Below are 115911 nucleotides of genomic sequence, written 5' to 3'. Positions count from 1 at the left end.
CGTGCGGGCACTGCGCACACCTCCCCAGTCTGCAAGGCCCTGCGTGCAGTGCCCTGCCCGCAACCCGTTGTGGAGATGCGGGTTGAACGGTGAGAGGGAGGTCCCAGATCTGAAACCCGCTAACAAGAGGGGGCGCAGAATGGCCGTGGGTGGCAGGGCGCCCCAGGCTTCCTGTCCCAGTTGGCGCTGCTTCGGCGGCAGCCTCTTCCGCACTCTCTCCGCCGCCCGTCGGACCTAACTTCTCCCGGGACTCCGGCGCTGACCCCAAAGGGCCCAGGGAAAGCCGGTGCTGGGGCTGGGGTCAGGCTCCAGGAGGTGGAGGCCAGCGGGGGACGGGGAGGGGCACGCTAGGACTCGAGGCCTGGGACCCGCCCCGGGACCAAATTAGGACTAGCGGCCCTGGGCCCGGCCAGCGAGAGTCCGGAGTGGGCGGGACTGAACTCTATAGGCCCCGCCCCCGGAGCGCGACTTCCCTGGGAAGTCCGAACCCGGGAAGGAGGGTGCGGCGAAAGCCCGGGTGCCCCGTCCGGAACCGACTCGACCTCGGCCCTGACCTCGCCCCGCGCCACTCTGCGCACCCCAGCTGCAGCCTTTGGAGCAGTGGCGGGGAGCAGACAGCGCCACAGCAGCGGCCTCCTCCCTGTGTTTTGCCCTGATCCGCCTCCCCGTCTTCCGTGTGGAGCCAGGTGTCCCGGGGGTAGGGACACCTGTCGCGACAGTCCTGACCTAGTCCAGCTCAAGAGAACTCGGCTGGCTGGGCGAGCTCCCCGCAGCCTGGTGCCAGAGCGAGAAGTGCAGGAGGTGGGCCCCACCCTTGTTGCCTGCAGCCCCATGCGCCTACCAGCTGCGTTGCTGGTAGAGGGTCCCTGGGGCAGTCGGGCCTTGGGTGGGTCTCCTTTCCCTCTCAGCTCTAGAGCCGTATTCTGCACAGCCGCTCCCCTGTCCCCCTTCTGACTCTCAGGGACGGCCCTTCACTCCGGCAGGGCTGGCTGGAAACCCTCCCCCTCCACTCCTCCTTCCCTCCCACGTATAGGAACCAGGGGACACCGGCTGCTCCTTGCCTCAGGAGAACCACACTCTGGGGCCAAGGGCAGGGCCAAACTGAATAACAAGCATTCAGGTGGGAGGTGGGGACTTGTCCCAACACTAGGAATGACCTGGAAGCCTGCAGGGAGGCAGCAGCCAATGGGAAAATATTTCTGGGCAGATGCTGGTCCTGGGCTGGAGGGCTGTGAGTGAGAGGTGTGTGAGGTGAGGGGGTGGAGGGGTTAATCAGAGCTTGCCATGAGAGCCCCCAGCAACAGGATAAGGGGCTGAATCTATCTCAAGGCAGTCAGTGGCACGGGGGGCAGGGTGATGGGATTTGTAGCATTCATTGGACGGAAGCAGAAGGCTGGCAGCCGGACTGGACAGACGGGGACTGGGATGTGCAGAGTGCTGTGGTCTGGTGGGCACCCTGGTTTGTCTTTAGCCACATGCTGATCTAGGGCTATCATGAAGCAGCTGGAAGCTCAGAATTCTGGGTATAATCCTTGGCTTCTTTTTGCAATCTGTGGACACAGCTCACCAAGTGTAAAAACTGTGCCCTAACCACAGGGGGCAGGTTTCACACAGGTGGACAAAGTGTGCTCTTGGCGTGTGTGCAAGCAAAGGTGAAGAGCAGACTGTGAACACTTCTGGACCTCTGTGCCGGGCCAGCAAGCTGCTCAGTGGTGTAGAGAGCACTGTCATGGCCCTAGAGGCCCAGGGAAGTGAGGCCTGGGGGTGCATAGTTGGGCAGCAGAGTGCACAGGCCACTGCTCTGGGAAATCTCAGCTCTGACACATGGAAGTACTGAGTGAGTACATCTTACTCATCAAAGAAAACTGAATGCCTGGGGACATCGAGGCCAGAGGTCTGGAAAACCTCAGTGGTGAGGCTTGAGGAAAGTTCACTGGGCCAAACAGGGGCATCCTGTCCCCAGACCTATGCCCAGTGCAGGAGGGCCACTAGGCTCAGTGCCTCTGGTGGGTCACACATCGCTCACATCACTGGCCCATCTTCTTTACAGCAATTTAGACCCAGAACTCAGGTCCTGACTCCTAGTCCAGTACTCTTCCAAGGGCCTCCTCAGTTCCCATTGCATCATAGTGAGATGGGAACCTCCCAGAAACTCCGGCAGGGCCTGTCTGTAAGATACCTGGAGCTCTCCACTGTCAGAGCAGTGAAGCCCTGGCCTAGGTGTCTCTGTGTACCTGACCCCCCAACTTCATGGGAGGGGACACCCTGTGACCCTCAGTTTACCTGCCTCATGTAGCAACGACTGGATGACACATAAAGAGGCCTGGCCCAGTGCATCCTGGCACAGGACAAATGGCAGGGCTGAGCATACAGCACCTGACAACTCGCCAATGCCTGAGTGCTCAAGCATTTGGCCACCATGGAGGCTCCACAATGGAGGCTCCACAGGGCTTGGGGCTGGAGCCCCGGGCTCCTGGGGTGCCTGTCTGTAAACTGCTGGCAGGAAAACAAACCCCTCTAGACACCGAGACCAGAAACAGAAGTATCTGGCCTGACTCTGTTCATTGATCTGAAACTCAGAGGTAGGCGGGCCAAGCCAGCAGGAACCTGACTTTGCTTACCAGGGCAGTCTGGGGACTCTTGTTCCAAACAGACAGAACCACTCCAGGGGCTATGCCTGCTGCCATGGGAGCCAGCCCAGCACTCTGGAGAAGGCTTTATGTGATAGAACACTCATCTTACATTTGACCCACAAGCCTAGGAGAATAGGACAGTGAGCTGAGGGTAGGGAAACTTTGTGGTTTTCGTTGGATTTTTTTTTTTTTTTTTTTTTGCCACACTGTGACATGCAGAACTTCCCTACATGTCCTGTCCAGGGATTGAACTTGTGCCCCCTTCAGTGGAAGCACAGAGTCTTAACCACTGGACCACCAGAGAAGTCCTCCTTGGTATTTTAAAAATGAAGTTCTTATTATGATAATTTTAGACTACCACAAACGAAGGAAAGTCAGTATTAGCATTGCTGCAGACTTTCCACCTGGTTTCCCCTAACGTTAACATCTTACACAAGTCATGGTACAACTGTCATCCTGAGAGATTGACTGGTACTTTATTCATTAAACTTCAGACTTTGCTCAGATTTAATCAGTTCTTCCACTACTGTCTTTTTTTCCCCCTGTCCGAGGATCCAACTCAGAATCCCACGTTGCATTTGGGGGGAGGGGAAAGAAAGGCATTCCTGGCAGGTGGAGTGGCAGAAGCAAAGGCATAAAGGGGGACTCATTACCAAGTCCCTACACTGCCTGGCAAGTAACTGGCTAGTGGGAGATGGCGAGAGGCAGGAGGCAGGGGTGGGGTGATGGGCTGCAGGTCAGGCTACCAGGTGCAGAGGTGACCCTGATCCTGCGAAGGATCCCTGGAGGCTGGACCAGGGAGACTGACAGGCTGGCGTGGCTGTCAGAGGGAAGGGGAAGAAGGACCCTGAGCTGGGGTTGCCTGACAGTGCCCCAGGGCTGGGGAGGCCTGGGGCTAAGTCAGTCAGGCCACACTTCCTTGCAAGGTGATGCCACCTCCCTGCACCAGTGTCTTCTCAGTCGTTAAATGGCAGCAAGACGAAACGAGATGCAGCAAGCACACGATAAATCCACCAAACCCAGCACCGAATTAAAAAAAAAAAACAACACATCGTTTCTCTGACCCCCCTCCATCCTCATGATGGAAGGACACACCCGCTTCTGGGCAGAAGTGCAGCTGCTGTCTCTCGCTCCTCCCAGGGCCTCCCTGCTCACCCGAGCCAGGGGCTGCTACATTCGTGTGGTTCCCTCCCAAGGGATTCCTGGGTCTCTCCATCTTGAGGGAGGAGGGGGCGGCCTTGCGCTTCCATGAGCACAGCCCTGAGATGACCTTGGGCGAGGCCTCGCACTGCCAGTTGCAAAACAGAAAAATCACAGCACAGAATAAGGCGTTCCCCAAACCCCTGCGCAGGGCTTGGAGGTCTCTCTCTTTGGGGGGCTCGGTCCCTGCACCCGCAGCGTCCACTTACTGCTGGTTCTGGGGGGGTGCTCACAGGCGAGGGGTCGCCCCCTCCACACCCTCGCCAAACCTCCAGCTCCTTTTCCCCACCCCCTCATCCCCGCCCGTGCCACCTGACCTCTGGGGACACGCGCACCCCCACCCTTCGCTCTCGCGGCCGGGTGTGACGCGGGCGGCGGGGTCTCGCGGACCCGCGTACAGGGTGGGAGTGGGAGCGGCGGCGGCGGCGGCGGCGGCGGCGGCGGCGGGTCCCCCTCCCCGCCCCGTCCCCTCGAAGGCGCCGGGGCCGCCTCGCCCCCGCCCCGGCCGCTCGCCGCCGCCCCTTTGTCTCGCCGGCCAATCCGCGGTCTTCTTGACTAAATAAGGCGAGGAGCGCGCCCGGAGCCCCTAGTCCGTTACTTCCGCCCCCCGCCCGGCCGGTGACTCAGGGCCGGCGGCGGGCGGGGACGGGGCTGCCCGGGCTGCGGCTTCCCGGGCGGCGGGCGGGGCTCTGGCGGCGCCGAAATGGCCAAATATGGCCGCGCTGCGCGCCGCCGCCCCCCACCTGCGCACCTGCGGCCGCACCTTGACCCCCGCCTCCCGTGCCCCGCGCCGGGTGACACAGCCGCGGAAGTGGAAGCTGTTCCCCCACCCCATCCTACCCCACGCCAGGCCGGCTGAAAGCGCCCCTTCCCCTCCGCCGCCGGCCAGCCCTGCGGGTGGGGGGCTGACTGCCTAGGGTGGGAGCCCCCGGGAACCCAAGCCCGGTCCCACTTCCCCCCACGACCAAAGGCTTGTGCATCCAGCGCTCTTACAAAGTGGGGAAGATGGCAGCGGGGGGGAAGGGGACAGTTCCAGCGGCCTCCGCCCCCTCCCCATCTGTCTACGAAGCAGCAGCAGCCCAGGCGCACCAGACAAAGGAGTGCCGGAGGGAACTGGAGGCCGGGGAGGGGAGGCCCCCGCAGACGAGAGAGCCTGAGTGGAACGCGGGGTAGGCGGACACTGGGCGCGACGCCTTGGACGATACTGGAAACTTCCCACTTGCCATGTGTGACATCTTGGGATCCCCCCAAGTATTGCAGTCATCTTCACACACTTAATCCCCCACCTGGGGCTCGAAGACCCCGTGGTTGTGCCCAGGGGCGCCCATAAGGGTGGGTTTTTCTGGAGGGAGACTTAGCCCCAGGTTCTCCTTTGGGTGGAGCACACACCTGATGGACAGCAGCCTTGCCCTGCGCCCTTGCAGTCTCGGGAGTTGGGAACCCAGCTAGGCCTGGCAGCAAGGGTGGCCATAGACATGGCTTTGGCATCTAGGTGACTGCAGTCCACAGGTGAGCTGGGTGCCTGCTTTACCTGCCTAGCGCAAAGGTAGATGTGAACACCAGCTAGACACCAGACCTTGCCCAGCTCTTTGGGGCGCCCGGCCCCGCCCCCCATCAGACACCAGCCCAGAGCACCTGGACCTTGGACGAGTCCCCAGACTCACTCTGCCTGGCACCATTGCCATCCCTCTTGGCCAGTGCTCTTCCCCATGTCTCCTGTGATGTTTTCATTCATTACTGAACAATCCTGAAGCTTACAAGTCCAAGGAAACCATGGTACCTAGTTCCCTCTGGACATAACCCAAACACTAGCAGCAGAGGGGGTCATTAGGACCCTGCCAGAGGTGACAAGTCTTTAAGTGCCAGCTCCTGGGAGAAAGGGCACGCCCTGGACCTGGGAAAACCACAGCCCCAGGGCAGAGGGGTCCAGGAGTGGGACACGACTGAGCGACGGTACACACGCGCGCGCGCGCGCACACACACACACACAGAAGAGAGGGTGCCAACTTCAAGTTTAGCGGGGGAGTTAACCGTTTAGGCAGTCAAGACTTCTTCCCTGCCTCAGTTTCCCTACAACGCTCAAAGGTCATTAAAATGAAACAAAGCTCCATCCCCTCCCCAGAGGGAACAGGGTGACCCCAAACCCAGAGTGGAGCCCCTGCCTGGGGACAATCGGGCCTGCGATTTGAGGGGCAGGATGCGTTGGGTGTGGTAGAACCGGGCCAGTCTCTGTACTGTCAGGGACCACGGTGCCCCAACTCCGGCGCTGAGGCCTACGCGGTCGTGGCTGCGGTGGGGGACGATCGGCTCCTTCCCATCCAGACAGGGTCGAAGTCACGGCTCCCCAAGACTCCCCTGGAACACCGGGCCCATAGTGCCGCAAGGGAGGCCGGCCGGGACCACCACCCTCCCCTCCCCTCCCCCAGCCCGGTGCCGGGAACCCGCCTTGATGGCCTGCAGAGACCAAGAGGGGAAGATTAAAGGGGGCGCGGGGAGGAAAGCCCACCAGCGCGGCCAGGCCGCGGGTACACACCCTGCTCCGGGTGCCGCCCAGCCCCGGGCCAGGCAGTTTCGGGGTGCAGCCGGGCCCTCCCCCACGGCGCGCGACAGTCCCAGGGCGGGGCGCCCGGGTCAGCTCCCTGGCCTCCTCTGCGACCACTCCTGAAGTCCCCCCGGGGGCGCCCACCCATCCCGCCCGCGTGCCGGTCAGCACGGGGTCTCATTCTGGGGGTCTCCGGCGCCCGGGGGCAGCGCGGGCGGGGCGGTTGGGGGCGGTGCGGGCGGGGGGCGGGACCGGGCGCGGGGCCCCACGTGCCCCTCTCGGGCGGGCCAATGGGCGCCCGGCGTTCGGAAAGATCGCCATATATGGACATGTTCTGGGGCCGCGCGCGCCGCCGGCCCGCGCGCGCGCCCCGCTTCGCTTAAATACCGGCGGGGGAGCCCGCGGACGGTCTCACTCGCCGCAGCCGGCCAGCGTTCCGTGTCTTCCCGCGCCTCTTTGCTCGCTCTTCCGCACCCCGCGGCCCGTCTCCGTCGGTAAGCGACTAGGCCTAGGCGGCCTGCCCGGGTATCCGGGCCCCCGCACCCCCTTCGCAGTTCTTTTTTCTACTCCCGACCCCGGAGGCCCGACCACCCAGACCCCGGGAACAAAGGGTGGTCGGGTGGGGCGGGGTGGGGTAAGTGGGCTGCGCCCCAGCTGGTTCGAGGAGGGCGCAGCGGGTGTGCTGAGGGGGCAGGGCGAGCCCGGGCGGCAGTATTGAAAGCCCCCGGTCTCCTTTCCGCGGAACGACGGGGGAGGGGGCGTTACATAAAAGCCGGCCCCGGTTCCAGGCGGTTACTCTGCAACCAGGTCGGGGGGAGGTCGAGCGCCTCGCGGAGAGGGCCTTTGCCGGGGCCGTTCTCTGAGCGTCAGGGCGCGCCTGAGTGGGTCCCATCTTTGAATAGATCACCATGGAAGAAGAAATTGCCGCCCTCGTCATCGACAATGGTTCTGGCATGTGCAAAGCTGGCTTTGCTGGGGATGACGCCCCCCGGGCCGTGTTCCCGTCCATCGTTGGGCGTCCCCGACACCAGGGCGTCATGGTGGGCATGGGGCAGAAGGATAGCTACGTGGGCGACGAGGCCCAGAGCAAGCGTGGCATCCTGACCCTTAAGTACCCCATCGAGCACGGCATCGTCACCAACTGGGACGACATGGAGAAGATCTGGCACCACACCTTCTACAATGAGCTGCGTGTGGCCCCTGAGGAGCACCCCGTGCTGCTGACGGAGGCCCCTCTGAACCCCAAGGCCAACCGTGAGAAGATGACCCAGGTAAGCACAGTCGGGTGGTTTGAGACATTTCATGTATTTCACAAGTCATTTCATGTTTTGTTTTGTTTTCTGAAATTCAAGTATTTCTTTCAATATTTCCAGGGTTCTGTTCTTCTCCTGGCATTTCCTTCCTGAAGTCTCAAGGTTTCTTATTTGTGTTTCTGCTTGCTTCCTTTTCTTTTCTCCACACATCACATTTGTGGCATGCTGGCATGGTGTGAGAGCATGGGGTGACCCTGAGTCCCTTCCTTTGACTAATGGAGCCTTTTGTTTCCTGCAGATCATGTTTGAGACTTTCAACACTCCTGCCATGTATGTGGCCATCCAGGCAGTGCTGTCTCTGTACGCCTCTGGCCGCACCACTGGTATTGTCATGGACTCTGGGGACGGGGTCACCCACACGGTGCCCATCTACGAGGGGTACGCCCTCCCCCACGCCATCCTGCGTCTGGACCTGGCTGGCCGGGACCTGACAGACTACCTCATGAAGATCCTCACGGAACGTGGTTACAGCTTTACCACCACAGCTGAGCGGGAAATTGTGCGTGACATCAAGGAGAAGCTCTGCTACGTCGCCCTGGACTTCGAGCAGGAGATGGCTACTGCTGCATCCTCCTCCTCCTTGGAGAAGAGCTATGAGCTGCCTGATGGTCAGGTGATCACTATTGGCAACGAGCGGTTCCGGTGTCCCGAGGCGCTCTTCCAGCCCTCCTTCCTGGGTAGGTGTCCGGTGGGCAGCATGACTGACCTCACTTTGAGGCTGTCGAGGGTCAAGGTGCTTTTCACCTTGAACGTGCAATCTCTGAGGGTGAGCTTTGTCTCCTAGGTATGGAGTCCTGTGGCATCCACGAGACCACCTTCAACTCCATCATGAAGTGTGACGTGGACATCCGAAAGGACCTGTATGCCAACACGGTGCTGTCTGGTGGGACCACCATGTACCCTGGCATCGCCGACAGGATGCAGAAAGAGATCACTGCGCTGGCTCCGAGCACGATGAAGATCAAGGTGAGGCAGAGGCGACTGTGGCCTTGGGCCCAGGGGCCTTGCAGGTAAGATGGTGCCACCAACTAAAACCCCATTGTTGTCATTTCAGATCATTGCTCCTCCTGAGCGCAAGTACTCGGTGTGGATCGGAGGCTCTATCCTGGCCTCCCTGTCCACCTTCCAGCAGATGTGGATCAGCAAGCAGGAGTACGACGAGTCTGGCCCCTCCATTGTCCACCGCAAATGCTTCTAAACGGACTGCGAGCAGATGCGTAGCATTTGCTGCATGAGTTAATTCAGAAGTATAAATTTGCCCTGGCAAATGTATACACCTCATGCTAGCCTCATGAAACTGGAATAAGCCTTTGAAAAGAAATTTGTCCTTGAAGCTTGTATCTGATATCAGCACTGGATTGTAGAACTTGTTGCTGATTTTGACCTTGTATTCAAGTTAACTCTACCTTGGTATATGTTTAATACCCTGTGCATATCTTTGATTTTAACCCCTAGTTACATGCGGCTCTCTCACCTCTGTAGCTGAGGTGAGAATGTCTATGGAAGAGAAATCCAATGGCTTGATAAGAATCTGGGAGACTGCGAGTCTCTGTCTGTGCAGGGTATTAATGTGTCAGAGCTGCCTATTCCAGGATTTCTCTAGAGGCTGGCAAGAGTCCTGAAACAGTTGTCATTTCTGTCTTGGCCGGTCTTAAATGGGGTTGGGAGGGTCCAAGCCTTAGGACCTGCTTTCCTTTCTTACTGAAGATTTCCCACCAGAACACCGTGGGCTGTTAACTTGCCTTGAGTTGGAAACAGTTTGCATTCACACCTGTAAATTTATTCATCCTTTTAATTTATGTAAGGTTTTTGTACGCAATTCTCAATTCTTTTAAGAGATGACAACAGACTTTGATTTTCTACTGTCATGTGAGAACATTAGGCCCCAGCAACGCGTCATTGTGAGGAAATAAAAAGTGCTGCAGTAAACCGATCGGTGCCTTCTGTTTGATGAGTGGGAAGTGGTGGGTTGTGTGGGGTGTGACCACCTCAAGCTCAAATTGGGCAACAAAAACTGGCTTCTCCCAAACGAGAGGTGAACAGGGGTCCTAGTGAGCATCTAGAGTTTGGGGGGGACTATCCCCCAAGGGGGTTGGGAGGAGGGCATCTTGATGTCTTAGGTATGAAGTTGTGCTGCCATAGAAGCATGAAGGGCGTGGCTTTCTCAGCACACAGGTAGTGGTGGGGTGGTGGTGCACTCTGGTCAGTGAAGCAACCATGGGGTTGATTGGAGCATGATTGCTGAGCTGTGGAATCTTCAATCTGCTGATAAGGGTCAACTGGTGGGGTGAACTTGACTCAACAGGCTCTAGATTCCTTGACTTAATGCCCCAAAGCTTTCCCTAAGGGCAGGCAGAGTCTTCCGCGACTATTTCAGATTTTCAGGCTTGGTAGGTTGGGTCAAACCTAAACTCAGATTGAAGAGGCTTTAAGGGTTTGGAAGACCATGATTTACAGATCTAGAGATTTCATGCCTTGGCTGTTGGGAAGCAAGTTTCACCTGCGGGGGCTGGTAGTACTTTCTAGCTTAACCTAGTAGTTGGGGAGGGGCTTCCAGGTCCAGGGAAGGAGGGAGGGAGGCCTTGTTAGACTGGGTCAGGAGCAAGGGGCCCTAAGAACAAATGACTGAAGAAGATGGGGAGTCTCTTTGGGGAACAAAGTGGGGACCCTGCCAAACCCAGACCTCCAGTGCTTTGCTCCTGTCCGCTTGCTCACAGCAGCCCTGTTACCACTCGTGGAACAGTGATGGGTCAGAAATTACTTCTTTTGCCCTGGGCAGCATTCCACTGTCAGAACAAGAAAATCTGATTTGAAGCCTGATTGGATTCAGGGAACAGGATAGACCGGACTCAGGTGAGGGCAGAGGGGAGAGAACACCTTTAGGAACAGAGGAGAAAGGTGGCTGCTTTGGTGACCACAATCCTAGCTCCATAAACCCTTCCTTGCATTGGGCCCAGTGATCATGGCTCTCTACTCCGGGTCATTGTCCCCTCTGCAAACTGGAGAACAGTGCCTGCTCCACGTGGAGGCCAGCCACCATCCCCATACGTGGAAGGGGCACATGTCAGCCTTCTCTTCTGCTCTTGAGGGGTATAGCAAGATTTCTGCAGCACAGAAGACACTGGCCTTTCTTTGTGGCATTCTGGGGACAGTTACCGGATGTCAAACACAATCACTGTACCCACTGGAGAAAGGAGCATGGCAGGGAAGCCTGGCCTCTGGCGCTGTTGTCTGACCGAACCTGTTGGAGAGCTCAGCACGGTGCCATCTGTGAAGGGAGACTTCATGCCAGAGGGAGGCCCTCCTCCAGCCTCTGGAAAATCTCACCTTTGTCAGCTCTGCCTACAGAGTACAGCAAAATGCTACGCTTTGCATGGGAGAGGAAGCTGGAGGAAAAGATCGACTAGCCACTGACTTTTGACACAATTTGCTCAAACGAAAGCAAAGGTGGACAGCTCTGCTCACTTCTGTCTTTGTCTCTTTTTTTGGCTGCATGAGGTTTTAGTTGTGTCACATGGGCTTCTCTAGTTTGCGGTGCATGGTATTAGTTACCCCTTGGCATGTGGGATCTTAGTTCCCTGGCCAGGGATTGAACCGACGTCCCCGCACTGGGAGGCAGATTCTTAACCACTGGACTGCCAGGGAAGTCCCAGTTCTGCCCATTTCTACAGAAAAAAAAGGAGCTCTTCAAGGGAGGACATCATTAACAAAGCCAGCAGGCACTTAGGACGCAGCATCTTTGAAGTGGAAAACAGGATAAATCTGCAGACCACAGAGCTACAGGCCAATAGAGGGGATGTGGGTTTGATCCCTGGTCTGGGAACTAAGGTCCCACATGCCACGAAGCTACTGAACCTGGAAACCACAGCTGAGACCTGATGCAGCCAAATAAATATTTAAAAAGACATAAAGGCTAATTAAAAAAAAAATTATGTATATATATATCCACACCACGGAAGGACCACAGATGAGAGAAAAGCATTCAGATGGGCCACTTAGGGAAGGCAAGAAAACCTCAAAAACTGACGTCTTAATGCCAATTAGCTTAATGAATGGAAGTTTCTGGAAGGGCTGCCTCAGAGAAACACAGGTCCTGGGGAAATCTGTGAGCTGAACCTTTGAGAGGCTCTTCTTCCCCAGGACCCCTGGTGTCCTGATGCTGAGACAGGTGGAGGACACCGAGTGACTCAGGAGATTCGTGGGTGCCCAGCCGTCCTGCAGTGTGAGGAGCCCATCCACGTACCTGGTGGACGGTCAGTGATGACACCAACTCAAAATTAGCATACCCCAGCAAGAGGTGGATGTTGTGTTTGTTGGATGCAATCAAGTTCAAGGCCCTTTTATCATGAATGGTCAATATTTGAGTACAGAACAGAAAGTGTTTCAAGGAGGGAGTTGCAAGGATTCACACTGGAAAGACTAGTCTCTGATGACTTAGAGACTGTGGCTTCCCAGGACCCTTTTCTGGTTAGAGGCACCAAGCTTTAGCCCTGGAGAGCTCTCCATGGGGTGTTCCTCCCGAGAGGCATGTAAGCCACCCCGGCTGGGGCTGCCTGCTGCACACACAGCCCCCAGGGGCCACACAGCCCCTCACAGCTGTGCTGGTCTGCAGACTTCACCCTCATTGGCCAGTGGCCATTCATTTTTTTCATGATGGAAGTTCCCTTTCCTCTTTCAGCTTCTTGCTAAGGCCTTAGGGCGTGCCCTCCAGGGGGACCTGTCTTAGTGCAGGGTTCAGAGGCCGCCCCTCTCTGGGGGCTGTTCCACTTCCTACCCCATTGATAGTGAGTTTGACCCTGGACACATTTTTAGACAATGAAATACACAGAATCGCTGGTTATGCAGAATAATGAAGCCTCAGCTGTCTGATACAGCATCACTGTATATACGAGTGGCTACCCCTAGAGTTGTGCAGTGCACGACCTGTTCATCTGTACCATGATATCCCTGCACAGCCCTGCCCCACCCCTTATACACCCATCCTACCACTTCAGTGCCTATGTTATCTGTCTCCCTCACTGGTCTGTGAGGTGTTTTTGTTTTTTAAATGATGGTAAATATACACAGTATATAAAATTTATCCTTTTTTACAATAGCATTAAAAAGAATAAAATACTTAGGAATTGATTTCCCCAAGGAGATGAAAGATATATCCAATGAAAGCTACTAAACATTGCTTAAAGAAATGAAAGAAGACACAAATATATCCCATGTTCATGGATTGGAAGACAATATTGTTAAAATGTCAATATTACCCAAAGCAATCTACAGATTCAATCCAATTCCTACCAAATGTCCAATGATTTTTTTTTTTCAGAAATAGAAAAATCCATCCTAAAATCAACACAGAATCTCAAGTACCCTGCATAGCCAAAACAATCCTGAAAAAGCACAAAGCTGGAGGATGAACACTTCCTGGTTTCAAAACTTAACTACAAAGCGCAAGTAATCAAAACAGTGTGGTTGGTCCTGGCATAAAGACAGACATAAACTAATGGAAAGAGCCCAGAAATATATCCTCCCATATATGGCCAAATGATTTTTGACAGGGTTGCTAAGACCATTCAATAGAGATAATATATTCCTTTGAACAAATGGTGCTGTGAAAACAGAATCTTCACATGCAACAGAATGAAGTTGGACCCTTACCTCACACCATATACAAAGACTAACTCAAAATGGATTAAGGACCAACATGTAAAACCTAAAACTACACAACTCTTAGAAGAGAACAGGACACATATGTGAAACACATCACCAGCTCAGGTTCGATACAAGAGACAGGGTACTCAGGGCTGGTGCACTGGGATGACCCTGAAGGATGTGATGGGGAGCAAGGTGGGAGGGGGTTTCAAGATGGGGAATCCATGGCTGACTCATGTCCATGTATGGCAAAAACCACTCTACAATATTGTACAGTAATTAGCCTCCAATTAAAATAAATAATTACAAAAAAAGAACAGGACAAAAGCTTCATGACACTGGATTTGGTGTGCACACGTAATATATATAAAACCATCTGTATCTATATTAAGTTAAGCATGAGTTCCTACTGATGTCTCCAACTCTAATCGTTACCATTGGATCAGTCTGCTCTTCTGCCTTCATTTATCTGTAAACTCTCACTCTAACAATGAGAAACCTAGATCCCAGCATTCATCAGGTTGTGCTGTGCTGTGCCTGGTCCCTCAGTCGTGTCCAGCTCTGTGTGACCCCATGGACCGTAGCCCGCCAGGCTCCTCTGTCCAGGGGTTTCTCCAGACAAGAATACTGGAGTGGGTTGCCACGCCCTCCTCCAGGGGGTCTTCCCAACCCAGGGATCCAATCCAGGTCTCCCGAATTGCAGATGGATTCTTTACCAGCTGAGCTACCAGGGAAGCCCCAGCATCCCCCATACATTCATTTAACCATCAATTCCAGTGTATATGTACAGGCAGAAAGGAGATATTGCAGGTCCAGGCCACCAAATAAAGCGAATATTGCAATAAAGTCAGTCACATGAATTTTTTTCTTTCCTGGTGCATATAACAGTTGCAATGCAGGAGACCCGGGTTTGATTCCTGGGTTGGGAAGATCCCCTGGAGAAGGAAATGGCAGTCCACTCCAGTATTCTTGCTTGGAAAATCCCACGGACAGAGGAGTCTGGCAGGCTACAGTCCATGGGGTCAAAAGGGTGACTTAGTGACTAAACCACCACCATATAACAGTTATGTTTAGGACTTCCCTAGCAGTCCAGTAGTTAAGACTTGGCCTTCCGATGCAGGGGTACATGTTCAATCCCTTGTCAGAGAGCTAAGATCCCACATGCCTCATGGCCAAAAAACCAAAACATAAAACAGAAGCAGTATTGTAACAAATTCAATAAAGACTTGAACAATGGTCCACATCAAAAAAATCTTTAAAAACATGTTTACATTATACTGTAGTTATTAAGTGTGAGATATGTTGGTCACCTAGTCTTGTCCAACTCTGCCCACCAGACTCCTCTGTCCATGGAATTCTCCATGCAAGTATACTGGAGTGGGTAGTCATTCCCATCTCCAGGGGATCTTCCCAACCCAGAGATTGAACCCAGGTCTCCTGCACTGGAGGCAGATTCTTTACCATCTGAGCCACCAGGGAAGCCTCAAGTGTGCAATAGCACTGTCTAAAAAAAAGAAAAAAATGTATGTACCTTAATTAAAATACTTTGTTGCTAAAAAATGCTAACTATCATCTGAGCCTTTAGTGAGTTGTAGTAGATCACAAAATCACAGGTCACCGTAACACAAATGAAACATATGATCAAAGATCACAGGTCACTGTAACACGTATGATAATAACGAAAAACTTTGCAATATCGTTAGAATTACCAAAATGTGACACAGAGACGTGAAAGGAGCAAATGCTGTTGGGAAAGTGGAGCCGACAGACTTGCTCAAGGTAGAATTGCCACAAACCTTTGATTTCTAAAAAATGTGCAATAAACTGAAGCTCAAAAAAATAGGTCTTGCTGTACAGAGTTTCAGAATTAACCAGTACCAGCACGAAACGACTTTACCAACTACAGTATGGGGCTAAGTACTGTACTGTTCTTTTGTCTTTAGTCTTAGGGATCCTCCCATTCCCAAAGTTACTTAGGTCAGTAACCTTTCCTCCACCCGCTTTAGTGAGGCGGTTTCATTCATTTGTAGTAGTTACCTTCTTTTGCCACATTCTGCCTTCCTTCCTCGGGTCCCTTGATTTCCAAAATGTTTTTTGAAAATAATTTTATTAACTTGCTTATTTATATATTTATTTTTGGCTGTGTTGGGTCTTCACTGCTGTGCCAGCTTTTCTCTAATTGTGGCCAGTGGGGCCACTCTCTGTTGCGAAGAACAGGCTTCTCATTGCAGTGGCTTCTCTTGTTGCCGAGTTCGGGCTTGAGGGCTTGAGGGCTTCAGTAGTTGTGGCCCATGGGCTCAGTAGTTGCAGCTCCCAGACTCTAGAGCACAGTCTCAACAGCTGTGGCTCAGGGGCTTAGTTGCTCTGAGGCATGTGGGATCTGCCTGGATCAGGGATTGAACCCGTGTCTCCTGCATTGGCAGGCAGATTCTTTACCACTGAGCCACCAGGGAAGCCTTCCATTCCCCTATTGAAAGACATCTTGCTTGTTTCCAGATTTTGGTAATTATGAATAAAGCTGCTATAAACATTTTTTTGGAGATTTTTGTGTGGACATAAATTTTCAGATCCATTAGGCAAAAATCCTAGGAGTATAACTGCTGGATTATATGGTAAGATTGTGTTTATCTCTGTAAGAAATGAAGTGAAATGAAGTGAAAGTTGCTCAGTCATGTCCAACTCTTTGCGACTCCATGGGCTATACAGTCCATGGAATTCTCCAGGCCAGAATACTGAAGTGGGTAGCCTTTCCCTTCTTCAGGGGATCTTCCCAACCCAGGGATCGATCCCAGGTCTCCTGCACTGCAGGCAAATTCTTTACCAGCTGAATCACAAGGGAAGCCCAAGAATACTGGAGTGGGTAGCCTATCCCTTCTCTAGTGGATCTTCCTGATCCAGGAATCAAGCCAGGATCTCCTACACTGCAGGCGGATTCTTTACCAACTGAGCTATCAGGGAAGTCCCTGTAACAAATCGCCAACTTGTTTTCCAAAGTGGCTGTACCATTCTGAATTTTCTGCTGGCAATGAAGGAGAATTTCTGTTGCTCCACATGCTCACCAGCATTTGGTGTTGTCAATGTTTTCAAATTTTAATCATTTGTTAGATGTTAGTGGTCTCATAATGTGGTCTTAATTTGCATTTTCCTAATAAATAATAATGTTGAGCATCTCTTTATGTGTTTATTGGTCTATTCTATGTCTTCTTTTCTGAGGTATATAGTCTATTCTTTTGCCCATTTTTATTGAGTTGTTGGTGTTTTATTATTATTGAGTGGTAAAGGTGCTTTGTCTATTTGGTCACTAATAATTTATCAGATGCATATGTTGCAAGTACTTTATCTCATTCTATAACTTGCTGTTTCATTTTTTAACAGTGTACTTTGAAGAATAGAACATTCAAGTTTTGTTGACATCTTATTACCCATTTTTCCTTTTTCCTTTTTGGCTGCACTGTGTGACTTGCAGGATCTCAGTTCCCAACCAGGGATTGAACTCGGGCCATGGCAGTGAAATCCCGGACTTATAACCACTAGGCCACCAGGGAGCTTCTACCAATTTTCCTTTTATCATTAGTGTTTTTTACACCCTACTGTAAGGCCATCAAGATTTTTTCCTACTTTTTTTTTTCCCCCAGAAGTGCTATGGTTCTAACTTTTACATTGAGATGCATGATTCATTTAAAGTTGATTACCATGTGGGAATTCCCTGGCAGTCCATTAGTTGGGACTCAGTGGTTTCACTGCCATGGTCTGAGGTTCCATCCCTGGTTCAGGGAACTAAGCTCCTGCAAGGCATGCTGCGGGGCAAAAAAAAATGTTGATCACTGGTGAATGACGTAAGGTAAGAGTTCACTTTTTCCCTCAGAGATATCCAGTTGTTCCAGCACCATTTGTTGAAAGGATTTTCCTTTCTTTATTAAATTGTCTTGATATGTGGCAGAAATCAACTGACTGTGTGGGTCTACTTCTGACCTCTTTACCTTGTCCTGCTGACCTATGTATACATCCTCCTCAGAGCAAACTCTTTTGATTACTTCAGCTTTACATTGTCTTAAAATCAAGTGGCGTATGTCCTTGAACCTCGTTCTTTTTTCTTAAAATTGCTTTGGCTGCTCTAAGTTCTTTGCATTCCATATCCATTTTAGAATCAGGTTGTCATTTTCTATAAACAAGAGCCTCCTGGGATTTTGATTAGGGCTGCATTAAATCTATAGTTCAGTTTGAGAAGAATCAACAATTTCACAATACTGAGTCTTCCAAATAATGAATGTTTTCTTTCCCTTCATCTATTTAGGTCTTCTTTCATTTCTCTCAGTAAGATTTTATAGTTTTCAGTTGACAGTTGTTACATGGCTCTAATTTATTCTTAGGTATTTGATGTTCTGGGCTATACTTGTGAATGATCTGGTTCTTTTCACTTTCCAGTTGCTCACTGCTAGTGAGAGAAACAGTGACAAATGATTTTTGCATCTGGTCTGGCATCTTGAGATCTTGCTAATTCACTTGTCAATTCCAGAAGTAGGTGTCCTACACACATGACCAGATCCTGGTCATGAATAAGGAACGCTTTACTTAATTTTTTTCTTTCAGATATGTTTGCTTTTAATGATTATTTTTGTCTGATTGTACTGGCTAGCATCTCCAGTATGATAATTCAAGACTGAAGAGGAGTGATAAGAATAGTTCCTTATCTTAGAGAGAAAGCTCTCAGTCTTTCGTCATTCAGTGTGGTCAGCTGTGGGTTCTTCATAGATACTCTTTATCAGGTTCAGGAATTTCCCTTCTATTTTTATTTTGACATGAGGCTGGTTTTTTTTTTTTTTTTTTTTTTTTATGGCTGTACTGTGTGGGTTGTAGAGTCTTAGTTCCCCAACTAGGGATCAAACCATGCCCTCTATATTGAGAGCGTGAAATAGTAACCACTGGCTCACCAGGGAAGTCCCATGATTCTTTTTTTAAATCAGAAATGGGTGTTGAATTTTGTCAAATGATACTTCTGCCTCGTTGAGAAGATCTTCTGTTTTTCCCCTTTATTCTGTTATCATGGTGAATTACAGTGATTGATTATTGAGTGTTAAACCAATCTTGTATTCCTGGGCATAAATCCCACTTTGTTGTGATTTTTCTGTATATTGTTGATTTAGTTTGCTAGTATGTTAAGTGTTTCTGTATCTGTGTGTTTTTTTTTTTTTTAAGCATTCTTTTTATTTTTTAAGTTTTTTTTTTTACCGTGGACAATTTTTAAAGTCTTTATTGACTCTGTTACAATATTGCTTCTGCTTTATGTTTTGGTTTCTTGGCCTCAAGGCCAAGGCATGTGGGATCTTGCCTCCCTGACCAGGGATCAAACCCGCACCCCCTGAAATGGAAGGTGAAGACTTAACCACAGAACCACCAGAGAAGTCCCCTGTATCTGTGTTTTTAAGTGATATTCATGTGCATGCAGTAATCTTTTCTTGTAGTATCTTTGTCAACTTTTGGTGTCAGGGTTTGTGATTTTTCTCTTTTTTTTTTTTTTCTTGATCACTTTTATTAATTTGTTAGGACTGCCATAACATATTACCACAGACCAGGGGCTTAACCAACAAATATTTATATTTTCACAATTCTGGAGGCTAACAGAATGAGATCAGGGTGCTGGCAGGATTGTTTCTCCTGAGGCCACTCTCTTAGGTGAGTAGATGGTCCTTTCCCTCTCTGTGTCCTCAATGGATTGTCCTTTGTGGGTGTGTCTGCTTTTATCTCTTCTCATAAGGACACCAGTCACCTTGGATTAGGGCCCATCTACCTGACCTCATTTTAGTTTAATTACCTCTTTCAGTTCAGTTCAGTTCAGTTCAGTCGCTCAGTTGTGTCCAGTTCTTTGCGACCCCATGGACTGCAGCATGCCAGTCCTCCCTGTCCATCACCAACTCCCAGAGTTTATTCAAACTCACGTCCATTGAGTCGGTGATGCCATTCAACCATCTCATCCTCTGTCATCCCTTTCTCCTCCTGCCTTCAATCTTTCCCAGCATCAGGGTCTTTTCAAATGAGTCAACTCTTCACATCAGGTGGCCAAAGTATTGCAGTTTCAGCTTCAGAATCAGTCCTTCCAATGAGCACCCAGGACTGATCTCCTTTCGGATGGATTGGTTGGATCTCCTTGCAGTCCAAGGGGCTCTCAAGAGTCTTCTCCAACACCACAGTTCAAAAGCATCAATTCTTCTGCGCTCAGCTTTCTTTATACTCACATCCATACATGATTGCTAGAAACACCATACCCTTGACTAGACAGATCTTTGTTGGCAAAGTAATGTCTCTGCTTTTGAGTATGCTGTCTAGGTTGGTCAAAACTTTTCTTCCAAGGAGTAAGCGTCTTTTAATTTCATGGCTGCAGTCACCATCTGCAGTGATTTTGGAGCCTCCCAAAATAAAGTCTCTCACTGTTTCCTCTGTTTCTCCATCTATTTGCCATGAAGTGATGGGACCAGATGCCATGATCTTTGTTTTCTGAATGTTGGACTTTAAGCCAATTGTTTCACTCTCCACTTTCACTTTCATCAAGAGTCTCTTTAGTTGTTCCCTTTCATAAGGGTGGTGTCATCTGCATATCTGAAGTTATTGATATTTTTCCCAGCAATTTTGATTCCAGCTTGTACTTCATCCAGTCCAGCATTTCTCATGATGTACTCTGCATATAAGTTAAATGAACTCTTTAAAGCCCCCCATTTCCAAATACAATCACATGCTGAGGTCCTGGGGGTTAGGACTTCAATAGGTGAATTTGCTGGGGGACACAATTCAGCCCTAATAGTATAGCTAAAGTTTTATCAAAGTTATTAAAATTCTCAAAGAACTAGCTTTTTAAAAAGTTTTTTAAATTTTTATTTATTTATTTTTGTTGGCCCTGGGTCTTTGTTACTATCCGTGGTCTTTTTTTAGTTTCTGTAAGCAGGGGCTGCTCTTGGTTGGAGTGGGCTGGCTTCTCACTGCAATGGCTTCTCTTGCGGAGCACGGCATCTCGGGTGCACAGGCTCCAGTAGGTGTGGCACACAGGCTTAGTTTCCCTGCAGTTTGTGGGATCTTCCTGGACCGGGAATTGAACCTGTGTTCACTGCACTGGCAGGCAGATTCTTAACCACTGAACCACCAGGGAAGTCCCCTAAGAACTAGTTTTTGCTTTCAGTGATTTTTCTCTCATGCATATTCATTTTCTATGTCATTTTCATTGATTTTTCCTATTTCCTTTGTCCTTCCATTTCGGATTTAATTTTCTCTTTTCTACGTCTTAAGACAACAGCAGGGACTTCCCTGGTGGTCCAGTAGCTAAGACTTCATGCTTGCAATGCAGGGGGTCTGGGTTCAATTCCTGGTCAGGGAACTAGATCCCACGTGCTTCAGCTAAAGATCCTGTATGCCATAACGAAGACTGAAGATCCTGCATGCCACAACTAAGACCTAGCGCAGCCAAATAAATAAATAGGAATAAAATATTTTTTTTAGGAATAAAATATTTAAAAAAAAGACAACAGCAAAGATCATTGATTTGGGGACTTCTATTAAAAATATAAACATTTAAAACAAACAAACAAAATAAATAAAAATATAAACATTTAAATCTATATATATCCTCTAATCACGGTTTTAGCTGCATCCCCAAAATGTTGATATATTGTGTGTTTTCCTCTCTGTGATTTAGTTTGGATAGTTCCTATTGTATCCTCCAGGTCTCTGGTATTTTGTTTTGTTTATCTGCTGTTAAGTTCATGTGATTCATTCATTCTTCTTCTTCTTTTTTTATTTCATTTTGTTTATCTGGCTGCGCTGGGTCTTAGTTGTGGCATGTGGGATCTACTTCCCTGACTAGGGATTGAATCTGGGGAGCACTGAGTCTTAGACACTGGACGCCCAGGGAAGTCCCCATGGGATTCATTCTTAATTTTAAATATTATTGTATTTTTCAGCCTTAGAAGTTCCATTTGGTTTCTTTTAGGTCATCTCATTCTCTGTATTATGTTCATGTTTTGTTTTACATTTGTGAACGAATATGTAACATCTCTTTTAAAGTCCCTGTCTGCTAATTCCACCATCTCATATCTGGGCCTATTTCTGTTGACTGATTTTTCTCTAGTATGGGTCACATTTCCCTGCTTCTATATGTCTAGTGGTTTTTCATCCAATGTAGGACATTGTAAGTGTTACATTATTGAATCTCTGGATTTTATTGTCTGTTTTTTAGAGTGTTGAATTTTGTTCCCACAGAAAGTCAACTTACTTGCAGAGAAGTTTGATCTTTTGGAGGCAATTTTAAAGCTTTGTTAGGCTGAGTCTAGATTAGCCTTTGATTCTGGTTTAGCGCTACTCCTGGTGTGACTCTTACAGGATCTCCGTGAAGCGCCTTGGATGCTTAATGAGGTCTGTTGGGAACCCACATGTGTCTTGGTCTGGAGCTCTGGGAATGGTTCAGCTTCACAGCTCTTTGGGAGTTGTTCTTAGCTGAATCTCATGGGGTTTCCGGTCCACATGCACAGTTTAAAATTCATAATTAAGGAGACCCCTATGTAGATTTTCAGAGCTCATTTTCTTGCGCAGCCACCTCCTTAGACACTCTGCTCTGCAAATGCCAAACATTTCAGAAGCTCCAAACTCCAGTCTCTGCGTCTCAGCTCACATGACCTCTGTGTTCTATGCCTCAGTCCAGAAACTACCTCCAGACAGAAACCCAAGATAATTGCAGGGCTCACATCTGATGTTTCTCTTCCCTTAGGGATCACAGTCCTGGGATGCCTACTGTCCAATGTCTAAAAATAGTTGCCTCATGTTTTTTCTTTCCAGTTTTCTAGTCATTTATGGCAGGAGAGCAAATCCTATACCAATTATCCCATGATAGCCAAAAGTAGAAATCCATCCTATATTTTCTAATATATATATTGACATATTTTTATGCATAAAGGTTATATTCTTCCATGATCTGATTTTTCTTTTACCGACATGCTAGTGACATCTTTCCATGTCAATATGTTTGAATGTACCTTCTTCATGGCTATGTAGTATTCTGCTGTGAAAATTTATCATTAGTTAACTACCTCTCTTTGGCAGTGTTTGACACTGAATATTCAAACTACTGCACAATTGCACTCATCTCACACACTAGCAACGTAATGCTCAAAATTCTCCAAGCCAGGCTTCAACTGTATGTGAAGCGTGAACTTCCAGATGTTCAGGCTGGATTTAGAAAAGGCAGAGGAACCAGAGATCAAACTGCCAACATCTGCTGGATAATCAAAAAAGCAAGAGAGTTCCAGAAAAGTATCTATTTCTCCTTTATTGACTATGCCGAAGCCTTTGACTGTGTGGATCACAACAAACTGTGGAAAATTCTTCAAGAGATAAGAATACCAGAATACCTCACTTGCCTCCTGAGAAATCTGTATGCAAGTCAAAAAGCAACAGTTATAACTGGACATGGAACAACAGACTGGTTCCAAATCGGAAAAGGAATACATCAAGGCTGTACATTGTCACCCTACTTTTTTAATTTATATGCAGAGTACATCATGTGAAATGTTGGGCTGGATGAAGCACAAGCTGGAATCAAGATTGCCAGGAGAAATATCAATAACCTCAGATACACAGATGACACCCACCCTTATGGCAGAAAAGGAAGAAGAACAAAAAGAGCTTCTTGATGAAAATGAAAGAGGAGAGTGAAAAAGCTGACTTAAAACTCAACATTCAAAAAACTAAGATCATGGCATCCAGTCCCATCACTTCATGGCAAATAGATGGGGAATCAATGGAAACAGTGAGAGACCTTATTTTGGGGGGGCTCCAAAATCACTGCAGATGGTGACTGCAGCCATGAAATTAAAAGACTCCTTGGAAGAAAAGCTATGACCAACCTAGACAGCATACTCAAAAGCAGAGACATTACTTTGCCAACAAAGGTCTGTCTAGTCAAGGTTACAGTTTTTCCAGTAGTCTTGTATGGATGTGAGAATTGGACTATAAAGAAAGCTGAGTGCTGGCCGAAGAACTGATGCTTTTGAACTGTGGTGTTGGAGAAGACTCTTGAGAGCCCCTTGGACTGCAGGGAGATCCAACCAGTCCATCCTAAAGGATATCAGTCCTGAATATTCATTGGAAGGACTGATGCTGAAGCTGAAACTGCAATACTTTGGCCACCTGATGGGAAGAACTGACTCATTTGAAAAGACTTTGATGCTGGGAAAGATTAAATATGGGAGGAGAAGGGAACAACAGAGGATGAGATGGTTGGATGGCATCACCAACTCGATGGACATGAGTCTGAGCAAGCTCTGGGAGTTGGTGATGGACAGGGAAGCCTGGCGTGCTGCAGTCCTGGGGTCGCAAAGAGTTGGACACAACTGAGCGACTTAACTGAACTGAACTACTTCTCTACTGATGGCTACTGAGGTGGCTTTAAGATTCTTACTAATTCACATAACACAGTGATGGACTTTCTTATTTATGCATCTTTGTGGACTTGTCTGGAAATGCTCGCTTCCTCAAAGCTCTTGGCCAACCAACCTTGAGCTTTCTTCAAGGGTATTTGCATTTTAAGACTTTCCCTAATTTTCATGGGGAAATTTCTGTTTAAATCTGGAGACTAAATTGGCAGGGGAGGTCCAAGAGGGAGGGAGTACAAGTATACATATAGCTGATTTGCTTCATTGTTGTTCAGCCACTCAGTGGTGCGTGACTCTTTGCGACCCCATGGATTGCAACAGGCCAGGGCTCCCTGTCCTTCACCAACTCCTGGAGTTTTCTCAAACTCATGTCCATTGAGTCAGTGATGCCATCCAACCATCTCATTCTCTGCCATCCCCTTCTCCTCCTGCCTTGGGTCTTTCCCAATTGCTTCATTGTACTAACACAATATTGTAAAGCAACTACACCCGGATTTAAAAAAAGAATAATGACAAAGAAAAAATGTGGAGACTCTTCCAAATTTCCAAATCATTCTGCCAACTAAATTCAATCAGGCAAGTCTTGGGATTTCTCTGGCAGTCCAGTGGTTAAGATTCCGTGCTTCTAATGCAGCGGCCTTGGGTTCGATCACTTATCAGGGAATTAAGATCTCACATGCTTCGTTGCCAAAAAAAAAAAAAAAAAATGTGGGGGCAAATCAGGCAGGCCTGTGTAGCTGGTTTCTTGATTTCAGTAAATAATACTTTGTCAGACTTTGCCAAGACAACCACAGGCTCATCTGTTCTTTTCATTTACCATTTTAACCCAAGCATCTCCCTAGATTATTAAACATTCTTTGTCAGGATGACTGGGCCAGGATTCACATACTCTCCTCTTTGGAAAAGGTGGTTGATGCCACTGGTTGTGGTTATTATCCACCCCATCGTGATGACATGTGTGTTAGCGCTTTCCCATCACTCTGACTACCATCCTGTAGAGAGAGATTACCTAATGAGAAATCACTGGACCGAACCTGAACCCTAATGCATGGTGGCTGATGTGGGGGCCACGGACGTTGGACGGTGGGAGGCCACCCCAATAGTCAGGAAGCAGAGAAGGCAGGAGTTAGGAGGCATGGCTTCAGTGCCAGTCTGAGCACCTGAATCCCAGCTCCACGACAGCTGTGTGATCTTGGGTGAGTTCCTAGGCCTCTCTGAGCTTCAGTCTCCGTGGTAACATCGGAGTACCGACCTTGCAGTGCTGTGGGGAGTATTGTGCTAACCTGTTTAAGTGCTATTATCCCCTTCAACACCCTTTCCTTCTGATGTAAAACAGACTGAAAATTGAGGCTGCCTGCCCCGAGTCAGTAACATTTATTAAGCACCCACTGTATGCCTGGTGCAGTTCAAGCAGGTCCTTGAACTTCGGTATTGCCTGCTGCAGGGGGCTGCCTGACTCCATGTTGGGGAGGGAATGCCTGTGCAGGTATAACCTCCCTGAAAGGTGGACAGGGGCAGGGCCTTGCAGGGCACAGGAAGGCTGAGAACTTTCTGGGCGGAAGGAACTCCATGTGCAAGAATGCCAGGATGGAGAGCTGATCACAGAGCTGCCCAGTAGCCCCCTGGGAATGGGGACTTGCAGGGCTCCACCCAGGGCTCTGACCCCAGTTCCAGGCTCTACCCTCTGTCCTTTGTCAGGAAAGGAAACCTTGTAGCTACAGAGACCCTTCCCTCCTCTTCTGTTTTCATAACCAGCTTATCAAGGATGCCAGGCTCTGTCTGTACCGTCTGCTGCTTTTGGGGGCAGGTGGGTCCTCTCTCTTGGGTAACCAACTGTCCCAAAACTCGGTGTCTTAAAACAACCATATCTGAAGGTCAGGAAGCAGCCTCCTTGGGTGGTCCTAACTCAAGGTCTCCCACAAGGTTGTGGTCAAGCTGTGGGCTGGGACCATGGTTTCTGAAGACTCAACGGGGACTGCCAACAGCTCACATGGCTGTTGGTAGGAACCTGTGTTCCTTGCCTGGAGGAGGAGGTGATAGAGAGAGCCATGGTCTCACAACATGTTCTCAGAAGTGCCATTGCTCTGCCCTCCTCTGCTGGCCACCAGAGCTGCCCTGGTCCAGTCTGAGGGGGGCTGGGGGCTTGAGGACCTGGAGGTAAGGCCATGGGGCCACCTTGGAGGCAGTCACAGCTGCTGTCGCGTGTCTGCCCATCTATGAGTTTTGTTTTGTTGTGGTTTTTTTTTTGGCCACACCACATGGCTTGTGGGATCTTAGTTCCCCAATGGAAGAGTGGAGTCCTAACCACTGGACCACAGGGAATTCCCTATGTGTTTATGTAAAAAGCTAACTAGTCAGCTTTATTCTTAAGATGCATTAAGTCCACCTGAAACAGGTTGAGGCTTTTCTGCTGGCATTCTTCCGGAATCCTTTCTTGGGACATTCTACGGGCTCAGAAGGCCTCAGCCTGTCCAGCGTTGACAAAGAATTTCCTTGGATTCCTTCTCCAGATTTCTTTTTGCTGAAAATAATCATTGGCTGCAAATAAATCCCTTTTTGTGATGCTCATGGATCTAGTCTGTCTTGATGATTCACGCAAAGGAATAATCCAAAGTGTCCCCTCAGCCTTGTCAGGCCCAAGGAGGGGTCAGCACTCACCAGCCCTTCCCCAGCCCGGAGTTCCCATATCACTGGGAGGCGTGGACAGGAGGGGCCTGGGCCAGGACTGCCACCTGGCAGGGGTCTCCTGAACTTTATAGGAGCCCACAGCTATGGCAGAATGAGCCAGCTGCCAAGGACAGCACCGGCCCTGATGTCAAAGCACGGGGGGTGGCCCAGAGCCAAAGTGAGGAGCATGCAGGAGAAGGGGACTGGGCCTTCAGTGCCGGGGACCCATTGCATCAGACATCCAGGGTCAGGAGATAATTTGTCTGTTCTGTGCCCCACGAGGCCCCTGTGGAAATCAAACAAGCAGTCTGGCCCATTTTTAAAGATAAATTAAATGCATCAATATAAAAAATGTCAGACAGCAACATGGAAGGGAGAGGGTGGGGAGGTGGATGGAGCCGTGTGATTTATTGGCTCTTTAATAAGCATTTCTGGGGCCGTTCTGGCAGCCTCGCACCAACCACAGGGTGCCCGGGGGCCCCTTCACTGAGGTTGTGAGCACAGCCAACACTCAGTCTTGGCATCTACTGGCCAGGCCAAGAGGCGTGTGTCCTTCCAGCCGCTGTCTGGGAACATCAAATACAATGCCACTGGGGAAGAGATGAGAAGGAGTAAGTGGTGGGCGCCCTTCCGTCCTGGGGAAGGTCTCACTGGCTACCCTGGGGCCAGGCCAGACTCTCCTGTGTGATTACTCTTTGGGGCCTGAACACAGCTCCTTCCTCCTCCTTCCTACAGTGGGCTCCCCCTACCCCCCATCCTTCCCCCTACCCCCGCATCCCACCAACACCAGCTAGACCACCCTGAAATGTTGAAATGTTTGCCAGTCTGGTAGGTGAAAAATGACACCTCCTGGCTGAAAGTGCATGTCTAATTTTTGGAGGGTTGAAGCGTCTTTTCATTTGTTTGGGGCCTTCGTGGAATGTCTTTATCATAACTATTGCCTATTTTCTATTGAAGTACTGCTGTTTCTCCTTGATGGTTAATAAAGACTCTCTGCTGTGTCAAGAATGTTATCGCTAATGTTTCTTCAAGTATGTTAAACACAGTGGCCTGGCCTATTGCCACAGCTCTGGTGTGTAGCTGGGAGGAGGGTCAGCCTTGATCTGAAAGGTGGTCTGCAGATTTTTTGGATTTATATTCACTATTTTATTGTCAACAAATACTTAAGAGAGGGCCTCCTGGGGGCAGGCAGGATATAGCCGGAAACACAATGGCAGAAAGAACTCACATCCTAGTAGGGGGAAACATTCTTAAAACAAGGAAACTGCTTTGCACTGGAGGCAGACGCTAGCTATAGAGAAGCAAAGCTGGGACTGGGACGGAGGGCATAGGGACTGGGGCAGAGGTGAAAATTTTAAGTAGGGGGTTAGAGGAGAGCTCTCTGAGAAGACATTTGAACAAAGATTAAAAGGTGGAGATGGAGGGGCAAAGAGAGATGGACAGTGCGAAGGCCCTGGGGGTTGAGTGCAGGCCTGGGTGAATTCCAGGAACTCTAGGCAGAAACAATCTGGAGTCTGGGGTTATGAGATGCTGGTGGACTCAGCAGGGAGTTCAGATTATCAGGGCAGCGGGTTCTCTCAGGGCTGAGTGGACAGCTGGAAACAGTGGCTTACAGGGGTCTAAGGAGATTGAGGCAGATCCCACCCAGCGCTGGGTCCACAGGCCCTTGGGAGGACCTCCTGGTCTGCTCTGTTCTCCCTCCTCTCTGGGAGTTGGGGTTTCTGATCCACATCCAGGAAGCTCTAGGGGAGCAAAGGCCCAGGCCTGATGACAGGAAGGGTAGGGAGATGGCGGTGATGGGTTTTACCTAGTCACACGTCCCTGCAGCTGGGGGATGGGGGGCATTGTGCACAGGGGTGAGGTGCTGCCAGCCCTGCCACCCCTGTCTGTTCCTAGGAGGGAGTGGGGGACAGCACCTGCTCACCAGCCCTCTCATTCAGTCCATTCTCCTTTCTGGAGGTGCTGCGGGCCTGGCCTGCCTCCTGGGGGCTGCCCTGGGGCCTTAATCTCGGTCACCTAAGGGGCCGGTCACATGCGAGGGGCTGAGGCCTTCGATCCCTGCGGCCTTTGTGCAAAGCCCCGCCTCGGCCACCTGCGCTGGCCTGGGGCGGAAGCAGTAGCACCCTCCGTCCGTCCCGCTGAGCCATCCGGCCGGACGGGTAGGGAGAGGGCGGGGGTCCTCCAGGAGGCAGGTTCCCCAGGGAAGGGACAAGATTCTGTCCAGGAAGAGCCCTGATCCCCCGAAGGCCCTTCAGAACCCGTGATAAGTTATCTCCCCAGAAGAGAGGCGGGGTCGCGGCCGCCCTTGATTCTATTAGTTATTCCCCGAAGCAGAGATGACTTAATGAAAATTCTCCTGAAGCCTTTTCTTTTAACCTTGCCGCTCAGCTGCAGGGCAGGGGGAGGGGAGGGAGAAGGGCGGAGGGAAGGGAGGAAAGGGAGGAGGGGAGAAGGGGGAAAGGGCGGGAGGGGAGGGAGGGGCGGGAGGGGAAGCCTGATGCGGGGGTGGGGGAAGGCCCGCCTGAAGTCGGGTGTGCTGGGACGCGATCGGCCACCGAGAACCCTCGCCACTCCCAAGTGCGGCCTCCCCACGACCGCACGCTGGGCTGACAGGGACCCCCGCCACTGCGGCCTCGCGGGCCCAGGGCCTCCTTTGTCTACGGATAAAGGGGCCCCTCTCGCAGCCAGATGTCGCCCACGGGCTCTGAGGGGGCCATCTCATAAATCCTGCTTCTCCCTTTTGTACTGAAGCGTTTATTCTCTTACAATAACGACAGTTCTGGGTCGATAGGGGCTTTCACCTCCCGGTCCTAGTTGAAGGGACTGCGGGATGCGTGGGTTGCGGGGGCTCGAAAGGGGTGGGCGAGCACCGACCATCGGTCAGTGGTCCTGCACGACTGGGGAGGGACGGCGCATCTGCAGGATCCCCTGCTCGTGCTCCCCCGGACCAAAGCCGGGAGGGAGAACTGGTTCGCACGCGGCGAAAGAATCCCACCAGAACTCGGGGACTCACAGCGGCGAGCTCCCGAGAGGCGGGGGCGGGGCCGCGCGTACGGCCCAGCGCGCGTGCGCCCGCTGCAGCGCGCCTGCATTGGGCGCCGGGAATCCGCCTCTGTGATTGGCCCGGGAGACTGCACTCTTGGCCAATGGGCGCGCGGCTCCCGGAGCGCCCAGCGGGTCGATGGCAGTAGGGCCCAGGTGGCGGGTCTGATTGGGGCCAGCTGTATGGTTCCTGGGGTCTCTCTTTAACCTTTCTCTGCCGCCCTTCAGTAAGGGAAGTGAGGCTGCAAGCGAGCCTGCGATTCTTGTCGACCGCCCCCCCCCCCCCCAGCAAATAATGGACCTGTGCAAAGAACCGAAGTTGGCTCGACGTGAAATCCCCGCCCGACCCAGTGCTGGCCGGGGGTTGCCCTGGGCCTTTGAAAGTTTAGTAGACAAGACATTTCCAAAAACCAACAGTGTCACCACAGATTACCCGTGGTCTTTTCTAGGTGGTGGAGTTGGAGATGAATACAAACTTTTTCTTTTCTGTAGCTTATAAATTGTTTAATCTGCCAGGCTCCCGTCTATGAGATTTCCCAGGCAAGAATATTAGAGTGGATTGACATTTTCTTCTCCAGGGGAATCTTCCTGACCCAGGGATTGAACTGGCATCGGCAGGGGGATTCTTTACCACTGAGCCACCTGAGAAGCCGGCTTATAAGTTAGTTTCAACAGATATGTTTTGTATTGAAAATTACTTTAGGACTTTTCTGGTGGCGCAGTGGATAATCCACCTGCCAATGCAGGGGACATGGGTTTGATCCCCGATCTGGGAAGATTCCACATGCTGAGGTGCAAGTAAGCCCATGCACCACAACTAGAAAGTAGTCTCCACTCTCCAGAACTAGGTAACGCCGGAGTGCAGCAATGAAGAGTCAGTGCAACCAAAGATAAATAATTTTAAAGAAGAAAATATTACTTAAAAAAATTCGTTTAATGATGATGAAAGTAACAAGTATTGGTGAGATTGTAGAGAAATTTGAGCCCTCATACAGTGCTGGTGCAGCCTTATGTAAAACAATTTGTCCACCCTCAAAGAGCCTATCCATATAAAGTAATACTATTCAGCCATGAGAAGGAATGAAGTTGTGACACACACTGGAACATGGATGGACATTGAAGACATTATGCTGAGTGACATACTGAATAGTGAAGTGAAAGTCACTCAGTCGTGTCTGACTCTTTGGGACCCCATGGACTGTGGCCCACTAGGCTCCCCTGTCCATGGAAATTCTCCAGGCAAAAATACTGGAGTGGGCAGCCATTCTCTTCTTCAGGGGATCTTCCAGAACAGGGATCGAACCTAGGTTTCCTGCATTGCAGGCAGATTCTTTACCATCTGAGCCATCAGGGAAAAGCACAAGTATTGTAGTATTGTATGACTTCATTTACATGAAACACCTAACCTTGGCAAATTCAGAGACAGACAGTAGATTAGAGGTTATGAGATAGGGAAGAATGAAGAGTTATTGCTTAGTTGCTACAGAGTTTCTCTCTGGGATAATGAGAAAGCTAAGGAAATGGATAGTGGTGGTGGTTACTGAACACTGAAAATGTACTAAATGCCGTTGACCTGTATACTTGATAATGGTTTTAAAATGACAGATCTTGTTATATATATCTACCACAATTTAAAAAATTAATGATGTAATATCCCCAAACTATGGAATTGTACACTTCAAAGGGGCAAATTGTATGGAGTATGTGAGTTATATTCGAAACAGTATCTGCCATCTCTTTGCTCTCAAAGTGCTCTGGGCCTGGGTGTGGCAGGATTTGAGTTTGGAGGTATTGATCACACCTGGGGAGGTGGGGGTGGCTAATACCCCTACGCTTTACCTGGTGTGCATGCTACTCTTCACTCCACCTGGTGAGCTTCGAGGAGCAGAGTGCCTCACGGGGCAGCTCCCTTTTTGGTTCCCAAGTTATCTGAGATCCAATCAAGAATACGGGGCGTCGATCCCCAGGCTGGATCCAGGCTGGATTCCCTACAACCGGTGGGCCCCACCCCCACCCCACACCGCCCGCTCTTCGGGTCCACAGGTCTGCCGTCGTCCCTGCCGCAGCCGCTGGAGGGCGCCCCAGCACCGCTCCTGCCGGCCGCTGGCTTCCCCCGCCCTCCACCACTGAGCCCTCGGCGGCGAAGGAGGTTGATCTCCTGGTTCACGTCAGGACGGTAGAACCAAGGGTGGGAGCGGGCGGGCGGCAAACGCAGGTCCTTCCTCCCAGGACCCCGTGCCTGCCTGTTAACTGCTCCTCTGCAAGCAAACCTGCACTAATCCCACATCCCACCTCCTGAGGGGGTGCCTGCCAGATGCTCTGAACACTCACTTCCCTGAAGACAAGGCACTAGATGGCCAAGACCTGGCATCCCTCTGGGGTCCCTGTGGCCCATACTCAACACCTCCACGCCTCAAAACTTGACCCATGAGGGAGGTGGGGGGTCTGAGTTTGGGGGTCCTCAGCAGGTGACATGCAAGCAAGAACCAAGACACAGACAGCCGCCCTCTCCCGGCCCTCCCTGCATCTCCTCCCCTGGCAGGACTTCTGGTTAGAGCAACCCCAGAGGATTCAGATTGGGTGCCAGTGGCCTTTCCAGGAAAGGACAGCATCCACAGTGAAATCATCACACTGGTGGCCCTGGCCCAGGGCTGTGAGAGTTGCAAGGGTCTCCTCTTCATCTCCCAGTGAAATGACCCTGGTCCCAGGCTAACTTCTGGAAGTGGGACCCTCAGCCAGTACCCAGGCCCAGACACTGGTCAGTGTCCTTTCTCAGCCTCTGCCCCATGGAGGTCTCCTGCTGACCGCTCTGTCCTCCGTGGAAGCTGCTGCTGAGACGCCGTCTGCCTCAGGTGGCCCAGTAACAGTCATTTGACATCAAGGGACAGACGTGGTCTGGCTGTCCAGGGTGACAGTGACATCATCACCACCATGGCATCTGAAGAGCACAGCAAAGATACTTTGGAGAGAGCCTGTGCCAGGGTGGCAGCTGGGTGGGGAGGGGAATCTTGGCCCAACTCACAGAAACCCTGTCACCACCCTGCAGCTGCAGCCTCAGGAGACACCACTGCCCCACGACTCAGGACTCGGGGAAAGGGCATTTGAGAAGGTGGCTCTGCTGCCCTCGCTAGAGTCGGGGAACTGGATGCAGGGCTGGTAGTGGGATGCTCCGGCAGCTGCTCGGCCTCCCAAGCAGTGGCCAGTCCTGGGTCAGTTGGGTCACAGAGCAGCCGGCCCCTAAATCATTCTGGGCCTGCCCAAGGGGAGGCTTCCGCTGCAGGTGGATGACTGGTCCTCGCTATCACCTCCAAAGTCTGTTTCCTTTTCCCTTCGCTGGCTCCTCCAACCTCCCTAGACATCCTCCTCTTTCTTGGGTGGAGCCTTCAGCTTCCGCAGGCCTCCATGTGAGTGCAACAAATTGCCACTGAAAGGAGCCTGTAGTGTTGAGGATGTGCCCCCAAGGATCTGTAGGGCAGATGGCTGAGAAGCCCAGAAAGTCTGCATACTGCAGAGAAATGGGTCACCCGTTGTAACTTGCTCCAGCACCCGTGGCTGGCTTTTGCCCCAAGACCCTCCTTCTCTGTGGCTGGCATAGAGGGTCCCTGCCCCAAACAGCCAGGAAGGGGGTACATTCCACCTGCCTCTTCACCCTGAACCCTTGCTGGTGAGATGCTCCCACAGACAGGCTGTGTTGCCCCCTTGGCTCTGCTCCCCCCTCCTTCCCATTCACTGGGCTCCCGGCCACCCTGATGGGGCCTGTTTAATTGATTCAATTTGTCCAACAGTAAAAACACTCCGCAGATGTCAGGCTCCCAGCACCCCACCCCCAGGGAGCCAGCAGACACCTGCCAAGGCCCTGAGACTGGAAGTCCTTCCAGGGCCACTACAGTCAGGCTGCATGGGAGGCCTCTGAACCCCATGATGCTTGCTGGGAGCTAGAGTGGTTGGCCCAACACACCAAAACCAAGGAGTCACACACGATGGCTGAGGGACTCCTCCACTGATGGCATGTGGAGGCATTCTGAACATGGATCACATTCCAGTCTATCTCAGGGAATTACATTTTTTACAGACTCCCAGGTCTGGGCAGGTGATCTCGGAGGTGACTCCCGTGTTTGTCAAGCTGCTGTCCCTAAGCCACCATTACGGCTCCATCAGCAGTGGTTTGGGGGCTTTTCCAGGTCAATGGGGGTTGGGGTGGGTGCTGAGGAGTCCTTGGGGCCTGACTTCCTCCCTTGCAGAGGCCCTGTACTTCCTGTTGTCTCAGTGGTCTTCTCGGTTGACACCTCATGGAAGGAAAGGAGCTGAGACTCTGGGTTCCCAGTGGGTGGGGGAGAAGGAGCACAGGGGAACTCTGAGTGGGAGGGGAATCTAGAGATTGGGAGCCCCGTGTCCATAGTCAGGCCAGTACTGCAGCCGACTGCCTCCTGAGATTTGTATGTAGCCACCATCTCACTGGGAAATGCCTCCAGGCAGTTTCTGGGGAAAGGTTGTGGGCTGGGATGGAAAGGGACCAGACCTGGACCCCTGACCCCCTAACCCAGCCCAGAGCTCTCTCTCCCTGCAAGGGCCTCTAGCTCCTGGGGCCACCACTTTCCACCCCAGAGGGAGGCCACTGTGAAGTGATGGAAGAGGGAGATGATTTAGGGAGAGTTTGCACAGCTGGCCAGGCTGAGGCAGCGACTTTTGCCCCATCCCCCACCCACCCTCTCTGATTAGAAGACTGTCATTCTGAAAACGGTCTCAGGTTAGCAACATCCGGACACTTGGCCTCCTCTCCTCAGCAAACTTCCCCTCAGGAAAAATCAAGAGACTTTCTATCACTCACTGGGTACATTTGAGAAAGAGCCTGAGCTCATTTTTTATGGGTTCTTCTTGCCCACAAGTCCTAGGAGACAGGGAGAAAGCAAGGGTAAGGAAACCAAGGGACAGAACTGAAAGGGCTTGTCCAAGGTCAGCCCCAGCGCAGGCCGCGTTTCAGGCTGCGGGTTCTTTCTCCTGTGTGTGAGCAAGTTGGGGGGAGGGTGGTTGGAAAGGGGACTGAAGGGGAGGCCGGCCCGGGAGCGGCCACTTAGTAGGGTCCTCGGCCGCAGCCTGCAGCTCCTCAGTGGCCCCAACCTGAGCTCTGGGGTGGGGGTACGCGCAACGGTGGAACGCGGGCGGTAGGGGACCCCCGAGGCGGGGCCCAGGAGGCGGGGCTCGCGGTGCCGCGGAGGAAAGAACAAAAGGAGGCCCCGCCCCTCCCTGGCCGGCTCCCCGCAGCCAATTGGCGAGGCCACTGTCAATGGCGCCCTCTGATTGGCTGCACGAAGACCAATCGGGCGCCGGGGCCGCGAGCCCGTGCGGCCCCACGTGGGGCGGCGTGCGCTGCTGTACTCCGGCCGCGGCGGACTGCGTACTTATAGTTGGGTGTACTGGGGAGACCGTACAGCGACTCGCGCCGTCTCAAGGACCCCCAACCCCGAGGACCCCCACCGCCCCGAGGGTCCCCGAGTGCCCCTTGCACGCAAAGCGCTGTACCATCTTCTGGGTCGTTTGCGGTGCAGGGTTAGGGTCGTGGTTGCTCCCGTTGCACACGTGGAGTGAAGTGACAGCTTCAAATCCACCTAGCCTGTTAGGGCGGAAGCCGCTGGAGACCCGGTTTTCTGACTCCGCTGCTCGGCCGCGGGTTCTCACCTTCCCTGGGGGTTTAAGCCACTCACTCACCGCTGTACGCTCCTGACCTCAGGGGAGGAAGAAGGAAGGAGTGTGCCATCTGGGCTTGGCCGTGGAGGCTGAAGCAGATCGGGTGGAAGGAAGGAAGAGGCAATCTGCTGTTGGGTGGTGGAGGGGCTAGGCGGGATCAGTTCATATATCGATTGAGTCAGTTATTGACACCTTCTACTATTCTGGGGACAAGAACAGAGGTGGCCCCAGGGGAGGCTTGGAGGCTAGCCTCCCCCTAGTTTCCATTAGTCTCCCCTCCAAGCTACTCCAAGTGGAACATACAAGAATGTTCTTTATGGGCAATTGACGTGGTCTTACATTTTTATGGCACCCTCAGACAGAGTATTTGAGGAGAGTTGAATAAATGGAAAATGAATGAATTAAAGGAGAGATGGTGCCGCCCAGGGCCAGCAACAAAGGGGAACTGTAGTCACAGGAGAGGCCCATCCTGTAGGAGCTCCGACCTTGGAGGGAGGGACACAGGGACTGGCCAGGAGGAACCAGGTGATATATATACTGACCTCACTTTACTCCTGCCTGCGCCTCTCATCTGCCGGCTCCTTTTTGGCTGAATTCCAATTAACATGGCGCCCACAGGTCAGCCTCAGGCCACAAGGCAGAGCAGCTGGGGCAGGGAAACTCGGAGGTGTCCAGCACCTGTTGGGAAGTGTGAATAAAAGCATCTCAGAAACATTGCTGTTTTGATGTAAGTGAAACCCTTGTGCACTCCTATGCTGAGGTTGTTGAGAAATGAGTGGGGCGGGGTTCGGCCTTCCTCTCTGGTGCAGAACCAGTCCAAGCTCCAGAAGTGGGAAGACAACATGCAAGCAGCGAGTCGAACACAGGGGCAGAGCAGTGGGTGCAGAGCATACTTGTCAGTGCACATGGGCCACACAGTTCAGGCGCCTCCATCAGGAGGCCCTCCCTCATGCTCTTTTTTCATTAAGCGGCTGTCACAGGGCACCTCTGGGACCATGAGTCCCAGGGTCAGGGACTGGTCTTGCTCACTGTTGTCTCTTCACGTGCCTGCCTCCATCCACAGTGCTCAGTACATACTAGAGGGTGGAAGGACCTTTGCATTTTGTCTTGGCATGATCTGACAGGCTTTGCTCTGAGACAAGGGGTGTTTACTCACTTAACACATCTTTTTAGGGGGCCTTTCTCTGCCTGGCCAGGTCTCAGCCCCAGGAGGCTCCAAGGAGGGAAGGATGTGTTCCAGGTGTGAAGTTTGTGGTCTAACAAGTTCAGAATGAGGTAGCCTGAGCCAAGGACTCCTGAAAAGTTTGGGGAGGGGAGATGAGGTAAGGAGGTGGCACTTTAGGTGGCTTGGAAGGACAGGTAGGCGTTGGAGCACTGGAGAAGGTGAAGAAAGGCAAAGGGCACAGAGGTGAAACCTCAAGATCTAAGGGTGTGGTTTTGGGAAGTCAGGCTGTGTATGCATCCCACTACACGGGAGTCAGGGGGCCTGGGCCAGGTACCCCACCTTAGTTCCCCACCTGTCAAATGGCGGTAATAGCAGGATTATTGGGCAGGTTGAAAGAGACTGTATGTGATGTGCTTAGCACAGTCTTGCAGGTGGTAATTATGGGCTCAATAAATACACGTGCGCTGTCATTAGAAGCATCGTTGTAGTCAGGGAGGTGGCGTTGGGTTTGGCGGGTTTGGGGGGCGGGTTTGGGGAGCCTCTCTGGGGGCCATGGGGGTTGTAGAGTGAAGGTGGCCCTCAGGGCAGCAAGGTGGCCTTGCATTCTTCCATCACATGTGGTAGGTGTCACTCATCCATCAGCCACTCTTTCCTGTGGAGCCCAAGGTGGCCTCAGAATCCTTCTCAGCACATTCTCTAGGCAACCCTCTAATCAATTGCAGCTGGCACATAAGATGACCAATTTGCCATCTCTGACTCAGCCAAGATCAGAAGTTGGGATGTGCCTGGAATCAGGAGTGCCAGTTTCAGACCTGGATCCTCCTTCCAGAGAGGGAGGAAGAAGGAAGCTGGGGCAGGTGGACAGAATGCTACTCAGGAGCAGGGAGGGCGTGTCCTTAAGAGCACCTTCTGGCTTGCAGGGTTGGGATGTGCAGGTGCCCTTAGCGCTGTCAGAACAATCCTGACTGAAGGCCAGGGAGGCCAGGATGGTGGTGCCTGTCAAGGTCAAAGAGAGAGAATGAATCAGAAGGAGTGTGAGAGCACATAGGCCCATGGCTGCAGGGAGTGTGGGGTTTGACCGGGGAATTGGCAGAGCCCAGCCAGCTGGAGGCCAGTGAGTCCTGAACAGAAATGGGGAGAGAGGAGGAGCAACAAGAGCTGGTCTGGGGTTTCAGTAACAAGACTTTCCTGTGAACCTATGTTCTGTGTCCCTGGACCACACCTCCTTGTTTTAAAAGTTCATCTATGGACTTCCCTGTTGAGCCAATGGTTAAGATTCCATGCTTCCACTGTAGGTGGCACAGGTTTGATCTCTGGTTGGGGAAGTTGTGCATGCTAAGTGATGCAGTCAAAAAAAGAAAATTCATCTAAAAATCCTGAGGCAGAGCACCGATCCCAGGTTTAAAGGTGGATGGAGTTTCCATTTGTGTTCACCATGCAGCCACCATCCCACCCAGATAACTGCCCCTGCAGTGTCTCCCCAGTGCCACCTCTCATCCCAGACCCCAGAAAGGTCTCCCTAGAGATTACTTTTGCCTGCTCTTTATATTCCTATTAATGGAGCCACACCACCTGTCCTGAGGCTGTCTGCTTTTCTTAACATAAGCTGTGTGATTCCTCCTTTGCTGTACATGTCTGAGTTGTGTTTTTTAGCATCACTTGATTGTATTTTGTTGTATGGGCATGCCAGTTTATTCATCCAGTGTCCTGTTAATGGACGTGCAAGTAATCTCCAAAATCTAGAGTGCCACTACAGACATTCCAGTGCATGTCTTCTGAGTTTGTGCCTGGCAGTGGGGCTGCTGAAGAGGCAGTGTTAGTTTTAGTATATACTGCTAGTTCTCCAAATGGCAATCCTGACTGCTTTTCTTATTGGCAGTGTGGGTGAGTTCTGATGGCCCCATGCCCGTGTCACCATTTGAGATTGTCTGTCTTTTACTGTTAGCCATTGGGGGTTGGAGGAACACGTCCTGCCTCCCAATCTTCCTAATGCCCCTGTGAATAGGATGTTTACCTGGGTGGGGGTGGTGTTATCCCCATTTATGGGACAAGAGTCGGGGGAGGGTCTGAGAAGTGAAGCCACATGGCCAGCAAGCCCTGGAACTGCTTCTGGAGTTCTAGAGCAATTCTTTCCTCACGTCTGAAACCAGAACTCAGAAACTGAAATGTGGTGGTGTGGATAGCTGGAAGGCTCTGGGCCTTGGAGGTCAGGACTGGTACAGAGCAAGGAGAGCTATGGAAGGGACTCTGAGCTTTGGAGGAGGGCAAGGAGGAGGGCGAGGAGCAGGAGGGACTGTGGAGCCAAGGAGGAGGATTGGGGAGCACGGTGGTGTCAGCATGGCCAGCACCCAACTGGTGCTCACCTGTGCCCAGGCCCGGAGCTGGTGCAGGGACATAATGGTAAACCCACACAGGCAGGGACCCTGCCCTCACATTAATGACAGTCCTGGGAAGCAGGCAATCAAGGAAATCCACAATAAATACATAATTATAGACTGTGATGAGCGCTTTGTGTTGTGAGAGGGCCTGACCTGGCAGTGACATCAGGACTGAGAATGAACCACATTAGATATCAGATTGCCCCAGGGACTCTTAAAAGAGGTGTCCCAGCAGAATCACAGGAGGTGGAAGTGGAAGTCCTCAATACCGACAGACAAGCAGCAGGAAAGGAGAGCCTGAGAGACTGGGGGTGGACTGAGCAAGATCCAACACTCAGTGAGGATTAATGTCCACAGAAACTCCAAAATAACAGTGACTTAAACAAGAAAAACATTTCACAAAAAGCCTCCAGAGCAGCTTTAGAGGCTCCACAGTCATCAGGAACCCAGACTCCTTCTCCTTCTGTCTTGTTGCCCTACTATTCTCAAATATGGAATCTTCCTCATGATCCAAGAGGGCGGCTCAAGCACCAGCCATCACGTACATTCTAACAAGCAGGTGAGAAGGGGCAGAGAAGAGCACAGCCCCTGTGTTAAGGACACTTCCCATTGCACATGATGTTGCTGTTCACACTCATTGGCCAGAACTTGGAATAGCTGCAAGGGAAGCTGGGAAATGTGATCTTAACTCTGGGTAGTCAGGTGCCTAGTTATAAGTTGTGGTTCTGTTACTGAGGAAAGGGGGAAGATGCATTGGGGCAACACAGTCTCTGCCCCTGCTGGTAACTAGAAATGAAGAGATGATGCTGAAGGTAACAAATGACCTTTTGTCTCTGTCCCTCTCTGCAGATAGTGTCATTGCTTAGGCCCAGCAGCTCAGAGGCCATGGGGGTACACAGAACATGCTGGAGTCTCTACCAATGAACTGTCCTCATATTTCATCTTATTTTCACAGACAGGGAACCTAGGTCTCAGGGAGGCAAGTGGCTTATCCAAGGACCTGTAGTTGGGAGATAGGCCAAGAAAAGCGGACCTTGCTAAGAACTTTTCAGATTTCCCCTATCTGGTGAAGGAGGCTCAAGACCATGAAGCCCCCATCACTCCCTTCCTTGAAATGCCCAAAGCTGTCTCAGGACAGCTTTGTTAAGCTGTCACAGGAGCAGGACACAGGAGCCAGCCATAACCACCCTCCCTCCAGATCCCATCTTCTCAGGGCATAGGAGGCAAGGCAGGACCGGAGGCAGGTGGCAAAGCTCTGGATGATCAGTGTACCCTTGGTGCTGGACAGGCAGAAAGCAGAGGACCTGAGAGCTGGCCCTCTTAGTCTCAGTACACCTCCAGCCCTGGCATCAGCCCCTCATTTGGCCTGGAGAGCAGTGTTTCCTGCCCCTCCCCCCACCCCAAGCCAGAACTGGGTTTTCAGCAGGAGCGGGCTCCAGAGGCTTCTGTGCCTTCAGGGTTTGCTCGGCCCCTTCAGTGTCCCCTTCCTGTCCCCTGATAAAAAGCTGCTGGATACACCTGTTTATGGCCAGGGGGGCTGGGGGGCACCCAGTTTGTGTTGGGAGCACCAGTTGGGTTTCAAGTTCAACCCATCGTCCCACAGTAGCAAATAAACATAGGATGTTGTGTTAAATTTATTCTTCTATTTTATTCCATATGGCATGTGGATCTTAGTTTGCTGACCAGAGATTGAACTCTCCCCCCTTGCAGAGAAAGCATGGAGTCTTAACCACTGGACTGCCAGGGAAGTCCCAGGATATTGGGTTAAATTTAAATCTCAGACCCTGAATAATTTTTAGTATATCCCTATTACCATGGACCATACTTATACTAAAAGTTACTTGTTGTTTATCCAAAAGTCAAACTGGGCATCCCGTATGTTATCTGGTGAACTGATCCAGTCAGAGGGTGGTCCCACTGGGGTCTAGTACCAGGCCAGGAGATACAGGCTTCACCTGCACCTGCATCTCATGGATCCCACCTGGCTTTTAAAGTAAGGCTATGCTCATATCTCCAGCTCTCCTGAGCCAGGAGCAGGCCCTAATTGGCTCAGCTTGGGTCACACACACACTCCAAAACCAATCACTGTGGGAGAGGCACTCTGATTGGCTAGGCTGAGGTTATATGACTAGAGTAAGGCCTGGCTGCCAGCATGGCTTCTTCCTGTTGTGAATCTCCCTGGTGGGGTCATCCTGGGCACAGACTACAGAGGAGGCTCTTTCTGCTGGGTCAGGGGCTTCTGGACCACTGAGACATTGGCCTTAGGCAGGCTTCAAGGGCGTTTTGGCCAAAGGAGAGAGGCCTTAGGATGGTGTCCCGCAGGGCTGGGGTGGTGTGGTTTCCCTGCTGATCCCACGGAAATTCTGATGGCCCGAGCAGAGGCTGCTCCGGTGCTGTCTTGTCCTTGGCATTGGGCTCGTGTCCCCTTCCTGCGGAGTTCCTCCGCAGCCGCATCCAGTGAACTCCAAGAAGGGAGCCACTGCAGGGACCTCAGGGAACCCCAGGCCTGGGGTGTTTTGCCCAGGATCAGAGGGGTCGGCTGAAGGCCCGGTAGAGAAAAATATAATTACCGTGTCAGTGCGAAGTCTCCTGACACTCCCCCTGCTCACCGCCGGCCCCTGAGTCTGTTTCTTATAAGTGAAAACAGATTTCCTGACAAGGGGCAAGATCTTAAAACTTGTTCAAAACCTCCCAAATAAAAAGGGTGGTTTTAACTTTCCCCTCTCAGCAAACCAAATTGTTGAGGAGGCCTCTGGACCATTCCATTACTGAGGGAAGGGTTGGGGAGCCTGAGGCTCCCGACTGCTGGGAACCTCAGGGCAGAAGGGCTGTGGGAGGCCTCGGGTTTAGCTCACCGCGCCGGCATCTGGAGCGGTTTTACTCAGTGGAGCCCCAGTCCCCACTCCCAGGCTCAGAAAGAGCAGACTTCCTGCTGGCCTCAGGGCCAGTCTGCCCCAGGGCTGAGAACTCAGGTCTCCAGTTGTTCTCCACATTGCTGTTTTTCAAGGTGAGGCCAGTGGAATTTGGTTCCTACCCAGCAAAGCCCTAGTTCAGCCTTCCTCTGAAAGCTTCTTCAGATTAAACCAGTTAAAGGAAGCAGCTGTGGATGCCCCTAGAAGTGCTTCTGCCAGGGGCTGGGTTTCCTGGGAGAGGAGCTCCCCTCCCTCCCGCCGGGCCCTTGACCTGAATTTCTCAGCCTGCAGCTGCTTCGTGCTCCCCGCCTGGCGCCCTGCGCACAGCTTCTGGGTTTGCTGGATGCCGTGGTTTCTGGGCCAGCCTTCTTCCCAGCCGGGCTCAAGCTCTCAGAGGGCGGGCACTTTGTGTCATCCCCTCCATGCTGCATCGTGATGCCTGGCACAGGGCCCAGCACACAGTAGGTCTTCAGCACATACTTGCTGAAATAATAGATGGATGGTTGGGTGAGCAGACAGATGGAAACAAGTTGTGTTCCTGCCAGGAGCCGATCACATCTGTGGGAGGTGAGAAAAGATGTAGGCCGTGTCCTTCTCTGATGCGCAGGATGGCGGATTCTAGGATGTTTGGGAAGGGTGGGAGGCATTGCCTCCTTCCCCGCCAGCCCTGGGTGTCACCAGGGGCCCCTGTCCTTCTCCGTTGAGGGAGACAGGACTGGTAAAGGTTTTCCCTGAACAATGGGCGTTGGCCTGGCAAGCCTAGGGTTCTGGGTCAGTTTTGCTTTTTCTCTGAAAACGGGTGCAGCTCAGGAGTCCTGCAGAGTCAGGCTGGAAACACTCATTCAAGTAAGCCCCGTTGATCCTGAGGTTGGGGTGGCTTACGATAGAGAGCGCCTCAAAGCTCAATCTAAGCAGTGGAAGGGGGTAAAGGACACTGTCAAGGGAGCTTGGCACCTAAGAAAATAAAAGCTTTTCCAAGCTTGAACCTAAGAAAAGCTTTTCCAAGCTCTGCAGTGGCATCAGGTGCCCACAGCTGTGTGGTGAGCTTATTTCAAGCCCTTCTCTGGGCTCTGAGCGGCTCACTCTCCGTCAGCAAAGTGACAGAACCATTCTTTGGCTGCTCTTTCTGCTTCTAGATGCTGGGGAGGCCCTTGTCCCCAGCCCTGGAGATTTGAGTAGGCTGAGTAGAAGTTGAAATGTGTCTGAACTTCAGAATTGATGGAAATGCCTGGAGAGCGCTGGCTCCAGGCTCTATCCCTTCAATATGGCACGGCACATAGAGGGGCAGTTTGGAGGCCAGCCTGTCCTCTTTATGCCCGAATTGGGCCCTCCCAGGTCCCTTGAGGGTGTGGAGTGGGGATGGGAGCCTCTGAGGATGTGCAGTCATGGAGCTGTGGCCTGCCCACCCCAGACGGTTCGGTTTACGGCCTTGATTCCTGTGTCTTGCAGTGGCCTCTTGCCGTGCTGACCAGGCTGGCTAGGTGTGACTGAATCTTCTGTTCCCACCAGAGCTGGTCTGGGCTCCTGGTGAGGAGGGTGAAGGGAGGGGCTCCAGCACTGTCCGTCAGGGCCCACGGCACCCCATCCAGGCCCATAGCTCCCATGGGCTGGACCCCAGCAGGCGTGGTGGAGACTCTCCCGGGGGCCTGGGCTGGTCTCAGGAGGACACAGAGCTTGACTAATGAGCCGCACTCCTGACTGGCTCAGTTCTGGGAGCTGGGGCTTGGGGAAGGGGCAGCCAATAGAGGGAAGAGGGGCGGAAGGGAAGGAGGAACATTGCCACCTCCACCCCAGGACGCTACTCAGAACACTCTCCTCTGCTCACCCCAATTCTCTTCCTCAGGTCCTCTTTGTCCTAGAGTGCTGGCCCCATCAGCTCCACACTCCTCCCATCCTCAGGGCTGGGCCAGGGGCTGCGTGGGGGCCCTAGGGCCTCAGGCTAGTGTGGAGGGAGGGAGGGAGGTGTGGCTTTGGAGACCCATCTGACATCCCCCCTGGGGCAGCAGGGGGATACATACTTGACACCTAGGTGGCCCCGTGAATATTTGTTGGGGAAGGGCAGGTAGCACCCCCAGTGTACCCAGAGGGAAGCCTCATCAATTCTCAGCCGAGCCACTGGGCAGGCCGGGGGCCCCTGAATGGAGATGCTGGGGCAGCTTCTTAGGTCCTGAGGCATCACCAGTCAGGGCAGGGCCAGGCCCCTGAGGCAGACAGGGGTGTGGAATCTGGCTCCACCGTGTCCAGCTCGGGCCTGTGCATGTCCCCACATTTGGAGCCCTTTCACTTCCAGTGGGGAGGGTGTAGAGGCGGCGGCATGCTGGGCAGTGTGAGGAGCTCAGCCTGGGGCTCTGTTGGTCAGTCCCTTCCTACCTGGGCAGTGGCGTGTGGCCCATGGAAAAGACCCTGGCCCATCTGTAGGTCCAGACATCCCTCACTACCTCCCACCAACCTCCCCCGATCTCCTCAGTGGCAAGAGTCGGGGACCCTGTTTCACAGAGGATTCTGCGGTCTCGGGCTGTGCTCCCACTGGCCACCCTCCTGGCCCACCTCTACTCATCCTTCTCTCCGGAGGCCTGAGCCACTCTGACCCTGGGGGCTTTGGGTGAGGGCTCGCCTTGATGATCCCCAGCCTGTCTGTCTGCCTGGAGCTTGTGTACCAGCAGTCCTGTTCCTGTCACCATCCTGGGTCTCAGCAGGTGGCCTGACTTTCAGAGCAGAAATGGCTTGGGGGGGTGCTGACTTGTCATGGGGAGTGCTGGGGAAGGGGAGGGGGTGGCGGCAGAGGGTGGGTGGCAGGAAGAATGGAGGTCAAGACCCCAGCTCCTCTCTGGGAGGCAAGGGAGCCCTTAGGGTCACCCTTCTTGGTGTCATCTTGGCCCACTTCCTCACCCAGGGGCCCCAGGGGTGAGTCCCTCCATGTCTGGCAGGGTTTCTTGAAGCTGCACAGACTTGGGAGGCCACTAGGAACATGACCAGCCACTGGCCTTTGGCCGGCTGAGTGCCTGGATGACCCCTGGATGGTTAGGCCGCAGAACCGAGCTCCCCTGTCCCCAGCCTGGGTCTGCTCCCCACCCAGCCCCCAGCCACCTCGCCCCAGCCGGGCAAGAACAATTAAAGCCCCTGTCCCCAATTGGTTTGTGGTATTAAAAACGAATTGCGATCAGCTGGGTTGTCATTTCTACCTGATAAAACATCACTTTTATTGATCTCACTCACCCAGTGCCATCACTTATCTTGCTTCAGCATTTCACATAATGGCTCGTTTGTCTTGATCCAAGTGCAGTCTTGCATGTTTAACCCTTGGGGCTCTGTGGCCTCTCATGTGCCTCCGCCCCCACCCTCCGTCCCTTGCCAGGCCCTGTTTTGGTGGGCAGGAGGTTCTAGAAGGCAAGAGCCGCATGGTGTTAAGGCAGGAAGAGGGAGGGGTTGGGGGAGGGGAGGAGAAAGTAGGGGTGCTGGGGACGGACCCTTGGGGGCTCACCTAGTGGTCCTCACCTGTGCTGCCGTAGTTCCCTGCCTCCCGGCTCACCCCCACCGGCCCCCGTTTCTGTGCCGATTGACAACCCTCCCAGGTTTCTGGTCTGCAGGACCCCCTCACCCTCTAGCCCAGACCTGAACTCCTGTCCCCACCCCAGTCTCTTAGAGTCTTTCTCTGGGTGCCGGTGTCTCCCCAAGGTGCTGGTTGTCTGACTGTGCGGTCGCAGAGGGAGGCGTCTCAGTCTGATTTTGGACTCCGCCTAGAGACTTCTGTGTGTCCCATCTCCAGCAGACAGTGCAGACCTGTCCTGCACTCGGGCTCTGGCCCTGGCCGCAGTCCAGCTATTGCTTCTGCCCCTCTGTACCTCCTGGTCACCAGCCAGCCATGTTCCTCACCTCCCTGTTCCCTGCCATGGTCCTGCCTGGACTCTGCCCCAGCATATAACCAATACACTTTCAAGCCCACAGGGGTCTCTGCCTGCTTCCCCCAGCCCCACCTTCCCCCACTACACTGGGCCTCTGAGCCAGAAACTGTGGTCAGCTAGCACTCCCCTGCTCAGACCCCTTCTGCTGCTCATCCTAGTCCCCAAGGCCTCCTCTGGACTCACCCTCTAGTCTCCCTCCTGCAGCCCTTGGAAGTGGGCTTCCCTCCTGAGCAGCTGGAAACCTGCGCCTGCACAGAGTGGGGGCTGCTGACTCATGAACTCGGTGAATCTAAGGGCCAGGTTGCCTGCCTTCAGGCATGGCTGAGCCCGGGGAGCTCGGGCTGATTGTCCCAACTTCTTGTGGCCCCAGGCCTCCTGCTCAGGAGCCCCGTTCTCATCGGATTCCTTGATGGGCTTGGACTGGCCCTAGGGAAGAACTTGTCAGGCCTCACCTGTCACACCTGGCTGGTCACACGGCCTTGGGCCTTCTGCACCCCAGGGAGGGGTCTGCTTTCTCTGAATGAATCATCCCGCGGAGGAAATGAGAAAGGGGAACAGGGCATGGTCAGGGCTGGCCTGGGGTAGCCCCAGAGTGGATGGGCTGGCAGCGTGTGTGTGCACCTGTGCGAATGGCCCACAGCTCCTGACACCCCTGGGGGTGGGGGTCACAGCGCCACTACCACCCTTCTATGCCCTGACCTGAGCTCCCCTCATCAGGGTCCCAATCTCAGCTGAAGGGGTCCTCAGCTTAGAAGGTCTTAGAGGTGGAGGGAAAACAGCGCCCCCTAGGTAGGGTTCCTGGGGGGCCCTCAGGGCTGCAGCCTCACTGAGCTGAGCTCTCTGGAGGGAGGGCGCACATTGAGATGTACCCTTGCCCAACATCCCCCAGGCCCTGATGGGGGCCAACCATCCATTGAACAATCAGGACTGCTGTTTGAGTGTAACTCATGCATAGCTGAAAGTATTTGTCAAATGAGTAAATTCATGTCTTCCGTGAGGAGAGTGCTGTCCGGTCTGCCCAGACCCCTCCCCTCCACTTTGGGGACCACCTTTTCCCCCATGCCTGTACCTTTCCCTCCTCCCTTCCAGAGGCACCCGGCCTGGCCACATGTTCAGGCTGGACATCTGACCCATCTTGGGAGAGATCTATCAAGAGAGGGACCCTTGTCCTGGGTGGGGGGGTCTCAAAGCCAAGGCCACTCCAAAGCCATCTTGGCTGCATGTGCCTCTCAAAGGCCCAGCCCCCGCAATTCTGGCTCTGCTAGGCTGCTGCAGGGTAGGCCTCGCCGTTGCCCCAGTCCCTTGTCTGATGAGACCCCAGCCTCTGGGGCCTCCAGGGAGTCCCCTTGGAACACACAAATTGGATGCTGGGATGCAGTTAGGATTCTGGACCACTGAAAACCTGTACAATAGTTTATATATTTATTCTTAAGCAAGTTATCAATAAAAAATTTAATACTAAAATGCCTTTACATAGAGTTTGCTGTTCATAAAACCTTTGCATTTTTTTGTTTGTTTGTTTTTAGTGTTTACATTGAAAAAAAAATCAACCATCCTCTTAGTTTACACATTTACATGAGTCGTGCTTTTGCCAGGTTTAACCACGGTGGGGGGCCGCGCTGTCCGCACACACACGGACAGAGGGGATGAGAAGAGAAAAGCAAAGGACAGAAGTTCACAGACGAGGGAGAATAACCAACAGGAGGGCAGGAGGGCCAAGAAAAGGCTGCCTGTTTTGTTCGTTCCTGCCTTGCAGACTGGGGTTGGAAGTAGCCTCAGGTTCTAGTGTCCATGGCTGGGCCTTCCCCACATGCGCCTTGGCAACTGGCCGTGTCCTCTCCACGGCATCTTTCCACTTCCCCAGCCGCCAGCAGGACCTTGGCCGCCGTCTCCAGGACGACCACCAGGAATGAAATATTGCACTCGAGCCGAGACAAAGGGGAGAGCTGGGGTGGGAGAGGAAAGCTGGGGTGCAGGGGAACCCCTCCCTGTCCCTGTACTTTCCTTGGAGCCGCCAGGAGCGGGGGAGGGGCCCTCCGGGTGGGCGGGGTGATTTCCTGGTTGGAAAGAAAAGCGGGCCCAGGCACCCGCCGACTCATTTCCCAGGTACCTGGTGTGGGTCTGTGGGTCACACAAGAGCCCATGCTAAGGAGCAGTGGCTGACGTGGGGGGCATTCCTGGGGCTCTCAGGGAGGCCAGGGGACCCTTAGTGTGACATGGGAGCATGGAGCCCTCAGTGCGGTTTTTAGGGGGGAGGGAAGGGCTGTTGGGTCACGGGCCTGGCTTGCCCTGCCTGTCCCCCTTGGCCTCAGAAAAAGTGAAGGGGTGACATATTCTCCGGGGTTACTAGGGTGGTGCTGAGGGTCTGGGACACGCATGCGGCACAACAGTAATTATGGTGCTGGGCAGAGCAGCGCTCCTTATACCCGAGGCTGGGGTGTGGGCAGGAGGAACCCTGCTCTGGGCCCCAAGCACTAGCCTGCCAGGTCATCGGCCCTGCCAAGCGGCTGCAGAAAAGGCCTGCAAAACTCCATGTGAGTTGGGGAGGGCCAGTTCCTTTCCTGCTGAGTGGAGGCTAGGCAAGATGGTCATTGAAACGGAAATCGGAAATAACTTGGAATATTCAGGAAATCAAATCAAAACATCATCCTTTCATATTGATAGTTTAAAACATTTGTTCATTTTTGCTTTGTTTTAAACAGAGGTAAGATACATATGGCTGCAGTCACACTCTTGGGCTGGGGAGCCTGCTTCTGGCATCCCTTCTACCCCCCAAGGGACCTTCATCATCGACCTCCCCCAATACTTTTTTATCCAGGAGATGAATTAAAAGGAAATAAACTCGAGTGTGACTTCCATCTTAGACAGTCCCCCCAAGAGGTCAGCAGGTATAATCTAGGGTTCTGTCTGATCCCTCCTGTGGCCTCTGGCCCCTCGGACCATGCCCCAGCTGCCTCTGTTGTCACAGACGCCCCAGTTGGAACTCAGCTAGGCTGAGGAAAACAGTGCATTTTCAAAGAAAACCCCCCAGAACAAAATCTCTACACACACACATACACAGACACACACACACTCACCCACACACACCCTTGTCACGCGTGTGGGGAAAAAAAAAAATCCTTTTCCACTTTTTTTCCATAAAACTTCCCCGCAAGGAATACAATATTTACATAGAGAAATAAATAGACAACACACCTGATTTCTGCTTTCCCTGGTGGGAGACAGTCGGAGGTACTAGGGAAAATATGGCTTGGATTCTAATCTCTCGTGAACTGCCGATGCGGGAAAACAGAGAGGGCTGGCGGATCCCAGTTGGGGGCACAGCTGACCCTCCGCAGCAGACGGATGGGACTGGGTTCCAACGCCTAAAACTCTCTCGCTTTCCAGGGAAAATAATAATAATAATAATAATAATAAAAAGCCTGGATCTTGCCTTGGTGGGTTTGCATATTTGCTCAGACTTGCCCCTCCGAGGTGTGGGCCAGCCTCCTACTCAGAGGCGTGGGGCTGCATCCTCACGTGCCTGTGGCTTGCACGCCGGGCACCGCTGGGCGGGTGGGTCACCTGCGGCCGTCCGCGCAGAGTCAGCACAGAATGGGCACGCCGTCGGCCGTCACCAGGCGCCCCGTGGTGGGGTCGTAGGTGCCCGCCAGGTAGTAGAGGTCCCGTCGGTCCTGGTACTTGCGGCTCCGCGTCATCTGCTCGTACTGCTCGCGCCCTACGACCTGGCACTTGTGGGAGATGGTCTGCACGTCGTTCTCGTCCTCGTGGCAGGACTGGTACAGCGCGTTCTGCCGGGGAGCGGGGTGAGGAGCGCCTGGGGTCAGGTCTGGCATGGGACAGCACACCCCACCCGACCCCGGGACCCTCAGCTCTGGATAAGATTTTAACCGTGTGGCGGGGGAGCCGGCACCTAGAGCCCCGGCGGGTGGGCAGAGTGCAAGAAACACTTGTTTCTGCACCATCTGCAAACACGGTTCTCAGGGAAGACAGGAGTGTGTGCTGGGGGTGTTTAGGGTCTCAGATCGATTTGGGCAGGCAGGGACCAGAGGGTCTGCTGTAGGGGGGCGCTGCTGAGGGCGGGACCTGCTTGGTGCTACATGCTGCCATGGGTCACTGCCCCCACGAGGTGAAACTGTCACCCACTCCACTAGGAGTCATAGAAGCGGTCACAGAGGGATCCAGGTGGCCTGGCTCAGGGCCTGAGCCCTCAGCCATGTTACTCCCTGTGGGGACCATGTGACCCTTAGGAAGAGGCACCTTGAGGTGTGGGTACAGGGAGGTGGCATGTTCATAGGTGATCATTCCCCTTCTTCCGACTGCTGGTGCTAGTTGCTAAGATACCTCTTCCCAGACCCCCACTCTGAGCCTGCCCAGACCCCCGGGACCCCTGCCCTCCACCAGGCGGCCCCACCTTCCCGTCGCTCTGCCGCTTCCCCAGTTTGGTCTCCTCCGGATGGTAGAACCACTTGACCTTCACCACCATGTTGCTGCCCCACGACTCCCACATGCTCTCGATGCGGCCGATGTAGGGCAGGTTGGGCCGCCCGGCTGACAGGAAGACCGCACAGTCCCCGATGCGAAGCGTCTCCTTGCCCCGGACGATGGCCTTGTAGAACAGCTTCCTGGCCTTCCCCTTCATGCCACGCCTCTGCAGGAGACAGCCAGGGGCACAGGGTGGGCAGGGGGCACAGGCCGGAATGACAGAGAGCGACAGTATGCAGGAGAGACAAATGGCAAGTCTTGAGGGCACTTGCGTGGGCCAGGCCCACCTACCTGCGTGGGGTTCCCCGACCACTTCCAGAGCTGCCGGGCGGGCAGGAAGGCTGAGATCTTTGGCCGGTTTTCCACGGAGGGCAGCCGCTGCCTCCGGGACAGCTCTTTGGCTTTGGAGAAGCTCAGGGCCTCCTTGCGCTTGAGCCGGGATCTGCTGCTGCTGGGGCCCGTGCCCGCGCCCCCAGCGGCCACGGCAGCCCTGGACAGGAAGCAGCGCTGGGCGTGCGGGTGTGGGCCGCCCCCCTTGGAGCGCAGGGCCTCAGGCTGGGCCAGGAGCGCGGGCACTGGGTGGGTGAGGCATGTCTGCAGCAGCAGGGCAGGGTCCTCCTCGTCCGAGCTGTAGGAAGAGCCCTCGTCGTCCGAGGAGCAGAGGCTGGAGGTGGACAGGGAGCCCGAGGAGGAGGAGGTGGATGAACCCGAGGACGAGGAGGACACGGACAGGCGGGCGAGGAAGCGGGAGGGCACGCCGGGTGCCAGGCCAGGCCCGTCCTCCTCCTCGTCTGAGTAGGAGCTGTGGCAGTCACTGTCGCAGGGCAGCGGGTACTCGGCCTGGCCGGCGAACTTGCGCAGCGCCAGCCCCATGGGCAGCGGGTGGACGGGCGCCCGTCCCTTCCTGTCCTTGCCCACGAGGGCTGGGTGCCCGTAGCTGGGGCTGGGCAGGGGCCTCCCTGGCCTGGGCCCCGAGTCCTTGTCGCCAGCGTGTAGCGCCTTGCAGTTCTTGCTCTTGGGGGAGGTCACGCCCTCGTGGTCCAGCTTGACCAGGAACTCACCACCTGTCCGCCGCCGCCCACCCTTCTCAACCTCGGCCTTCTTGGCCCGCAGCAGCTTGTGGGCCCCCCCGGGCAGGCCAGGCCCGGCCCCGCCGACAAAGGGCGCGTAGGAGCTGGCCAGGCTGCTGAAGGAGTCAGCGCGGAAGCCGTTGCCGAACACGGGTGGCGCCACGCTGTGCACGGGGAACAGGGCCTCGCGGGCCCGCAGCTTCTTGGCGCTGCCGTTGAGCTGGAAGAGGTTCTGCAGCACGCCTGGCCCCTTGCTGCCTGCCGCGGCCACCGCCTTCCGCTTGGTCTGCGCCACCGCCGACCAGCTCAGCAGCGGGCTGCCCCGGCGGCCCAAGAAGTGGTCTGAGGCCCCCGCGGGGGGCTTGGCACCAGAGGTCAGGAGCTCTGTTTTGCCTGGGGAGAGGCCAGGTAGAGTCAGAGAAACCACCCTCCCACCCTTCCTTCCCCCCGACTCCTGAGGGAGTTCCCCACCCGAGGTCCTGTGAGTACCAGCTTTGTCTTTGCCTGTGGATTTCTTCCCGGAGGTCTTTGAGGCTTCGGACCCGTCATGAGCCTTAGGAGACAGGCTGGGAGCGGTGGCCTCACTGGGCGGGGGCGCCTCACAGGAAGATTTCTTGGTCCTCCGGCAGCTGCTGGACACCAGCAGCGCTGGCGAAGGCTCGGTGCCTGCAGGGTGGACCAGTGGCCTCAGTGCTGTGCTGCCGGGGTGACCTCTTCCCCATGAGCCTCCTCTTGGGAGACCAGGGAGCTAATGTCTGGACCCAGGAGAAGCCCACCCGAACTCCAGCCATATGGGCTGATCCAGGAAGGAAGGACGCCACCCTGGAGGGCCCTGGGGCTCACACTGGATCTTGAAGTCTGGAGGCAGTAGCCTGATGTTGGAGACAGCAATGTGGCCAGTGTCCCCGTCGTCGAACTCCACCACCACGGAGTCCAGGTCCTCTTCCTCATCACTGGAGGTGCCTGGAGATAGGGCCCACCTGAGCACACCGCCCTCCGCGCCGGGCCCAAGAAGCTCTCCCCAGTGGCCGGGTGGCCAGGACAGGAGAATGATGGGCTGGGCTCTGGAGCGCCTGACAAATGATGCTGGGACATTCTGCTCCCTGATCACATTTGACCTTGGAGCTGCCGTGGCAGCTGGGAGCAACCCACCTCCCCTCCACCTCCTGAAGTGCCGCCAGAGAGGCAATATTACCGCCATCCATCACCAGCATCCCAGGGCACACACGTAGGGTGTGTGGACAGGCTCACAAATGCAGACACATGCCTGGCTGAGGCCTACCAGACAATTTGCCCACCCACCTGTCTGACCCCAGGATCCCCACATCTTGTGCCGGGGAGCGGGGAGCAGAAGAATTCACCCAGGAGAGCTGGTGCCCAAGTGACCAGTTCAGAACCCTCAGGTCCGGGGCTCTGGGGCCCCTCTCTGCTAGGCCTTCTGGTCAGCCAGTGGCTCTACCCGGCCCCACCCAGGCAGCCAGCCCCTCGACTTTTCCTGTTGACCAAGGAGCTGAGGTTATCGTCTGCCCTATCTGATCTGCTCTGACCTGGGAAGCAGGGCTGGTAGGAAGCCTTCCTTGAGAGACAGGGTCCCCTCCCTGGCACCCTAAGAGTCTTGGAGGGGCCTCCGGTCTGTAGCTTTGCCTGAGGGAAAGAGCTGATGGGCCTCGCTGGGGTCCCCGGGTGGCGCTCACCTCGTACCACGTTGCCTGGGTACAGGCAGCGGGACTTCTGGCTCCAGTAGGCACAGACCCTTGTGCCAGGTGGGAGGTACCGGCTGGACTGCGGTCGGACATCCAGAACCTGCGGGAACAGTAGTTCGGCAGCCGTGAGCGGGCAGGGCTGGCCGAGGGGTGCCCAGGAGGGGCTGGGTGCCATCAGGCCCACCTCCCTGGGGTGGTGAGCCGAGCAGAGGCTGTCCCCTCACCGCCTCCTGCAGCAGCTGCTCCAGCGAGTAGATCCTTTGCCGGTTGCCTCTTTCGCCCTCGATGACAATGCTGTAGCTGAGTGGGGAACGGGGCATGGCAACGGGAGCATGAGATAGGCCTCAGACCCCCCACCCCCACCCACAGCCCTCCCTGCATACACGCCGGGGCCTCACATGTCGGGGGGCTGCAGGGTCCTGACGCTGCCCGCGTACAGCAGACTGTCCTCCTTGGGGATGAGCACAGGCAGCCCGTCCTGCAGGTCCTCCTTGTGAATGGTGCATGAGCGTGCTGGGGAGACCAGGGCGTCAGTGCCCAGCCCCCTGCCTGCCCACCACTGCCCCTCCCCGATGCTCCAACCCCCTTCTTGGCCACTCACCCAGGGCGGCGCTCTGCTCTGCGCTCAGAGGGCCACTGGCATCCTCCTCCTCCTCCTCATCCTCCGAGAGGCAGCTGCTGTCCTCAAACTCAAAGTCGTCCTCTACCGCAAAGCTCTCCAGCAGCCGACTGACCGCCCGGCCCTTGCCCTGGGGGCCAGAGGGGTCAGCTCCCTTGGGACAGGTGGGGGCAGGTGGTCAGGGCCGGCCGGTTCCCTGGGGTTGGGGCAGGGATGCTACCTGTTTGCCAACGGCCTTGGTTTTCACCTTGCCCGCTTTCCGGCCCCTCCCCAGGATGGCCTTGGCGTTGCGGGGCGACAGGGCGATGGACAGGGCCCCATTCTTCCGCTGTCAGAGGAGAGGGGTGAGGTGAGGGTGGCACAAACCTCCTTGCCCCTGGTGTGCCCGTCAAGTGACTCAGACAGACCCTGAGTATGAATCCCAGGGTGTGACTTGGTGTAGCAAGTAGAGAAGAGTGGGGTAAGGGTCCCCAAAGGCTTTCCGCATCCAGTACCCCCCCTGCCGAGCCCAGGACCCCGGGGCGCCCGCCGGCCCTCACCCGCAGCCCCGGCTGGAGCACCGTGCTCTTGCGTGTGGCTCTCTTGAGGCGCTCGCTGGCCAGCCTGCTGCCCTCCTCGTGGCAGGCGAAGGCCCGGGCGGGGCCGCAGAGGGCGTCCCTGCTGGGTGCGGCCCCCGGCTCTGCCCGCAGACCGCCCTTGGCCTTGCCCTTGGCCTTCTTCTTGCCGGGCCCCCCTGGGGGCCTGCGCCCCGGGGCCCGCTCCAGCTTGCTGCCCACCTTGGTCTTCACCGTCCTCCGCTTGACCTTGACCTCACTCTCGGGGCTGGACAGGCGGCAGGCCCCTGGGGAGGGAGGGAGGGAGGGCGGGCGTCACAGGAGCCCAGCTGCCTCCCGGGGCCCCTCCTGGCCCGGCCTGCCCCAGCCCAGCCCCCTCTGGGTACCTAGCAAGCTCTGCCTCTCCTTCTTCTTCTTGGCCTTCTGGTTGGCCTCCATCTTGACCACGGAGGAGGGCGAGGGCCCCAGCACGGCCATGCGGGTCCCAGCATGTAGCACCAGCCCGGGCTCCTTGGGGGGTTCTTCTGTCTCCAGCAGACCGTCACAGTTTTCACTGTCTGAGCCGCTGTCTGTGGAGAGGTGGATGGTCCAGGTAACTTGGCATCAGAGCAGCGCCATTTTGGGGTGTGGCTAGGGGAGTGGATGGTTCATGTGTGCGGATGTGTCCGGGGCCGAGCAGAGCCCGTCACTGTCGTATGAGGGCTGCTCTGAGGGCAGACACCTGGGCCAGGTGTCCGGGTGAGGGTGTTTAGACCAGAAGGAGAAGGGGTGGCCTCTCTGACCTGCTTCTCTCTGTCTCAATCTCCCTTCCTTATGTGCTGGACAGTGGGGCCCCCACCTTGCAGGGCTGAGGGTCCCCATCCCCGGGGGCAGCCCTTTTCCCTCACTCATCCTCCTGCCAGATGCCCTCTGTCTTCCTGCTTCCTCTTCCTTCCCTTTGTTCTTTCCCAGGCGGGACCTGGAGGAGGGGGCAGGGGCTGGCAGAGAGGAAGAATCTATTTTTCCAGGCCCCTGTCTCTGGACATGTGTGTCTGCTGGGGGCCAGATAACCTCTCCAGGTCACTCGGCCGGACACAGCAGGAAGGCCGGCTGGAGCAGGCAGAAGGGTTATTTTTAACCCCTCTTTCCAGGATGCATCCAGCTGTCTGCTTCCTCCCTGTGGCCCCCTGTGTGGGGGTGGGACACGGAGAATCCATCCTAGGCCATCAAGAGGGCCTCCCTGGGTCCAGCACACTCCAAGAGCCCCTGACCACCCCCTCCCCCAGCCCCTAATGAGCGTGGAGGCCCTGGTTGTGATGCTCGGACCAACAACTTGCCTGCTTCACGTGTTGCGGCCACTGCCGGCTGGGCTGGGAACTTAGGTGCCTCCCTGCCACCGATGCTGCCATCGGGCTGTGGGTGCCGGGCCGCCCCAGACGCCTTGGCATTCTTGGCTCGTGACAGCTTCTTCCGGATACGACCCCCTGGGGTGGCCTCCTTTCGCCGGAAGGGGCTGAGGCCAGTGGGCAGCCCCTTGCTCTTGACCTTCGGCTTCAGCTGGGCCACCTTATGGGCCACAGCAGATGCCAGGTCGCCCTGACTGCTGCTCTTCTTGCACCGAACCTTCTCCTGTGAACAGGCAGGTGGAGGCTGCAGTTACTGGTGCACCAACCCTTAACCACGGCCCTGCAACCTCCGGCCTCCCTTCTACCACTGGTAGGTAGGCTTGGGAGGTGGCAGGTCACTGGCCTTGCCCTCCAAAATGACTGAGAGGGCTCTGGCCCCCCGGGCACAGGGCCTGCCCAGTGGAGCCTAAACTAGTGCCTGTCTGTCCCCACATTTCACAGCCTTCCCAGGCGCCCAACCCACTCAGGTTTGGGGAGGGAGGCCAAGGACCCAAACGTCTGTCCTGTCCTGGAGAGAGGGACCAGCTTCCTACTAGGGGAGGTACAGGCAAAGTGACAACAGACTCAGACCCACCTCTCGCCTGTCCCTCCCAGGACCCTAGAATAGGGGTGGGGCAGGATGTACCCACCGCATTGAGAAGGAATGGGGGGCCTGGCACCCGGGGGGAGCCTGTCCCAAGGGAGGAATAGCTGTCCTTGGCCCACCCACTACACCAGGTATGCACCAGGTATGAATCGTCCACTTGTGACCAGGGCAGTGCGTCCTGTGACCCACGACACCTATGTGCTCCTTTCCGCACGCTGCAGTGAGCAGAGGAGGGGGGTGTCATGGAGCACAACCAGCTACTCTCATACCTTCAGGGGCCCGCCTCTGTGTGAGGCATACGAAGCTCTCTGGGCCTCATCTGCTCATCTGAGCAAGGGGACCCCAGCTGGGTGGTGGTGCGGGGCAGGGCGGGGCGGCAGTGTTCAGCCTGGGGCTGGTCTTCCGCCTACTCCCTGTCCTGTCTGTCTGACATCTTGCACCCGGCCCAAGGGGAAGGCTGCAGCGGGGACTCACCGCAGATGCAGGCTGCAGGCCCACGTAGGCACCCTTCTCCAGGCGGCCTCGCTTCTTCGAAGGCTCATCATCGCCGCCCCGCAGCTCAGCACATAGCAGGCTCAGGCTAGACCGCACAGCCCTGGGAGCACGGGGGGGTGGAGGTCACACTGGGGCACCCAGGGCTTGTGCCCATGACAGGCCCTGCGGGGGCAGCCGGGGCGCCACGTGGGGGGGAGCGTGCAGTGCAGCTCTAAGTCTGTAGACCCACTTCTCCCTGTGAGGGCCCTGCCTCCTTCCTGGCCAAGGCTGTGTCCCTGGGCCAGGCTCCTCCAAGCACCCAGAACTGCTGGGGGGGGCATTGGCGAGCCAAGCCAGTGCTGAGGCCCTGGGGCACCTGCTACCCAGCCGACCCCCTCTGCCCACTGCTCAGGGGCCACGGCCCTGCAGCCGGCTGGGCCACTGTGTGACCTGGGCTGTGGCCTCCTGGGCTGTAGCCTCAGTCTTTCTACCTGGAAAGTGGGGGTGCTTTTCATTGTGTCTCTCTGTAAGGTGCGGGTGGGATCATGCCGGTCCCAGGCCTGGCCCTTATTGAGTCCAAAGGCCAGCAGCTACCGCAATTAGGAAAAAAGAGGGAGTGAGGAGAGTCTGCTGAGAATGGGGTCCACTTGAAGCATCTCTGCCACGGTCAGGAAAAGGATGGGGGGGCAGCGGCCAGAGAAACTCGTGCCCAGGCTCTGCCTCCTAGCCCCCTGGGACCCCCACTGCTGGGCTCAGACCCCTCAGAACTTCGTCCCCTGCCTTCAATTCCTGGTCTCAAAGGAGGGACTCTGAATTCCCTCTAGCCCAGCTCCCGGGCCCTGGGAGCTGCTGACTCTGAGCCTGGTTCCGTGTCCCACAGGTGTGAGACTATGGGCTCCGCTCTGTCCTTGGGCAAGCAGGGGCTGGGGGCTGGGCCTCTCACCTGCCCTCTCCCTCACCGACATAGCATTAATGAAAATGAGTCCCAGGTGGAGGCTGAGGGCCCTGACCCGGCCCTGGCCTTCTGTGGCCAGAAGTCAACTTTTACCTTCCTGCCCAGAGAGGCCAGCCAGGAAGCCGGCCCGCAGCCACGCGTGGCCCCGGGGCGTTGGCCCTCCCACTTCCTGCCTGAGCCCAACAGTTGCCAGCTACTGCAGGGTAGGGGCCCAGAAGAGGGATGGAAAGTGGAGAGAAGCCTGAGATGGGGAGAGGTGGGAGGGAACCCCAGTCCTTAGGAAGGGAGGGCCCTGGCTTTGGTTTCCTTCCCCTGCCAACCAGGGCCTGCTTTCTCAGGTCAGTGGGGAAAGTGGCCAGATGCAAGCACCAGGACCTGGCTTCCAGACTCAGACTGGCTCTTGGTGCCAGGTGGGTCTGAGACAAGTGTGGGGCAGCCTTGACAAGAGCATCCCTGACAAGGCCCCCTGCCAGGCCCTGGCCTTAGCCAGCAGCCTCCCAGTTCTGTCTAGTCCTCAAAGGGAGCCCCCTGGAGCCCCCTCGGGGTGACACCTGGGCAGGGTGGAGGGACAGCCCCGGGAGGCTCCCCCCAGCCATATGGTGCGTCCCCTCCCCCGCCCGCAGCCGAGGAGAATTCCCCTCCCTGTAACCTTCTCTGCATTTGCTAATGTTTTGTGACATAAAGCCCTGAGATTAATTTTTTGCCTCTGTCTTAATTGAAGGAACCATTTAGTGCCGATTTAACTATTATTACCAAATCATCAGGATTGATGCAGTGCGCACACGCCGCGCCAATCGTGTTTGGAGGAACTCGAGGATTTATGCAAATGGGCCTGCCGGGAGAGGCAATTTGTAGCCGAGAAGGACAATTATACCAGGCCCGGGAGTGCGCCAACGACTGCGCCGGGCGGGTAATGGATAATAACCGCGTGCCGGCAGCCGTGCGCAGCACCGCAGCGTGACCAACGACTCTATACGGTGCAGATAAAGAGGCTTTTACGCAACGCCGCCTCACACTCGTGGGACTGGGCGGGGGCTGGGGCCGGGCAGGGGGTATGCCACCGCCCTGGCCACAGCCAGGTGCGTGGGGCTGGAGTGGCCACGTGCCAGGCCCAGGGGGTGGGGCTTGTCTGCCCTGAGCTCAGGTCCAGGACACCGCCACGCTCACCACCACGTCTGGCCTGGGGTTCTGGGTCTTCAGGAGAAACTCTGAGGGGGGCTCTTGTGGCCCTGGGAGCCAAAGAGGAGCCCAGTCCCACTGGTCAGGCCTTAAGGGCACCTGGGCCAGCCCAGCCTCATCAAGTAACCTCAGCCCTAGGCATCCCACGGGACCCCTGCACCCAGGACTCACTTGACTTTCTTGCTGTCGCTGGGGCGCAGGGCAGGCAGCAAACTGGAGTATTTGCGCTTCCGTGGCCGGCCAGGCCCTCGCCTGGCAGGGCTCCTTGAGCTCTCGTCTCTCCTGGGGACCGCAGGAAGGGTGGTCAGAGATTGATGCCCTTCCTGGCTCCCTGGCAAGTGTCCAGCAGAGGTCACTGCCCTTGGGGGATATGGTGGGAGCCAGCTGTCCCAAGACTAGGCCTGGGGAGCCTGGCCACCCCGTGGAGGGCATGGCTGAGCCAGAGTCCCACCATCCCCACTTCCCAGCTCTAGCCGTCCTGTACACACCAGTCAGGTGAGCTGCTACCACTGCTATGACAAACTTGGGGTTCCCTCTGTGCCCCAGAGCCCAACCCTGCCCTGGCCCCCTCTCTGACAGCACTACCCTCACCCTTTGCCCCATCACCCAAGGACCAGCCTCTGTCCTGCACTAGCCTCTGTTGCGTACTTCTTCCACCCCACACCGTACCTCACCTTGGTTTCTCTGCTGGGTGACTGCCTCATGGTTCCACTGCCTCTGGGGAATCTTCCCTGGCCGCCTCCCCCTTCCAGTCCCCACTCACCCCAACACACATAGGTTGACCCCTGGCCGCAAGGCGATGGCCCTGGGCTGGGCCGTGCCCGCCTCTGCCCTGAACTGGGGGCGTCTGCACAAGCCACACTCCCGCCCTCCCCGCCCCACTGCCAGCCTGGGCCATACTCATGGTCGTGCCTGCGCTGCAGCCGGGCCAGCTCCCGCTGCTTCTCCTTGTAGCGCCTCTGCAGCTCCGCCAGCTGCACGCGCATCTCCACCTCCTGCGTGTCTAGCCGATCGATGGCAGCCTTCAGCGGGCACACCTAATGGGCAGGGGCACAGAGGCCTGTGAGCCCAGCTACATGACCGCGATGGGGTGGGCAGGTGGCCAGCCTCGGCACTCGAGGCCCCGCCCACTGTCATGGCAGTGGGCAATGGGGGCAACCAGGGCCCCCCCACCACTCACAGGCTTGGTCTTGGGGGTCCAGGTGTCCTTGCGCCGCAGGATCTGCATGCGGGGGGTGAGCGTGGGAGCCCTGCAGGGGTCAGCGGTAGGGGGCTGGGCCAAGGAGGCGGGGCTGTCCAGGTTAGCAGCTTCGACCAGGGACCAGGCTGAGGCCAGGGTGGCCAGGCGCTGCAGGTTGAAGGCCAGCACATCCTCCTCCTCTGCAAGGCACGAGAGGATCAGGGTGATGACAGCAGGCCACACACTGTCCCTCAGAGAGCCTCTTGACGTCAGCCTGCATCTCAGCCCAACCCAGACTACCCCCTTACCCCCACCCTGCAGCATGCTCCTGCCCTCCACCCTCACCCACAGGCTGCCCAGCTCCCTGAGACATTCAGACCAACGAGGGTGAGGAGGCTGGGAATGAGACAGGTCCTGGGTCAGACATCTAGCCCTCGCCTCAGCTCTGGGTGAGGGAGATGTCACCCTTGGCTACTGTGGGCCAGGCCAGCTGGAATGGCACAAGTCCACAGGACAGTGACCAGACGATTTCGTTAAGGCATGGGTCTCATTACACCTCTAACAGCAACTGCCTTGCATTTTTGCGCTCTTCCAGATTCATGAAAATGCGGAGTGTCACAGCCCTGGTGGGCGGGGAGGGACGGCCCGTTGCGGGGTCAGAGCCTGGCCAGTGGAGGGCAGTGTCCATTCATGAGACAGGCCTGGAGTGAAGACTTGGGATTGAATACAACCACGGGGAGGGGGTGGTGGCAGAGACAGGGAGTGGGGTGGGGGTGGGGGTAGGGCACACGCAGGTAGGCAGATCCTATGAGCTACAGCCGGGGAGGGACTGGCCAGGATGAGCCCTGTGGGGTCAGACAGTGTCCCTAGGGCTGGAGGTGTATAGTGGGTAGTCATGACGTCTAGAACACATAGCCAATTCTGCCCCCGAAGAAGACCTGAGAGCAACACCCCAGTGCTAATGAGCACACCTACACCCTGAACTTGGCTTCTAATATCCTCTGAGGAAAGGCATCAGCCTTCTTGGGGACATTGCCCCAAGAAAAATGGGGAAAGGTTTGGGGTAAGCTGAGAGGTTCAGGTGAGCTGGGAACACAGGAAGCTCAGAGGATGATCCAGCGGAAGGGGCCAAACCTGAGACAATTCAGTCACCAGATTAAATGGTGACAGTGACACATTATAACAGACTGAAGTAAATAAATATCCACAAGTTACACTGACATAAATAAATGAGTGAATCCAATGTTTGAAGAGGAACGAGATATCACATCATTTCAAAGACACTCCCCACTGAGTAACTACAATAGAGGAGGTGCCCGGTCACAGCCTTGATGGAGCCATCAGGGTGACCCACTCTCAGTAATGGGACAGAGCACCGGTGGACACCAGAAGTTCAACCCTCTGGATGCAGTGCTGGGTCAAGGCCAGAGGTGGGGTGCTGGGTCAAAGGTGCCCTGGGAAGACAGGGTAGGGGCTGCAGGGGCTTCCTTCTCCCACCTCAAGCTGGGGCACTGATATCTGCAAATTCCATTTCAGCTAAAAGTTCCACAGGGTCTCCCTGTCCCTTGAGGTCACTGTGACTGCAAGGTCACCTCCCTGTTCCTCACTTACTCCTCAGGCTAAGCCTGCTAAGATGGCAAAGTTTTGCAGGTGAGCTCTGGGGGAGGGGGGGCAGGAGTGGGGGGCTTAAGGAGATGGCAGGGGTTCTGGTGGTGCTGGGCTCTTCTCTGGGCTCCAAACGAGACCCTGCCGTGCTCTCTGGTTCAGGGAGCTGTAGGGGCAGACAACAACAGTCCTACCCCCTAAGCCTCCAGGTCTATACCCCCTGTCCCAGGAGGGATGTGGGGTGGGCTCTCCAGGCAGGTTGAGGCTCCACAGGTACAGAAGAGGCCCAAGACTTGGGTTTCCTCCCAACCAGCCAGGCCGGTAAAGGCTCTCGGGGCCAGGAGCAGGGGGGAGGAGGGAGTGTAGCAGATCAAAAGGGGGTCTGGGATCCAGACTCAGCTCATCATGTAAACTGGGTGGGTCACTCAGGAAAGAAGGGGCAACCATACTATGGGGCCTGGGCTTCACAAAATCCCAGGGTAGATGGGAAGTGTAGTGGACACCATGGCTCCTACTGGCCGCTCCAAGTGCAGAGTGGGGCATTCTGGGCGCCACGGGGATGGGCCCCTGCAGGCAGGCCTAAAAATCCACAGTCAGACAAGTGAATGGCCAGAGGTGTCCCAACTTCCTCCCAACCTCAAGGCTCTGTCTGGGGCCTGAGTCCCTGCCCCAGCTGGAATGGAGGTCTGTGGGCTGGGCAGCCTGCCCACTGAGCTCCCTGGACTTGAGCCCAGATGGGGGATAAGCCAGGGTCCTGGGCCAAGTCCTACCGGTGGGGGCAGTGAGGGCTCTGGACGCCCACGCCGGTGCGAGTGGAGCAAACAGCCTGGGGCCTGGTTACGGAGCTGGGGCCACGTCACCTTCCTCAACCTGGTTACCGCCTCTTTCCCACTTCTCAGGGATCCCCATCTGGCCTTTCAGCAGCTCTCCCCAGCCTGGGATGTACTTCAGGGGGAATGTACTCAAGGATGAGAGGGCGGGAGGCCCTGCTGACCCTCTGGGATCTTTTCCCTCCCTCTCCCCTCCACATCCCGGCCTGTTTCCGGGATGTTCTTCTCCCATCTTCTCCTTCTGTGAGTCCTGCCTTTGCTCCAAAAACAAGCTGATTTCCTAATTAATTTCAAGCAAAGCAGTCACTGAGCTTGTAAGGAATAGTTCCAGAGCTGAGAGGCTGCGTAGACCAGCCAATTAACTGGGACAGTGGGAAGGGGCGGGCCTGGGAGCGGCAGAAGGGGAGGGTGAAGACCTGAGGGCTCTAAGAAGGGAGAGTGGGGGGCTTGGAAGAAACAAGAGGGGAGAGTGGGGGCTTGCAGGTTCCAGAAGGGGAGGGTGGGGTGGAGACCCAGCAGTGGCAGCAGGGCCTGGCCTGGACTGGCAGCTGCAACGCCCACAATGGAACACACGTGGTCTACACGTGAGCATCCATTCAATGAATGGGCACGGGTCCAGCAGGCATTCACAGGCACCGACCGGGTGGCCACACACATGGTGCTTGGCATCGGCTCAGTGCACCCTCACGCCAGCCACACTCACAAGGTGACTTGGGCAGCAGAGCCCCCTGCCCAGGGTCACCCCACCTCACCCTTCCAGGGGTCGTGCCCGGCAAGGGCTCACTGGCTCACTCTCCTCACCAGGACAGTGGTGGCCCCTCTGGTCAGACAGCAAAGGAGTGACACAGAGGCCTTCGGAGAAATTAACAAGAACTTTCGCTTATCTCCACGCAGCACAAGGGGTGCTGGCGGCTGGCTGTGGGCTGTGAGAGGTTCATATAGTGAGAAGACGGGCAGGCCAGCTGAGAACGTTGTTGGGTTCTTTCTATAAATATCAACCAGGTACAGTGCCTGGTTGGGGGTGCTTCCCCTTTCTCCCCTAGGGTTCCAGCTGGGAGAGCCTGGGTGGAGTCCCTGGGGAGACCTAAGGACTAGAGAGGCCTAAGCGGAGGCCTGACCCTTGGGTGGGATGCAGGGAGCCGAGGGACAACTTGCCCAGCAGATCAGCTCCAGGGGCCTGGTGAGGCTTAGGGGGGGCCTCACCTCCCCAGGGCCCCTCCTCCCAGGGCCCGGGAGGCGAGGGTCACCGTGTCTTTAACTGGACCCAATGCAGGTATCAGGTTCAGGAGCTGCAGAACCCAAGGTGGTGATAGCTTGCAGAGAGAGTGCCATCTCTCCTCCCCTTTCCTGGCTGTGAGATCATCATTTAGTGACCTGGGCCCCCCACCCCCCACCTGTGGGCCTTGGCACCCTTGTGCATAAAATGGGGACAACCTTGATACACGCCCTGGCCCCCAGGGCATCGTGAGAATCCCTGAGGTCTTCCTGACACCACCATCAGAGGCACAGTCCTGGCCCTGAGGCCCTGTTCCCATGGCCCAACCTGCAGCTGGGGCTGGAGGTGATGCTGGAGGTGTGGGCGCACCTGCCTGGTTTCCTGACCCAGGGCCACACTGTGGGGACCACTGAGTGGGGCTGAAGGCTGACCCTGAGCCTGTGCCTGAGGGTCCAGCTCCCGGGGCTCTGGAGGGATGGGGCTCACCTTGCAGGGCTGGCTCAGTCCTCTGCTGCTGGATCTCCAGGTCGACCAGCTCGCTGAGCAGGGCAATTCCATGAATCCCTGAGCTATGGGGCAGGGGAGCTGTGCGGGGTGGCCCAGGGACAGCGGGGGGCAGAGGGTCCAGTGGGCCAACGCTGGGCAGGTCCCCCAGGTTGATGGTGGCTGCCACCAGAGCGTCCAGCCCGGGCAGCTCCCCGGGCAGCTGGCTGTTGTCAGGAGTCGAACCCCAGTCCTGCTCCTCTTCCTCCTCTTCTAGCTTGGCCTCCTCCAACTCGGCCACCTCCTCTGCCTCTGCTTCTGTAGGGCCTTGCTGTTTGCCCGGCTCGGCCTGATTCAGGGTGCCCAGGCTCCTCGCTGGCTGTTCCACGGCCTGGGGACCGGTCCCCAACGAGGGCCCCAGCTGTCCGTCCTCCCGCCCCTCCTCCGTGGTTCTTGCCTCTGGGGCCCCTCCTCCCTGAGTAGAATCAGCCAGGCCAGAGGCCTCAGGGCCCCCTCCCTCGAGGAGAGCCCCGCACCGCAGTTCTCGCAGCCCCTCCAGCGGGCTTGGGTCTGCTGCCTTCCCCGGGGGTCCCCGCTCGGCAGGGTGGGGGGTGGCGGCAAGGTCCTGGGTGGCCTCCCTGGTCCCTGAGGGCAGCCCAGGCTCCTCCAGTTTCTGGGGGCTGCGGAGGCAGAGCTCCCCGGGCGGGAACGTCCTGGCCAGCTCAGGCTGGGCCCCCAGGGGGGCAGTTTGCATAGTATCAGGGTCCGAGAGGTCAGATGAGTGCACGCTGCGGGGCAGGGAGAAGCCCGAGCTGGCCGCCGCAGGGCACGTGTATCCGGGAGGCAGGTCTGCAAGACAGGAGCGCAGTCAGGAGAGCATCTGGGGACGAGGGTGGCCTCCAACATCCCAGCTCCACCTGCGGGGAGGGTCCCCAGCCAACCCTCTGCCTGTGAAACGTGCCAGGCAGGAATGGGGACACGTTGTGTTGAAACGGACAGAAGAGCATGGGGGGGCAGGAGGGGCTATTTCCCAGGCCCCTCCTTGACCAGGACAGTTGTGAGCTCCCCAGTTCATGCCGCAGCCTTGCAGGGGGGGGTATCCCTGGGGGGGTCCCTGGAGGCTACCTCTGGCATATGTGGCATGGCTAACCAGAAAAGGGGGGATTTTAAAACAAGATACTTGAATCAGGGTTTTCCCTGAACCAGAACGAGCTGGCAGCCTGTCGGAGGCATTACGCCCCATTAACTACAATAAAAAAAAAAAGAAAGCAAAAAGTCTAAAATACACGCACACACACACACACACAACAACCTCGGCTGGCTCAGCCTCCTTATTGTGGAACTGGGACGGGTTTTATGTTTGCCACATGGGCTTCCACTGTAAACTCTTAGCCTAATTCAGAGAGAATCAAATAGCTGTGGGGAGTTGGCAGGCAGTGGGCGGGAGGGCGGTTGCAGCGGCCGGGCTGGGCCTGGACCCTTCACCGCAGGCTGCTGCTCCTTGCCTCGGGCCCAAGCTGTGGCATTTTGGGCCCCCACAGTGAGAATGAGCTCCGTGTTGCCCAGCGTCATGGCTGCTGACCCGTGGTCCTGCCACCATCACTGGCAGGCCAGGCCCTTTCTCATCTTCGAGGCTCCAGCGCCGGCTGGCTGGGCCTGGCCTTCACCCTGCCCCATTGGCCAGGGGCAGGGACCCTGAGTTGCTTTCCCTATGGGTCCCTCAGAAGGACACGAGAGGGAGGAAGGGAAAGAGCAGTGGGACAGGCCACCTTGTCCCAGGCCCCATCAGGGGGACTGGGAAGGTGAGGACAGCCCTGCATGGGGCCAAGCCAGGTGGCATGGTCTGCACTCAGCTCAGCCCACCAGGCAGGTGCCAGGCCTGACTGGAGGGGCGGGCAGGCCAGGGCCAGCCCAGTGCACCCACTCTCACCTGGTTCCAACGTGTTGAGGTCGGCTCTGGGCCGCTGGCCCTCCCCACTCTTGTCTTCGGCGCTGGGCAGCTTGGAGCCTGGCCCGGGGCTGCCGGTGGGGCAGACGGATAAAGTGCACGGGGCGCCAGGATGCGGTGGTGGTGTAGGGCAACTGGCGGGGGGGGGCTTCGGGGCAGGAGAGTGGCAGCAGGGTGACAGCTTCGCAGGGCCTGCGGTGGCAGGTGAGGGGGTGCCCTTGGCCGTGGGGGTTAAGGCAACTGGCTTGTGGGTGGACTTCAAGGCCTTCTCCTGGGCGGGCTCCTCCAGCTCCAGGTGGTGGTCCTCAGGCTTCTGCTGTTGGGGTGGGGCAGAAGCTCAGCCCAGCCGGGGCCCCCAGTGCTCAGGGCATTGTGGTGCATGGCAGGGACGGGGAGAGTGGGCAGTGGGGACTCCTGGACCCGGTCAGGTTGAAGCACAGAGGGACCCAGGGGTGTCCTGGGTCCCAGCTGGGCGTGCCAGGGGGTGGGTACCTGGAGTTGGCTGGCCCGCTGCAGCTCCAGGGCCTGAGTGGCCCGCTGCTGCTGCTGCTGCTGCTGCTGCTGCTGCTGCTGCTGCTGTTGCTGCTGCTGCTGCTGCAGGGCATAGAGCTCCTGTTGCCGCAGGAACTGGGACCGGGAGTAGACGGGGAGCTGGCCGGGATGCTGCATGTGGGAGGCGGGGCCCCGGCCCCCATACATGGGGGGCCACAGCGAAGCCTGGTCCATGACATCAGCTGTGGGCAGGGCCAGAAGAGCGGTCAGCTCCGGCAAAAACAGCACGATCGGGCCGCATCCCAGCCGAGCGGCCCTCCTCCGGCCCTCATCTCTCAATTATCTGCCTCACACCTGTCTCTCAGGTCCTGGCCGGGTCCCTGCCTTGCTGCCCGTTACCCAGCGCCCAAAGGGGCTGCTCCCTTCCTCAGACCCGCTTCTGATCCCCCCACAACATGCAAATAGCCTGGCCTGAGAGGCCCTTACCAAGTGCATGGGGGGCCGTGTGAGGTGTGGGCTCAGAGGGCAGGATGACTAGTTGTGTGGGGGCGTCCTGGGAGAGAGGGAAGACGGGGGGCATGGAGCCAGGCACGGATGCAGGGAAGCCGGGGGGCAGATTCTGGTGCAGGGCAGGGTGCCCAAGGCCTGTGGAGACAGGGCACTGGGGTCAGACAGAGCAGAGCAGGAAATAGGGCCCCGGGCCGGCACTGACCACCATGCCCCGCCAAGACTCTTGTCCTGCCCCGTGCCCCTACCTGCCCTCAGAGCACTGACCGTAGGAATGTCCTCCCATCCACAAGGAGGGGCTGCGGGTGCGGGGCAGCCAGGGAGGGTGGGCAGGGTGGGGATGGGGGGCCGGGTCCCCGGCCAGCTGGCCGCTCTGCAGGGAGGATCCCCCAGCGATCATGAGATGGGGGGCCAGGTCCCCGGGACAGCCGCCTGATGGGTGGATCCGGGCGAACTCCACGAGGTCCTTGTTGTCCCTGTCCGTCATGGGGGTGGGTGAGGGCTCTGCATGGCCTCCAGCCACCCCCAGCCCAGCTCTTCCACCCCATGTGGCCCCACTGGGCACCCCCAGGGGCATGGCCCAGTCCCCAGCAAAAGGTGCAGTCTGGTTCTTACTGCAGCAGCAGTTCACGGCCGGCGAGCCCCAGGCGGTCCTCACATAGGCGGGCCCTCTCCTCTTCGGCCTCCAGGTCTAGTGGGTGGGTGGAGCGGGGCCCACCGCCAGCTGCACGGTGGGGGGATGGCAGAGGGGCGAGGGCTGGGTTGGCTGGGGAGCCACAGCTAAAGCAAGCAGGAACCCCACTTCAAGCCAGGAGACTGATGAACTAAGGGGCTCTCCTGCCCCGTGAGTCTCACAGGAAAGGTGCAGGGCAGGTCAGCTCAGCCCCGGGAAAAACTGCAGACGTGGGGAGGTGATGGGTGCAAAAGCCCGGGGTCTAGCCCTGGGAACCGTGGGTGAGTGGACTAGGGCAGGTCAGTGACACCCCCCCCCCGCCCTGCTCCGTGGAGGGTCCGTACCTTTGAAGGCGGGGGCTGCCCGGCCCTGCCGCCCTGTGTTGGCACCGTAGGCTGACTCCGACCGGCTCACCGTGTCCTTCTGCCTGGCCAAGGCCACCGCAATGCCCACTGGCGGCTGCCGCACCTCCCCATCACTGTGGGTGGCATCATGCTCCCGGCTTCGGGCACAGTCAGGCCTTTCCACCTCGCCTGAGGCCTGGCCTGCACCCTTGGAGTTCGGGAACTTCCCGTCCTGCTGGGCACAGCTGGCCTTCAGAACCCCCAGGCCCACGAAGGGCGCCTTCTGGCCAACGACCAGCGCTTGGTTGCTGTACTTGAGCAGGTTCTTCATGGCCGAGACCTCGTCGGGCGGGGCAGGCAGGTCCTGCGGCAGGAGGGCGGCCTGCTGCAGGGCGCCGCCAAAGGGGTCCAGATAGGCGCCCGCCTTGCGCTCCTCACCAATGGCCATGGGGGCCCCCTGGCCTGACTGGACGTTCCATGGGGGTGGGGGCGGCCCGCCATAGCCCAGAGATGCCAGCTCCAGAGACTTGCGCTTGGCCTCAGCCCCGCTGCCCCCCGGTTCTACCTCAGGGGCCACCAGGTGCTGCTGATGCCGGATGCGAGCCACCTTCTGGGCCCCGGGGGCACCCACGGGAGTCTCCTTGCTGGCAGCCTTGTCTAAAGTGCAGCAGGCCTGGGTGACCTTCCCGCCCAGTGGGTCCTGGTGACTAGGCCGGGCGCAGTCTTGCGAGGGGGCGGGCAACTCAAAGTAGCCGCTTTTGTCCAGACCCGCTTTGGGGAGCCCAGGAAAGGGGGCCTCGGGACCGGCGCTGTCCAGGTACTCCAGGCCCTTCAGTCGGGGGTTGAGGGCCGCTTCGAAGCTCCCGGACCGCCGCTCGCCCTTGCCCTCGGCCTTCAGGTGGGCATAGGAGACCCCGTAAGGCGCAGCATGGTCAGGCGCGGCGACCGCCTCCAGGTGCCGGTCCTTGCCCTCACCCACCACGGCACAGGCCTCGGCCGCCTGGAAGGGGCGGCTCTTGTCGGCCAGGTGTCCCACGGAAGGCACAAAGGTGGGCCCGCTGGCCTTCAGGTCCCGGGGGACTTTGTCCTGCAAGGGGCAGAGCCCATCCGGGCCCCCATGCAGCTGCAGGCAGGGGAAGGGGCCGGCCGCGGCCGTGCTGAGGGGAGGGGGCGGCCCCGCGGGCAGGCCGGACGGCACTGTGTAGGACACAGCATGGTGCAGCATCTGCCTCCGCTCCAGGCACTCGCTGAAGGCTGGCCCAGGCTCTGTGGGGCCCGCCGCCTCCTTGGTGCAGCGTCCAGAGGCTGGCATGCCCACACCCGGCCGCCCTAGCACAGCCCCCGCACAGCTGGCCAGTGCGGACCGGCCCAGCTCGCCGTCGAGCACCTTGGTGTTGAGAAGGCAGGAGGCCAGGTGCTTGGGGCGGCCTTCGCAGGCTCCCCGGGCCACGCTGCCCTCCTTGCAGTGAGAGTCCCCTGGCACAGGCAGCACCAGCTTGTGCCGCCCCCGGCCGACGTCCTCTTCCGCCGCCGGCCGCTCCTTGCCCTCAGCCGCCTTGCCGGCTTTCTCTTTGCCCATGAGGAAGCGGTCGAACTCCTTGGTGCCCTTCTGCAGGTGGCTGCCCTCGCCCCTGTCACGGCTGCAGGAGCCGATAGGGTGGCTGGGGGCGGCCCGGGCCACACTGGGGAAGTTGTGGTTGGCGGGCAGGAGCGTGGGCTGGGGGGGCAGGTTGCGCAGGTAGAAGTTATCTGCGTGCCGAGAGAGCTGAGGTCAACAGGAAGCCCGAGGCAGGGGCCGGAGGGCTCAGTGCCCCCAAGACACTGCTCCAGGTGCCTCCCCACATCACTGGCTGACCCTGACCCATTGGTACTTTCCAGGGAAGGTTTATAACTGTAGAAAACATATTAACATAAACATCACCTCTTTAACCATTTTTAAGTGTGCCGTTCAGTGGCTACTATGTTCTAGGTATGCAACCTTCATCCCTGTCCATTTCTGGAATTTTTCATCGTCCCAATCTGAAGCTCTCTGTCCCCATTCAATACCGACTCCCCATGCCCCAGAGGTTCTGACTTATGTTCACCCCTAAGAGATGAGCGCTGAAAAGAGCACAGCTCCCATAACCCTGCAGATCAGTGGAGGGAGGGCGGGAGCGGGTGTCACTGTGTCCTCACCGGACGCAGGGGGTGAAGTCTGGGGCCGCAGGCATCTCCCCCAACCCCACACGAGCTGGAGGAGTGCAAACTGATCAGATCTTTACAAACAGCCATCAGAACCCTAAAGGCTAAGGAGGTTGTAGGCTTATAGTTGGATGCTTTGTCGCTCAGCTGTGTCCGACTCTTTGCGACCCCATGGACTGTAGCCCACCAGGCTCCTCTGTCCATGGGATTTTCCCAGACAAGAATACTGGAGTGGGTTGCCATTTCTTTCTCCAGGGGCTTATAGTTGGGGGATGGCTCAAAGTGGACAGCATGTGCTGTGATGTGGCCACTACACAGCTCAGGACGCCAAGCCACGTGGAGAGTTATCTGAGGCAGGCCCCTGAAAGCAGGATAGTGCACTGTCGACAGCAAAATGGATGGCCTTTAGTAGCCCCTGCAAGTGCCAAGACACCCCTGCCCAGGAGGAAGTGAGGCCCCGGGCAGACATGCGTCTGAGAATGGGCCAGGAGTGAAGGACCCAGCCCACCTATCTCCTGAAAGCTCTGAGAGGCTCCCAGCCCTTCTGCATCAGAGGCTAGGGTGATCCTTTAAGGAAGGAAGAAAGGAGAACGGTCCAGAAGCCCATCCTTCTCTAGTCCACACTGGGCTCTCAATGTCTCTGCAGCTCTGGCCCACCCTGCTTGAGTGGCTGGGGGGTGTACCCCCAGCTCCCTGATGGGGTCAGCCTGGGTCCCCCCTAACCTGGGGTGCCTTGCTCTCTACCTGGGTCGCTGGCCAGCCCTACAGACACCCACTGCTCCCTAGGCTGGGGCTGGGTTACTGGGGACCTGGAGGGGCCGCCCCCCTCTACACCCAGCTGGGGTGGCGGATGGGCAGCCTGGATGGCCTGGAGCCTAGAGAGGGAACAAAAGAAACATTTGGAACTTGTAAAACTGTCCTCAGTCCTGTAAATTCCTTGTCAATTTCCTGCTAATTAAAGCAAAGGGGAAGAGGGTAGCCTGGGCTAAACCTAATTAGCTCAATTTCCAAAACCAAAGTGTTCTTGGGTGGGGCTCCGCCACAACACTGTGAAAGTCGAGGAGGCTGCCAGCGCTCCTGGAAGCCAGCGGCCCACACCCTGGAGGGGGTCCCTAGCTCTGGGTCGGATTTCTGGGGCTGGGACCACCTGCCTGCTCTTGACAAGCGCTGTCAAAACAGCAGCACACGCGGGGGCTGATGTGGGAGGTGGAGGGACTCAGGCCACAGCCTACGCAGGGCTCTCCTCTGGGCAGCAGAGCACTCGGGCTCCAACCCCGAGGAGACTGGCTCCCTGGGCATCCAGTGTCTGTCCGAACCCTGCATGGGGCCGGGGAGCACTCCTGGCCCCTCTGCAGCCAGGGTCTCATCCGCCCCGACCCAAGCTTGACCAGCCCTGGACTGGGCCAAGTGAGAGTGAGGCCTTCCACAGCCTCGACATCCAGCCTGGACAAAGATGCCAGGTGGGCTCCAGGACACAGACACCCCGATGTCACAGAGTGGAAGGCTGTGAGGAAACGGGGGGACGGTGGTGGGAGGGCAAGAGGACTGGCCACAGGCCCACCCCCAACCCCCAACCTGCCTCCTGTGGTCACCACTCTGGGGTCCCCTTCCTCCCCTGAGATCCTTCAGGATTCTCTCCTCCTTAGCTGCTGCCACTTGAAGCCTGCCAGGTACTTTGTGGGTCCCTCCCCTGCCCCCACTCAAAGCCCCGATCTTGGGGCTTCCTGGAGCTGGATCTGTCCTTATTTATCCTTCTCACCTGGGTGGCCCCTCTCCTTGAGCTGGATCAACCTCTCAACCTGCCCTTCTGGCACTGACCCCCACCATGAGTGTGCAGTCACCCCCTGGAAGGTGGCCCCCACCCCCCAGCCCCCCAGCATGAAAGCTGAACTCATCCCTCCCCTCTGAACTGCTCCTCTGCAGGTACACCCCTTCCTGCAGCCTGGGCTATAAATAGGGGTCATCTGGGGCCCCCTGACCCTCGTGCTCCATCCAGGCCCCCCATGAGATCCCATGGTCCAGTCCAAATCCAGATCACTTTGTCATCTAAACACAGTAACTAACCCCAGCCTCCTGGGCACCACCCCTGGAAGATCTTTCTAAAACGCAGATGAAGTGTCACCCCACCCAAGAAAAATCCTGGACACGGGGCACCAAGTCTCAGGCCTCCCCCTACACCTGTCTCATCTCCAGGTGGCTACATCTCTCATGGGCTCCCTGAAGGCTGGGCCTTTACACACACATGTGTGCGTGTGCATGTGGTGTGAGCACACCCTTCTTAGAGAATGCCCTCCCGACTCCACCAGCCCTATGTTCCCATCAGCAAAGCTCCAACCTCAGCATACCCTCTCCAGCGACATCTCCTGACAATGGGGTAGGAGTCCCTCCTCTGCCTGCTGGGGGCACACAATTGCCCCTGTCCCCTGCTGCTGCCTCCACCCCCTAACCCCCACCCCTGACCCCTCTGACCTTAAGCCCTGGTGTGGGTTGGGGGCTGGGCCTTCTGCTGTCTAGCTCAATGAGACAAGAGGTACAGACTTCTAGGGGGCTCCCCTACCCCCACCAGGTGGTATTCTCCCCTGAGCTGCCCCTGGGACCCCTGAGCTGCTTGGGTGGGTCGGTGGGGGGGCGGTGCCACAGGGTAAGGCCAGGTGCTGAGGGAGCTGGGTGCCACTCCTTCAGGGCCGCATTTGTTTGAGATGCTTCCACCTGGGTGATGAGAGCTCACGGAGCATGGCTGTGTTTTCAGCATGCTTGCCTGACCCCGGCATAACAACCAGCTGCTTGGCCGTGGTCCTGGGCCCCACACTTTATAAATTTCCTGGGGGCCTGAGAAGCAGGCCCATCCTCCTCCGGCCCCTGTACGTATAGTGTGGCCTGGAGAGAACGGTTCATCCAGGCTGGCCACCTTCACCTGGCACCCCAGAAGCCCCCAGCCCTGCCCTCCACCCCTCCAGGATGCACTGTGTCCCAGGCCCCATGCAATCCCTCACAGACCCACGCCAGCACTTGCCTTTTTGGGTTCCATAGAAACGATGTTGCCCATAGAGAACATTGCTGTTTCCATGGTGATCCAAGTGGCTCATGGGTAGGAAGGTGGATGCCAGACTCCCCGAAAATCTGGGGTACCCTGGAGCTAGAGAAGCAAGGAGACTGCAATAGAGGAGCTTCTGGGCCACAGGCTTGCACCCGCCCTGACCCCAGGGAGGTGAGAAGCCGGCGGGTGGCCCAGGAGTGACGCCCCGCAGAGCCCGGCGTGCAGCCCGCCGGTGGGAAATCAACCCATCAATACATCATATTAACTCTGACTCGACTAATACCATCCCTCCGGTGTGGCACAAATTGAATTGCTGATGGGCTGGGGAGAGAGGGGAGGATGGAGGAGGGAGCCTTTGATTTCTCTCCCAGCAGCACTTAGCAGTGCGGGAGCTTCGAGGCAGGCCAACAAAAGGGGCTCTGGAGAGGTGTCTGGGGAGGAGGGAGATGTGGCGGTCACACGCAGTGGACATAGAGGCCCTCGCAGCTCAGGCCGAGAGGAGAGAGGCAAGGCCGGACACCACCTTGGCCTGTACCATCCGTAGCTGCCAGGTGAGCAAGCCACTCTGGGCTCAGTGGCCCACGCCCTGGGGCTGACTTGGTTGGGTGTGGCCAGCTTCTGCCTGGCTGGAGGCCACGGGCACCGGGCTGTCCACTGGCCGGCCTCCTCAGTGCTCTGAGATTGGCACAATGAGCTGGTCCCCAGCCACGGCGGCATCGCCCCCCAGAAGAGCTTCCTGCCATTGGTCCCCAGCCCGAGACCCTCCCTGGAGCCTCCGAGTCATGTCAAGCAGGCCCCTCTCTGTCCCTTTGAGGGGCCTGGACTGTCTTCTTGGCCTGGCCCTGCCCAGCAGAGGACCACCAACTACGCCCTGGACTTCGCTCTGGTCACCTGGGACACACACCCTGCCTCCCAGAAGTGATGAAGACAGAAAGAGCGAACATTTGGCCAAGGAGGCCCCTTAGGCACTGGCACCTTGAGACCAGGCACAGCCATGGGAGGCGTGTCTGTTGGATGCCCAGAACCACCTGCAATGTGGCTCCTCACAGCTGGTCCTTCTCTACCAGGCCCAGCGGTGAGGGGGTGGGGGCGGGTGGAGGCCTGCAGCTGGGATGGCTGAGCTGGCTGGGCTGGGGTGGACAGGATGCTGTCTTGCTCCAAAATTCCTGCTTTGAGTTAATGCTCTTAACATTTTCCCCATGGAAAATGAGTCCCAGAGGAGCTGCTCTTGGGGACCCCACGGCTGTCCCAACAGTGACGGGTTGCTGGGGGCAGCTTCCCACCTGACTTCTGAGGCGCCTGGGCTGTGACAAGGGAGCAGGAATGAATCCCAGGGTCTCCCCGGGGAGCAGGGGCCACAGGGAGGAGGAGGGGCTGGCGCAGGGTCCCGAGGCTGCAGGCTCCGCTGGAGGGTGATGGGTCCCAGGGTGTGTTCAAGTTGGGTCATAGCTGTGCCTTGATACAAGGGAGCCATGAGCCCCATGCCTGGGGAGCAGGGGTACCAACATCCCTCTTTGTGCATCACGACAAAGTTACAGGCAAGTCTGAAGCAGGGAGCTAGCTCCGTGTGACCTGCTCATTTACTGTTTTCTAAATTCCTCTTAGGACAGAAGCCCTTTGCTGTTTCACTGGAACTCGTGGCAACTCATGGCAGGAGGCTCCATGGAACACACACGAGACCAATACCTTTCTAGAAGGAGAGGCTCAGAGCTGCAGGACAGACCTCCAGGCCTCAGGTCCTCAGAGGCCCTGAGGCTGGCCTGCCTGGGTGCTGAGGCTGTTGAGATGGAGGGTAGAGGCCGGCTCAATCTCTGTGGGTGCATGGGGGTGAGCCCTGGAGCTTGCTGTGAGTATGAGGGGCCCAGAAGCAGCCCCTTGGCAGGCCTGAGGCTGGGGTGGTGAGCTGTGCCAGTGTGGGTGGGGCTGCGGAACCCAGCTAAGAGGTAGGGGTGGACGAGGAGCTGTGAGAGAATGGGAACCACACAGGCATCAAACACTCTGGGATCCCCCAGGGTCAAGGCCCCCAGCCCAAAGGATACACTCTGCACCCTAATCCTGGCGGCCCCCTCGACATATCCACCACCCTGCCCCTAATGATGCAGGAGGATGGTCTCTGGATCAGGAGGTCTGAGGTCAAGCTGTGGCACCCATCCTCAAGAGATGCTCCCTGCAGAACGTTCCCGTACCAGCCCCGTTCGGAGGCTCCCCTCAAGCACGCGTGTCGCAAAAGCTCTGAGAAGTCCCTTGGGCATCTCCCCACAGAGGGGCTCACATCCCCAGGCCCGTGGGAGGATACAGGGGAGGTGCCCGCTGCCCCCCAGCCCTATGCCTCTGCAGCCCCCTAATGCCGAGGGCACGGCTGAGTCTGGGGAGCCTGGCCGCCTCGCCTGGTTTGTGAGTTGAGACACATCTGGAGCAGATGTTTCTGAGATGAAATGCAGCTCCTGGAAGACCTGACAAAAGCTGGCCGAGCCCATCGGGGGTGGGGGCAGGCCAGGGCGGGGGGTGGGGTGGGCAGAGGCCTGTGTGTGTACTAGGGGGGAGCAGTTAAAGTGCCACAGCTGTCCCCCTTTAATTGGCTGCTGTTAAATGTTTTACGGGGCCTCGTTTTGGTAAACAGAAGTCTGTAAATTCCTCCTTCCCAGACGCCCGTTACCCAGGCACAGACCCCCCTGTGACCCCTCGGGAGGTCTGGGTCTCCCGCCCACCCGCCCTCGGGGGAGCCGGCCTTCAGCTGGCCGAGTGGTGGGCTCCTTCCTGCCGTACCCTTCGGGGGGCAGTGGGAGGGTGATGACCATGCCTGTCCCTTCACTTCTGACCCTGAACTGCTGGCCAGGGATCAGGGGACAGGAATCTACGGGGGCTCCTTCCCCCATCTCCAGTCTGCATAAAGTCCCACCCTCTGGGACCCCAGAAGGGGAGTTAGGACTGGGGGAGTAAGGATGGGGAGATGGAAGAAGAAACGGAGTGGGCAAGGGTTGGAGCTGAGTGGGGTGGCCAGGGAGGGGGAGTGTGAAGAGCGGGTGGGCATCTGGGGTGGGGGGCAGAGAGGGAGGAAGGAGAGAAGTCCTCCCAGTTCAGCCACAGAAAGGATCCTTTCTTCTTCCCAACAAGACCCTACTCTCTGAATTGAAGAAGAAAATAAAAAATGATTTTTTATGAATCAGAGCAGCTGTTCTGTGACCAGAAGCCAGGGCTGCTGTAGCTGGCCTGGGAAATGCCTCAGGTCCTCAAAGGGGCTTCTGCAGAGGAGACTGTGGTGGTGGTGGGCTCTGAAGAGATCTCGGGGAGCAGAGGATGGGGGTCGGATACCCTGGAACCCAGGGCCAGAGCCCCTCAACCCTGTACTCCTTCGGGGTGGTGTGGTCCAGAACCTCCTTGTTCCTAGGCTCTCACACCCCCCCAAGGTTGGCTACTGTGATCGCCCCAGTTGACAGGTGAGCCCACACTGTGTCCTTGGGCTCCCGCTGCCCTCAGAGCCCTGAAAACCCCTGCTGAGTTCTAGGGAGAAGCCCTGGGCCTCGGCGAACAGCCCACTGAGATCCCCCCCATCCTGGTCCCACGCTCTGAGCTGCCAGGAGACTTAACCCCACCCATAATGTGAGCATTAACAGGGGACAAAAAGGTGACACCATCAGCACCTAGTGGGGTTCAGTGATGTGGAGGCAGTCTAGAGCTGGGCAGGGGCAGCACAGACCAGGTCCTTGGTCTCCTAGGACACCCAGCCCCTGCCAGTATCCCCCGGGGCCCTTGCTGGCTGCATCCGGGAAGGTCAGGGGTGTTGGTGGGGAGTGGGCTAAGGAGGAGAGGAGCCAGCGGGCAGCCCGCCCCTGGTGGGGGCTGCCCAGAGGACAAGGTCTGAAGATGGAAGGGTGAGAGGAAGGGTGGGGACACTTTACAGGGGAAATAGGTGCCATGGGGTAGGAGGCGCCTCTTGTCACCCCACCAGAGAAGGTGCCTGGGAGGACCCCAGGCTTGCTGCAAGTCTCTCAGCTGGAGAGGAAAGAGGGGTGGCCCTGGCCCCCTACATGCGCCCTCCCTGCCTGACGGGGTCAGTCCCTACCCCACCTGATGGCACCTCACCTCTCCTGGGTTTTGCTGTAGAACTTTCCCAGCAGCCCGAGGTGCCCCACCTGCCCCAGGCCAGACCCAAAGGCTGGGGAGGTGACAACACCTCCCCGCGGCCCTTGCAGGGTCCACCTCCTAGGAGAAGACCGACTCTTGTGTCTCAGAAGGCTGACTGTCTCCTGGCCAGGTCTGGGCATGTGGTGGGGTGTGGCTTGTGACCAGCCAACCAGCAGACCAGAATCCCTTGTGGGGTGGGTCAGGGGACTCCCACCGCAGGGTCCCTTAGACCCCCACCCCCAGGCCCACAGAGCTCAGTGCAGACCCTGCAGGCTTAGCAAACTACCAGTGGCCTGACACACAGGGCTCTAATCACCATCATGACACCAGGGTCCTGCCCCGCCTCCCCCTGGCTCCCTGCACACCCATGCGGGCAAGGCCTTCCACAACAGATGCCCCCCGCCCTCCATGATGCCTTGACAAAAACATGGCCACCTCCCCGGAGGCTCGAGTTGCTAGAAAGTTCTCCCCACCACTGAGTCCTGAGCTGTGGCCAGGGGCTGCCAGCAGGGTCTGACATCAAGTTCCAAAGGCAGCTCCCCACAACGTGACTGGCTGAGCCCCCAATCTATGGGGCCGAGAATCATGCTTTTATACAGCTGGCCACACTGTGGGGGCGAGGCGGGCTGGTGCTCCAGAAAACCCGAGTTGAACCATCTCAACTGCCCATCTCGTGGGTCAAGCCCACCCTCCCAGGGCTCAGCAGAGGGGAAAAGACCCTCTGGATAGAGCCCCACCAGACCACTCCACCCTCAACCTGCCAACCCTGACAGGTCCCAACTTTACTCTACCCATGACAATCCCCACGGACACCTAGGCAAACAGCCCTTGTTCCTGGAGCCCCACACACATCTATCCCTCTGAATTCTGCCACACCGACACTAACTGGGTGCTGGCTCTCTTCCTGTGACATCCTTTTCACTCAGGGTGTCAGTGGATTTCCACTGTGGTACACAAGACTACGAAACAGTAGTGACCACATTGAAAGCTGGGTTAAGGATTCTGAGGCTGTGTCCACATGCAGCTTGGAAAGTGTTGCAATCGACTAGTAATGCCTGCCCTGGGCACGGGAAGGTCATTGGCAGCATATGGGGAGGACATCTGCCACCACCCTCGCTCCAGTATCTGAAGGAGGTAACTTTGCAACAGCCTCCTTCCCATGTCCTCCCTGTTCCTTGCCAAATACTCCAGCTTCTGTCCATAAGCCCCTTCAGGCTCACACTCAGCGGTCAGAACTCTTGGGAGTCCAGGCTGAGCATCACAGTGCAGCTCCCAAGATCGACCACCCAGGACATCGTTGGGAGCAGCTGAGTGAGACCCCTTAATGGGCTGAAGGCGGCTTTGGAAGCTGGGCCTCTCAGGGAGTGCCCAGATCTCAGCCTCTTGCAGCTGAGGGCTGGCACAAGATGATTTCTGTGGCCCGTTAAAGTTGGCCCAGGCACACACACTGACCCCCAGTCGCCCCAGGTTTGGGGCCTGGCTGCCTGGTCTGTTCCCAGGCTGAGAGGAGTGGCGCAGAGCCAGGGGAAGGTGCCAGGCTCCCACGGACACCTCTGGAATAAAAGCAGCAGGCAGCTAGCCCAGGAGCCAGGTGGTCATGGACAGTCCTGGGCTCCTAGCAAGTGCTGTGCAGGGAGGAGCTGGGTTCAGGCCGTACAGAGGTGAGATGCAGACCTTAGCAGCAGCCGCTCCGGGGGAGCAGGACCTGTGGGCCAGGGAGGGCTGGGGACTAGGTCTTGCTGCAGGACTAAAACTGGGGGAGAGACAGAGTCTCAGAGCTTGGAGCTGGGAACTGGCATGATCCCCCAAACACTCACAACATCCCACACACCACCTCTGTCTGTCAGGGAGCTCGGCTGGAGAGAGCACTACACTATCCCTGACCACACCTACTATACCCTGTCTTCCTGGGTGGATGCTCCAAGACCCTCCCACCCCATCCCGTGGTATCTAAGATACACATAGAGCATAGTGCTTGGGGGGATGCTGGGGTCTTGGGGCCACAGGAACAGTGCAAGCCAGCCCCACACCCAGATGTGACACTGGGCCTCTCCCAACCCTGTCAGACCCAGTATAGCTCACACACACGCCTGGTTGCAAACAGCAGCCCAGGAAGGTCCTCAGACCCCCAGCACAGCAGTGGACAGTTGCTACAGGGGACATGCAAGGACAGAGGGGTCCCTGGAGGTTGGGACCCTGATGGGGAGGTGGGCGGAGGCAAAGTGCAGTGAAGGGCCAAGGTCACAGGGAGCCGGGGGGTGTCCTGGCCACGCAAAACCCCGAGAAAGCTCTGGAGGAGGTCAGAGGTCCAGATGGGACAGGGCTCCCTCTGGCTACGATAAAGCTGGCGGGAGAGGACCTGTCTGGCAGGGCAGCCCTGATCCCCCACGTCTGGATCTGGGGAGTTTGGTCACTTCCCCTACACTGTCCCCAGATCACAGGGGGGTCAGCTGCCCCTACTGACCCAGCCCTGCCCTCTGGCAACAGCAGGAACAGGTGGGCAAGGTGAGGAATGCTGCCTACATGTGGGGGCATCTTTACTGCGCTGGGCGGGGAGGGGAGGTGAACATCGGTGTCCTGTGCAGGCAGATTCAGAGGCCATTTTGGCCACCGAGAAAGCTGAGGTCAAGAGAAGGGGCTGGAGAGGCCAGCGTTCAGGGAAGGACAAGGTTCGGGGCAGGGATCTGCCTCAGAGACAGGCAGGCAGAGGGCTCCTCTCAACAGCGTCACCACACCGAGACGGTGACACCGGCTGGGACCTTTGTCCCCCACACAGATGTGCTCCCAGAAGCCCTGGTGAACCCTGAAGTCTTAGAGGGGACAGAGGGGACAGAAGGACAGCTGAGGGGCTCAGGGAAGCCAGGAGGGTTGGGAAATTGCAGGGAATGCCTAGTGGCTCTTGGGTGAGACCCCTGCCCCACTGGAGGTGAGCCCAGCCCTGGCAGAAGAAAGAGCCTCCAGGGCGGGTGCAACTGACAAAGAGGCCGGCCAGGCTAACGGCCAGCGCTGGCGCATGTGCCCGCTGCCTCCGGAGGCTCCCCCTCCAGGTGGCACAAGAGACCAGGAGTGGCCCAGGCTGTGGGAACCCAGCAGCCCTGTTCCTCCCCAGCTTAGCCCCCAGGAACAGAATCCCCTTTCATGGCCCCGTGGGTGGTCCCACCAGGCAGCCGGGGGTGGAGGAGGGCGGGAGGGGGCTGGCCTGCTGACAATAGAGCCAGCTGTGCTGCACCCCACCCCCACGGGGACCCACCCAGGGCAGGCCGGCTGAACACTGGCTCACCCCTTTGCCTCAGGTCAGTTCCGCCGCCCACCCTGACCCTAGGCCCCGGAAGGGAAAGTCTCGTCTCTGGCGGGACCCTTCACTTGGTTGAGCCTGGGGTGGGGGGTCTGGGGGGTGGGGTAGGGTAAAAGGCCCTGGACAGACAAGCTCTGCCCCAGGCCAGATGTTCTGGGGCGGCTCCTCCGTTCTGGGGTACTTGCCCTGCACCCCAGCTGCTCCACCAGGAAAGCAGGAAGCCCTGGCCTCGGCTCTGGAGGCTGTCCCCCAGATGGTGGGTTGGGTCCACCCACGGAGAGCCGGGGGCCCTGCCTGGAGTGGAAGGGCCCATCCGCTCTCCTGGCCCCCACTGACATCCCTCCCCCACCCCCCCACCATCCTGGCATCCTTGCTCTTAAGCTAAGAACTCCTTTCGGGGCCCAGCCCTGACTATTTCCAGGCTGGAGAAGGGTAGCAAGCTGGCTTTGCCCGACACCTGTCTCTCTGCCCATCCTGGGGACAGCGAGAGGACGAGGGTGAGGCCACACTGTGGAGCAGCCCGCCCAGGCAGCCCACCCTGCCCGCCAGCCCCCACTCTCCGGCCATGTCGTGTGCCCCCCGCCCCACCTCGGCCCCCCTTCCCCCTGAACACACACGGCAGAGAAACAGGCCCCGGCACGCGGGCAGCCAGCTGGCACCCAGTCAAACTAGCAGCCAGGCACGCTGCCAGGGCAGCCAGCCAGCCAGCGCTGCCACTCGCCCCGGCCCCGCCCGCCTGCCGGCCTTTACGCTGGGAGCTCACAGTGAGGCGGCCGCACCACGTGGCCTGTCAGAGCGAGGCTGCAGAGAGAGGAGGGCAGGGGAACCCCGTAGGAAGGGGGTCCCAGGCCAGGCAGCGCAACTGCAGGCAGAGAAGGGGAGACTGGGGCTCAGGCCCGGGAGGTGGTAGCATCCCCAGGACAGACACACGAGTTACCCTCAGGAGGGACCTGGCAGGTTGGGGGTGCTCTCCCCAGGGGCCACTGTGCCCCTAAACTCATCTTTGGCCCCGGGTGGGCCCTGCTCTCCCCTCCACTCTGTGTTCTGGAGCCTGTGTTCCACGTGGGCGACTCAGAGGCCTCCTCGCTTCCCCTTGTCCTGCTCCCCGCTGCATTTGCCCGTGGAGCCCACCGCCTCAACATGCACACCCTCCCCCATGAGACCGTGGGTGCACCCAGCCCAAGGAGGCGCCAGGGCTGGTCAGGGCTGCTCCAACTGTCCTTGCCTTGGAGCAGCTGCCTTCCCGGCGTGCACGGTGGTTAAGGGGTGGGGTGGGTTGGGGGGCTGGCACCCTCCCACACACTGCTCCCCCACACTAGGTTGTGGGAACTGCAACTTGCCAGGTGGCTCTGGGGCTGCGGCTGCGGGTGGCAGGGTGCCCCGCAGGCCACGAGCAACTCCGTGGAGGCAGCCGTTGGCCAGGGGAAGTGAGTGTCTGGAGGCCGTTGAGGGCGCTATCTGCGGGCTGCCTCTCACCCGCCCACCCCCACCTCCCCGGTAGCCCCCAGAGGGGCAGGACAAGGCGCCTTCTCCCTGGGCCCCAGGGCAGGTGGCACTGCCCACAAACCGCCCTTCTTGCCAGCAAGGTCCTCAAGGGTGGGCCGGAGGGGCAGGGGGATATGTACCTTCTGATGCAGAGCTCTGCCATCCTGACCCTGACCAGGGATCACCGTGGCAGTCAGCCTGGCCACGCCCACGCCCCTGTGGCCAGGTCAGGGCAGGGCAGCGGCCGTGGGTTTAGTGGAAGCGGTCCTACACGGCTGCTGCGAGTAGGCCCTGCCCGCCCCATGGCACTCGGCCCTCTCCTTCCCCCCACAGACGTTTTGGGAGCCAGACACTCCCACCAGGTCCAGGAGTTTGCCCAGCAGATGCAGAAGAGCTGGGAGGAGCAGGGGAGCAAGGGGTGCCCAGCATGGCCGGCCCAGGAAGCCCCGATCCGGGGCCTGACACCATTGCACCAGGTGTGCCCTGGGGAGGCTGCGAAGAGGCAGGGGTGGGAAGCAGGCAGCAGAGGGGTCTGGGCCAGGTGTCTGCTCTGCCCACCTGGGTCCTCAGGGCCAGCCTGGCCGCCCTTCCACTGGGGAAGGGAGCTGCTCCTTATCGCCTACCCAACATGTGCGCTCCGCACAGCGCTTAAAGCCCAGATTATTTTAACAACTGTCCCTCACTCGTCACCTGTCCTGTTTGGAAAACAGCCCCTTTCTTGTTGCACAAAGAGAGGTTTCTCTCGCTCTCCAGCAGCGCTGGGCGCTAATCTCCCTGCCTGGAACGCGGGCGGCAGCGGGCGCGGTGTGTGGGTCCGCGTGCTCTGCAAACACAACGCCCGCCGCTCAGCAGTCATTGAGTTACGGCGGTGCTGGTGCCAGGAGCGCAGAGCCCTCTGTGCCCGCTGCCAACTGCAATTACCTCTCCGCGTGCCAGCCGCCGTCGGGTTTAACCCTTCCCACGCCATGGCGGCCGACTGGATACCAGCAACCTCGGGCTGGGGACACTGGGGCTAAGGGTCACTGCCCACATCACAGTGCCCAGGGGCTGAGCAGACAGTGCAGAGCTGGGTGGGGGTGGTGACCTTCCCTGAGAGTGCCAAGGGGAACCTCAATATCCTAATAGGGCCTGCAGGGGCCCTCCAGCCAGCCACGAGGCCTGAGAGTGACACGTATGAGGCACCTACTGTGTGTACAAGGCTGTAACCGAGGGGAAGGCAGGGGCCAGGGAGGGACTCTGTTCTGGGCCAGGCCCCCAGGGTGGCAGCCTGAGTCTGTTGACAGCTCTCTCCTCCCCTCCCCTCCCTCCCAGCTGACACATCTGGAGCCCATGCCTCTCCGAGTCTGGGAGGTGGGCGCAGGCCTGCCTGGCCAGCCCAGCTGTGTTCCACATTTCCTCAGGTCCCCCGAGCCTTCCCGGCCCCACCGCTTTTTCCCTCTCTGCCTGTCTCTGCTGCACATCTGGCCAGGACCACTGACTGGCGGGGCTGCCCCCCCCACTCTGTTTCCAACCAGTTACCACCTCCCCCATGAGGGCATCCTCGACAGGGAGGCAGCCCCTCGCCCTGGTGCTTGGCATGGTCTGCCAGCCACAGCAGGAGAGCCCTTTGCTTCACCACAGGCCCTGGGCACCACAATCAGTGGCTCTAGCTGCAGGGCACGCCTGGGCCCCGACTTACCTTCATGGGAGTGGGAGAACCAGATCTGGGAGGCGGCGGGGTGTGAGCCCCGGTAGGCCTGATCCGAGGGAGACGGGGTGGGGCCACTGGGGTGCGCAGAGGCTGCCGAGCCCAGGCTGCTGGTGAGGAAACTGCCCATGAAAGAGGAGGCCGGAGAGTTTCCCATCAGGCGGCTGCTGGCTGTGGACACAGTGGGCGAGAATGAGTCTGGGCAGGGACTAGCACTAAGGAGCCCTTCCCCAGGGCTGACTCTCAGGCCCCAAGGTTCCTGGGCTTTTGTCTTCAAATAGCGAAGAAGCCAAGATGGGAGAAGTTGCCCGCTCCAGCCCTGGGGGCCCTGACACCCTCCTGTTCTTCCAAAACCCTGAAGATTGGCACTTCTGCTGAGTTGTCCTCCTTCACCCCGCCCACCACCCCCGGCAACCAGGTGCCAGGTACTGTGGGAATAAACATTCAGGAACCCAGGGCTTGAGGGAAATGTCGACCATGGGCAGGTCTTCACTTCGGAGGCTGACTCCCCCAGGCCTCTTAGCTGCCGGCAGACCTGCCAGAGTGCACCTCCCGAAAAGGTCTAGGGTTGGCAGGTCTCAGCAGTCTCTGTCTGCCCCCCTGCCCAGGTGGCACTAGGGTTCTGGCCTTTCTCCCCCGGCGGGGTCTTCAAACTTCTCCCCAGGTCGTTAACCACCTCATCACACTGGTGTGCCCTCTACCAGGTGAGCAAGAGAAGAAACTGAGGCAGAGCAAGAGAGAACCACAGGAGGAGAATGGACACGCCAGGATCTGCTTTAATGTTCCCAGGGTTTCTCAGGGTCAGGCCCTCACCGGTAGCATTGAGACGCAGTCAGCCACTTATGTTTCAGGATACTTGGCATTTCGCCCAGCAGCTAGCCTCCATGGCCTGCCTACCTGCACCCTGACACTGTGTCCCCCTCTCTGCCCTGTCCAGTGGCCACGGCCAGGCTGATCGGGTCTCTCCAGGTTACCATGGCAACCAGTGGACTGCCTAGGAATGATGTCCACAGCACACTGTGCAGTGCAGCGCCCCATGCCAGGCGGGTGATCTGGGCTGCACAGTTCAGCCCCTACCCCAGCAGGATCCCCTGGCACCTTGTCACCTCCATTCCATGGGCAGTGAGCCTGGCTTGGGACCATCCCAGGGGATGCGGAACAAGGTTCTGGGGGCTCACCATCCCATTAGGCTGAATGCAGCAGCCTGGCAGGGTTTGCAAGGGTTCTGGGGGCTCCAGGAGGCTGCAGGCCCGGCCCAAGGTGAGTCAGGGCAGCTGTTTCCCTACCCGGGAGGCAGGGGGAATTTGCAAATTTGTGATGCCTCATCCAGCCTGGCTTGGCCCTGGGAGCTTCCCAGACACGAGGTGACTCAGCAGAGAGGCGGCAAGGCCCTGGAGCAGGGGAGAGGGAGGGGCTGCCCCACCGGGACCCTGGCAGCTCCCCTTCACTTCCCTTCACTCCCATTTGAGGATGAGACTCGTGGATGAGAAAGGCCTCTCCCAGGAACCGGCCTCAGCGGAAGGATCTGTGAGTGCTGGCCGGGTGCTAGGGTGTGAGCTGACCTCTGTGGTGGGTATCAGGCCAAAGGGAGACCCTGAAAGGACCAGAGGATCCAGGGGCAGGGGGCGAAGGTGTCCAAGAGCCAGGGACTTCCCAGACCGCAGGGCTGGGACTGCCATGGGCCCCGGCCAGACCACAGGCACGTCCAGCCAGAGGAGGAGACTCTGGGCTGGGAAGGGAAGTACTGGCCTCCCGGGCGGGCGGACAGAGCAGGCAGGAGATGGAGGGCGGTTCCTGCTGGGCTCCAGGGACCCTGGGGGGGGCCATGCTTGTGGGATGAGTGAGGCCTCTTCCTGCCTCGCCCAGGCCCACCCCATGTCCCCCAGGCCTTCCCACCCCCGCACCCTCCCAGGGAAGTCCCTCCGCCCTGCTCTTCCTGGGGACAGTGGGAAGCAACCGAGTCCAGAAGTTGGTCTGGATAAAGGATTTCTCTGGGAGCCTGGCCTGAGAACCTTGAGTTCTCCCACAGCCTGGCGGGCGGGGGCGGTGGGTGGGCCTGAGGCTGGGCGGGAGGAGTGGCCTGGCATCCCACAGGGCCCCTCCGGTCCAGATGCAGGGAAACTGAGGCTCAGAGGTGGCTCCCTTCACAGGGTCTCCTGCACCCCGGCATCCTGCACGGGCAGCAGGCCACCTCTGCAGACCCACTACCCACACCCCCAGGGACCACCCACCAGGGGCAGGTGGGGAGCATCCCTGAGGCCCAGAGGGGGATGTCTTCTAAGCTGGAACTGGGGTGGGGGTGAGGGAGACGTGGGACTTCCTGTCCCCTCCCCCAGAAGACTGGTCCTGGCCCTGGCTGGGCACTCTTAAGGGTGCCTGTTTTGACACCATCCCAGAAGTGGGTGTCCCACTACGTGGAAGCTTTGGAGGGGAGCGGCACTGCAGCTCAGCAGCCCCGGTCCCAGCTCCACAGGGCAGGGGACACACTGACAGGCTGAGCTTCCTGCTGTGTGCCCACCTTGAGCCAAGCCAGCCAGTCTCCCAACTTGGGGGACCCTCTTGGAGCCTTTCCTGAGTCTATAAGGAAGGAACCCCTGCTCCTGAGTGTGGGAAGTGAGTGGCTGGGACGGCACTCCAATCTTGCCCTTTGACTTCGGTCCGGGGCTCCCCAGGGCCCTCCTTTGCTCCAAGCCTTTTGGGGATGCCCCTGCTGCTCTATCTTCCCCAGCCTCGTGGGCAGTTTGCGGCCCCAGTGTCTGGTCTCAGGCTGGACCATTTATCTCGGGGGCAGGGGTGTCTTTTCCCGCCTTTTTCCTTTCACATTGAAAACAGAAGAGCTTTATCACAAGACTGTTATGTCTTTATATCTTCACTGTAAGACATTCAAATGACAGATGCAACAAGGAAGGAAACAGAGGTCACAGGGACCCTACTGCTCTGGGGCATAGCCACACGCATTCCAGGGACCACTTTCCGGGCACTCGCCCTGTGGGCCACCTGCGGATTCCCAGGTGTCCTCTCCTAAGGCCCCAGCCTACAGCAGCAGGTCCTGCCAGGGGCTCTCATACCCCCTGACCAGCAGGCCAGCCCTGGGGGATGGGCGCTGGGCAGCTGCAAAGCCAACTCCCCTGACGAGCCCCCCAGCCAGGACCCTGCTCAGTTGGTGGGTTCCATGAGCCTTGTTCCAAAACGGTCAGTCTCCTCCTGCCATCCTGGGCTAGAAGTCTGCAAGCTGCCGCAGGTCCTACAGGCTTTGCCAGGTGGGCACTGCCATGGTGGGTGTCGGGGAGGGGATGGCTGGCACCCAGAGCCTCCCCCATCCCATCTGACCCCTGACCCTCAGACAGAGCATCCATGCTCCCGTGTCACTTCCACCTCCAAGGACTTCAGCCATGGCCCTGTGCCCAGCTAGCAGAGGCATGGGCAGACCTGGCTGCCACCTCCCAGCCCCCGCCTGCCGACCAGTAGCCAGTCCCAGACAGAGCCTGAGCAGAGGCGGCCTGGGCCCCGGCCAGGGCTGGAGCTGCAAGGCCAAGTCTGGCCGGGAACTGGGCTGGAGACTTCTTTCCTCTTGGCAAGGTCCTTGCCCACGGAGTGTTGTGGTTAGCAACCCGGGAGGGGACAGTGGGAGCCCCGAGCAGCAGGAAGGGCCAGAGGGGCTTTTGGCTCAGAGCCACCCCCCCGGGGGCTGGGAGCCCTGAGCCTGGCACTGTCTGCCCTAGCCCTTCTCACAGCCTTGTATTAACTCAGGTCACCATGATCCCAGGTGGCGGGCCCACCATGGAACTGACGAAGGAACGGGCATCATCACTGCTGGCCCTGCAGCCTCTGGGGTTTGGATGTGGCCTGTCAAGGGAGCATGGTCACGGTGGCCAGTGCCGTGTCCTCGAGGGGCTCGCAGCAGAGCCATCTGGCCAAGCTGAACCTCTCTACAGGACAGAGACCTGAACAGGGCCACTGAGGCAGACGGTACTATAACCACACACCAGCCCCCAGCCCGCTGTCCCCACTGCCCAGCCAGCCCAGGCCAAGGTCTGCAGCCCCAGACACAGGGCTCCAGCCCCGACTCCAGCGCCGCCTCAGCTCTGCCTGGGACACCACGGAGGCCTGGCCCGGGTGCCGGGCTGGCTGAGAAAACCGCTCCGGAAGCCAGAATGCCCGGGAGGGCTGGTTGACACCCCCCACCCCCTGCCATGGCCCAGTTCCTCAGGCCCGGCCCTCACCCCCGGAGGCCTACTCGTTCCCACGCCCCGAGGCCCAGACAACCCAACCTGGACCGGGAGACAGGCCATACCTGGGCCCAGACCGTGTGGCGACTTCCAGCTGCTCCAGCTGGACAGGGCTGGGCTGGAATCCCCTGACCGCCTAGCCTGCGCTCACAGGGCCATTCTGTGCTGGCCGTGCTCGAGGCTGCCCCACGTGCCCCCAGGCGAAACCAGGGGGCGGGGGCTTTCCTCTGCCAACCTGTTTGCCAGGCCCACATGCTGCAGCCAAGACGTTCAACAGAAGTTGGGCAGACCAGAGGGGTGCTGAGGGGGCCCCTGCCGTGGAGTCCAGGGTTGCTCCAAGGAGCCTCCAGTCCAGGGAGTGTCTGACGGGCAGCAAAGTCACCAGAGCACAAAGGGCTGGCACTCCGGAGGCTGGCCCTGGGGCCCTAGACGACCTAGGGCCTGCCCACCTCCTCTGCCTCCAGCCTCTACCTCCCCGTCAGCCAGGCTGACAGAGGGACAGACAGAGAAGGGCTTGGGAGAGCCCGGGAGCAGGAGTGGGAGCACGGAGCACAGCAGCGGGAGCATTTGTTTTGACTTAAGCGAGCCACCTTTTCTGGAAACGGTGAAATGGGTTGTAAAAAAGCACATACACAAAAGACCTCCCTGTGATGGCTGGCAGCCACTCCTGAGAGTCAAGCCCTTCCCGGCTCCCCTGCCGCTGCTGGAGGCCCAGCTGATGGGCCGCTGGCACAAGGCTCCCCAGGGGTGCTGTGTCTGGCAGCTGCGCCCGCCCGCTGCCCAGAACCGCTCCCGCCCTGCTACTCACACCTGCTCAAGGCACCCCACCGCCCCCAGCCCCCGGCAGAGCCTGCCTGGGCGCTAGGGACATCCAGCTCCCCTGGGGCCATCCCTGGGTTCTCCCCCAGGACCTCAGGGGCAGCTGAGACACTGCCATGACAGGCGGCCTGCCTGGGAGGCCAAAGTGCCCCTCGGGTACTAGGCCAGGCCCCCCCTCCCCCGAGGGAGCCGACTGGAAAGGAGGCGGCAGGAAGGGTAACAGCCCACCACGTGGACTGTTCACATTCCTCTCATTCCAGGAGAGGGAAGGGGAGGGCGGATGTCCATCCCGGGTGTCTGCGTGGACAGAGGTGGAGAGACCTCAGTCCAGCCTGCCTGCAGGCGGGTGGGTGTCCATCTGTCTGGCCACCCAGGAGAAGAAAGCGGGGAGAGAGACAGGCCTGGGGATACCAGGCCCAGGTGGGAGGGGCTGCTCTGGACTGACCCACGGGAAACCCAAAGCGGGTAGAGCAGGGGCTGAGCCGTAGAGGATGCCCTGCACTGCCGGCCACCAGACCTGCTCTGGGTGCACACGCGTTTGCAGGCTCAATTCCTGATGCCACCAGGGACACTCCCTGCTGGGCTGGAATCCACCAGTGGCCCAAGCATGAAATAATATGTGCGTGTGTGTGTGTGTGTATGTGTGCACGTGGGCACTCAGGGGTGTGTCTGGGTGTGTGTGCATGGCTGAGAGTGCATACAGGCAATGGTCATGGACACAGGCTACAGATGTGCATGGAAGTTTGGGGACAGGGCTCTGAGTGTGCGCTCAGGATGCAGGTATAAATGCCTGGCTCTGAGTGTGTGCAAGGTGGTGACTTGTTCGCATGTGAGGGACTCACACACAGGCTGGGCCAGCCCTCAGGGACGCTGCTCCCCAGGGTCACACCTCCACCAAACCGGTCTCCTTACTGGCCCAGACTCTGAAAAAGGCTCCTGGCCCTGCTTTTGGCCATCCTCTGCTGCCCCAGCCCGAGTCCCTGAGGATGCCATCCAATAACCCCAGCTGCCGTCCACAGCCCTGAGATGATGCAGGGACCAGAGAAGGAGGCGAGACAGGCCTAGGGAGGAAGGGAGGAAGGACAGGAGAGAAGGAAGAGGCTGGAGGCAGGAAGAGAGACAGCTGCAGTGGTGGGAGAGGGGGTGCTGGTGGGAGGCGGCATGTGGGGGCCAGCAGTGGGGACAGAAGGCAAGCCTCCGCCAGCCCCGCCCTGAGATGTGGGGGCAGCCCCAGTGAGGGGTGTCTGCGCAGAACACGCAGGCGTCACATGGGAGGCCCCTCTCCGCTGGTCCAGGAGAACCTTCCAGAAGACCCGCTTGGCCCAAAGGCGGTGTCTCTCAGGCCATAATAGGAAAACTCTGTGGTTGCTGAGCCACCAGGCCCACAAGTGTAGAGGCAATGATGACAGGGGACAGGCCCAACCACCAACAGCCCAGAACTAATAAAAGAAAAGGAAAACCGGATATAAGTCTGGTTCTTATTAAAAGGGTAAATTTAGCTTTTTGGCTGGAGGGGGAGGGGGCGGCCAACACTCCCCCCTGGGGCCACCCTCGGACTCTGGCCGAGAGAGTGACTCAGAGGGTTGCTCCCCCTCCTCCTGTTCTTCGCACCTTCTGGGGTCTCCGCCTCCATTCCCTCTCACACCCTCCCTGGCAAGCAGCCAGCACTCCCCCTCCAGGACACCTCTGAAGGCCGGGGTGGGGGGTGTGCATGGGGAGGTGACCAGCACCACCCGCTCCAAACCCCGCCAGCCAGAGAAGGAGCCTCAGCCAAAGCATCACACCATGTTGAAATAAGCCAGCTGCAATGAGACGAATGCCCTAGGGGCTGTAGTCCAGTGTGGACATCGGGGTGCACACACACACACCCCCCCCCCAAGCCCCTGGACAGGGTCAGAGGGGCCCACCCTGTTCTCCTGCACTCCATCTGCTGGACCCAGGCACTCAGCACCTCGATCTGGTCTGGGACACCCCTCTGTCTCAGTTGTGAGCAGGCAGGGTAAGTGGGGAGCAGATGGCAGGGTTGGGGGCGGGGCTGTGCCTCTTCAGGCAGAGACCTCCAGGGAGCCCACATTCTCGAATTTCTGACGGGCCACCCTCTGCAGCCCATTCCTGTCCTCTGAGGCTCTCAGTAGACCTGGCCTCCCCACCCGACTCAAACATCCATGACCAGAAGCAAGGAAAGGGCTGGCACTGGCCTTTCCTCCTGGCAGGAGGAGCACTGGACGGGGGGCAGCTCGCTGGGGAGCGGGATCCCCCACAATGCGTTCCTGGGGGCAGCGCTGCCTGCCCCACATGAGAAGGGAGATGGGGCAGGGGGCAGGGTGCACCCAGGGCTCCATATCCTTGTAGCTTCTTCTAACAGTGCTGCTCTGACATACCACCCCACTCCCTTCAAAGTACAGAGAGAAAGTATTTTAATTTCCAAAGACGGTGAGTATAAGTAGAGAGAAAAACCTCAATTCTCTGATGTACAAACTACAGTATTTCTGGGAACTGTTGAAATGAGCAGGGCAAGGAGAGCTGTTTCTGGGGTGGAGAAGGGAACCCCACTGATCCGAGGGTCCCAAATAGGGATAGAGTGCCAGCCAGCCCTGGGGAGCCGGTAGGGTAAACAGGCTCAGGGCAGTCCCGCAGGAGCTCCCAACGGAGAGAAGACCCCTGGCACACGCAGCTAGCTCACAGCCTGTGCACCCAGCCCTACACTCCCCCAGCCCCACTGCAGGGCGTGCCTGGGCAGCAGGTGGGGGTGGGGGTGGGGGGTCAGGCAGAGAACCAGCCTTGGATCTCCAGCCCAGAAGCCTGTGCTCCCATCTCCCGGTGTGACCACAGGGCAAGCAAGTTGGCTTGCTGAGTCTCCACCACCTGGATCCCACCTGCTTCAGGGGCAGGGGGCAGCAGGGAACTCAGCCCTGAGCCTGAGGACTGACTCCCTTGCCTGATTCACACGCTGGGCTTGAAGCAAGTGTCATTGGCAAAGACTCTGCTGCCAGAACAGAGGAGGGGGCTCTGTTCTGGGCTGCCCGAGTGGGACAAGGTCTCCAAAGGGTACCCTTCACCCCAGTCTAGAGACCACAAGATGCACCTTGACACTCCCAGCCATGTAGTTCAGCAGTGGGTACCTGGGCCAGCTGCTCACTCACCAGGAGGGCCCAGGGCATGGTGGGGCTGCCCTGAATCTCCATTGGTTCCAGGTAGTCCAGGGCGAGTGCCCAGGGAAGCTAGGGCACCTGCTGACCTCACTAGGGCAGGCAGCTGATGTGGGAATGTGAGAAGAAAGTGCTGCCTAGACCAGACAGCATGAACGTCCTTGTCACCCAAGCCACAGACTGGGTCTGGAGTTCTGGCCAGAGAACGAAGTTCTAATCCAGCTCAATCGTTAGACAGTCACTGAGTGACCGCGGTGTGCAGAGTCACCCATCCTCACCCTGGCATCCAAGGAAGCCGCAGGCTTCCCGGGCACCTGGTCCTTCAACAATGGCCCTCGGGCCTCTCAGTGACCCACACTGGCCTCACATGGCTGCTTGGGACCATCTCACTGGCCTGTATCTTGGAGCAGACTTTTGACAGGTAGAAAGACGCTGCTGCTTGCGTGCACCTTCCAACTTTTCTTAATTTTACCTGTATTCACACTTGTTAAGGGCTTTTTAAGAGTTCGCCTAAAGATGCATTACAATTTAATTGAGCTTTAATTTTAATATTAATTTAAAACAAATTAAAAGCTTATTTTTAGGAGACCCAAAGGGATGCAAAATGTCTTGAAAAAGGGACTGGCTTCAGGCAAACTGCCCTCAAGTGACCCGCTGGCCAGGCATGTGGCAGGTCAGCTGGACAGGGCAGCTGCCCCATCGGGCAGACCGGCAAGTCTTGGGGGACCCCAGGTCCGGCTCCTTCACCTGCATCCTGTGCAGGCCGAGGAGGACTGTGCCCACGGGGCAGGGACAGAGGGATCTGGCGGCACCCTTCCACGTGGTGCTGCCGAGGCCAGGAGGTGCTGCGGGCAATAGCCCGGTCCTGTCCTCACTGCATCCGTGTCTGAGCCTGGGTCCTGAATCCTGCCTGCCGGCCACCAGGACCCTATATGGGGTGATGAGAGGAGGCGTCAGGGCCGGTACCCCACCGAGTGAGAGCTGCCTGGGGCAAGGAGAAGCCACCAGGATCTGGAGCAGTAGGGCCTGTGGGAAAGAGCCTCCAGGAGACGTGAAGGCAGCGGGTCCCACTAACTGCCACCAGCCCCAAGCAGCCACGCGCTCCTGCCAGGCTGGGCGCTGAGGCTGAGAACCTGGAGCAGCTCCGAGGCCTCCTGGTGCATAAATGCTGTGAGACAGAGTGGTGCAGCGTGGGGTCCACCTGGCGATACAACGCTCCGGTGCCCACAGCCCCTCGCTGCCACACCTGCCGGCCAGGGAAGCACGCGGAGCAGAGGGTGAGGGGCCACAGCCCTGCTCCCTCATGTCTCCTGAGCCCTTATTTTTCTTTTGTTGGTTGACCCCCCAGTTCTTGTCTACTCAGTCACCCAAACAGCCACCATAGAGGGGAGGGGAGGGGGCAGCTCTCCCCAGCATGTGTCCTTCCTGACCCCCCAGCCCTTAGGGCCCAGGTGAGGCCACTGGCTTCTACCCTCTGATCTATCGTAGATGCCCCATCACACACAGAACCTCCTGTGGATGGTGAGAGGCACCTGCAGAGGGTGCCGGGGGCCGGTCAAGAGACAGACAGGAAGTGGCCCTACCCCGTGCCCAGCTTTTGCTCCATCAGGTCCCTCCTTTGCTGCAGCGGGACGGGGCAGGGGAGGCTCTGCAGGGACGGCCCCTTCCTGAGCCTTGTTCCGTCCCCACCGGCCATTTCTCTCCACAGCCCAACCTCACATGTGCACCCAGGGGCCAGTCCGGGTGCCATACAGATGACGCTGGGCTGTACTGCCCAGTGGACCACTCCCTGCCACACTCTTGCCCCCTGCCACCGAGTATGGCGCTAAGGAGGGGACTGCCCTTTCTGCCAATCTGTTTGGCTCTGAGACCTTTTTAAGACACAGTCTGGGAGCTTCTGCAGATGACGCTTCTGGAAGGTGAGGAGACGCTGACCTGGTCCCTGCGAGGTGGCCACACAGGCTGGAGACACTGCCAGCGCGACTGTCTCCACGTGTGGTCAGGTATGGGGCGGCTTTCAGTGTAGAGACCAGGGCCAATCCAGACCCCTGTGTCTCCTGCCCGTCACTTCCAAACGAGGTTCTCCCAGAGCGTTATCTTCTCGATTTTCCAGTGTGGCGGCACAGTGGTAGGAGAAAACCAAACAGCACTTTCTCCATGTCTAAAGGCAGGTGCGTGCTTTGCCTGTGTGCACAGACACGCGTACCCCCTCTCGCCCCAGCCGCCCTGCAGGGAGGGAGGCCTGTGACGGCCAGGCCCAGCTCCGGGGAAACAGAGGGATGGAAGGCAGAGACACCCTGACTCGGGACCCTGCCGTCCCCCAGCGAAGGTGGCTCCGTGTGGAGGAGGACCAGGCTGCTGCGAGGCCTGGCGAGAGAGACTGCCAAGGGCGGTTAGGGCCAGAGGTCACGGGGATCTGCGCCTTGGTGATTGTGGGGGCTGCCCAGGTGGGAAGATTCCAAGAGGGGCAGGGGAACGGGGCAGAGAAGGTACTTGAGGCAGCAAAGAGGGGCGCACAGGTGGCCGGAGCCTGTTGGTGGCTGGGCATAGATGATGAGTACTGGGAATGCTTGGGGACAGTGGAATGCAAGAGTAGAGGGTGGGAGCTGACCTAAGGTGTGCGGGGGATACTTGGGGAAGGGAGACCTGGAAGGAAAGAGAAGCAGGGCTGAAGACTCAGATAGGCTTGGGACTGACTTGCAGGTCGGGGCGGGGCAGGGCAGGGAAGCTGACCAGTACCTCCTAGAGGAACTGGGCGTGGGCTCAACAGAGACAAGACTTTGTCAAAGCTATGGTTTTTCCAGGAGTCATGTATGGATGTGAGAGTTGGACTATAAAGAAGGCTGAGCGCCGAAGAACTGATGCTTTTGAACTGTGGTGTTGGAGAAGATTCTTGAGAGTCCCCTGAACTGCAAGGAGATCCAACCAGTCGATCCTAAAGGAAATCAGTCCTGAATATTCACTGGAAGGACTGATGAAGCTGAAACTGCAATACTTTGGCCACCTGATGCGAAGAACTGACTCACTGGAAAAGACTGACACTGGGAAAGATTGAAGACGGGAGAAGGAGATGATGGAAGATGAGATGGTGGGATGGCATCACTGATTCAACGGACATGAGTTTGAGCAAACTCTGGGAGTTGGTGATGGACAGGGAAGCCTGGTGTGCTGCAGTCCATGGGGTGGCAAAGAATCAGACACAACTGAGCGACTGAACTGAACTGAACAGCTTCACTGGAAGAAGCTTGGGGCAGGTGCTGGGAAAGGACCAGCTCCAGTTCAGTGGAAACCAGAAGATGGGTTCCATGGTGACAGAGGGAAGGAGGGGGCTGAAGCAGGGGCAGGCAGCTCACCAGCATCAAGCCCAGTCTGTCAGGCTCTGAGTCTGCCATCTAAGGTCACTGGGGACCTTTAGGCTCCACCTCCGGCAGCTGGCCAGGAGCTGCAGGATGGAGCAGGAGGTGGGAAGTGGAGACAGACCAGAACACACATTCTGATCTCTGGGCCCACTGGCTCTCCCCCAGGCCAACTGGGGTGTGATTCCTTGAAGGCCCATTGTGTCTGTGAGTGTGTGTGTGTGTGAGTGTGAGCACGTGTGAGTGTAAGGACATGCCTCAGGGTGACAGCACACGTGAGCAGGTGTGATGCGTGTCCATGCATGTGTGAGCTCAGCCAGTTAACGTGCTGGCGAGTCTGTGGGGACGACGACAGGGTCTGTGCCTCTGCTCCCAAAAGGGTACACAAGCAGGGCCAGACAGCAAGGCTGGTGCTAAGCTGGAGCCTGCCACATGGAGCTGCCCTGAGAAGCTGGTGGACAGCAGCCTGGCAGTGCAGCTCCTTCCCCACCCACATCAGCACAACCCCACCCTGGGTCCTGCCCCTAGGGTCTCATCCCGTTGTGCCCAACCTGCCTTCTCTTCACCCCCACCCAGCTGGGCTCCCAGCATGCCTGCCTTGAGGGTAGGGGGCCCTTCCTGGCCTGACTGTGTGATGTTGGCGCCATGGTGTCCTCCCCAGAACTGCCTTTGAGAACAAAGTCCCAAGGAAGAAAGGCCCTGGCTTCCCTGAAGGAGGAGCAAAGGGATAGAGCCAAGATTGCCTCTTCCCAAGGAGATGGCAGAAGGTGGTTTAGTCCATAAACCACCACTTATATGTGGCTGATGATTCTCTCTCACTTGGCGGAGTGCCCCAAAAAGACAGCCCCAGGCCACCCTGAGGGACCCCAGTCTGCCACGCAGGGGCCTCCCTCGGCAGCACAGGCATCCTCTGCCCCTCCCCTGAATTTCTGGTAATTTCTACTGGAAACCAAGTCCCTGCACTTGGATGGAACAGGACTGCTGTAACTTTCCTTTTGGTTCCAGGCACACAGTGGGTCCCCCTTCCCCAGCGTCAAATGTCTTTGTATCTAAAGACACTGGACTCTTTGTTGGGGGCCCTGGGGGGAGGGGCGAGGGGGCAGGGAACCCAACCCACCTGTTCATTCCCTCCTCCTCCTCTGCCCCGGCTCTAGGTCAGAATGAAAAAAAAAAAAAAGCTTCCTGGCTGATCCAATCTGGAACCTAATCGTCTGGACAGCTGCAGCAGCCCTCGGATGCCAGCCCGGCTGGCTCCCTGCTTGGGCACTGGATGCCTCCCCACCAGGCCCTCAGCCTGCTGCAAACCCACACCAAGCCCCTATGTGGGGCTGGGGCAACTCCCACCCTGTGCCCCCCGCTTCCAATCCCTCACCCAGTTCCCACCGACTGGTCCCCATCCTCTGGTGGCAGCTGCTGGCAGGGCCACAGGAGGCAGTAATATTATATATTACAACAAACAGGGGCGGCCCACTGACAAATAGGCCTGCGTGATCTAAACGGTATATTATCCCATAAAAACGTCAGCGGGCAGGGCGTCAAAGCCGAGACGGAGCAGCGGCCCCTGAGCACAGGCTGCAAGGCCCGAATCTTCCTTGGCACAGCCCGGAGCTGCAGGGATGTGTTCTAGACAGTGCATGCTGGCTGTGATCTTGTTGTTTGCTTTTAATCTTGAATCTTCGGTGGGAGAAAGAAGGCCCTAGAGGTTAATAGGGACCAAGGAACCCCGAGAGAGCCGTCCCCTGGCGGGTGAGGCAGGCGGAGTGCAGCAGTGCGAGTCACCTACTGCCAAACAGTGGGTGCTGCACCCTGAAGCTCTGGCATCAGCTCGAGAGCTCTGGCACAAGGCCCAGCAAAGACCTCCGAGGATGGCCTTTCCAAGGGGCACCCACCTTTCCAAAAGGCTGCTGGTAGTGGCCCGAGTGAGAACTTTCTCTGGATGGGTGATGACGGCCCCCCTTCCGAGGGGCTAAGGCAGCACCTCTGCCCTGGGGGGATGGTTTCTAGTCATCAGAAGTCATCCAAGGTGGATTCTGGTCAATATGGCATTGACAGGGCTACTGCCGCCTGGTGACGTGAGGCTGGGAAGAGAGGCGACGCTCCAAAGGCTGTGCAGGACTTTCTTGTTGAATTCTCTAGGCAGAGATCAGCCCTGAGGCCACCCAGGTGGAGTCCCCAAATCCCTTCCGTGCTGACCTCTGGCCAGTGTGTCCAGGGCCCCTCTGAGAAAGCCCTGAGCAAAGGGCTGAGATCAGGGCAACTGGTGGGAATCCCCCTGAGACTCTGGCCACGCCAATCAAGGCAGCTGCCTGCCCTGCTGCACAGGGTCCCTGGGGTAGAGGGGCAGCTCCCATCTTTGGGGGCTATATTCAGATATTTATGGTAGGGAAGAGGGCAGGCGGGGTGGGGGGCCCCCAGAGGCCTCTTTCAGAAGAAAGGGCAAGGGGGCCCTGGGGGTGGTGACCAAGGGCCCCTTCCACCCAGAAAGCACTCATTCCCAGTGGCACTGGCTGAACTCTATCTGAGCTTGGGAATTCCCAGCTTAGGGCCGGTCCCAGGCTCAGACCCTGGAGCTAGACCAGGGGCATTCTGGGAACTGTAGTCCTTTGGGAGTTGGGAGGGCCTGCTGGGATTTCAGGGGGTGGGGTGGGCATCCCATCAAGAGCATGCAAAGGAGGTTACCCTGACCCTAATCCCAAGGTGGAAGTCTGACATTCCTGGGAAATGCCTGAACTTAAGACATCTGCTCCCTGAAAAGACACCAGCCAATACTGGATTCCAGCCTCAGATCACACCCGCAGGGGCTTCCCTGAGCAAACTGTCTGGAGCTCTTATTTTGGTGAGGAGACCTGGGAACTCCCCAGAGAGGAAAGACCTGGCCTGAAGTTCCCCAAGGCCTTTCCTCCTCTGGCAGCTGCCTCCAGACCGCAGGAGAGACAGGGGTGCTACCTGCTGGGCTCCCGGAGAGGCTGCAGCGCATCCCGCACACTCTCGCACATTATTTATGCTCACAGCCCGCGCTGATGACATATGTAAGTTGACAGCGAACATCCTATCAACTTGCTGGAGTGTATCTTGATTGTTAAAACACACTCTTAAAGGTGTACGATCATTTATCAAATTAAAATAGCGGCGCCTTGCCTGTCCCTTTTCTGCCTTCCCTGACCACTCCCCTGTACTCTCCCTCCTTCTCTGGCCTCCTGGGCATCCTGCCCTTGTACCCAGGCCCTGCTTCTCGAGCGGGGTGGGGGGAGGGGAACCCTGTCCCTGCTTCCAGGGACCCAGACTCAGCACCCCCTCCCTATCCTACCCCAGGCCAGGGCAAGCCCACTAATCGCCAAGAAGTGACAAACGCCAGAAGCCCCACCAATTAAATCTAAATTCAAGCAAAGCTCAGTGGCCAGTAAATTATTATTTTTATTAGCTTGAACCAAGTTCCCGTAAGAGAGAAAGTCAACTTGCTCCCATGAATGGCTCTTGTATAATTTATTTAACTCTGTGCTCTTTGCCAAAGCCTGGAATATTTTTAGCTCGTTCTGTTGTTGGATTTGGCTTTTTTATGTGTGTTTCTGAGGGGTATTTTTAGCTCCCTCCATGTTATTCTAACAGCCTCCTGTGCGTTTTGTCCTGTATGTGCGGGCTGTTGAACCCAGTCTCACAGCAGACGAGGGAGATTTCTAAGAATAAACGGGAGCATTTGGGGGTGATGAGGGATCCGCACAAGGCCACTCCCTGCCTCGCTGGCTAATTTGCCTTACTGCTCACGTGACCTGGATATTCCTATAGGAATATCCCTGTAGGAATAATCAGACATGGGGGCAGTACAAGCCCCACTGAGAAAAAACCCACATTCCAAAAATGGCTTCGTTGGGGTGGGTGAGGCGGCCACAGCCTGGCCGGTCCACGCGGCCGCCGGATTCTGGGCTCCACAGGGCGGCCATGGCTTTGATGTTTGCTTCTGCCACTCACAGAGCAGGATGGGTAGAGTCTTCGGAAAGGAACTCTTTTCACACCTACTTAATGTTGGTAACGGTTGCCGAAACACTCCATCGTGTCATTGAGTTAATGAGGTATTTACGAAATTGTAATTTTTTTCTTATACGAAAAAATATCACATGAGAACGGAGGGGGATCCTTTGATGGGGTCTTTTTACATCAGGAAAATTATCCCCCCCCCACACACTGCATTTTTCTTTCTCTTTTTGAAATTAAGGATCAGAAGCACTTTTAGCAGGAGAGAAGTTTGTGATTCTCCCACCAGAAGGAACCTGCCGCCCTGTATACTCCCAACAACAACAACAGGCCCAGAGCACCTGGCTTCCAGGTCGGGCCATTTACACGCCAAAGAAGCCAACAGAAGGGGCGGAGAGGAGAACCCACCCGCAAGTCCGCCTTCCTTGGGTGGAGACCCAGTGATTCTCCTTTGGCCCCAAGGGCGACATACAGAAAAGGATGAAGGGCAGTAGCTGTAGCTGACCGGCTGCAAGAGGAGCCAGGGACCCGGCTTCTCCCAGGCAGGGCTGCCTCCTACTAGACGTGCTCCCTCCGAGGAGAGGCGCGATCCCCAATTGCTCCAGGCAGTAGCACTGATGAAAAATCTTGGGCTGGTGTGTTGTTGATTTTCATTTTGCCCCCCCTAGATTTCACAGCTTTGCCTCCGGACCATCTGTATTAGAGACAAAATCTAACACTGCTCTAAAAATAATGATTCCAAACATTCTAATTGCACCTTTTGGTGACAAGGTTACCAGAACAGCACTTTACCATAAAACCCTACAGCCCGATGATAAAGCTATCCGCACTTTCATTTTGAGAAAAACAATGGGAGAAGCCCTGGAGCCCAACATCCCATCGGGGTCCTTCAAATTGACATTATGAAAGCGCTGGGTGGGGGCAGCACTGGAGGAGCGCAGGGAGGGAGACCTTTGGCCCAGGCTGGGGGGCTGAGCCAAGACGAGGAATCCTCAGAAGCCTGGGACCCGATCTCCGGTAGCTGGATCCTACTCCCGTGTTAGAGCTGGACAAATAGGAAGAAGCTCGGTGCAATTTTCCTTTCAGCAGGGTAGTCAGTGGAGGGAGGGGTAGGCTGGGCTGCTGCAGCCTGGCTTGTGGACCTGAGGCCATCACGGAAATGGGAAGAAAGTCCGCCAAACTGGCCATTTTGAAATCCACACACGAGATGCAAAAAAAAAATTTTTAATTATACTTTTTCCCTTTTAAACTCGATCATATATAGATAGAGACCAAAGTAAAGTAGTCTGAGGTATAATTCTTTTTTTTTTTTTTAATTGATGTAGCTATATTTTAAAACCAATACAAGATCCTGGCTTTCAGCAATTTCAAAAGCCTTTCAGCGGCAGATGTTTCTAGCTGGACGCCCTCTAGGCCAGCCTTCCAGTCACAAATGGGTTGAACATCTCCAGGCAAAATAGGTCTCTCTGGTCCCCCGGGGAGGTGGAAGCAGCCCCAGGGGCAGTGGACGTGTGGGCCCCCAGTTGCCCCCTGAGGGTGCCCTGGGGACCTCCAATGCGCTCTAGAGCACCCTGCACATGGGGAAGGTGAGTAGGGTCTGGGTCAAGGACACAGACCAGGCCAGCGCCCACCTGATTTCTCCAGTCCCTCCATGGCCTATGATCCAAGAACCACGTGGTCAAACTTGGAATGAGCAAGACAATGGTTCGGGGCACCCAGACCATGTTCCCACCTGGCCTGGTGGTGCCTGCATCTTGATATGAGAGCAGAAAGCAGAAATGGCAGCTGACCAGGATCTGGCGAGGGCTGTGGGCTGTTGAATAGGGACTAGGGAGGCAGCAGTGACTTAAACTGATGGGGAATCCAGCCTGGCCATGCCCCCCCGCCCCCCACTGCCCCGAGGAGGGCATGGCCCCAGCCTGTCTGTGCACTACTGGGACAGCCTTGGTGTCAGGGGCTCTTCTGAACCCTCGTTTCTGTTACCCTCCAGGCTAGTGGGCATGGCATATGGCATGGGGGGGGGGTGATGCATCCAAAAAAGACTAGGGACGCTTTGGCACTGTCCCTACAGCTACAAGCCCCCAACCACAGCCCCTCAGTGTGAGCTGAGCTGGGCAGGCAGCATCTCCAATGCAGAAGCAGGAGAGACAAGCACAGGGACAGTAAGGACAGATATTTAAAATCACCGATTGCCCAGGCAAGTGCTTTTGCTCTTTTGAGTTATAAATCTATAAGAGGAAAAAAGCAAGGAAGAGGGAAGAGCGAGGCAGAGGAAAAAAGCACCCTTGCAGAAGGCTCGCACTGGAACAGGAAACACGGGCGAAGCGCTGATTCCAGGAGAGGGCTGAGTCCAGCCCCTCCACTCCCAGCTTGCTCTAACTTTTTGAATCTCATGTTGTAAATGCTAAAAGCCCATTAGTAATTAAGCAATTTCTCGTTATTTTTTTTCTTTTTAGGAAATTTATGTTTTTCTTTCTGACTGCCCTCCCTTCTGACATTTTCCCTTCTAGCCTGACTCTGCCATCCGTTTTAATCCACACACTAATTGTAATCCCATTAAAGCAGATATAATTTTATTAGTATTCACAGTTCATCAAGCTAGCAATAATAACTGTTACTGCCAAATTAACAACAACAACAAAAAAAAAAAGAGGCAAACAACATTTCTAATGTTTAGAACAAACTGTAAACAAAAGCAAGCCAACCTTCCAGGGTGACCAGCGGGTCCCCAAACGCGCAGCCACTCCGGCTTCCTGCAAGCTCAGCCGGCGCTGGCCAGTGACCTCCAGGGTCTCGGCGAGGTAGACGCCCCTTTGCCACCCTCTGCCTGGCCCTGCTTCTCCTCTGACCTGGCTCGACAGTAGTATCGAAGCCACCCCAGAGGGGGACCGTTCTGGAGATTTGGGTCAGCTCTGCCAAGGAACAGCTCTCTCCCGGGAGAGGACTAGAGTGCAGAGAGGCCCCAGCTCTCTTCTCTTGGAGCAAATCTGCGAACTCGCCTGCACCGAAATCCGCCGGCGGCCCCCGCGCCGCCCCCAGCCGAGCCGGCGCCGGCGCTGCCCTCCCCCAGAGCGCAGGCCGAGAGGCTGGGCCACGATCTGGCCACGCTTTGTCCGGCTTTAGCAGGATACCAGAGGCACTTGTTAAAGCAAATGCATCCCCTGCAAACCCATTCTCGCCCTGACACTTCAAGGCTTTATATAGAAACAGGATTTGCTCGTCTTACACCAGCAGTCCCTATTAACGCTCACCCCGCGCACACACCGCCCTAATCCGAGAGGCCGCGGCACTCCCCTCCCCAAGTCACAACAGCCGTTTTTGTTCCCGCAGAAAAGTGGCCTCGTTGTCCCAGCCCCGGAATGTCTTAAGGATGTGAATGCAAAATGCAGAAATGAGGTTTCCGCGGAATTTAGTTCTACGGCAGGAAGGGGTGGGGGAGGGTGCAGCAGGGGAAAGGCTTTATTTTTAGCCGGCTCCGGGGCTGCCCCTCCGAGACCCTGGGGGACCCCGGGGAAGGGCGCTCTAAACCGCGATGATCCGGCTCGGGGGGCCCCCGCAGGACGCGCGGGCCGCCACCGGTGCCGGAGCAGGGAAATGAAACCGAAGGCTTCTCCGCAAACGCTCCACGAGAGGAGGGGCAGGCTCCCATCCGACCCTCGACCGTGCCCACCTCGCAGCAGGGTCTCCTCTCCCGCGCCCGCCCGGCTGGCACTGACCTGTGTGCGAAGCCATGGGCAGCGGCGACGGGAAGTACTTTCCGGGCTGGAAGTGAGCGGGGGGCTGCGCGGCGGGCCCGGGCGGGGCGAGGCGCGCGGCGGCGGCGGCGCTGCGGTGGCCCAGGCTTCCGCGCTCCGACAGCAGATGAGGCGGCGGTGCGAAGTCGCGGCCATCCATGCCGGGCCCCGGCCCCGGCCAGCCGCCGCCTCCCGGGAGCAGCACGGCCGGGGCCCGGGGGCGGCTCGGCGCGCGGGCGGCGCGCAGGCGGCGCGGAGGAGGCGGTGTCTGGGGTCACCCGCGGCGGCGGCGGGGCCGGTCAGCACGCGGGCGGACTGGGCTCCTCGGCGGGCGGCCGCGTGCCGAGCCGGCGGCCGCCGTGCGGATCCATAGTCTGCGGAGACAAGCAGAGGAGACTAGGTGACTTGGGGGTTCGGCTCGCCCGGGGGTCCCCGCCCCCGCCCGTCCGCCTGCCACCCTTCCCACCCCTCCGGCCCGAGTCCCGCCAGGACGGGCGGCCGGGCCCCGAGCGCCCCGCGCGTCTCCCCGCTGCACGCGCGCGCGTGGGCCACCCGATCTCCCCCGCGCACACGCACCATCCCGGCCACGCTCGGTCCGGAGGAGCCTGAGGGAACCCGGCCGTACCGCTCGCCGCTTCCCCTTCGCGGGTCCCTGCGGCGAGGGCGCCGCGGCGAAAGGCTGCTGGCTCCGTTGGGTGATAAAAACCCAAATCTGCGAAGCCATCACGCATACACATACACACACACACACACACACACACACCCTCTCCCCTCCCCCGCTGTCCAAAGGTGTCTCTGAGGAAAGGCCTGGGGTCCACGCTAGCTTTTTTCCTCTCTCTCCATTCCGAGGTCCAGTTTTTACTGCATTCTGCTTAACCGAATAACCATGCTAATTAAGCGAGTAATTTTATTGATTGTAACTCGAGTTTTTTTTTTTTTATAACCTTCCTTTTTTCCCCTCTCCCATCCCCCCCATGCGTCTTTTGGTCCATTCTTTTGAACCCGCCGCTCCTCCCCCCCACCCCCGCCCTGCCACAGCCCTAACGGGACCAAGCCCCCACCCCGCAATGCCGAGCTCGGACCCTGGGCCAGCTCCCCGAGCCCCAGGGGTCTACGTCCGCCGGCGGCGTCACCTGAGCCGCCACGCCGCAGTGCCCGGCCGGCCGTTCGGGAGCTTCCTAGCGAGGTTCAAACAATTACCCCGCCCCCCGGTGAAATTCGCCCAGGATCTTCCTCTGCGAATTGGGGGTTTGATGGGGGCCTCTTTGAGTCAGAAATTGTTCTTCCTCAACGCCCCAAATCGGCCACGGAATTTCTCCCTTCGGCGCCTGCCCCAGGTCGCTCGCTGAGCCGAGGCCGTTCTCCGCACGGCCCGGGGACGTGGGGTTTGCGACGCCGGGCTCGGCCGCAGGGCCGCGGACAACTGGCCCGGCCCAGGGCAACCTTCGCCAATGCCCAGGTCCCAGCGGACCCCTGGCCTCCGCCGTCCACCTCCACCTCTCGGCTGAGTCACTTGTAATCTCCCCCACCTCCCTTCTCTTCCACCCCCACCCAACGCGGAGAGTCCACTCCGAGGCGAAATTGGAGACAATTTCAGACGCTGAGTGTTAAACGACGAAGCAAGCAACATAAACTGAACAGCTGTGCGCCCGCGTGGACCTCTTTCATTTTGCACATTTCTCATTTCCTCAATCTGCATTGTTTTAACGTTTGATATCACTTCGAACAAAAGGGAGATGGGCAGGCTCAATATTCTTAACTGTGAACTTTGCAGAAAGTCTTCGGATTTTTTTTTTTTTTAGTCGTCCCACCGTGACAACAAAGCGATTAAGATGTTTTCCATTTTGTGAATACTATTTAAAATTACTATATTTAATGCTACAGGTTCTACACGTCTTATTTGCAGACTGTTTTGTGTTTGATTTAATCTATAACCGAAAACATAATGTATTAAGCGAATACATATTTGCTCAGCTGATAAGCTTTTTAATATTTATTCGGAGAGCTTTTGCATTGTAAATAAACGGGACCTACACAAAGAGTTCTCTTTGTCTCTCAACTTCCTACAAAGGGGTTTTGGGCTTCCTCCCCTCTAGGGATCTTCAGCTCTCTACCCCGGTCTAACAAATCACTCAGCTCGCCGCCGCTCGGGCCTACAGAGCGAACGCCTGGCCTCAGGACCGGGAGAGCGCCGGGCGAGGGGGCTGCCCGCGCTGGGGTCAGGGGAGGGAGGGGCTGCCCGCGTGGGGCTTAGGGCCTCCGGGCAGCAGCGAGCTGCGAGCCGGGGGGCACGGGGCGGGACAAAGGGAAAGAAGGAGGGGAGGGAGGTCGAGAACCTGCGGCTTCAAAGGCGCCGAAGGCCCGCGGCTGCGCGCGCGGGGGGTGGGGGGCTTCCCAGCGGCCTCCGGGAAACCGCGTATACTATGCTTTTGTTTTGTGGGGTTTCTTTTTTCCAATAAGAAATTCCAAAATTGTCGAGAAAAGGAGTTGCTCTCGATTCTCGGGACGCGGGCTTGGCTACCAGCAACAGCTTTAATCTTCATCTTCTGTGGGCCAGATCGATCCTTCCCTACCAGCCCTCCAGACTTTGACTCGGAAAGGGATGGGTTGTTGTCGCCCCTCCGTGCCGCGGAGATTCTTACCAGGTCGGAGGGGCTTTCCTTTGTGTTCTTGGCTCCGGGGAAGAGGCCGCGCCGCGCCTCCCAGTCCGCCAGAGAGCGGCTCCCGGGGGCCTGCGGAGCACGAGCCCGGCAGGGAGCGGGGCGGCGACGCGCGGCCGCCGCAGCCTGGGCCCGAAGTCTCGGATCCCAGGCGCCGCCATCTGCGAATCCCTGGGCTCCGAGCCCCCTCCCCCCAGCGCCGAGAGACCGCAGCCCGCGTCGGGCCGGACTTGGAAAGGACACCGAGCGAAAGCGGTGGCATGCCAGGGGCCCCCGCGCCGGCTGGAAAATCGCTGACAAGGGTATTTTGGAAAGAGTCGAACCTCGAAACGCCGGGTCCTCCCCAGGACGCCGCGGCGCGATCCCAGGAGTCGCCAGTCTCTCTGCGCATGGCTCGAGCGCTCCACGATTGTGGGAGCGGCTCCTTCGGTTTTGCTTCGGTTTTAATTTCAACATGGAAAACCCTCCCTTTGCTTCTGCCGCCCGCATCCTCCGGCGCCGTCTCCCGGTGCGCTGGCGCGTGGGGCCTGCAGGCTGGGCTGGGCCCCGCGCACACCCGGTGCGTGCTGCTCGGGCGCCGCCGTAGAACCCGCTCCCTGCGAAACGGTCGCCCCCGACACCCACCCTACTCCCGCCAGGAGAGGACTAAGGCCCGTGGCCGCTCCGGGCCCCCGCACCCCAAAGCGCACCCGCCCGCAGATACCGCCTCGGGGGTGGTGGTCTGAGCCCTGCGCGCCGCCCGGAATGCGCTCGGTGAGAAAACCACTCTTGGCTGGCCTCGCTTGGCCCCCTCCGCCACCTTCAGCCGCCCCAGAAAATTTTTTTCTGAAATGTCCAGAAATGAATTAGGCTCTGGAAAGCGAACCCCCACAAACCTCGCCGTTACCCCTCTCCGCCCGGTCCCTCGCCCCGCACGCGGCTGGCGGCCGGCAAGCCCCTCTGGTAGGCGGCTCGGCCGCCTCGGCCAGCGCGAGCCAGCCGGTTCCCGGCGCCGCGGAGCGACCGGGCGGAGCTGACCCAAGGCTGCTCGGGAGAGGGGAGCAGCGTGGGGGGCGGGGGTGCAAACAATTGGGGTTCATTCGTGGTGCCGCCAGAGCCGGGAGCGCGCTGGCTGCGTCGGGAACCTCGCCGACTGTCTAGCCGGAGCTGCCCGCGCGGCTTTCGCCGGACGCAGCCTGGCGGTCCCTGTCCTGTCGCGATTATTTATTTTTAATGCTGGGTGTCGATCGAGACAACAAGCGCTCAGAGCAAAGCAAGGACGCATTACGGGGGGAATTTTAAACCGATCGATAAGATTTTTCAGAGGGGAAAAAAAATCGCTATTATATATAGTCCATTAAAAAAAAAAGCCTGTTCGACATTATAACGGATTTTTTAAAAGGGAAGATATATACTTAACATCGCAACCCTGAATTTCTCTTACTAAAAAAAAAAAAATTGTAAATCCCCAAAGCCAAAATAAAAATAAAATAATAATAAAAATACAAAAACAAAAAAAAAATGAAAGCAATTTCAGTTACTTACTGGAGGTTGTTTCCTGGATACAATTGAATGCAATACAATTAAACCAGTAAATGTGACTTTGTTTTGTATTCCTATTGGTATTTTCAATGTGCTGACTGTTGCACTGTAAATGCACCGCTTCCACAACAACGACTCTAGCGAGCCCATCCAGAGCGGCTCTCAAACCTGCAGCCCGGCGCGGCGAGCCACGGGCCCTGCATACTAATAAGCTCGTGCCACTCAGCCCGGAGCAGCCCGTGCGTTGATTGGCCGCGCGGCCCTCCGCGGCCGGGAGCTCGTGCCACTCATTCGGCGTAAACAGGCCTCCCAATAGGCTGGCGCCGGGCCAGGGAGCTGCCAATCAGGGAGCAGCAGGGCTACTACCAAGCCCGATGGCGCCTAATTCAAGCCCGGCGACTGCGCAGCTCCTTTGCGCAGATCGTTGCTGCTGAATGGGAATGTGTTGGCGCAGGGCGGGAGAGGGAGCAGGGGCGAGAGGGAGCGCTTATCCACGCCGAGGGGAAGGCTTTTGCTTTTTTTTTTTTTATTTAACCCAGCAGGTCTAACGTTTGGCGTCCGGTGCACAGAGGCCAGATGATACAGCATCACGCGTTGAAGCAGATGCTTTTTAAAATACCTGGGATGTCTGGCAGGTGGCTGAACCAGGCACAGGTAGACCCGAGATACAAGCGTAAAGGCCTCCTCGGGTTGCCTGGCCCTACCACCACTTCGAGGCCTCCACCTGCTCTGACCAAGCTCAGAAATGCCTGCACGCTCAAAGTTTGGGCACCACGGACTCTTGAGTCGCCAGCCTTGTCCTCTCCTCTTTCCCCAGGGATCAGAATCGGGGGAGAAGTTCTTGTGTCTCTGGCCACGTATGTGCGGACCCTCAGTTTTTATTCCCCTTGGCTATATTTTGCAACGGAGCACTGATGAAAATGAAAATCGGTGACTTATGGCCATGACAAAGATTGCCCTTTTTTCATTTGCAACTAGATTTTTAAAATATGTTCACCTTGATACCCACAGTGTGAAAACCATGCACAGTATTTTTTTCAATGTCGCTCTCCTGCATATCTGCTAAATTCTTGCCCTAAATAAAAAAGCCACTAAACAAATATCTTCATTTTAATCAGATGCAAACTACTTTTTAGGTTATTTTTCAAATATTTCTGTTAGAGTTTAGTTTCCCAACGATGCTATTTATGCTCGGGAGTCAAGTCTATGTCTTAGTGGCGACGGATACATTATTTTTACTCCTCTAGGTGCAGTTCTGCTTCCCCCTCCGAGGGGACAAAAATGGTATTTAAACTAGATGCCAACCAACTAGGTCACGTGCGGTAGAAATTATCCACCGGTTCATTCCGGTAGGGACCGCCGCGGCCGCTAAGTCGCTTCAGTCGTGTCTGACTCTGTGCGACCCCATAGACGGCAGCCCACCAGGCTCCTCTGTTCCTGGGATTCTCCAGGCAGGAATACTGGAGTGGGTTGCCATTTCCTTCTCTAATGCATGCATGCATGCTAAGTCGCTTCAGTCGTGTCCGACTCTGTGAGACCCTATGGACACAGCCCACCAGGCTCCTCCGTCCCCTGGATTCTGTAGGCAAGAATACTGAAATGGGTTGCTATTTCCTTCTCCACTGATAGGGACAGGAAGGGGTTAAGCCAGAGGCCTTCTGTTGTCACCTTCCTTTCCCCGCCCCCCCCGCCCGCTCCCTCGGGACCGCCAGGATTGGCTGGCACTCTGCCAGCAGGCTGTCAATCACCGAGTGTAAACAAGGCGCTGATTGGCTGTTGTCCAGTCCGCACAGGGCCTCCTGAAAAAAGCAATTACTGGCTCCGCGGTTTCAAGGCGGCCCCAGGCCGCTTGATGAAAGGAGATAAGCTAGGGACCGTTTCCAGGACCCCCGCGGGCCGACCCTGGCAGCCTTGGAGCCGAGGTGCGGCGAAGAGCCCACGGATCAAAGGAATCCAGAGAGAAAAGGGAAGCCGGGCGCACGGCTCCGGCCGGCCTTCCCCCGCGGGCATCTCTGACCTGGGTAGGGGCTTGAGCCGCGGGCGGGGCTCCGGAAGTGGGAGCCCGCTTTGGGCGGCGCGGCCGGGCAGCTCCGGAGAATACGGGGCTGGCAGGTAAGCGCCTGGCTCCGCGGGCCCGGGCCTAGGACGCAGGACTCGGCCGGCGCGGTCCTGAGTCCCGGCTCCAGCGACACCCCTGCCAGGTGACGAAGACCCCTGTCCCCCACGGCCTGGCCAGTCCCGAAGCCCGTGCCTTCGGAAGCCACCGGGGTGGCGCGCGTCGGCAGCGGGAGAGGAGGCGGCACGTATAAATCCATAAAGCGCTCAGAGATCCGATTAGCGCACTGCTATTCATTAGGCCGGGGGCGATTGAATTAGGTTCCGGGTGCGGGCCCGAGGAGGGGGGTGCCGGCGCGGGTTGGGCGCAGCGGCCAATGCGGGGCGGGGGGGTGGGGGCGATGGTTCTGGCGCAGACCTCCGGGCTTGGGCCGTGGCTTCCTGAGGAAGAAGTCAAAGCATCGGCTCCGGAGCGAGTTGAGGGGACGAGTTCCTCCAGGTCCTGCCCCATCCGGTGCGTGCGGGGGCGGCCGGCTTCCCATGCACACCGTGCAAAGCCAGCCTGAGCCCGGTCCGGCTGCGGAGAAATCGCGTCCTCGGAAGGGTGGCTGGGTGGGCGGGCGGGAGGGGCTGCCATGGCTCTCGGATCCAGCGCAAGGCCAGGAGCATCCGGAGCTAGGGCTGGGAGCGGCTAGCTGTGCAGTCCCGGTCCCGGTCCCGGAGCACACCGGCCTCGCACCGCCTCCTCCGAACCGGTGACCTGGCACGCCGAGACTGCCTGTTCCGCGCATCCAGGGGTCCCGCCAGCTTCCCGCAGTCCTCGGAGTCCTGACCCCCAGCAGTGTGCTCCTCGCCTCCGGACGTTTGGAATCTGAGTTCCGGATTACTGTTTCTGATGAGCTTGTTTTCTGGCGCAGAAACTTTTTCTTATAACTAAAGTTTTTAAGTTACACTTGAAATTTTTAAAAATGAGAAAAAAGTGTATGAGAGAAAAATCCTCCACCCAAGAGAAAGAATACCTTGCCTACCCTCAGTGTCTCTGTAGTTGCGCCTTGCTCCCTGAGCGCCCGCCTGCGCGGGCCCCCGCGGTGAGCTGGAGTCGAAAAGGGGCCCAGCCTTGGACCACCACGAGGGGGAAGGGCCTCCAAGCCCCCACTCTCCGTCCGAGTGTATGAGGAGGGGTTTCCAACTCCCCATCCCCCACGGGCAGAATATTGTCTGAGGGTCCTGGAGCCTGGCTGATGGGCCCCACCCTAGGCATAATCCAAGATATGCAGGCTGCCAGCGAGAAGGAAGGACAGAGGATGGCACAGCTCGGGTCCTCCTTGCCCTTGCGAAGGCTGGCTCAGATCCTTCCAGCTCGTCATCACCACATTCCTAATTCAGTGGGAGCGAACTGGCTTTCAGAACCCCCACTGCTGTCCCCTGCCCCTCCTGGCCCATCGGGAGAGAGAGGCTGTGCGCCTGGGGGAGGCGAAGCACAGCCCCCTGTCCTCTTGGCTTCTTCCCCTCTCCTCTCCCCAGCATCACTTGAAAACAAATCTAGTGGGTTTTTTTTTTTTTTTTTTCTCCCTTAATACAGTTTCAAAACAGTTGTTACAGCAAATAGCTGCAGACGGGCCTGCTGGATGCGGCAGGGGCTGGCAGCTGCCCAGCGCGGGCGCCTGGCCGCTCAGCAGCTCCCGCAGTACCAAAATAAGCTCCCCGTGTTCCCCTTGAGAAGACGCGGCCTACCGAGGCTCCTGCGGGCCGGGGCATGTTTGGCTGGGCGCACTATCAGCTCAGAGGAAACCTCCCCGGTTTCCTTTTTTATTCTGCCTGCTGTCCAGAGCTAACAAATGTTTTTAATTTTAGAGGAACATGGTGTAGGGATCTGCAGACCAGCTTTCCACTGGGGAGGGAGAGAGAACCAGGGAGTGGGTGGGGAAGGAGAAAGGAGAGGGGATAGAAATGTGAGATCAGGGTTGAGCTGGGGTGTCCAGGTCTCTGCAGTCGCCCACAGTTTCACAAATGAATGGGCTCCCAGTCAGGCGAGGCCCACACACCCTGCCCAGCCCACATGCCCTGCCCCAGCCTGGAACACTACCCAGGTGTGTCCTTGAACCCCCAGCTTGCTTCCTCCCTGGCAGGTATCCAAGCTTGCCCTATGGCCCCATGCAGCCAGTTGTGCCCTGACACCTGGGCATGCACCCTTGTACATCACCCATCCACACACATGCATGTGTGCACACACATATACAAACACATCACTGGCACATGCTTGAGCATTATATAGCACATCACACACCCACACACTGATACATTCACAGCACACACTGGCACCAGTGCTCTGGAAAGCCTGCCTTCCCTTATACAGCCTGAGGGTCACTGTCACCCCAGAACCTAGCCCAGCTGTGGGGCCCCTCCCAGCACTTGCCCTCACACACTGCTCCCCTGAAAGCAGCTGCAAATCCAGGGCTCCTTGCTCCCCAAAGACCGCCATCCAGCTCTGTCTGAAATCATGAAATAATCATTTTTTTTAAACGCAAGGGGGTGGAGGTGTTGGGCGAGTTACATAAAATTGTGAATTAGTCTCTGCTCCAAATAAACGCCTGCTTGGGCCAGAGAGCGGCAGAGCTGCGCGACGGGTAATTGTGTGTCGGGTGTCTCTCCATTGTTCCCTGTGCCATTAGTCAAAGGGCAAATTAGAAACAATTTCTTGACAAAAATTGACTCTTAATTTTTCCTACCAGAGGCACAGGGAGCCAGGTCCAGAGGCTGGGCTCGGGGACAGACAGGCCTGTCCGGAGGGGTGCTGGGGTCACTGATTTGCACTTGCCCAGCCTGCAGTAGGGGAAACTGGGGGCCCCCAGGTATGGTCCACAACAACCACCCCACCCGCCCTCAGCTGGAGGGCAGTGTTACCCCATCTCAGCCCAGAATCTGATGCAGTGGTCAGAGGTTTGCACTCTTCCTCTCAAGTAAGTGGGGTAGGGAAAAAAAAACACATTCCCAGAGATGCCTGGATTGGAGGAGCTCAGCCTCTGCACCCACCCCCCCACCCCCCCAGCCCCAGGAAGCAGGGTTAGGCCCCACCCCATCCTCTGAATGAGATCTGCCACAGATGTGCAAAGTGGTTCTTTTCACCAGGGCCTTTGGCTGGTGGACTGAACGGGGCAGATGTATGGGGGGAAGGTTCTAGGGCGCCAGCCCAGACCAGGATTCAGAAGCCCCGGGGCCCCACCCTGGCTCGCACTCACTAGGCAGCTATCAGAGCAGCCTGCACCCCTACCTGCCCAGGTGCCTTCAGCTTTGGCTGTGAGTGGAGTTGAGAAGTCCCTACCCCATCCCCGAGAGTCCTCCCCAAGGTGCTGTACGGGGAATTTGTACCTAGATTGGGAGTGGCCTTCTTTTTGGCCATCTTCTGCCTTTAGGGGCTTAAGCTTTGTTGGAGTTGGCCTATTTTCGAGGAGAAAGGAATACGAAGATCTCCCAGACCCCCCACTACCAAGGGGAGGGGGCTGCCCCCACCAAAACCAAAATCTCCAGTCACAGCCCCTTTGTTATCTTGAAGGGGCCCAGAGGGCCAGATGGCAGGGGAGAGGGCCACTCTGAGGCCCAGGGTCAAGGGGAAGCATCCGACAGAGGATGAAGAGTTGTCAGGAGCTAGGCCAGGAGGGAGAGTCCTCAGGCCATGCCTCCCGTGAGGCCTTCCTCCAGCATCTCCTGAGCCCTGTGTCTACCTTGAATTCCTTCCTAGAGGTCCCAGCTCCTTCCTGAGCAAAGGGCCTGCATGCTGAGGCCTGAGCCCTGCTCAGTTGGAGCCCCTGGAATGTCAGGGAGGCACAGCTGGTCTCTGCAGACCACAGACAGGCTCCAAGACAGACTTGGGGATGTGGCTGGAAGTTTTAAAAGGCAACAAGAGCAGCAGGGGAGCCAGACTTTGAAGTCAGATGAACAGCTTTCCCGGGGCCCCTCCCTTTTTTGGGGGGAGGGGGGATGTAATTCTGTTGCTGGTTTGTCCAACCAAGTCAGGAGGCTGCCCAGCCCCCTCCGCTCCGGAAAGGTGCTTGTTAAACACAGTCGTAATTTGTGGCTAAATATAAGCCAGTGTGTTCACACGGAGAGTATAATTCAGGGTGCTGGTTGTGTGAGGTTATCAACCAGGAGGCCCATCTGGGTTAAATTGAAGTGATTTTCATAAACGGGTAGGAGCATCCTATTGGCAGGCTCCTCCCTGACTTTTTATTAGTGACTGCATGATTGTTGTTAGTGTTAAAGGGAATAATAGGAGTGGGGGACTCCTGGGACCCCAAGGGCAGGGGGAGAGGGGAGCCTCCCCACTCTGCTCTGTCCTGCCCCTCCAGTCTCTCAACCACTTTCTCATCTAGGCTGAAGGAAGGCAGGGGACCCCCCAGGGAGTCATGAATCGGTAGTGCCAAGCCATTCTCCCCAAAGACAGCCCTGCTCTTGCCCCACAGGAAGTCTGGGAGTGACTGGGAGAGTGGGAAGCAGGTTCTCTGGGGAGAACTCTACTCCCCCTGTAAAGCTGAAATTAGGGGGGATGCACTGGGGTGTCTTCTTGCAGGAGGATGACCCAAACTGGGCCCTCTGTTTTCCTGCTTATCAGGAAGGACCCTACTGATGACCAGAGCCCAGGCTTGGCCTGCACAAATAGCTGTGGGAGACTTAGTGGCTGGAACTGCCCCTTTTGGGGACAAAAGTTCTACAGGGCCTAATGAAGGGTGGGTTACAGGTTACTTGGTGCTTCCAAGCACACCCCCCAGCCAGAGCCTGACTGCCGCCCTTCCTGGAAGGACACCTGCCTCCCTCCAGACGGGACCTCGCAGCCGCAGCCCAGCCACAGGAAGTGCCGAGTAAGCAGTTGCTGCCCCAGCCGTTCTGCTCCTTCGCATCAGTGTTTGGGTGTGTTTACACGTGTCGCTGTCAAGGTAGTCTGGACAGGGCCTCCAGGGCTGGACTTCCTGGGTCTGGTCTCACACTAGCGGGAGGGCCCTGGGAGAGGGGCGCAGGCTGGGTGTCAGGGTCTCTTCTGATGAAATCCAGCTGGCCCAGGCAGAGCCAGAGTGGTCCAGCCAGACCAGGAGGAGAACCGAAAGGACAGGGACTGGGACTAGCAACCCTGGATCCACGGGGCCACAGCTGTCAGCCCCACCCCCCACCCCCCACTCCTCCACCACACACATTCAGCAAATTCCTCTGGGCATCAATTTCAGAGCCCAAGCAGCAGGAACAGCACCTGCCCCTTCCCACCGTGCCCATGATGGGCAGGAACCTCGAAGCCAGCTTCCCCACTGGATTTCTTCCAATTCCTAGACCTAGAAAAGCCCCAGACCCTGCCAGACGCCCCCCTCCCGATTCTGCCCCAGCAGAGGGCTCCAGAGGGTAAGGGGCTACCCACTCAGACTTGTTTCTGATCACAAAACAAACAGAGGCCTGGGCAGTTCTGGTCTCTGCGGCCACACATCCCACTCTCCTATTCTCTTCCTGCTCTCAAGCTGGGCCTGCCAAACTCCCCACTCACACACCAGCCCAGCAATCTGGGCCCCCACCCCCACAAACTCCCTCCTGCCCTTGGGCAGGGCCACAGCCCCATCCTGTCCTCTGGACTTTTTCCTGTGTCTGATGGCCAAGGAGGGGGGGTGGCCCTCCCCAGGCTGCCTTGGGGAAAAACCCAGGGCTGGGCATGAGGCCTGGGAAAGCTACAGACACATCTTTTCCTTCTCTTTCTTATTTCTGGGGAAGGTGGGTGTTGAGTCCTTGGCCTGGTTACCTGCCGCATATACAGACCAAAAATAAATTATTCCCATCAAAATTCCCACAGAGCAGCTAAGGCCTGCAGCGAAGCGCTCTCCTCCCAGTCCTCAAAGGCAGGTAGCTGGGCTGACAGGCTCGGCTACACCACCACCCATCAGGCCTGGTCTAAGCACAGCCACCGCCTCTTTTGTTAGCAGGACAGTCACACCATTTAATTAAAAACCATCCAATAGGTCTGTTTTCTTCTGACCTGCACAAATACATATTCCACCTCAATTCATGACTCAACAATACCGGCTACAGGCGGTAACGGGAGGAAGCAGGAAAGTTTCCCAAAAGATGAGTACCCAGAAAACTCCCTGTTCCAACGATGCTAGCCCGGACAGTCAGAGGAGCCTGCCCTGGGGTCAGCGCCACGCCGGGCCCTGCGCCGCCTGCCCCCGCCAGCCACTTCCGCTGGAGCTTTTTCGAGCACATTCCACCAGGACTGGGTCTCTGGCAGGCTCTGGGCCGAGGTTCGTTTCAATAAGCAAACCTCGAGTCTGCCCGGCCGATTTCTACTCTGGCGGGTGGAAGCGCAGACGCAAAGAGAGGTTTTTCTTTCCACCGGAATTTGATTTTGTTTGGTTTGCATTTGTATTTTTTTACTAGCAGGAATTTTCGATGCAAAAACCCTCCTGGGGGGGCGGGGGGAGAATCAAAGTCCCTACATCCCTGCCAGAAACAAAAGCCCTTTGGAAACGGCGCCGCAGGGCAGGCAGAGCCGGGCGCCCGGGTCCCGCGTTGGGAGAAGCGGCGCTCAGCACCTACCGCTCGGCGGCTCCAAGGCGACTCCGGCTCCGGTCCGGGCGGCCGGTTTCCGACCTGATCGCCCGAGTCCGCCGGGTCCCTAAAACGCGGAGGCGGCCGGAGGCCCCATAATCGCAATTTATGGCCTGGGTGACGTGCTTCCCTCTCCCACAATGGGGCCGGGTGACATTAAACAGAAAATTGATGAGAGTGGAGCGAAATCTAATCTCTACCCCCACCCCCCAACCCCAGGCCGACTCTCCGCGCCTTCGGGGAGGGGC

General features: G+C 57.4%; 2 protein-coding genes across 9 annotated transcripts; one reads left to right on the top strand and one right to left on the bottom strand.

Moving 5' to 3' along the window:
- The first annotated feature begins 6759 nt into the window (after positions 1–6759).
- On the top strand, positions 6760–9621 carry ACTG1 (actin gamma 1). Its single transcript, XM_065909534.1, has 5 exons — positions 6760–6869; positions 7278–7646; positions 7927–8365; positions 8473–8654; positions 8743–9621. Exons 2-5 carry the CDS (start codon positions 7284–7286, stop codon positions 8884–8886), a joined length of 1128 nt encoding a protein of 375 aa, XP_065765606.1. The 5' UTR covers positions 6760–6869; positions 7278–7283; the 3' UTR covers positions 8887–9621.
- A 37273-nt stretch (positions 9622–46894) lies between these two features.
- Positions 46895–115693, bottom strand: BAHCC1 (BAH domain and coiled-coil containing 1). 8 transcript variants are annotated; one of them, XM_065908969.1, is made up of 28 exons: positions 115652–115693; positions 102831–103222; positions 83584–83763; positions 72977–73099; positions 67783–69531; positions 67381–67489; positions 67033–67241; positions 66745–66903; positions 66259–66500; positions 65749–66082; positions 63822–64667; positions 59685–59884; positions 59405–59541; positions 58676–58786; positions 56371–56491; positions 55238–55533; positions 54312–54490; positions 53911–54212; positions 53592–53699; positions 53354–53501; positions 53151–53265; positions 52977–53052; positions 52744–52852; positions 51893–52012; positions 51539–51715; positions 50271–51442; positions 49909–50145; positions 46895–49285 (listed from the first exon to the last, which is right to left on the bottom strand). In XM_065908969.1, the coding sequence occupies exons 2-28, from the start codon at positions 103006–103008 to the stop codon at positions 49079–49081; spliced, it is 7944 nt and encodes a 2647-aa protein (XP_065765041.1). In that variant the 5' UTR covers positions 103009–103222; positions 115652–115693; the 3' UTR covers positions 46895–49078. The 8 variants fall into 8 exon arrangements, with proteins under 8 accessions (XP_065765041.1, XP_065765038.1, XP_065765044.1 ...); XM_065908966.1 differs by lacking the exon at positions 115652–115693 and adding an exon at positions 107033–107471; XM_065908972.1 differs by lacking the exon at positions 115652–115693 and adding an exon at positions 107033–107471 and having other exon boundaries at positions 59417–59541.
- Between the last annotated feature and the right edge of the window lie 218 nt (positions 115694–115911).

The sequence above is a fragment of the Muntiacus reevesi genome, chromosome 18, assembly GCF_963930625.1.
Source record: "Muntiacus reevesi chromosome 18, mMunRee1.1, whole genome shotgun sequence".
NCBI classification, from domain to species: Eukaryota; Metazoa; Chordata; class Mammalia; order Artiodactyla; family Cervidae; genus Muntiacus; species Muntiacus reevesi.
The sequence above is the reverse complement of the archived record's forward strand: the minus strand, read 5'-3'. Positions and strand labels throughout refer to the sequence as shown.

What these genes read in the sequence shown, in the direction of transcription:
- BAHCC1 (XM_065908969.1), bottom strand. Translation starts at nt 103,008, where the DNA reads ATGGATGGCCGCGACTTCGCACCGCCGCCTCATCTGCTGTCGGAGCGC. An exon ending in GATGGGAGGACATTCCTACG is followed by an intron (nt 66,904 to 67,032) that starts GTCAGTGCTCTG and finishes CTGTCTCCACAG; the next exon opens with GCCTTGGGCACCCTGCCCTG. An exon ending in AGCGGCAGAGCGACGGGAAG is followed by an intron (nt 49,286 to 49,908) that starts GTGGGGCCGCCT and finishes GCTCCCCGGCAG; the next exon opens with AACGCGCTGTACCAGTCCTG.
- ACTG1 (XM_065909534.1), top strand. Translation starts at nt 7,284, where the DNA reads ATGGAAGAAGAAATTGCCGCCCTCGTCATCGACAATGGTTCTGGCATG. An exon ending in CTTCCAGCCCTCCTTCCTGG is followed by an intron (nt 8,366 to 8,472) that starts GTAGGTGTCCGG and finishes TTTGTCTCCTAG; the next exon opens with GTATGGAGTCCTGTGGCATC. An exon ending in CGAGCACGATGAAGATCAAG is followed by an intron (nt 8,655 to 8,742) that starts GTGAGGCAGAGG and finishes TTGTCATTTCAG; the next exon opens with ATCATTGCTCCTCCTGAGCG.